Raw genomic sequence first — 144,179 nt, 5'->3', positions numbered from 1 at the left:
CCACAGTTTGTTTGACTTCAAAAGAAGTAGAATTTGAGGATTCTAGAAAGATGTGCATAATCAGGGGCAATTGAGTCGTGGTTTGACCTCTCAAAATCAATCAACCAGTGATAATCATGACGAGGAATCTCTTGTGAATTCGATCAATCCGGGGCAGTGATGTCGAGACATCTCTCTCAGAATTCAGTCAATCTGGGGCAATTACGTCGAGATCCGAAAAATCTCTTCAAGGGTCTGATGATCAGGAGGGACTGTTTCAAAATGCTTGGATATGCTGGGGCAGAATTTTCTCAAGTAATTGTGGTGTAAGGATCCTTTCGAGGCAAATGTCTTCGTAAATTAGATATCTTCATAAGTCAGGCAGCTTGGGGCATACTCTTTTGGTTTGTATTGAAGAAACCGTCATCCACCAGTAAGGTGCAGTTGGCCATCACATAATGGAGAAGTATCACGATGCTTTTCCCCAGCAAGTTACTCTCTCCCCAAGCATAGGAGTTTATTTCTCCTGAGATTTAAGTTCCATTCCTCAAGAATAGGAGTTTATTTCTCCTAGAAAAGTCACTCCCCAAGCATAGGAGTTTATTTCTCCTCGGAGTTGTTCCAATCCTCCCAACAAGGGTTCCTCGTCAAGGTTTCTCATCCCCAACATGGTGAATTAAGGGAATCTCCTCAAGCTGAAAATTCTCCAAACAATGGCACGTAGTGAGAAGTCATAAGTTATTCTTTAAGTCGACCAAAGAAGAAGTATATCTTGCAAGTTAAAGTCCAATATCTTGAAAGATTGGCACCCCCACAGAGTTCTAAACACTAAGGGGATTCTCCCTGGTGTTTACCTCTCCCGAGGTCAGAGACGAAGCTCGATCGACAAGTCAGTGGGATATTCTCTAAAGGGCCCTCGTTATCTCTGCATATAGTAATCATCACATTCACATTGCATCTACAAAAATGCGTAGCATTCCCATAGATATGGAGCATTACGCCATGGAAAATTCAAACATGCATCAATGCATAAGCCAAGTTCACATATGTTACACAAGCAAAAGTAATATATCCCCAGAAGAAGTATCATTTTCTCTCTTCAATGTGGATTGGATAAAGAGTCAGTCTTCGTCAAGGTCATTGTCTCTTTGGTTATTTCCCATTTGCTGAGTTCAATCGTTTGGATAACCCATACTTTGTGTGTGGAAATTCGAATGATTGTCACTCTTGTAGAATTACACCCCGACTTTTGGCCTGAGGGAACCATGTAGTTCTTATGCCCCAAGTAACAATACCTCTTTCAAACTCCAATGTTTACTGGCATCATCTAGTAGAGTCTGGTCGTCACCAGTCTTCTCTTTGTACTTACTTTTTGTGAGTCCCCTTACTGCCTTTTGCATAAGGGATATCTCTTGCTTCTTGCAAGTTTGCCTTGGTTATTCTCCCGTATGTTGCGTGCAGATTAAAGTGCGAATGAGGGTGAGCATTCAACCCATCTCATTTCTCGATCATTTGGATAACCATACTTGGTGTGTGGAAATTCGAATGATTGCCACTCTTGAAGAGTTACACCCCGCCTTTGTCTTGTGGGATTCATGTAGCTCTTGCACTCCGCAAGCATCTATGCTTTCTTGAAAGTCCAATGTTTATTGGCGCCCCTTAACTGAGTCTAGTCATTACTAGTCTTCTTGCAGTCAAGTCCAATGATTATTGACATCGCTTTCAAATCCAGTGTTCATTAACATCCCTAGTAGAGTATAGTCATTACTGGTCTTCTTCAGTCAAGTCTAATGATTATTGGCATCTCTTTCAAGTCCCGTGATTATGGGCGTCTCTTGGTCAGGTCTAGTGTTGATTAGGCCTCCCCGTTCAAGTCCGATGGTTATCGGCATACATCTAGTGAGTTTTCTAACCCTCGTGTTGTGAATCCTTTGCTTTCCGACCTTCGAGTCATTAGTTTTCCAACCCTTGTGTTGTGAATCCTTTGCTTTCCAACCCTCGAGTCATCAGTTTTCTAACCCTCGTGTTGTGAATCCTTTGCTTTCCGACCTTCGAGTCATTAGTTTTCCAATCCTTGTGTTGTGAATGCTTTGATTTCCGACCCTCGAGTCATCAGTTTTCCAACCCTCCTGTTGTCCGACCTTCAAGTCGTCAGTTTTCCAATCCTCGTGTTGTGAATCCTTTGCTTTCCGACCCTCGAGTCATCAGTTTTTCAACCCTCGTGTTGCGAATCCTTTGCTTTTCGACCCCCGAGTCTTCAGTTTTTCAACCCTCGTGTTGTGAATCTTTTTCTTTCCGGCCGTAGAGTCGTTAAGTTTCGACTTACGAGCCATAAGTGTCCCAACCCTTGTGTTGTGGACGTGTATCATATACTCGCCAGAAAAAGTGTCATGACAAATCAATCTCTTGCACCTGCCTGTTGCATATAGGCATCATCAATTCTTCTTTCCTTCGAGGAAATCCTACGGGAATATCATACTGTAACGTGTCGAAGCTTGTTAAGCGGAGGCATCCAAAAAAAAACATCCATTTATTACTTGGGGTGCAAATTTTCTGGTACTTTGGTATTTAATCTTCTTCTACCTCGAATGTTCGAAAGGCTAACGCCAATCTCACCTTCAGGTTTAAGGCGATTAAATAGGGGCAGCTGTTGCACCCCAAAATTTGCCCATCTATTTATTTCTAACTGGCTTAGACTTCTCATCCATATGCATCTGTCCATTAGGGCATGAACATAACTCATGCATCATTAACATCTAAAAACACGGGATCAGGGAGCGTGGAATGAATTGAGGTTTTGCATAGATGTTGGCACAAGGTTATTTATTTCTTCAAGAAGGGTGTCTTGCACTTGATCAAAGGATGTTGAGGGCTCAGTCATTCAAAGATTGCTTGATCAGATGGATTTCTTGGCTTAGGGTTATTTCCCTATGTACGTGGTGATCTCTTGGATTTCTTTATTAAGCTTCTTGAGTTCATGTGCATTTGGTCAGGGGACTTTGCTATGGTTCCATGGTTTGGCCTAGATCGTTGACTCATTTGGATGAATTAATCAACTACAAGCGTTGGTCTGATTCATCTAAATGTATCTTCTTGTTACCAATACAAACACTTGAAGAAAGTGGAGGCATATTTAAATTTGAAAGAGAAAGGGACTTAAAGCATTCAAGGGATCACAATTTGACTTTGTTTCAGTCGCTGGTTGCACCATAGGTCCATTCAAATATAGAGGGACCATTTCAAAATCCATTACAAGAGCATTACACTAAGGTGGAAAGGACTTGGAAAATCAAAGAATGGAGGGAAATTTCTCATTACTTGAAAAATGAGACCAAAAATATCAAATATCATTTCAAGTTTCCGCAAGGTTACTTGTTTGTTACAATTTCATTACCATTACAACTTCAATTATTCCCATTACATCAAATTCCTTAATTCTAAAATTCCTAAGCCCATGTTCTTCTTTGATCCTAAAACTTCATGCTGATCTTCTTCCAAACCTGGCCAAAGCTTTGCTCACAAATTGTTTCCATGAACTTACAGCCATCCCTGTACATACATTGACAAATCAGACCCAGTTCACATTAAAACCATACAGTTCAACATACATTCATACAATAGACCTGCAACATTCAGATTCAACAATTGTCAACCACACAGTGTCAGCATCATTCAATAAAACCCATACAGTTCACATGTTAACTGTACATACTTACCATAAACATACAAAATTCTAACCTTCTAACATAACCTACATAGAACCATACTTCACATAACCATTAACTGAATCATAACAACCAAAACAGAATTGTAACTGTTGCCAACTCACTCTTAACCACCTAACAGAAACCTAACTGATTCAATTACAAATTCATAACTCACATAACAGAAAAAAACTAACTCCACAACTAATTCAATCCTCACCCTTAATCTCATAACAAACTCCCCCTAATCCAATGGCTCACATCCTCTCATGAAATCTATATAACAGAATTTCCCTCCACAATTCAAGTCTACGCCACTTTCTCCATTCTCACTTCACTCATCTTAACCATTTTCATACATTCATTCCATCATCATCTTCTTCTCTCTTCACAATCTTCAATCTTCATTCAAATCACCATTAACCTTCTTCCTCCACCTTCATACTTCAACCTTCATCTTCTCTCCCATTCAGCATCATCATCTTCACGCCATCTCCACCATTTTTCTCATAGTCACCACTTTCACCTCATCCTCCACCATCTTCTGGACCTTTCATCATCATCTTCTTCTCTCTTCACAATCCATAATCTTCATCTTCAACCTACAACAGAAACCTATAACAAATTCTCTCCATTCTCCTCTGAGTTCGGAACCTTCAACCAGATCTTCACCTCTTCAATCAACCTCCAAGAACACCATCCTTCATCTCAGCATCATCTCCATCGCACTTTCATTCTCTCTGCAAAAACACCAACAACAACACACATCAATCATCATCACATCGCAACCACAACAACATCGCGATTAAATCATTAAGAACACAGAGAAGGAGATTGATTCAAGAAGAAGAAGAAACGCAAATCAGAGGGAACAAGCAAAAGAATAACACGGATGATTACCTTGAATTCTAATGGCCGACGTCTTTGAATCGTCATCGGAGCATCTCTTCGTGTTTACTTTCGTATGAATTTGTATGCATCGAAGTCAAGGTGAGGATAGATCGGAGATAAGGGAGATTGTGAATGGAGGATGAGATAACGTCGCGGTGCCTTCTGATTCACGACGGAGGGATGAACAAGGGAGACAAGAGAAGTGTGTGAGGCGGAGATGGAGGTGATTGTGTGGTAGCGCCGTCGAAATTCATCGGAAAAAAGGGAGATGCGGCCGTTTCACGTCTGAGAAGAGAAGAAGGTGAGCCCTGAAAGTTGATGCGTCACAAGTAAACCCTAAAGCCCTCTTTTCTCTTTAATTTTATTTTTAATTTAATATATATTTTTTATAAAATAGAAAATGTGAATAGTGAATCATAGACAAAACCTTCGGCCTGCCACGTTGTACACCCCCTTGGAAGCCCATCACAACCCCCATTTTTGGTATCCATGAAGAAACTGAACAAAAACTATCCTGGGCCACTGCTGTTTGGGCCTAGCGCCATTATTTGGCTTACACTGATTTCAACAATTCACCCCCCTGGGCCCATTATTTCATGATAAATTTAGATTTTTGACATAGTTTTGTTCTATATTTTTTTAGATGATAAAAAGTAATGAAAATCATAATTTTATCTTTAGATGTTTAGGTAATAATAACATTTAGAATCATAATTTTTGTTTGTTTTTAGGTAATAAAAAATGACATAGAAAATAATAAAAAATGTTAGTTTTTGGGTTAATAGATTTTTAGTATATTTTAGGCTTGAATTAGAATTCTTTTAACCCATAAAAACTCATAAAAATAGTAGTATATTTTTAGGCTAATTTTTGGATCACTTCTTTTATTTCTTTCGTACCATTTCCATGTTATTTTAGTATAATTGTTGTGTGATTTTGTTACTTGTTTTTTGCCATAATTTTGGCCCATTTTGTTAGTATCATTTGTAGCTCCTTTTAGAATATATTCCATTACTATGTTAACTTTAGAATTAGACTTAGAATAACACTTAGGTTAGAGAAATAGGCTAGTCTCCCTTGTTCATTTCCTTTCTTTCTTTTCAACATTAAAACACTAATAAATAGAGATACGAATCACACCTTACTAAAAGTGGGAGTGAAATGAGTGGGATTTATTCCCTAATCTGTTTCTCAATCACTTAGTGGGAGTGAAATGAGTGGGATTTATTCCCTAATCTGTTTCTCGATCACTATATAATGGGAGAGAAATGAGTGGGATTCATTCCCTAATCTGTTTCTCGATCATTATACATTTTTATGTGATTCAAATCGCAAAGTAAATCCCTATAAAAAATACCCAACCAAAAATACTCAAAACGCTTAATAAAGGCTCGAATTAAAAAAAAGTAATGAAGTGGTGCGAAACCTTGTATTGGGTTTTGTTCATCATGTAGTTACATAAAAAACACAAACCCAAGTTCATTTTGCTGCTAAGAACAAGTTAAGTCCAGTCCAGAATTAGGCGTATAAGTCTCCAAAGGTCGAGCATCGCGGAGCCTAAGCGAGCACACTTGTAAATAATTCCTTCTTTTCCCCGTGTTTCTTTTGCATTCATGCACATTTAGGTTTTAGACATAGATTACACCCTTTAGATAGAAACAAACGTAGGTGGATAGCATCGAGTACGATGGGGGTGAGGGGCGCTAGCACCTTCCCCTTGCGTAACCAACTCCCGTACCCTATTCTCTGGTCGAAAGACCTTGTTCTTATTCTGAGTTAGGTTTCCTAGTATTCCTTTCCCTCGATGGGATAAATATATTAGTGGAGACTCTGATCCATTTTTCGCGGTAGCGACAGCATATTACCAATATAACTTCGTGCTCTACAAGATTGATTGGAAGATATTGAGATTTGGCCAATTTTAGAAGCTTTTACAAACAAATTTCCAATCAAATTTTTTCCATGGAAAATCAAAGATTCACTAAGATTTTCTCTAGTTTTATAACCCTAATTCATTCCATTATATATACATATTCATTCCAGACCCTAAGGACGAATTTTGGCAGCCACAAGAACCTTACCCGAGTGCATTCAAGTGGAGAAAAAATTGAAATTTGTTTTGGAGTTAGAGATTGATTAAAAGAAATCTGAAGGCATAGACACGTTCCTTGAAGTTCCTTGATCGAGCCCAAAGCCTTTGCACACGCTAACAGGTTCTTGTTCACGAATGCATAGCCTATATTTACATGGTTCTTGATTTTTTTTGATTTCATCAATTCATGCATAATTAATGTAATTTGATTGTATACATGTGCTTATCTTGGTGTTGTGATAGTTTCTGTTTGGTTTGATTGTTGTTTGAACGTACGTATAAAGATCTGCCATTGTTAGGGTTAAAGAACTCGAATTGGGATTATCTTTGTTAGGCAAAATTAGGATCGATTGCAGGTACCATGACGATCGTGAGGTCTGGACGATCAGGATGAGGGGGTCGCGCCAAATTTATTCTGTGTATGTAGCGTTTTTTGATTTGAAGGTAAATCAGCTACGAACCAAAATCGTAGCAAAGTCGTAGCAAAATTTGCAGGCTTCACTCGCGAGGAAGATGACTGCGTGTCATCACGAGATTGGCCTGTTCAAAAATCAGAAGGGCGCGCGCTTGATTTTGGCTCTTCTTGGGTCCAGTGCTTCTCACCCTCACGCATACGGTGCGACCTTGTGTTATCAGCCATCAGATCCTGCCACTTGGAGATCCAACGATCACAGGACGCAGGCGCACCATGGTCATCATACGCTTGCCCACACTAGATCGCAAGCTAAGTTTTCTATTTTTTTTTATTTATTTAACACTAATTATATTTAATTTATCTTTTATATAAAACTTCTTTTAATTTCTTTTTTTTTTATATAAAATTATAATCATTTTATTTTTAATAATAGTTATTTTATAATTAAGTAATTACTTTGATTTAATTATTAATAATTTTTATTTGATTTAAGTGATTAATTAATTTAATTTGGTTTGTTTAATTGTTTTAATTAGGTTAATATTTTCATTAATTGATTAAAATACTTACTAGGGTTAGAAAATTTAGTCGGAAATTTATTTTTGCCGATTTAATTAATTAGGTTGAAAACCAATAATTAATTAATTTGGTTTTTATTTATTTTATTAACCATAGTTAACTTGTGCCCTTGTCAGGGTTTGTGAGGTTTGTCGTTAGATCATTCATACACTAAAAATTCCTTTTCTTTGTGCAAATTTTCAGGGTCGATCAAGATCCTCCGATTACGCGCCATATCAATCGAAAAGCTAAGCTTCTGAATCCTTATTTTATTTAATATTATCTTACTTTTTTATTTTTCCCTTTTGCCTAAGATTAGGGTTTGCCTTAAATAGTCAATGAATTACTCCTACACTCACTCCTATTTTTTGCCTTCATTGATTTTCAGGGTCAACCAACCGGTTAAAGCTCAAAACTTCGGTAACCCTAAACTCGATTCGTCTTTAATTATTACTTGTGTTTAACCCATTGTTTTATGGGGTTATATTATTGCTTTTCCCCCTTTCCCATGGCTATATTTTGTAACTGCTCCTGGGTTGTATTGTTTGGCCTTGAAGGCGCTTAAACTGCTATTATAACTGCGTGGTTAGTAATTCTAGGGAGTGCAACCTCGAATTGAACTTAGAATAACTAAGTTACAAGATAATTATCTGAATTGAATCACGTGATTATGCACCCACACACCTTTTATGGTAATCCCTTTTGTTGCCTGTTGCCTGTTGCCTTATTGCGTTTTCAATGCAGAATAGTCAAGTCCCTCGGATACGAGGACGCCTCAGCAAATGTTGCCCTCAGTTCATTCTCATCACAAAAGATCATAAGTCCCAATGATGCCGCTTTCGGTTCGGTTATATGATCTCGTCCCTTGAGGTTGCCTACAAAGATGATGTGATAGTCCCTTTCGATTGCTGAGGTGTCCTCTTGGTTGCCTAATAATGAGTATTCTTATCCTTCCCTTAGACTACCTGCCCTCTCTATGGCAGGGACAGTCTTATCGCGAACGATAACTACGAAGACCCTTCAACCTCCAAATAAAAGGACTTCCTACCCTCCTATGGTATGGATAGCCCTGAAAAGCTAAAAGAACTCTTTTACAATGTTAAGGTAATTAGCTCCTAATTGCTTGCTCTGGTTTAAATCCTTTTCTACTCCTTTCTCAAAAAACCTTCAAAAAGCTATGCTTATTTACAAGCTAAAGTCTTATTTCATTTCTAAACATTTTCAAAACATATCAAAGTGAGCTAAGAAATTAAGAGCCCATGGAAAACCATGGATGCAAAGGGTGCCTTACACCTTCCCTTTGTATAAATTACCCCCCGAACTCCAATTTCTTTTAAAGATTTTTTTTCTGTTCTTTTAGCCTTTCTATAAATTGGATAAAATAAAAGTCGGTGGCGACTCTTGCTTACCGCGACATTTCTTTAAAGTCAGTTCACCGTATTACACTATCACTCAAGGAAAGTCTTTAGAATAGGAAAGACCTTACGAACTTAGGGTAGGTAACTCTTAAGTGCTTGCTCACAATCAATTCAAATCAAATACTTTTCACACCCCGTTTTTTAACATTTTCTTTTTGGACATTCTCAAAATCAAAATGTTTTTTTAAACACACACGACACCTCTTCAAACATTTGAAACAAACAAGTGAGCTAAGAAATTAAGAGCCCATGGATAACCATGGATGTAAAGGGTGCTTGCACCTTCCCTCTGTATAACCTACCCCCCAAACTCAATCTCTTTTCAAAGAAGGTCTTTCCTGTTCTTTTATACCTTTCCTAATTGGATAAAATAAAAGTCGGTGGCGACTCTTGCTCACCGCAACATTGTTTACGAATTTTAAAGTCAGTTCTCCCACCGTATTACAGAACTGGCGACTCTGCTGGGGATAATTAAAAAGAGGGGTTACCTTAGAGCTTAGTTCACTTTAATACTTGCTTGATTGTTTTGATTGCTTTATTCTTCAAGGTTGCTTGGGCATTTGAATGGAAGATGAATCCTATACCCGAATTCGAGTGCACCTTAAGATAGGAGTGGCATAGTCATGGCGACCTTTCTCATGTATGTGGGAGATGAGTCATTATGAAGTTCACGCTTAAGTTAGGTCTCCATGGTTGTTTGCATGCTTCTCTTGTATTAGGGAGGTTCATGTATATACCCTTGGGTGAGTCGGAGCTTAAGGACCTTTAGTTACCTTTAACCCATATTGGCCTTTAGGAATGTAGTGGGGGGACTACTCTTGATGTATGTTGAGGGAAGGGTAGTTACCTGGTCACACTTCATGCAAGCCTTTAAACCTAAGGACACTTGTGTGACTTGCTTGTGTGTGTTATCTAACCACTTGATTTCCTTGCAGGTTTTGCTTGTAGGACTTATTTGTCCCTACGACCTTATGCTTTTTGCATTACATTCGCATGACATCATGACATCATAACATAGCAAGGTAACTAACCCTTTCAAGGATCTTAGGAATTTAGGGCGCACAATTTCAGGTGCCATTATCAAGGGCTAAATTCTCGTCAAGGGGCAAGAGGATTTATTTTCCTCTGGCCATATGTCTTCCAGTCCAATGGCACAACACCTATCAAGGGGCAAGAGGATTTATTTTCCTCTAGCCATATACCTTCAAATTCAGAAGTACAAGTATCCCAAATCAGAGGCTATTACCCACTGGATATGGTGAGCTTGATTCTTATCGAAGGACATCCAAAAATGAAAGTTCTTTAACAAAGCTGCGACTATGTTTTAACGTTGCAAACTAAATTCCTTAAGGATCCTTGAAAACATTGCATATGCATATAATAACATCGCATAACAAGCTTCCGCCGCAGGTTTCTCATCCTCTCTCGCTGTTTATTTCAGCACAAATGGATCTCGAGCAATCAGTCAAAAACCATCAAGCCCAGAATGCCTAGTTTCAAGATCTGATCCTGAACTTGTCCAAGGGGCAAGATGAGCTGAAAGCACTCCTGACTAAGAAGGAGAAAAAGCCCAGAAAATTTGTGGGTGTCTGTCATACCCCAATTTTTGACCCTAAGATCACACATCATTTGCATACCAATCATCAATCAAGAAGTTTTAACTTAGACCTCTACTTGTGGTGTTATGCTCAATTCATCTGCAAGGGAATCATCAAGCACCCATGTTTAGTCTTGTATATATTGTTTTACTAACCAAAATACCAAAAATATTGCCTTGTGCTGTGGTGTGTTTGTGTTTTGTAGGTACCAAGTCATAACATCCATCAAAAGGAGCATTTTTCAACATTTTCACTATGCAAATCGATTTGCATATGGTGTAAATCGATTTACACAACTGTTTCTGCACCAGATTTGCTTCTGCCATCAGTGCAAATCGATTTGCATAAGACAGCAATCGATTTACATAACTGTTTTTGCCCCAGATTTTGCCTTTTTCAGCTATGTAAATAGATTTGCATAAAGCGTAAATCGATTGCACCAGTGCGAATTTGGAAAAATGAAGGCAAATTTCAGCTTTTGAGAGTGTTGACATCATTTTCAAGCATGGGAAGCATGACTTAGCTCTTGTATTTGATTACCTACATCATTTAATCATAAACCCTCATGTGATTGCATCAAGACCATTGGATCTCATTTTTGGCTCCAAATCCTTTTCCCAAGCCTAATTCTATTTTCCAATCCTAACTCCAAGCCACAAAAATTCCCAAGCCTAAGTGCTATAAATTGAGGCATTCCCCTCTTCATTTTTCAAGCTTCGATAGCCAAGAAAACTCTTGCTCTTTCTCGCCTCACCTCTTCCAAACCTCTCACTCAAAGCTCTTTTTCTTCCACACAAATTAGTGAGTCACATCTTGAACCTCACTAATTTAGAGCTAAACCTCAACATAAACACTACTTTTTCTTCATCAATTGTGAGAGATCAATGCTTGTGGTTGTGTGTTCTTGAAGAAGATTCAAAGTTTGTGAAAGATTTTGTAAAATTCTAGATCCATTCCATAATTCAAGATGTGATCCATTGTTGTTTATGCTTGATGCACCTTTGGTGCTACAATGATGAGTTTTGCTTGCTTACTTGATACATTTTCGTGCACAAATTGATTCAAGATCACAAGGTGTTTGGTTTTATGTTTAAACAAGTTTTCTTCTCTTGATTTGCTGTTTTTTTGAAAAACCGTGTGGTGCAAATCGATTTGCATCTGGTGCAAATCGATTTACATAACTAAAAAACTGCGCAGATTTGAAAACAGAGTTATGCAAATCGATTTACACTCTGTGCAAATCGATTTACATCTGAGCAGAATGTGTTTTTTGCCTTTTTTGACTTGTTTTTGGTTCTAACTCATCTTCTACTCCATTCTTTTGATATTTTCTTTGAATCACAAGTTAGAGGCCTAATTTCTCTCTAATTTCAATGGACTTAGGGCGTCGATAGGATGAGAATCCAAATCCGCAAAATTAAGTGATTGAAATTATTGATGAAAGGAGCTTTTAATGTGGTTCCATCTTTTGTTTCTCTTTATTTTGATCGATGAAAGTCTTAATACCTTGAGAATTCTTATGGATTCTTGGTAAAGACTAGATCACTCACCATTTTTCTTTTCGTGCGGTATTGCTTTCGGAGAGTGATATACATATCGCTTCTCTCGCATGCATTAGCACATAAAGTTTTGACCGGCCTCGTTGTAGGGTGATTTCTACATAAATCACTTGGCGATCTGCTTAACATAGCGCAATATTTCGTGTCCCGAATCAAAAAGATCAAATATGGAAGAGAATTGTATGCAGTTGATTTAAGACTTATGGAAATTTATCGTGTAGTCGCTATGATTCTATCAAGCTTCTGATAAGTTTCCATTAAATTTAAATCCGAGAACATCCTTCACTCACCATCGATCTTTCTTACTAACTTTGATAACATACTTGACAAGTTTCAAGATGGTCATCTTTAACATCTAACAATTGACTTTAATTTCCGCACTTTATTATATTTCTCTTTATATTTCTCGCTTTATCGCTTTATTTTATCATTTCATCATATTTACATTCCGCTATTTTCTCTTTTTCCATTTGGACACTATGTTTATGTTTCCGCTATTTTCTTTTTGTCCACTTGGACCATACTTTACTTTTATGCTAAAACACTAATAAACAACAAAAATCTAAAAAACACTTAAGGCTCTCTTTCGGACTATTGGTTACTATCCCGAGCATTTTGGAGATTCGGACTTATGGACTTAGTACCTCTGGACTCTTATTCCGTTATTACTCTGTTGTTATTCTGTCTGTCTGGCATTGGATTGTTGTCTGTTTATGTGTGCAGGTATTTTCGTGAAAGCCCTTGATGGTTAATTCCAAGGCATTGATATAAGGATTTTACCCGAAAACACCCGTTACTCTGCCCGATTTTCGTCAGAATTTTAATGTGCTTAATGCAAAGTGGTGCTAAAGATAATAAGTTCATCTGGATCCCCAAATGATAATGTTGGTTTAGTATTGATATTCCAAAGGATGGGAAATCTACCTTGACTCATAATGTCAAGTGTTGGCTTCTTATTTCGGTTAGACTGTTCTTTTCCTTAGCTTTTATTTTACGCAATAGGATAGCCTCTTCATCTCTTCCCTTTCTTTAATTTTCAAAATCTTCTCCCTTTTTACAAAACCTTCTCATGTTTGTAAAATCTCTTTAAAACCTTTTCTTTTAAAACATCTTTTGCCCTCAATGGCCTTTTTCTTCAAAAAGTTTAGACAGGACTAATTGTTGAAACGAGTGGCGATACCCCATGATTTTGAAATTGATTGATATAATGAGATCTTTTCCGCGTGAGAGAGCTAGTGGCATACTCGTCGATTTCTATCCGAGTTGGAGCCCTTCTTTCATTTGCGATGCAAAGAACTCGTTTGTTCTCATGCTCAAGATCAATGGCTGAGTATTTCTCTCCAACGACGATAAAGTGTCTATTCGGTTTAAAACGTTTTCCCTTTAAGCGGAACTACATTGGCTCTGACTTCTCCATTGCACCGAGGAGGTATGTAGGCACAAGGCTTAACGTCTTGCCGAGCTTATTTTAAAAATAAAACAAACCCTTTTTTTTAGCACACACGACACAGATTTTCAAAAAGGTTCCTGTGGAGTACCACAGATATGAGGGGTGCTTAAAACATTCCCCTTGTATAAACAACACCCGTACCTAAGATCTCTTCTTTTTTGTTTTAAAAACAAACTTTGGGTTTTTTCGTTCTTTTCCCTTTTCCTTTGGAAAAAATAAAGCGCGGTGGCGACTTTCACTGAAATATTGAGTCGAGTCAATCCCATGGCTTCGATCTCAGATTTTCCCCGCTACAGAAAAAATGGCGACTTCACTGGGGACCCAGTTTTAAGTGTGTTAAGCCTATTTTTTGTTTATCTGTGTGTTTTTATTTGTATATATTATTGTGTGCTTTGTTTGTTTATTTTATTTTTTCTTTTTGGTGCTCGATGGTTCCTCTGTGATGAGATAAAGTTCTAACCCGAACTTTGGTGAGTAACTTGAGATAGGAGGTGGTAAGACCAATAGTCGCATGTCAGGAGCAATCCTTAGCATGAGCGTCATATGGTGGAACCCCAATCAGTGGAGGCCTCATGGAAGGTAGTAGATGTTGTTACGAACTATCGTAAGAACGCTATTACTTTCAATAGTGAGTGTCCGTAGAAGCTGAATGACCTAGAACCCTTCTAACCCATCTAAGCCTTTTTAGGATGTAGTGCAGAAACAAGACCAAGTACCAATTTGAGCTGGTTGTCATGTGATGCTACGCTCAGACGAGGTCTTTTTAGGCATATTATTGGCGCCCATGAGCAATTGTGCGTGCCGGTAGTATCCGATAGAAGATTGAAAACTATGGGAACCTTTGTAGAACCCGTTCGGCAGGTACAAAATTCCCTAGTACATACCTTTGTGGGTGGTTCTTAACTTTGACTCCATGCTCGTGACGTCGAACCTTTGGACTTTGTTTGTGCGACCATGTGTGATCTTGATTGTGATTGATGCATAAACCATACATCCATGCATTCATTTGATTTCCAAGGAACTCATAGGTCTTCCTTTGTAAACATCATAAGTTTCATCAAACTCAATGGATCTTGGGTGTCGATGGGGTGAAAACCTTAATCCACCAAAATGGATGATTGATCTTGATGATAACTTGATCAAAGCTTTGATCCAATATAGGATTTACCTCCTTCATGTTTTGATGTTTACAAATTAATAACTTGAATTCTTTGAAAATCAAATAAATAAAAAACAAAAAAAACAGCAATTGCATCATTTGCATACATACATCCAGGTTGTCCAGAAAACTTATCCTTGTCTGTCTCCATCTTTAGAGTTTGTCTGTCTACCGTCAAGCTGATTCCTCCACACAAGTACGGAACTAGAGCCAACGTCAGATTAAGAATGGAATACCAAGAGCAACACAATGCAAAGGTCAGAATGGAAATTGAAGAGTTGAAATCAGGCATGACCAAGCTCACTGAGATGCTGCAAGTTTTGATTGCTAGAGGAGAACCGCCTCAGAAGACTGTCATTGTTGAAGTCTCAAGTGCTGATGTTGACCCTCAACCTACTCAACAACCACCTTCTACATGGCCTGAGTTTGGTTTGCCACCTGGTTACACTCCTCCCTATGAAAAGACTCCTCTATTGGTCAATCTTCACAACTTGTGATTGGTCAAGCTTCAAACCAAGTTTTTCATGCTCCTGTATTCACTGAATCTCAGCCTATTGTGCACACTGTTGCTCAGCCTACTTATGTGAATCCTCTGTTTGAATATCAAGTTGCCCGTTCCCATAATGGAAGTCAAGGAGATGCTGGAGATATTGAAGATGTCAAAGAGCAATATCATACTTTAGAAAAGCGCCTAAGAGCCATGGAAGGAAATGATTACTTTGGGGTTGCTGCTGAGAATATGTGTTTGGTTTCCGACTTTGTCATGCCTGCAAAATTCAAGACTCCTGAGTTTGAGAAATATAAAGGGAACACTTGCCCAAGAAGCCATTTGACCATGTACTACCGCAAGATGGCCGCTTATACCAAGAACGACAAACTTCTCATTCATTGCTTTCAGGATAGTTTGAGTGGAGCTTCGCTAAAATGGTATATGGGACTAGAGAAGAGTCGCATTCATTGCTTCCAAGATCTGACTAATGCTTTCATGAAACAGTATAAGTATAATCTGGACATGGCACCTGATCGCCGAAAACTGCAAAACATGTCTCAAAAAGAGAAAGAATCTTTCAAGGAGTACGCTCAACGCTGGAGGGAGCTAGCTTCTCAAGTAGAGCCACCTTTAGCTGAAAAGGAACTGACTGGCATGTTTATGGACACTCTCTCACCTTTCTTTTGGGAGAAGATGATTGGCAGTGTATCTTCCAACTTCACAGACCTGGTAACCATTGGTTAGAGACTTGAAGAGGGAATCAAGAATGGGAAAGTTACTCATGTTGCTGAATCTTCTGGTGGATCAAAGAAACCTTATAGAAACTTCCACAAGAAGAAAGAGAATGAGATTAATGTTGTGTCAGATGACAGAAGGGGATCTCGTCGTAGACATCAAAATGGTGATCAACCTTATGTAGCCGCTGTCGCTCCTGTGCAAGTTCAAGTTCCTCAACCTAAGGTTGCTAATCAGAATGAGAACTGCGATAGGATCACTTTGATCCTATTCCTATGACTTATACTGAACTGAATCCTGCTTTGGTCCATAAAGGGTTGATTACAACAAGAGCTATGCCTCCTCCTCGAAACCCTCCCTCAAAAGGATTCCGAGCTGATCTTCATTGTGAATTCCATCAGGGTGGTGTTGGCCATGATTTAGAAGGTTGTTATGCTTTGAAGACTAGAGTATAAGAGTTGGTGAGATCAAAGATGCTCTCTTTCAAGGATATGGGTCCTAATGTTGTCACTAATCCTTTACCAGATCAGAGTGGCTGAAGACAGGTCAAAGCCCGGTTTTCCTAAAGCCAAGTGTTTCAGACGAGATAGCTCATCTTTGTTGCTGATTAGTCACTAGGCCTTGTTTCTTTGCTGTTTGTATTTCCTTTATTGTGCTGTTTACTTTTAGACTTTGTTTGTTTCTGAATGGTGATTTTAATGAAATGAGCATTGCATATTTTGAATTCATTTTCATCTACACTGTTTATGTTCATGCTTTCTTTTACAAAACTTTTTCTTCCATTTGATTTCTCTATCAAACTTGTGTTTTATGCAAAGATTGGAGGGAGGATGATGACAACGAAATACCCAAGTTGTTGAACTGTATGCTTTCAAATAAAACTCTGCTGATGATGTACAGGCATTGTTTCAATTCCCAAACACTGGAGAAATAAGGAAGTTAACCCCTTGTCAACCCCTCTGAGCCTTCGAAGTTGGTGTTTCTTTTTGTACGAAAAAACTCGCATTTTTAAACTGGGGCAGGGTAGTTCTCAGTTAATTTGGCTGTGCATTTTATTTTAAGAGAATCATTCAGTACACCTTTCAACAAAGGTTTCAATCACAAGCTTTCCTCCGCATACATCAAAGAAATGTTCGAGATGTCAATCAAAAGCCAATGATGGTTCATCAATCATAAAGCAAGGCAGTCACTATCTTTCAAAAAAAAGTATAAAAAAAATATAGAATTAAAGAAAAGCCTGCTAAGTCAAAAATCAAAAAGATGACTTAGGCAAAAATAAGGCATCCCGCTGACTGTAAGTTCAAAAATAAACAGTTCAGGCAAAAGTTAGGGAAATCAAAAGAAAGAATAAAAAAAAGAGAAGTCAATAAACTCCTGAACAACACAATGTTGTGACAACAAAAAGGAAGAAGTGACTGCAATCTCAAAATTTTGAGCCTTATATCCTTTGTTTCTTAAACCGTGAACCTGACCACGTTACAACCTTTAAAAGACCTAATTGAAGCAACGTTTGTTTGAAAGCATACTACAACAAGGTTGCGTAAGCTGACTCCCATGAGATTTGCCAATCATTTGTTTTGATATCATGCCTTTGCTTTATCTTTCACTTGAATGTCTTAACCTTTATGTTTTGACCAGTGATTCCTTTGCTTTACATCAATAACATTCATTCCAATGATGACTTTGATTTCAAAAATATTCTTTGAGCATTGCATTAAAATTACCATTCTTGAATGAACATTTTATTTGCAAGTAAGCACTCATCTTTCAGGAAGTTCAAACAGTCGAGAAACTTGATCAGTGATCCTATCAGCGGCACGTTACTTCAAGATCCTGTTGTTCAGATGTTCATTCAAGATTTGTTGATCAGAATATCATTTCAAGACTTGTACTGGGGCAAGCCATCCCAACATGCATTTAAAGAATTGAAGCCATGATCAGTTCATCCCTAGTACAGTTCAACTGAAGCCATAATCAGTTCATCCCAAATACAGTTCAACAGAAGCCATGATCAGTTAACTTACAACAATCACTCAATCAGGGGCAATCTTCTTCAGCAATCCCCAAGCAGTTTTATCAGCCCTTCTCAAAGGATCATCGTTTTGATACAGTTACCGGTGTAATAGAAGTGTGTTTAAGCATCTTCTTCATAAGCAGAGTTGGCAGAGCTCCCGCATTGAGGAATCAAAGTTCCTATCGTGCCTCACAAAAGAGTCTACCTCAGTTGTAACAAACAATTGCATTGCATTGATCATATATCATGCATAGAAAAATTCAACATCATGCATTGAAACAAATTTCATACTCATTTGCATTCTTCGAGGTTCTGTTGCTATCAACATCTTCACCTTGAGATCAAAATCCAACTTACTTGGCACCTATCCAAAACAGATACTTGTTTGTCTTGTTCGTATATTGTTGTTCCTTGATGTATCCTTTCTTCATTTAGGGCCATTCCTGGATGTTATGATTTCTCTCTCTTCTTTCACTGTCATTCCTGAAAGATTTCCACCATGTTTTATCTTGGTTCCCTTCAATCATGTTTTATCTTGATTGTCTCTGATCATGCTTTATCCCGATCGCCACCATGTTTTATCTTGGTTCCCTTTAATCATGTTTTATCTTGATTGTCTCTGATCATGCTTTATCCTGATCGCCACCATGTTTTATCTTGGTTCCCTTCAATCATGTTTTATCTTGATTGCCTCCAATCATGCTTTATCTTGATCGCTTTCGACCATGTTTTATCTTGGTTACCTTCCATCATGTTTTATCTTGGTTGTCATTTGATGTTATCCAATCATGTTTTACCTTGATTATCCCTTAATGACATCCAGTCATGTTTTACCTTGATGGCCCTGTGATGATTATCCAATCATGTTTTACCTTGATTGTCTGTTGATGATTATCCAATCATGTTTTACCTTGATTGTCCGTTAATGATTATCCAATCATGTTTTACCTTGATTATCCTTTGACGATATCTAATCATGTTTTACCTTGATTGTCATTCGATGTTGTCCAATCACGTTTTACCTTGGTTGTCATTTGATGTTGTCCAATCATGTTTTATCTTGAAAGCTTCTGTCGACTGTTTCTTTCTTTTGTGAAGTCCGATTCTATTCCTAGATGACGTATACCTTTTCTCCAGTGGAATCCTTTCTTATCTCCCCAGTGGTGTTATACTCCTCTCTATTCTATAATCATACTTGATGCATCCATTAGCATCGCATCATACCTTAGGTTCAAAAATTGTGTGTTTTATATTTAAGTCTCTTCAATTACGTCGAGCTGAGGATTTTAACCCTCACATCTCTGGATAGAAGAAACTTAAATAGGGGCATCTGTCATACCCCAATTTTTGACCCTAAGATCACACATCATTTGCATACCAATCATCAATCAAGAAGTTTTAACTTAGAGCTCTACTTGTGGTGTTATGCTCAATTCTTCTGCAAGGGAATCATCAAGCACCCATGTTTAGTCTTGTATATATTGTTTTACTAACCAAAATACCAAAAATATTGCCTTGTGCTGTGGTGTGTTTGTGTTTTGTAGGTACCAAGTCATAACATCCATCAAAAGGAGCATTTTTCAACATTTTCACTATGCAAATCGATTTGCATAAGGTGTAAATCGATTTACACAACTGTTTCTGCACCAGATTTGCTTTTGCCATCAGTGCAAATCGATTTGCATAAGACAACAATCGATTTGCATAACTGTTTTTGCCCCAGATTTTGCCTTTTTCAGCTATGTAAATAGATTTGCATAAAGCGTAAATCGATTGCACCAGTGCGAATTTGGAAAAATGAAGGCAAATTTCAGCTTTTGAGAGTGTTGACAGCATTTTCAAGCATGGGAAGCATGACTTAGCTCTTGTATTTGATTACCTACATCATTTAATCATAAACCCTCATGTGATTGCATCAAGACCATTGGATCTCATTTTTGGCTCCAAATCCTTTTCCCAAGCCTAATTATATTTTCCAATCCTAACTCCAAGCCACAAAATTTCCCAAGCCTAAGTGCTATAAATTGAGGCATTCCCCTCTTCATTTTTAAAGCTTCGATAGCCAAGAAAACTCTTGCTCTTTCTCTCCTCACCTCTTCCAAACCCCTCACTCAAAGCTCTTTTTCTTCCACACAAATTAGTGAGTCACATCTTGAACCTCACTAATTTAGAGCTAAACCTCAACATAAACACTACTTTTTCTTCATCAATTGTGAGAGATCAAGGCTTGTGGTTGTGTGTTCTTGAAGAAGATTCAAAGTTTGTGAAAGATTTGGTAAAATTCTAGATCCATTCCATAATTCAAGATGTGATCCATTGTTGTTTATGCTTGATGCACCTTTGGTGCTACATTGATGAGTTTTGCTTGCTTACTTGATACATTTTCGTGCACAAATTGATTCAAGATCACAAGGTGTTTGGTTTTATGTTTAAACAAGTTTTCTTCTCTTGATTTGCTGTTTTTTTGAAAAACTGTGTTGTGCAAATCGATTTGAATCTGGTGCAAATCGATTTACTTAACTAAAAAACTGCGGGGATTTGAAAATAGAGTTATGCAAATCGATTTACACTCTGTGCAAATCGATTTACATCTGAGCAGAATGTGTTTTTTGCCTTTTTTGACTTGTTTTTGGTTCTAACTCATCTTCTACTCCATTCTTTTGATATTTTCTTTGAATCACAAGTTAGAGGCCTAATTTCTCTCTAATTTCAATGGACTTAGGGCGTCGATAGGATGAGAATCCAAATCCGCAAAATTAAGTGATTGAAATTATGGATGAAAGGAGCTTTTAATGTGGTTCCATCTTTTGTTTCTCTTTATTTTGATCGATGAAAGTCTTAATACCTTGAGAATTCTTATGGATTCTTGGTAAAGACTAGATCACTCACCATTTTTCTTTTCGTGCGGTATTGCTTTCGGAGAGTGATCTACATATCTCTTCTCTCGCATGCATTAGCACATAAAGTTTTGACCGGCCTCGTTGTAGGGTGATTTCTACATAAATCACTTGGCGATCTGCTTAACATAGCGCAATATTTCGTGTCCCGAATCAAAAAGATCAAATATGGAAGAGAATTGTATGCGGTTGATTTAAGACTTATGGAAATTTATCGTGTAGTCGCTATGATTCTATCAAGCTTCTGATAAGTTTCCATTAAATTTAAATCCGAGAACATCCTTCACTCACCATCGATCTTTCTTACTAACTTTGATAACATACTTGACAAGTTTCAAGATGGTCATCTTTAACATCTAACAATTGACTTTAATTTATGCACTTTATTATATTGTTCTTTATATTTCTCGCTTTGTCGCTTTATTTTATCATTTCATCATATTTACATTCCGCTATTTTCTCTTTGTCCATTTGGACACTATGTTTATGTTTCCACTATTTTCTTTTTGTCCACTTGGACCATACTTTACTTTTATGCTAAAACACTAATAAACAACAAAAATCTAAAAAACACTTAAGGCTCTCTTTCGGACTATTGGTTACTATCCCGAGCATTTTGGAGATTCGGACTTATGGACTTAGTACCTCTGGACTCTTATTCCGTTATTACTCTGTTGTAATTCTGTCTGTTTGGCATTGGATTGTTGTCTGTTTATGTGTGCAGGTATTCCCGTGAAAGCCCTTGATGGTTAATTCCAAGGAATTGATATAAGGATTTTACCCGAAAACAGTCGTTACTCTGCCCAATTTTCGTCAGAATTTTAATGTGCTTAATGCAAAGTGGTGCTAAAGATAATAAGCTCATCTGGATCCCCAAATGATAATGTTGGTTTAGTATTGATATTCCAAAGGATGGGAAATCTACCTTGACTCATAATGTCAAGTGTTGGCTTCTTATTTCGGTTAGACCGTTCTTTTCCTTAGCTTTTATTTTACGCAATAGGATAGCCTCTTCATCTCTTCCCCTTCTTTAATTTTCAAAATCTTCTCCCTTTTTACAAAACCTTCTCATGTTTGTAAAATCTCTTTAAAACCTTTTCTTTTAAAACATCTTTTGCCCTCAATGGCCTTTTTCTTCAAAAAGTTTAGACAGGACTAATTGTCGAAACGAGTGGCGATACCCCACGATTTTGAAACTGATTGATATAATGAGATCTTTTCCGCGTGAGAGAGCTAGTGGCATACTCGTCGATTTCTATCCGAGTTGGAGCCCTTCTTTCATTTGCGATGCAAAGAACTCGTTTGTTCTCATGCTCAAGATCAATGGCTGAGTATTTCTCTCCAACGACGATAAAGTGTCTATTCGGTTTAAAACGTTTTCCCTTTAAGCGGAACTACATTGGCCCTGACTTCTCTATTGCACCGAGGAGGTATGTAGGCACAAGGCTTAACGTCTTGCCGAGCTTATTTTAAAACTAAAACAAACCCTTTTTTTTAGCACACACGACACAGATTTTCAAAAAGGTTCCTGTGGAGTACCACAGATATGAGGGGTGCTTAAAACCTTCCCCTTGTATAAACAACACCCGTACCTAAGATCTCTTCTTTTTTGTTTTAAAAACAAACTTTAGGTTTTTTCGTTCTTTTCCCTTTTCCTTTGGAAAAAATAAAGCGCGGTGGCGACTTTCACTGAAATATTGAGTCGAGTAAATCCCATGGCTTCGATCTCAGATTTTCCCCGCTACAGTGTCCTTAACATGGAAGAAGACTCAGAGGCCCTGTTAGAAAAGCTAAAGAAGTCCAGATTCCTAAAGACAATGATAATGATCAAGATGACGATGCTAGCATCAAGACTGACGCAAAAAGTAATCATGATTCTATCAAGCCCTCTGAGGACGAATATCCTGATGAGAAATACCAGCTGCTGGAAGAACGTATAAAGGCTATGGATATCCAGAAGGTACCTGGGCTGGGATTTGAGGAGCTAGGACTCATCTCTTGAGTTTTCATCCCTCCGAAGTTCAAAATTCCGACTTTTGCTAAATATGACGGAGTCTCTTGTCCTAAGTTACATTTGAAATCATATGTGAGGAAGATTCAACCTCACACTGCTGATGAGAAGCTTTGGATCCACTTCTTTCAAGAGAGTTTGTATGGAACTCAACTCGAATGGTACTATCAACTGGAGGGTACCAATATCCGTACTTGGGAAGACCTTGCTGTTGTTTTCTATAAGCAATACCAATACAATATTGATCTCACGCAAACCCGCATGCAACTACAAAGCATGTCTATGGGTTCTAACGAAAGCTACAAGGAGTACGCTCATAAATGGAGAGATCTGGCAGGCAGAGTTCAACCACCGTTGGCTGACTGAGAGTTGGTTGACATGTTTATGAAGCTCCTCATCTGGTTTCACCGACTTCATATTGACTGGAGAACATGTTGAAAGTGGAATTCGAAGTGGAAAAATTCAAGTGGCTACATCTTCAGGTGCTGTAAAAAAGCCATACAACGGGAAGAATGAATCCAACACTGTTGGGGCAGTCCTGGTCTCTAGTCAGGCGCCAACGTAACAACAACAGAAAGATCAGCGTAAGCAACAGGGTGGCCAACGTACTTGGAATTCCAAACCTAAAAGGTCATTTACTCCACTGCACATGCCATTGTCTCAAGCTTTGCTGCACCTGCTCAATCAGAGTCTGATAACTCTATTGCCTCCATATTCATGCAAGATGTGCCTATCATTCAAACAGTCTGGGTCATGATATAGAAGATTGTGGGCTGTTGAAGCATAAAATTCAAGACTTGATTGACGAAGGGGTCATTGAATTCGGCCAGCCAGAAGAACCTCATAAAGGTTAAATGCAATGGATACCTAGAAGGATGACTTCAAGACCATTAGTTTTACTTGCGTTCCTAATTTCTTTTCTGTTTGTTTAAACATTCGTCTTATGACTGACATTAGTTGTTCTTATAATAATCATTAATGCATTGCATACGTTTGTCTTGAATTATTTCTTGTCTTCTTATTATATTAAAAATTTGTTTTTGTTTTGTTTTCTTTATGATATTCAACTCTCGCTAGAGCATTGAGCCTTTTGAGGGAGGATGATGAAAACGATACCGCAACCTCATACAGTATGCTTTTGAACAGACTATGCTGACGATGTACATGCATTGTTTCAATTCCTAAATAGTGGAGATATAAGGATGTTAATCCCTAGTCAACCCCTTTGAGCCTAAGGCGTAGGAGTTTTCTTTCTCGTACAGATTAAAACCCTTAATCATAACCTGGGGCAGGGTAGATTCTCAGTTGACTCAACTATGCCAGTCGTTATTTAACACAATCAATGATGGTTCTCCGTAATCACTAAATCAGGCAGTCAATATCTATCAAGATAAAAGACTATTAAGTCAAAACCTATGAAGGAGACTTAGGCAAAATTGAGACATCCCGCTGACTATAATCTCAAAATAAACAGTTCAAGCAAAAGTTAGTGTGAAGGCAATGGTGTAGTTTTCATGATGTCGAAACATTGTGAATTAACTACAATCAGCGTGGAGTCATAGAAATCAAATGGATGCAACAAAGACAAACACTTTTGGCCACAAGACACCAATAGGTCGACTCACACGTACTATAGGTCGACCTACTGCAAGCCTTTTGTGAAGGATTTCAGGTATAGGCTGAATGCGTCGACACATTACCTCCTCAGGTCGACGCATAGGATTTTGGAGGAATCTCGGGTATGCGCACGCCGACCCTTCAGGTCGACGCATCAAATTTTGGTGACTCAAGTGCAAGAACAAAATGCGTCAACGCATTAATGGCTTAGGTCGACGCAAGGTATTTTGAGGAACTCACGGGAATGCGCACGCCGACCCTTCAGGTCGACACAAGTGTCACACTTAGTTCATTTTCAGGTGCATAACTCTCAGCAGGTCGACCTATGCAGGGGAACAGGTCGACCTATCGCTTCTCAACTTGAATCAAGGGGAGGATCGAATTGTACTCAATTTTACTGCATTTGTGTAGTTGGTGATTGGTAAATTCTATCCTTGTTAAACATTTTGCAATCAAATAAAACTTTCCTAATTTCATTTTAAATTAGGGGCAGACGTACTCCTGCGAGGACGATAGAGGAACTGCCTTAACAAATCTCGTGTTCTTTATCGTTCTTATTTCTATCTTGTTTCTTTTCGCTTTGTAAAATTTCCATTGTTGAACAAAAATTAAGGTTTGGTAAATATCGATCACCAAGTGTTCGATAAAATTCCTCAATCAATTTTTGTTCAAATTGTAGTGTAAACGTTCATTGTGAGTAATATACTATCAAGTGTGAAATTGACGTAATTGATAAATTCGTTAAAACGTAATTCATTATTCAGCGTTTTTCATCCGTTCGGTTTACTGCACATATCCGGTCCCAGATAACGTAATCGCTCGAAGACGATTAAGTGATTCAGGGAAGTCACGTTTCAAAAGCTAAAATTTTCTTAAGTCAAAAAAGGTGGTCTATTCACCCCCTCTAAACCATTCATATCGTCTAACAAGTGGTATCACGAGCTCCGTTTCATTCTAGTGCTTGATATAACTTTTTAGATAATGGAGAGTGGTCAAAAAGGGGTGTATAATAAAGCGCCTGTTTTCACTAGAGAAAACTATAGTTATTGGAAATACTGTATGTGCATTCATATCAACTCCGTTGATAGAAAAATATGGGATGTCATCATCAATGGTCCTATGGCTATCACCATAACCAACGATGCAGGCATCACCAGACCTAAGCCTCGAGCGCAATGAGATGAAAAAGATGAAAAGAATTACGGGTATGATTGGAAAGCTAGAAACATGATCCTTAGGGTTTGATGAGTACTTTCGTGTGTCGCATTGCCAAACGGCTAAGGCAATGTGGGATGCATTGCAAGTCGCCCATGAAGGAACTAATGATGTTAAACTAGCTAGAATCAATACCTTAACGCAAGAGTTTGATCTCATTCTTATGAAGCAAGGTGAAACCATTGCGGAAATGCAAAAGAGATTTTCTCATATTATCAATCGTTTACACACTTTGGGACATATTACTCCCAATGTCGTAGCTACTAACAAAGTTTTGAGATGTGTTAGTAGGGAATGGCAACCTAAGGTCACGGCAATCAAAGAAGCCAATGATCTCTCTACATTGGATCTCACGGCTCTATTTGGAAAGCTTGAAGAACATGAGCAAGATCTCACGAACCTAAATGTAACACCCCATAATTTCAGTTTATTAATTTAATTTGGATTTAAATTAAATAATTGGAATTTTAGTATTTTTATTTGGAATTATTTGGAAAATGATGAAATATTGGCATTGGGCCTAGAGTGGTGGTTAGCAGTAAGGGGGGTGTTAACTAAGCAAGCCCATTATAATATTTTATTTTATTTTTCATAAAATAAAGGAATTGGGAAAAGAGAAGCAGTAGAAGCAGATTTTGGAAAAAGGAGAACACGTGAAAGTGAGAAGAGCCAAAGGGGGAGAAGAACTTCGAAGATTCGACTCTGAGGTAAGGGGGGATTCTTCGGGTTAGTATTCCTTATGTGATTGTAGGTAGTATGATTGATTAGGATTGTGGTCTAGTTCAATCGTACGTGTCGGGTTGGAAATTTTGTTAGGTTTTGATAATCTTGTATGAATTGACATGATTCTATTGATACTTGTGATATATGATGTTAATACATGTCAATAACTTGTTTGAAATGTGTAATTGTGTGAAAATCAATGATAATTGTGTGTATGTTCGTATGTACCTGAAATTGGGGAATTGGGATATGGTAAATGCTGTCAAAATGGTGAATTTTGCTGTGCAGGTACGTAGGAACCGGTTCCCATGTGGGACGAACCGGTTCCCCCTTGTAAAAACAGAGAAATATGGATTCTGGGTAGCTGGGAACCGGTTCCCATGTAGGGACAACCCGGTTCCCCATAGTAAAAACCAGAGACGAGACTTTGAAGCTGCCAGGAACCGGTTCCCACGTAGGGACAACCCGGTTCCTGCAGCACTTTTTCTAAAAATGTTTTATCTTTGAAAATTCATAACTTTTGATCTGAGTATCCGATTTATGTGCCGTTTTGGGCGTTGCGAAGCTAATGGGATGCTTTATCTGATGAATTGATAAAATGGGCAATAGCCAACTTTACTTTTTAAACTCGATTTAATTATTAATGAATTGAAAGATAGTATATGTATATGTGCTTATATATATGACTATTGATGCATGTATTTGTGTTGGTGATGAGATTATGATATCCATTGAGTGATGTTAGTATATAACATGTCGTAGATGATATATGTTTTGTGATTATGTTGTTGGGTTACTTTGACAATTTGTTACATTGTGTGCAATGATGATGGATATAACGATGTTTGATCGTGGTGATGATTGATGATTGATAATATTAATATGTTGATTGTGTTGAAGGTATGCGTGTGATATAATTGTATGAATGCTAAACTATGCATGCTTATTGATGATGAATTGGTGATGATAATGAGACGATGTGATACATCGGATTGGTGATGTTGTAAGCATGTCATACGTTGCATTCATTCGCATACATATTTGGTGAGCATGATTCCCAGTGTGTGGAATCTGTGCTGGATATTTGGTGAGCATGATTCCCAGTGTGTGGAATCTGTGCTGGATATTTTGGTGAGCATGATTCCCAGTGTGTGGAATCGGTGCTGGATATTTTGGTGAGCATGATTCCCAGTGTGTGGAATCGGTGCTGGATATTTTGGTGAGCATGATTCCCTGTGTGTGGAATCGGTGCTGGTTAAACTGTATCTCAGTGATGAGGATATCAGTTGGATGGGTATATCCCATGTATGGTACCACATGCATTGTTGTCAGTCCATTCATTGCATTATAACATGATATAATTGGATAATTGTGTGGTGTGATAGATGATATTATACACTGATGCTTGTTTGTTATAATAATTCCGATTATACGTATGTTGAATGGATGATAGTGCTATGAGATTCTATTGCTTATGATTGCATAATGCTTATTAATTCGAATGAAACTCACCCTTACTTTGATGATTTCAGATTAAGGATGTAGCGGCGTCTTGATTGGGTGAAGATAGCTTATAGGCTAGCCCGTAGTTCGTGTCGAGTCATGCTCTGATTGTAACACTGGGGAACGCTAGTTTAGAGACGAATTATTATGTCGGTCTTGTTGTTTTATGATTGTTTTAGAATAACTTGCATGGATAATGAATATGCAATGTTATGGATTATTGTCCGCTGTGTTGAACATGAATTGTAATTATGTTAAATGGTTCCTCGTGTAGCATGACAAATGACTATGGTATTTTATGTTAAAGAAGTTGTGACATCCTTGTATTTCATGTTTACTCTGAATATTATTCTATTTTTCCGCGGGGGTTTAGAAGGGTGTTACAATAGTGGTATCAGAGCATAGTCGGTCCTTGTGACCAGAGTCTTATTGTTAATTCCTGTCGGTACGCGACATGTGTGAGAAACATTGTCGGTACTCAGTGTGTTCTAACGGTTTGCTTGCAGAAGTGAGAGTGAGACTAGTGGGGGAGAAGTCATGCTTCTCGGATATGTCTCAGATGCAAGATGTTAGAGTGATGCGTAGGGCAGCAGTACAAGAGTGTGGAGTTATTGTTTTCTGAATGAAGGTGACATGGGCTGAAGACTGTGGTTGTTGTTCAGTCGGAGTGTCTCGGAGTAGATGATGGTCATTCTTGAGAAATGGAATTTCGAAGTTGGGATGCTTCAAGTGCTACTGACGTACTGTGATGTTGTTGTGTGAGTAGCCCTATGTAAAGGGTCATTGTTGAAGCAGTGATTAAAAGAAGTATTATCGTAGACCTTGTCGTAGGATTACTAGTAAGTAATTGAGATGATAGTAGAGGTTATCGATGTTGTTGAGAAAGTTTCGAAATGCGAGTAATGTGAAGAGACGAGTAGGGTCTCAAGGATAAGAAGGTTGATGATGGCGTACATGAATTTGGTTTCAGGATGTTGCAGAAATCGAGCTTCAACGATGAAATGTGTTGTTTAAGTTATAAGAAGTTTGGAAGAAAAGAGATGTGATAAGATGATGTTAATAATGAGATTAATTTGAAAAGGATGAGTTTTGGAGCAGAATTTCCGTAAGCAAATCGCAGGAAGATTGCTGAATCGTTATGAAACTTCGAAAATTCATAACTGGAGTTCTGGACATCCGATTTGAGTTCTGTTTGAAGCGTCGGAAAACTAAAGAGATGGAGTTTGTTATAAAAATGGTTGCAGCAGCTGTAACATATTTAATTGTGACAGGGTGTTGTTGGAAAGAGGTGAAGTTACGGTTACACTTGTCCTTAGAACTAGACTGTTCGTTGGTGCGGCATGGGATGTCAGTGTCAGAGTTAAACAGAATAAAGGAATAATGGGAAGACTTGTTGAGAAGCAATCTTTGAGATCAAATGTGCCTATTGAGGAGTTTTGGAGATGTCGTATAGAGTTTCGTTGCATGGTGTCGGTATTGTATCTTGGGTAACGATTGGTAACATTCATGTCTCGAGCTCTGAGCGTCGGATTAATGTACCGTTTGAACCCACGAAGGGGAGAGATTATGTTATACCTTATGGAAGAGTTATAAATACCATAGACTGGTCCTATGAGGAGATATTATGATGTCGGTTAAAGAAGCACGAAAAAGTGTTGAATAGGAATGCTTGTTACCGCGATTGTTCGGAACGAAGTCGAGTAGAATATGTCCTTGATAAATAAGATGATAAAGATGATTTAAATATTGATGGATTTGAGTGATGAAGGAATCAGTAGAAAAAGTGAAATAGACTTTGGAACCATTTGTGGTATATTGTGATGCGTCGTTGATGGGTTTGGATGGTGTATTGATGTAAAATCAGTAAGTAGTAACTTATGCGTCAGGACGATTGAAAGCGCAGGAAGGGAATTATCCGACCCATGACTTAGAGTTGACGACTGTGGTTTTGTTTGTGGCAACATTATTTGTATGGTTGAGATTGGAAGTGTTTAGTGATCATAAGAGTCTGGAGTACCCGTTTGATCAGCAAGGGCTTAATGTGAAGCAATAGACACGGTTAGATTTTTCTTGAATTATCATCTTGGTGAGGAAGATGTTGTGTCAATGCACTGAGTAGGGAACCTCTAAAAATGTCGATGCTGATGGAGAAAGAGTTGGATTTAATTGAACAATTTAGAGAACTAAGTTTGGTATGTGAAAGTGCTCCTAATAATGTTAGATTGGGTATACTGAAACTGACTAATGGTATTCCTGACGAGGATAGAGAAAGTCAGAAAGCTGATGTTGAGTTGATCGATAAGTCGACTTTGGATTACCAAGGTAAAGATGACGGACTCAGAATTGACGAGGATGGTATAATGAGGTTGGTGGTCGCTGTTGTGTTCCGCGTGTTACCGAGTTGAGAAAGAATATTCTAGAAGAAGGACACCATAGAGAATTATTAGACTATGACAATGTTGATGAGTTTGGGTGCAAACTCGGAAAAGACGCTATTATGTAGTAACAACGGTCTATGCTTAAATATGATTGTCGGCTATCTATTGACAAATTGAGGACTTGATCACCCTTAATCTCTTGTTGATAATAGGCGGAATTATAAAGATAGTATAAGATTGCTTGTTACCTTAATGGTATAAGATGTGACGAATGCTGAGATGTGAGAATGACCACTCACCATATTGTGGGAACTTATGAGGAAGTGAATATGAAGGAGTGCAAAGTATTGGACGGTGACTTAAGACGAGTAGTCGTAGTCGTACAGCGAAAGTATGATGTAGAGTGGTGTTATGAGTGCTACTCGTGAGCAGTGAGGAATTAATATGTCGGAATCCTACATGGAGAATATGTGTTGATCTATAGGTTGAATTTGGAATCTCATAGACATAAGGATGTCGTGCCCAAGGATTAGAACCCTTTTGAATAATTGCCGAGATGATGGATATCCTATTATGGTTGAATGTAGTTAACGAGTATGTATTTGGAGAAGTTAAGACGAAGAGTTGATGCTACATGATGCTATAATAATCTTGTGATGTTGTAAGGTGTTATGTAGATTTCTAAATGTAATGAGGGATTATACTCTATGAAGGATGAAGCTGATTTGATTCTTAGTGGAGAGTGGGACTCAGTTGAGCTATCTTGTAAGCAATGGTATATTGAGGATGATGAGCTATGTAATTATAACTACTGATGTGTGCTTGTTCCGATAGTGGGAATGTTTTTAATAGATGAAGTAACTCGGGAACTTGCTCTGAGTAAGTGTAAGTATTACTTTATCGCTCAATTGGAAGAGTGTGCCTAAGGTTGGTACGTGGGTAAATGGAATCTATTACTACAGTGTTGATCAGTTGTGATCATACCATGGATTATGTAATTGTATTATTCAGTTGTTGAGCGTATTGTATGGATCGTACCTCGAAGTTTCATTGTTGTTAACCGTTGGAGTTATAGCAAGTGGTACACCTGGGGATGGTCAAATGCAACGTAAGAACTGAATTGAATGCATGAGATATGCTTGTGTTGGTTATGTCAGATGAATTTTGAGACTCGACCAAGAAGGTGTTAACGGAGAACGGGAGAGTCAAATGAAGCACTCTTATCTGGGACTTTTACTTGAAGTATGTTTTCGAGGACGAAAACTCTTTTAGTGGGGGAGAGTTGTAACACCCCATAATTTCAGTTTATTAATTTAATTTGGATTTAAATTAAATAATTGGAATTTTAGTATTTTTATTTGGAATTATTTGGAAAATGATGAAATATTGGCATTGGGCCTAGAGTGGTGGTTAGCAGTAAGGGGGGTGTTAACTAAGCAAGCCCATTATAATATTTTATTTTATTTTTCATAAAATAAAGGAATTGGGAAAAGAGAAGCAGTAGAAGCAGATTTTGGAAAAAGGAGAACACGTGAAAGTGAGAAGAGCCAAAGGGGGAGAAGAACTTCGAAGATTCGACTCTGAGGTAAGGGGGGATTCTTCGGGTTAGTATTCCTTATGTGATTGTAGGTAGTATGGTTGATTAGGATTGTGGTCTAGTTCAATCGTACGTGTCGGGTTGGGAATTTTGTTAGGTTTTGATAATCTTGTATGAATTGACATGATTCTGTTGATACTTGTGATATATGATGTTAATACATGTCAATAACTTGTTTGAAATGTGTAATTGTGTGAAAATCAATGATAATTGTGTGTATGTTCGTATGTACCTGAAATTGGGGAATTGGGATATGGTAAATGCTGTCAAAATGGTGAATTTTGCTGTGCAGGTACGTAGGAACCGGTTCCCATGTGGGACGAACCAGTTCCCCCTTGTAAAAACAGAGAAATATGGATTCTGGGTAGCTGGGAACCGGTTCCCATGTAGGGACAACCCGGTTCCCCATAGTAAAAACCAGAGACGAGACTTTGAAGCTGCCAGGAACCGGTTCCCACGTAGGGACAACCCGGTTCCTGCAGCACTTTTTCTAAAAATGTTTTATCTTTGAAAATTCATAACTTTTGATCTGAGTATCTGATTTATGTGCCGTTTTGGGCGTTGCGAAGCTAATGGGATGCTTTATCTGATGAATTGATAAAATGGGCAATAGCCAACTTTACTTTTTAAACTCGATTTAATTATTAATGAATTGAAAGATAGTATATGTATATGTGCTTATATATATGACTATTGATGCATGTATTTGTGTTGGTGATGAGATTATGATATCCATTGAGTGATGTTAGTATATAACATGTCGTAGATGATATATGTTTTGTGATTATGTTGTTGGGTTACTTTGACAATTTGTTACATTGTGTGCAATGATGATGGATATAACGATGTTTGATCGTGGTGATGATTGATGATTGATAATATTAATATGTTGATTGTGTTGAAGGTATGCGTGTGATATAATTGTATGAATGCTAAACTATGCATGCTTATTGATGATGAATTGGTGAAGATAATGAGACGATGTGATACATCGGATTGGTGATGTTGTAAGCATGTCATACGTTGCATTCATTCGCATACATATTTGGTGAGCATGATTCCCAGTGTGTGGAATCTGTGCTGGATATTTGGTGAGCATGATTCCCAGTGTGTGGAATCTGTGCTGGATATTTTGGTGAGCATGATTCCCAGTGTGTGGAATCGGTGCTGGATATTTTGGTGAGCATGATTCCCAGTGTGTGGAATCGGTGCTGGATATTTTGGTGAGCATGATTCCCTGTGTGTGGAATCGGTGCTGGTTAAACTGTATCTCAGTGATGAGGATATCAGTTGGATGGGTATATCCCATGTATGGTACCATATGCATTGTTGTCAGTCCATTCATTGCATTATAACATGATATAATTGGATAATTGTGTGGTGTGATAGATGATATTATACACTGATGCTTGTTTGTTATAATAATTCCGATTATACGTATGTTGAATGGATGATAGTGCTATGAGATTCTATTGCTTATGATTGCATAATGCTTATTAATTCGAATGAAACTCACCCTTACTTTGATGATTTCAGATTAAGGATGTAGCGGCGTCTTGATTGGGTGAAGATAGCTTATAGGCTAGCCCGTAGTTCGTGTCGAGTCATGCTCTGATTGTAACACTGGGGAACGCTAGTTTAGAGACGAATTATTATGTCGGTCTTGTTGTTTTATGATTATTTTAGAATAACTTGCATGGATAATGAATATGCAATGTTATGGATTATTGTCCGCTGTGTTGAACATGAATTGTAATTATGTTAAATGGTTCCTCGTGTAGCATGACAAATGACTATGGTATTTTATGTTAAAGAAGTTGTGACATCCTTGTATTTCATGTTTACTCTGAATATTATTCTATTTTTCCGCGGGGGTTTAGAAGGGTGTTACACTAAACAAGCACGAAAAGAAAGAAAAGAAAGAGAAGTCAAAGGACACCGAAAAGAAGTCTATTGCTCTAAAGGCTTCAAGTTCTAAGTCATCCACCAAAGATACGTGTGATAGTGAATCTAGTGACGAAGATGATAGTCCGGATGAAGATATGGGATTGTTCGTGAGAAGATACAATAAATATCTTCGAAAGAATGAAATTAAACACTCGGACAACAATCTAGTCGACTATAGACGTCAATCAAAGCCTAACAAACAAGATGAGTATAAGAAGACTAAACCTAGAGGGTCTGGTTACAATTATGGTAAACCGGGTCACTACAAGCCGGATTTTCCCTCGCTTAAGAAAGATAAGGCAAAAAGCAAACCTCAAAAGAAGCAAACAAAAGGAAGAAGAGCCTATATCGCTTGGGAAAGTGATAGTGACTCATCTAGCAAAGAAAGCTCAAGCGATGAAGAGGAAACCGTCAACCTATGTCTCATGGCACATCAAAAGAAGAAAAAGATTGTAAGTCATGAGAAATACAATAATGTTGATGCTATGTCTTATTTTGAATTAAAGTATGCCTTTGATACTTTGCATCATGAAGCTAAGGAAGCATTTCAACGCTTAGCTTCAAATAAAAGAATCTTTAAATATCTTGAGAAGAAAGTTTCCGATTCCGAAAAGGAATTAGAAACTCTCAAGGAATCTATGATCAAAAGTATCAAAGACACAAGGGTTGTTGACAAGATTCCTTGGTTTAGATGGGGAGGATGTGAGACTTGTCACATTTGAAAAAAAGAAGTTAAAACTATCAAAGCCAAATTAGACAAGGCTTCAAAACCAAAAATCACATAAGCTATTGATCGATCACATTTCAAAAATAGTATGATAAATTCGTATCAACTATACACTTATATGATAAAAGATCAATTTAGCAAATGTGATGACCATTCAAACTCAAGATGTCTATATTGTTGTAAAAGGGGGCATACCATTAAAAAATGTCGCTTTAAGAGATTCTTGGTTCCCAAAGGCATTTTCAAATGGACTCCCAAGAGCAACCTTTGTTTCACTCATACACAAGGACCCAATGAAAATTGGGTACCTATATCCCTTGTTTAAATTTGTAGGTGGAGTGTCTTGAGCCATCCTGTCATACCCCAAATTTGTCCTACCCTTTATTTTCATCTGGCTTATACTTTCCATTCACCTGCATACCTCCATTAGGGCATTTGCCTGACTTTGCATTCACCCATTAAATAAAGCATCTAAAAGCATGGGATCAAGGATCATTAGGGTCAGGTTCTCAATGTGATTTAAGGTGCGCGAACTGGCTCATTTATTGCTTCTTTGATCACTTGTACCATGTAACTGGGGTTCGATTCATAGACTTTTCTCCATCTAATTGCAAGGATTCATTGATACCTGAGATTTGAGGATATGGTTCATTTGAGGATTAAAGCCTATATGAGGATATTCATTCAAGTCCATGATTGAATCTAATTTGGATTAAAGATGTTTAAAGAGAATGCATGAGGAATTCTTTGAAACATTTTGAATGCAAACATGGCATACACATATTCAAGGTCTAAGCTACACTCTCCATTTGTAACAAGGGTCAAGAGAAAATGCAGGTTCGAAGGAGTGAGTAATATATGCCATCATTGTACAAGTTTTGTCCAATTGAGTTCACAAGATATAAAAATAAGCAGCCAGGAGAAAGTTTTATACATCATCAAAATTCATACAATGTTCATACAATACCATTACATTTCATTACAAACCATACAATACATACAAAATCCTAGCCATACATACATCCTACTAATTCTCCATTTAACCTCCAGTCCATTACATAACAATTTTTACAAAAAAATATCCACACAAAGTCATCGGTCTCCTAACATCCTAAGAGCAATCTTCATGTATTCTTCAAGTTCAGTCTTGTTTAAAACTTCTTCAAGTCATCTTCAGTAACCAAGTGATTTCACCCACACCTTTCAAACTTGCAAACCTACATAAAGCATACTCCACACCCATACTGAATATAAATCAGATTCTTCACTTTGAAGCCATATCATTCACTAATTTTCCAAACCTGCAAGACAATACCGTCATCGTCATCAGTTCGTTAACAAAATAGATCCTTGACAGTTCAAAGAAAATACAACACTAGACAATCCATCACTAATCCACCCAAGTTAGTCTAGTTCAAACTCAAACACATCATTACACCAGTATATATACAGTACAGTCCACACCAATTTGAAAATCCAGAAAAGAAAAGTGTTCAATGAAATCCAGCCCTGCACATATTCACAAAATCAATTCACATCACTAAGCAGTATACGTTCACTTCAAAACCACATTAAAATCCTGCATCACATTTATAAATCCAAACATCTTCACAATTCAGACCTTTCACCTATTAGTTTCATATTCAGCAACTATTAACATTCAACTTACATCGATTGCAAATTACCATTCTCACTAAACTACCCTAACTCCGAGCACCTACAGGAAACTAAAGCAAAAAAATCAGAAGCCAATCTCAGAAAAATCATAAGGAAAACACTTGCTGCAACTTACACAAGTCAGTCCCAAAGCCAATAAAGCGTGACGGTTCGAATCGCTCATGGAGGCATACAGAGTAACATCCCACTAGTTCCAAACAGAAATTCAGATTCTAACAGTGTATTTTAAGTTATCAGCCCTGCAACTACCATTTCCAGTCACACAAATAATCCTTCGAGCCAAACCATGACGAAGCCAAACCCCATTCAAACACTTGAAAACCTGCAAGGAACGCACATTCAGATCAGCCTAAGGAACAATCCAAATGTTCACGCTATCAACAAAACAAAACAGAGAAAACTAACAGAAACCTTCCCTAACTATTTTTGAACATAACTCAGTTTCACATCCTAACCAACTTCAAACTCAATAACTAACTTCCTAACTAACACATAACAGAAATAACAAACCTAACCGAATCTAACTGACTCAATCTACACCCTCAGTTTCATAACTACCTCACTCAATCTAACGGCTCCCAGTTCTCCTCCATAACTAACATTCACTTTCACCTCCTCTATAAATTCAAACTTCCCTCCACAATCCAAGGGTTCACGCCATTTTCACACACCATAACCATTTCTCAACCTTCACTCATCATCATCTCTCTTAATCATCTTCTTCATCACCTTCACGCTCATTCTCACCTTCACCATCCTCCATCTCCATCATTCTCTTCAACCTTCTCTTCACACTCCTCTCACTCCCTGAGTCCAGAATCTTCATTCTTCTCTCTACCTTCATCCCTTCTTCATACTCAACTCCACTCTTCAATTTTCTTCCACCTTCTTCATCACCATTCAACCTTTCATCATCTTCATCACACACACCATTTCATTGATCCTTCCCTCTCAACTAAACCACACGCAAGAGAAATCAAAAGAGATAGAAGAAGAAAATTATCAGAAGAGCAAGGAGATCATAACAGAAAAATGAATCTTGTAACTAACCTCTGAACCGATTCTTCAATCTTCACCACCAATCCCTCAACAGCCAGAATCTTCGTAAACAAAACTCCAAGAATCATCTTCTTCACCATCATTGCTTCAATCATCATCGCATCGCAACAAACAAACACGAAGAAACGGAGGGAGTCTGAGAGCAAAGCGAGTTGAGGGAGACGTAGACGGAGAGATGAGTGACGCGAGGGGATGAGTCGGTAGCTCGTTCGATTGTTCACGGCGGAGAAGAGAGAAGTGAATCGGAGAATTCCGTCTTCGGCCACACCGTCGTCGCGTGCGTTAGTGTTTGAGAAGAAGAAGGACGCAGAAGCTCAAAGGTCACAACGAGTAAAAACCCTAAATCCTTTCTTTGGCTTTTTTTATTTTTGTTTTCTTTATTTTTTTTATTTTATCTTTATTTTTGAGTGATGAAAACTGAGTAAGAAAACTAAAGAAATCTGGAATGTGATAAATCTCTTTGGGCCTTGTCACCACGGATCGCTGTTCACACACCCTTATGGCCCATGACACGCCATTTTTGGCTAAAAATCTGTACACAAAAAAAACCTTGGGCTATGCTGCTGGGCCCTGCGCCTTGCTGTTGGACTACAACATTGATTCAACATACACCCCCTTGAGCCCATCTTTTCATGTTAGATTTAGGTTTATTGACATAGTCTTGTTCTTTTCTTTTTAGATAATAAAATTGACATATAAAAACCATAAGATTTTGTTAGGTTCTTAGATAATGGTTAACATAAAAAGCTCATAAAAACAGTAGATTTTTTAGGTTAATTTTGACATTTAAATTCCTTCATAAAAAACTCATAAAAATAGTAGTATTTCCTAGTTTAATTTTGCACTAATACTTGAACCGTTTTCTTTTTGTTTTGTACCATTTCCATGCTATTTTTGTATAATTGTTGTGCGATTTTGTTACTTGTTTCTTGGCCATATTTTTGGCCTATCTTGTTAATACAATTTTAATTCTCCTTTTAGAATTTAGTCACCATGTTAACATTAGAGTTAGATTAGAACATTAACTCTAGGTTTAGAATAATACTTAGGCTAGTCTCCCCCATTTTCATTCTTTTTCTTTTACAACATTAAAACACCTAACAAATATTCAAATAAAATCCCTTTAAAAATACCAAAAAAATACTTAAAAAACATTAATAAAAAAGCGAAAATCATTAAAAAGGGAATGGAAGCTTGAATCTCCCTTGCTTTAGGGAATCATTCGAGTGCTTGGATCTCCCTTGCTTTAGGGAACCATTCGGGCGTAAGTTCCCAAATTCTAAAAGACACAAACCAAAGAGTGACTCGAGTTTCCCTTGCCTTAGGGATTTCCTCGAAACACTCAAACTCTCTCTCTTCTCTCATTTCTTAAGGGCATTGTTATCTCCGCTCTATTGCATCCTAGGCTGTCCCCTTATGCAAGAGCGCGAGCGTTAACTCCGCCCAACTAAAAAACACAAAAACAAACAGAAACTATGGAGCCGAACTACGACGCTCTGATTCCTGAAAAGGATACGTAGGCATCAAGTCGCGGGGCTTGAACGAACACAATTGTAAATAATTCCTTCTTTTCCCCGTATTTCTTTTGCATTCATTCGCATATAGACATACACGTAGTATACACCCTTTAGATAGAAACAAACATAGGTGGATACCATCGAGTACGATGGGCGCGAGGGGTGCTAATACCTTCCCCTTGCGTAACCGACACCCGTACCTAGATTCTCTGGTCGCAAGACCTTGTTCTTACCCTTTGTTAGGTTTTCTGATATTCCTTTCCCTTATGGGATAAATATATTGGTGGCGACTCTGTCCTTTTTTTCGCGAGCGTGCGACACATCCGAGAGAAGATGGTTTCTAGATAGCGGATACTCAAGACATATGACGGGTGACTTATCTTTATTCTATGACTTTGTGGCTAAGAAGAAAGGATTTGTGACCTACGGTGATAACAACAAGGGAGCAATACTCGGTAAAGATAGTGTAGGTAATCCCTCTTCTACTACTATCTCAGACGTCCTTCTAGTTGAGGGCCTTAAACACAATCTTATTAGCATCAGTCAATTATGCGACAAAGGATACTTAGTATCATTTTCTAAAGAAAGTTGCATCATTAGAAATGATGATAAGAAAGGTGATGTGTTCAAAGGCCTGAGGGTAAACAATGTATACATGCTTGACCTAAATGATGTATCCCAGATAGAGGCCAAATGTCTAGCAACTATGATTGAAGACTCATGGCTTTGGCATAGACGTTTGGCTCACATCAACTTTGACTTGCTTAGTAAAATCGTCTCACAAGATCTAGTACTTGGCCAACCTAAAATAAAGTTTTCCAAAGATCACTTATGTGATGCGTACCAAATGGGGAAGCAAACGAGGATCTCCTTTAAATCTAAAAACATTGTATCTACTACGAGACCTCTTGAACTTCTTCATATGGACCTCTTTGGACCATCTAGAATAAAAAGTCTTGGTGGAAACTATTATGGGTTTGTCATAGTTGATGATTTCTCTAGGTATTGTTGGACGATTTTCTTAGCAAGCAAAAGTGACACCTTCTCCGCGTTTGAGAAATTTGCCAAGTTATTCCAAAATAAGTTGAATACTAACATAGTATCCATCCGAAGTGATCATGGGGGTGAGTTTGAAAATCATCTTTTTGAAGAGTTTTGTGGAAATCATGGCATTAATCATAACTTCTCCGCACCACGAACTCCACAACAAAATGGAGTAGTGGAACGTAAAAATCGTGTATTGGAAGAACTTGGGAGGACTATGATTAATGAACATGGGCTTCGAAAATATTTTTGGGCTGATGCCATAAATACGGCTTGTTATGTTTTAAATGGGATCTTGATACGATCTATTCTAAACAAAACACCGTATGAACTCTTAAAAGGAAGAAAACCAAACATTTCCCACCTTCATGTATTTGGATGTAAATGCTTTGTTCTAAATAATGGAAAGGAAAATCTTGGTAAGTTTGATGCAAAAGCGGATGAGGGTATCTTTCTAGGATACGCTCAATCTAGTAAAGCTTATAGAGTATACAACAAAAGGTTACATATTGTTGAAGAGTCCGTACATGTCTCTTTTGATGAGTCTTATCCGAAAGTTGTCGGAAAAGGTAGTGTTCTTAATGGTGCAGGTATCTCAACTGAGAGTATATTTAAGGATCTGGATGCCAAGCTTGAGAAATATAAAGAATCACTCTTACCTGAGAATAATGAAGAGGAAGTGGATCAAACACCTAAGGAGAAAGTGGAAGACCAACCAAGTGAGAAGAGTGATCTTCCCCTTGCATGGAAATCCTCTAAGTACCATCCTATGGAGAACATTCTAGGAGACATATCAAAAGGTGTGACAATACGGTCAAGGATAAGTAACTTTTGTTTTTATTATTCTTTCGTCTCTCAAATTGAGCCTAAAAACTCCAAAGATGAATTAGTCGATGAGCATTGGTATTTAGCTATGCAAGAAGAGCTAAACAAATTTAAGAGAAATGAGGTTTGGGACCTTGTCCCTCCTCCGCAAGACCATCGAGTAATTGGCACGAAATGGGTGTTTAGGAACAAACTAGACAAAAACAGTATCATCACTCACAACAAGGCCCGTCTTGTTGCTCAAGGGTATAGCCAAGAGGAAGGAATCGACTATGAGGAGACCTATGCTCCGGTCGCCCTACTTGAGGCAATACGCTTGTTAATTGCATTCATATGTTCGCAAAACTTTAAGCTTTATCAAATGGATGTAAAGAGTGCTTTTCTAAATGGGTTCATTAATGAAGAGGTCTATGTATCTCAACCTCCCGGATTTGAAAACGTTGATTATCCTGATTATGTTTATAAACTTAAGCGTGCCTTGTATGGTCTAAAACAAGCTCCTAGAGCTTGGTACGAGAGGCTTAGTAATTTCTTGATTAATCAAGGTTTCTCAAGAGGGAAAGTTGATACCATCCTATTCATTAAGAGACGTGAAAAGCATTCCATATTAGTTCAAGTGTATGTTGATGATATTATCTTCGGGTCTACTAACATGACTCTTGTAAAGGAGTTTTCTAAGCTTATGCGGGGAGAATTTGAAATGAGCATGATGGGTGAGCTAAACTACTTCCTTGGACTCCAAATAAAGCAACTAAAAGAAGGCACGTTTGTGAGTCAAACTAAGTATTGTCAATAACTCATCAAACGTTTTGACATGGCAAAGTCCAAGGCCATTGACACTCCTATGCCTACCGCGATAAATCTTGATCGGGATGAACATGGTAAGCCGGTTGATGTAAAAAGATATAAAGGTATGATCGGCTCCCTACTTTACCTTACCGCTTCTCGTCCCGATATTATGTTTAGTGTTTGTATGTGTGCAAGATACCAATCATGTCCTAAGGAGTCTCACTTAAAAGCCGTTAAGCGCATACTTAGGTATCTTGTCCGTACAACTAAGCATGGCTTATGGTTCTCCAAAGGTAGTGATTGCTCTTTGGTTGGATTTTCTGATTCCGACTTTGCCGGGTGCAAATTGGATAGGAAAAGCACTAGTGGAACAGTTCACTTCTTTTCAAATTCCTTGGTTAGTTGGCATAGCAAGAAACAAGTGTCCGTTGCTTTGTCAACCGCCGAGGCGGAATATGTGGCGGCCGGTAATTGTTGTGCTCAAATACTATGGCTCAAGCAACAATTACTTGACTTCAATGTCAAGCTTGATCATATTCCTATCTTTTGGGATAACACAAGTGCTATAAATTTAACCAAAAATCCGGTCTTGCCATGTTTCTCCATCTCCCATGCGTAAAGGTAATATCGTTTCAACCTTAGATTCAATTCATGCTAATATATCAATATGGTAAAGTTGAAATTTGTTCATAAGTATGTTCGTTTATACATTCATTGCATCTAGCCAAATTTTGAAATTTTTAAAACATAGGTCGACCTACTCCTTCTGTGAGTCGACCTACTCAATGAAATTTTTAAAAATCTGAGGCTAATGCATCGATGCATCACCTACATAGGTCGACGCATCGTTCGTAGAATTTCAAAATTAGGTTACATTTAAAAAGGGGGATCAAGGTAAATCATTCTCTCCTCTCCCTTCTTGTATCGTTGACCTCAACACCAAAGAACCCTAACACTTCCATCTAATACTCCATCAATCTCCTCCAAACCATTCATCAATGGCTTCCCACAAATCCTCAAGAAAGAGAGCAAGCAGAGGGGACTCCTCTTCTCAACGACAACCTGAAATAGAGGATGCTTTATCTCTTATTCCCGACGCTCTTGTTGAATCCTACTCAGCCCACTTCAGCAAAAGAATGGTCATCAAACAATTCATGCTATTCATGGGAACCTTGCGAAGACTTCATCTACAACAGGTAATCGATTTGCTTGAAGTTCAAAAACTAGGTGCTTTTCTTGAACTGAGTCATGATTACAATGAGGATTTAGTTCGGATTTTCTATAATGGGATGGAAGGAAACTTCCAAGGTAGTTCGTTCAATTTTCAGATGGGTACAACCACTTACGCCATTACCGATAGCACTTGGAGGCATGTTGGCTTGTTTCCGTTAAGTGAGAATGTTGTCACGGTAACTGACACCAATGTATTGACTCAGTTTGACTACAATGTTGCACTGAACATCATGTTGATGCGTCCTCATGCTGACCATATCGTTCAAAGCAATCTGTTCCCTCGGACGGCTACTACAGGGCTTCTGAACATACTTGATAGAATCCTGTAGTGGATTGTGGCACGAATTATCCGACCTAAGCAAGGCGGATACTCTCGTGTTGACCAACAAGAAGTGTATCTAGTTTGGTTGATCAAAAATAGAATTTCGGTGAATTGGCCTCATTCTATAGTGAAGCGGATGTTTGAGTTGAAGGAAGTAGGAAGAGGCACCGCTATTGGATACACATCATTCATCCAATTGGTGCTTAATAAGGTAAATATTCCGTCTCAAAGGCTTCCCAAGAAGTCCATCTCAATCGACCAAGAATTCACAAAGAAAACCTTGAACATGATGGGATTCTCCTGCAATCAAGCCACAGGTACCTATAGAGCTATTTTACGAGGAAACAATCCTGACCTAAACCGAGAAGATGAGGATGATATGAATATTGATGAAGGGGAAGACAATGAAGGTGAAGATGAAGATGAAGATGTGGGTGCTGAAAATGCTGGCTTTAATGTGTCAAATTTGATTGAGGCTATGCGTCTCCAACAAATTGAGAATCAGAATTTGATGAATGAGCGCCTTACTACCATGACCACTCGTGTCATTGAGCAAGGTGCCCAATTTACGACCTATTCCATAATTCAAGAGCAACAGTACTGTCATACCTCAAAATTTGCCCTCTTATAATTGTCTATGTCATTTTATTTCAAATAATTGACGTAGCGCAATCGGTAAGAATTTGAGGGCAAAAGACGCACGACCGAAAGGTCCCGGATTCGAATCTCACTTCTAACCTTTATTTTATTTTCTAACTTTTTTTCCATTTTTTATTATTTTTTTAACTTCTTTAGTTTTAATTTTTTCTTTTTTATCAGGAAGTTTAAAACATCTTTTTTCTTTAAATCTTAATTTTTATACTCCTTTTAGTAAAAATATTCAAAAATTACAAAAAATGCATATATCGTTATTAGAAGTTACTTTTTTTTTAGTTTTAGCATTAACTTTGTTATTAGTATTATATTAAAGATTTAGAAATATTATATTTGATAGATGTTTTATTATTATTATTATTATAGTTTTAATTCAGTTATTATTCGTTTTATATTTTTATTTATAATTATATTATAGTTAGCTAGCTATTATTATTATTTAGTATTATAACTAATAGTTATTGGAATTTTATTTTTATTATTAATTAAATCTTTTTTAGAGTCCAGGCCCATTGTTTTTTAACCTGATATTTTTCTTATAAATACTAATATTTTTTGTACATTAGGGACTAACAATTCTAACCCTTATTCTGACTCTCTCTCTTCTCACAAATACAAAAAATATTTTCTCCTACTTCTCCTTCTTCAGGGTTTCAATTCCGGTTGCAGCAGAGTTATAAATTTTCTAGCCTATCAACCGAATTTTGAAACTACTGTTTCGATTTGCTCCGAATTTTTTCCAGTAGTTCATAAAAAAATCGAGGAACAAAACTCCTTTACAATAGAATTCTAAAAGATTTCTACGCTCAAAATCGCAAATTCCTCGTTTTTCTATTTTATTTGATTTAATTTCTATTTTCATATTTTCAAAAAAATCTCAAAAAATTTGTAGCTTCGTTATCTTATTTTATTTGATTTATGATCAGGTTTCCTATGGATTGGCCAACTGGAAGGGGCTTTATCCCTTGACCTCAAGGAGGTTATTCATATTTGGCCAAAAGCCTTTTGGCTTTTGGCCAAATCAAGGTTATTCGTATTTGGCCAATAACCTTTTGGTATTTGGCCAAATCAGGTTATCTGTAATTTTGTCCATAATTTAATTTTCTAAACCCCAATTCTTTTCTTGTATTATTATTATTATTATTATCATTATTATAATTATCTTCATTATTAACATTATTACTATCCTTTTTTCCAGGTATTTCCTTTGGCTAAAGAGGAGCGGTGCAGGAATATGAGTTTACCATTGGTAGGGCATAAAGCTTTTGCCTCTTCAAAAATTCCATTGGCATCCTATGGACCTCCAGCCACACCATATCAAATCAAATCCAGGTTTTTCTTTTATTCATTTTTTTAATTATTGGTTTATTGTTTTATTATTTAAAATTTTCACTAAAACCTTATTCTTTTTTTTCTCAAATCATAAAATTCATGTTATTTTCACAAATCACTCTAAAAATCTTTTTTTCTTTTTCTTTTATAAAATTATTTTTATTTTATTTTAATAATTTAGAGTAATATTTATATTTAGGTTTAAATCTTAATTTAGTTTTTTAGTTTTTTTTCATATAAAATCAATTTAATTTTTAATTTAGGTTTAATTAATAATATAAATTTTAGGTTTAGGCTAATTTTAATCAAATCAGGGTTTTCAGGTCAATAATTCAATTTTAATCTGATTTTAGGTTTCATCACTTACCTTTGCCCTTAATCCTAAAAAATCATCTTGGTAGGTGTTGCCCATTAACAGTGGGTATAGGTTTGCCTTTTGTAATCAAACATTAAATTTCTTCAAACGCGCATTCTCTTCTCATCCCATACTCCATTGATTGTCGAATGCTCTCTATTTAATTTTCCTCCTTATTTAAATTATTTGCCTTTATTTATTTATTTAAATTATTTGCTTTTATTTATTTATTTATGTAGGCTATTTCCCTTTTTGCCTTGCCTCGCCTTTTAGTCATAATTTTGTATTTGCCCCATTTGGGTTTGCCTTATGTCATTTGCCTTGCCTGTTTAATTCTTGCAATATCATTGTATTCCTTCTATATTTTGCCTCTATTTTCCCTGCAGGTGTTTATTGTAATAATTTAGATTTATATTTCCGCCTTTATTTTTCTGCCCACAAGTGTTTATTGTAATAGCGTAGGACCATTATACTATTTTATTTTTCTGCTACGGTTAGTAATCTTAGGGAGTGCAACCCTGCAAATTAACATAGAATCACTAATTTTTACAAGATAAAAATATCTGAATTAACCACTTGATTGTGCCACACACGCACCTTTAGGGTAACCTCTCTTGTTGCCTGTTGCCTTATTATCTGTTGCATGTTGCCTTTAAATTGTTAAAATAGTCAAGTCCCTCGATTCCGAGGATACCTAAACCAAGAGTTGCCTTAATCATTCATATAATATTTTGTCCCTCGATGCTACCCCGAAATAAAGGATGATTGTCCCCATTGCTAAGGTATCCTCGCATGATGCCTAAAAAAAATTAATGACTATTATATCCTTCCCTTAGACTACCTGCCCTCTTTATGGTAGGGACAGTCTTACGGCGAACGATAATTCTCGATGACCCGCACATCCAATTGAAAGACTTCTTGCCCTCTCATGGTATGGATAGACCCTTTCGCCTGAAAGGCTAAAAGAATGTTTTTTCAAACTTAGGGTAGGTAACTTTTAATTGCTTGCTCAATTCAAATTCAAATTCAAAAATACTTTTTCCCACTTCTTTTCAAAAATCAAATTCAAAAAGACTACGCTTGTTTACAAGCTAAAGTTCTTATACAAGTTTCTATTCACACCCCGCTTTTCAAACAATTCAAACAAACAAGTGAGCTAAGCAATTAAGAGCCCATGGATAACCATGGATACAAAGGGTGCCTTACACCTTCCCTTTGTATAAATTACCCCCCGTACTCAGTTTTTATTTAAAAGGTTTTTCCTGTTCTTTTAGCCTTTCTATTTAATTTGGATAAAATAAAAGTCGGTGGCGACTCTTGCTTACCGCGACATTTCCAATAAAGTCAGTTCACCATATTATAGAACTGGCGACTCTGCTGGGGATGCTTTTGAATAAAAGAGGGGTTACCTTAACGTTTAGGATTCACTTTAAATGTTTTCAATTGTTTGTTTGCTTGCTTTATTTTTCAAGGTTGTTTTGGGTATTGAATGGAAGATGAATCCTATACCCGGATTCGAGTACACCTTAAGATAGGAGCGGCATAGTCATGGAGACCTCCCTTGTGCATTCTTGGGATTGGTCAATATGAGAGTTCGCGCTTGAGTTAGGCCTCCAATGGTTATTGTGTACCTCTTTTGCATGAGAGAGGTTTACGCATGTATCTTTGGGTGCGTCGGAGCTCAAGGATCTTTAGTCACCTTTAACCCATCTTAACTTTTAGGAACGTAGTGGGAGGGCTATTCTTGGTGCATACCAAGTTATGGTCGCGACCCGATACTACAGCTCAGATAGGTTTCTTCCTAAAGTATCATTGCATGGTATGCATGTACCATGTTCGAGGGTGCTTTAGAGGGGCTGACAATTCTGAGTAACTTGGTAGAACCCGTTGATGATATCATCCTTTTCCTTAGAAGTACCTTTGGGGAAGGGTAGTTACCTAGTCAAACTCCATGCAAGCCTTTAAACCTAAGGACAATTATGTGACTTTCTTGTGTGTGCTACTAACCCTTCTATTTCCTTGCAGGATTTGCTTGTAGGACATTCGTCCTTATTACCTTATGTTTTACCTATTGTATTGCATTCGTATGACATCATGACATCATGACATCATAACATAGCATGATTAACTAACCCTTTCAAGGATCTTAGGAATTTAGCGCGCAAAGTTTCAAGTGCTCTTATCAAGGACTTAATTTCTATCAAGGGGCAAGAGGATTTGTTTTTTTCTGGCCACATACCTTCCAATTCAGAGATTCAGTACCTATCAGGGGGGCAAGAGGACTTATTTTCCTCTGGCCACATACCTTCCAATTCAGAGACTCAGTGACTATCAAGGGGCAAGAGGATTTATTTTCCTCTATCCATATACTTTCAAATTCAGAAGTATCTCGAATCAGAGGCGATCACCCACTCAATATGGTGAGCTTGATTCCCTTAGAAGAACATCCAAGAATCAGAGTTCTTCGAATAAATATGCGACCAAATCATTTTTTAACGTGCTAATTATATTCCTTAAAGATCCTTGAAAACATTGCATCTGCATTCATAACATCACATAGCAGGTTTCTTACAATAGGTCTCTCATCCTTCCTCGCTGTCTATTTCAGCATCATGGATCTCGAACAATCTGTCAAAAATCTTCAGGCTCAGAATATCCGGTTCCAAGTTTTGATTCTGAACTTGGTCAAGGGGCAAGACGAGTTGAAAAACCTTGTTCACTCAGAAGAAAAAGGATCAGCATATGCGGCAAAGTTTACTCCATTGCACATGCCATTATCTTAAGTTCTAAAACAACTGCTCAATCAGAACTTGATAACCCTATTGCCTCCATATTCAAGTCTTGCCAATCCTTCTCTTGGGTACAAGTACAACGCAAGATGTGCTTATCAGTCGAATAGCTTCGGTCATGATACAAAGGATTGTGGACCATCGAAGTATAAGATCCAAGATTTAATCGATGACAAGATCATTGATTTCAATTCACCTGAGGGACCTCATATGACTGATGTTACGCATAACAAGAAAGGCCTTAATGAGCGCAACCAATTTGTGGGGGCAGTTCTGATCTCTACACCAGCTCCACAACAACGACGCAAGCTAGATGCACCTAAACGTCAATTCACCAAGATCAATATGTCATTGGCTCACGCATTACAACATCTGTTGAAGATCGAATTGATTACTCTGAGGGACCCTCTTAAGAATCCTAACACCTACACTCCTGGCTATAAACCCAATGCGAGGTGTGCGTACCATTCCAATAGTCCTGGACATTACACAAACAATTGCTGGACATTGAAGAATAAGATTCAAGATCTGATCAATGACGGAGAAATCAAATTCATCCCTCCTAAAACTCCTGTGGTGATCACCGCTCCCATGCCTAGTCATGACAAGACTAATTGACAGCTAGACGGGCGAACTTTTGGATCATTAGATCTACTTTCGTTTGCAAGTCTCTTTCCTGTTTGTTTAAACATTTGACTCATGATAGACATTATCTGTTTTAATAATCATCATCAGTGCATTGCATATGTTTGTCTTGAATAAATTATTTCGCTATCACTCATTTTAAATTGTGTCTTTACTTTGCATATGTTTTGTGATATTCAACTCCTGCTAAGCTGTAAGCCTTTTGAGGGAGGATGACGAAATTGATACCGCAACCTCATACAGTATGCTTTTGAACGGACTATGTTTACGATGTACAGGCATTGTTTCAATTCCTAAACAGTGGAGATATAAGGATGTTAATCCCTCGTCAACCCCTTTTGAGCCTAAGAAGTAGAATTTTTCTTTCATGTGCAAATTGAAACCTTTAATCATAACCCGGGGCATGGTAGTTACTCAGTTAACTCAATCATGCCCATATGCTTTTACACAAATATTGATGGTTTCCCGTAACCTTTAAGTCAGACAGTCAACATCTATCAAAAGAAAAGAAAAAGCTATTAAGTCAAAACCTATGAAGGAGACTTATCGAAAAGTCGAAACATCCTGCTAACTGTAATCACAAAATAAACAGTTCAGGCAAAAGTTAGGGAAAACAAAATCAATATCAAAAAGAGGTTTATGCAAATCCTCGACAAAAGAAAAAAAAAGAAAATATTACAAGAAGGATGACTGCCTGTCCAAATAAATTGTCGGTGCTGAAACCGTCATCAAATGTCAGTGGTATGACTTCAAGCTCTGCTAAGGCTTAAGCGCAGAGTTAACTGAGCATAGGATCGAAGAACATCACGAAGATTAGGATGGGTATAAATAAATTTTTGAGCCATTATCCTTTGTTTCTTAAACCGTGAACCAAGCCATGTTACAACCCTTGAAAGTCCTAACTGAAGCATGGTTAGTCGAAAGCATACTGTCACCAAAAAGGTATCCTGACTCCTTAAGGTTTACCAAAAATGCTGAGTTGATAGTTCATTTTTTACAAGCATCACGTGTTTACAAATACCACGCTTTTACATCTCCTATTTTAATATTTTCCAAAAACTCAAGACAGATGTATGCATTACATCTCATGAATTCATTATTAAACATATTCTGCTACATAATTTCAAAAGTTAGCAACAGAAATAATTTGCACAGGGTATGACTAATGACTTAAAGTTATCTCGACCAACAAAGATTACTCCAAGAAGCAGTGTCTCCTACGTATACTAGGGGCATGGCATGTTTTTCCCAATCAATATGGGGCAATCAAGTCAAGATTCCAAGAATCTCAAATGCCAAACAGTCAAAGACGTACATCCCAAGTGGGTTTCAAACTATTTCCACATCAATCTGGGGCAATCAAGTCAAGATTTCGAGAATCTCACAAGGATGCCAAAACAATCAGGGGCATCACTTTAAGTCTATGTCACCCATAATGCACATCTTATAAGGTCCTTGCGAGGCGAATCTCTTTAAATTCCCTACTAGCTGGGGCAAAGCTATGCAAGGCATGTTCGACACTTTGATCAATATTCATTGATGTGTCCCAATCAACACAAATCCGGGAATGACAGTTACTATAATACTGGGGGCAGCGTTCAAGACATCCATGCTTTCCCACAGAGCCAGTGTCACAGGAACATATCCCCACGGAGTAATCATCAAGAAGATATCTTCAAATGTTCTCGTCCCATCAAAGACTTAGTTCCTCAACGGAGTTTATATCTTCGACACTGTCGTTTCCCCAGCACTTTTCTCTTCAATAAACATGGTTTATTCATCTCTCTTATCCCTGGTCAGGGTGCATCAAGATCAATTATTCAAAATCGCTTTCATCCCCAAGCAGAAAGTTCTTATACAAGTTTCTATTCACACCCCGCTTTTCAAACAATTCAAACAAACAAGTGAGCTAAGCAATTAAGAGCCCGTGGATAACCATGGATACAAAGGGTGCCTTACACCTTCCCTTTGTATAAATTACCCCCCGTACTCAGTTTTTATTTAAAAGGTTTTTCCTGTTCTTTTAGCCTTTCTATTTAATTTGGATAAAATAAAAGTCGGTGGCGACTCTTGCTTACCGCGATATTTCCAATAAAGTCAGTTCACCATATTACAGGTACAACACACTCTATGGTATGATCGATGCTCAGAGCAACCAAATCTCTTTCTTCACAAACGCCTTTATGCAACACTATCCATTCCTTCCAGTTCATACAGCTCAACCACCACCTCCGGACCAAGAGAGACATGAAGATGATGATGCCTAGTGTCCTCTTTTCATGCATAAACCATTTACATCTTTTCATGAACAATTTCAGTGTTTTTGTGTTTTTATTTTTATGTTATGCTGAACAAAATTCTTCCGTACTATGTGTTTGTGTAAGAATATTAATTGAGCTATGTGCTCATTGTGTGTTTGGTTATTTATGTTATGTTGCCTTTTAAATATTGTCATTAAGAATTATTTTATGTGAATGATTGCTTTGTGATTATGATTGCAAAAGGGATTAGTAATGATCAAACTTGAATGATGTTATCCCACCATGTATGTATAATATTGCTTGTCTCTTTTTGATGTTGTCAAAGGGGGAGAAAATGAGTGAATTAGCAAGCTACAGCAAACACATGCACCAAGACAGGGGGAGCATGTAGAAAGGGGGAGCAAGCACTTTGTTTTAAGCAATGCCTTTCACAAGTTTTGCCATCATCAAAAAGGGGGAGTATGTGAAGGCAATGGTGAAGTTTTCATGATGTCAAAACATTGTGAATTAACTACAATCAGCGTGGAATCATAGAAATCAAATGGATGCAACAAAGACAAGCACTTTTGGCCACAAGACACCAATAGGTCGACTCACACATACTATAGGTCGACCTACTGCAAGCCTTTTGTGAAGGATTTCAGGTAAAGGCTGAATGCGTCGACGCATTGCCTCCTCAGGTCGACGCATAGGATTTTGGAGGAATCTCGGGTATGCGCACGCCGACCCTTCAGGTCGACGCATCAAATTTTGGTGACTCAAGTGAAAGAACAAAATGCGTCGACGCATTGATGGCTTAGGTCGACGCATGGTATTTTCAGGAACTCACAGGAATGCGCATGCCGACCCTTTTTCCATGTTGGTATATTATTGATCCAAATTTGGTACTTGACATTAGGTATATAAAACATCTTTGTACTCGGTTGGACAAGAGTAATATGTATGGTTTCATTGATCCAAATTTCATTAAAACACAAAACGATCGAGCTAGTTCTCAGTCTCACATAATTGAAAAGCTGCTTGAGAATGACAAAGACTGCTTTTTTGTACCATACATCAACAAGTAAGTGTATTTGATCTTCATATAATTTTTAAGTGTTAGATTCGTATTTCTTGATTGAATAAAAAGTAAGATGTTTAAATATATGTTGTTGTATCTTAGTTAGATTTCAACCATATATTATGGTCATGTTCTTTGCTTAAGGTATAAGGTATATAGTTTAATCAAAATTGTCAAAAACTCGGGTAGAGTTATCTTAGATTTTGATCCTTATTGTTATGGCTTATTTCTGTTACGGTCTTAATCTTCTTTTCATTGGGTACAAGTTTTTTTCATTTTAATTATATGGAACATAAGAACATGTATCTTTTGGATAAGAAATTATAGACTAAGTGCATGTTTGGTTTTTTGTTATAGGTCCCTCGACTTGAATGGAAAGTCCTTAACATTTTGATCTTTATATTTCACAACACATGGGTTTTATTTGGTTCATCATAATTATTAACATAATTGGGGTTCTAAAAAATCATAACTCTAAGAAACATACATTATGAAGAATTGAAGTTGACATATTTAATTTTTGTTTCTCATGAAATGCAGTCATCATTGGCAATTGCTCATTATTGAGCGAAAAAAGCAAAATGTAGTCTTCCTATGTTCGATGGGGTTGAAGCCAGATAAAAACATCGTTCTTACGGTTGATTTGTAAGTATAATTTATTTACCTTGCATGTAATTTATGATGTCTTAGAAGACAAATTTAATGAATATACTTCATTACTGTAGAGCCATAGATGGATATAATAGGTTGAAAGGCTCGAGAAAACAAAGAAAGCCAACATGGAACATTACTCTCAAAGTAAGTTAAAAATTTCATAAATAACTTAAAGTTTTTACTAATAATTTTTGTATATATATATATATATACTATTTACTTACTGTAACTTATGGTAATTATAATGTCAAAGACAATCTTTCAATTATGAGTGTGGCTACTATGTTATGATACATATGTTGAACATTGTATCAGCTGGAATTGTTAATTCATGGAATCAGGTATTTAACAAAAGAAATCAATTGTGTGTTAATTGTCTTCTTTAATGTTAATACAATATTCTAATATTATTTAAAATTTATTCAGATATTTGGAGACTCAACACCATTTTCTGAGGATGACGTTACAAATGTTCAAGAACGTTGTGCAAAATTTATTCTAGAATTCATTTGAAGTAATTTGATCACGTGTCGGTGCTGTTTATTTTTGAACTTATGTTGTAGGCCTCATAGTTTGTTTAGAATTTCTTAGATAAGTTACTGTTTTGGTAGTACTATAATTTTATTTTGACTAGAGGTGTTAAGTTTAATGGTACTAGTTTGATTTTGATAAGAGGTGTTAAGTTTAATGGTACTCTGTGTGACATGGTTTCATGAATATTTTATAATTGATCGAATTTATTTAAAACCTTGTTCTATGTTATTTTGTATTAATGGTTGTGTATGGAATATTTGATCAGTGTTTGATTGTGATTTTTGTATTGTTTATAATTTGATAAGTATTTATATTGTGGAAGAAATAAAAATGACAATATGAAAAAATTGACATTGTACTTTTAAATCAAATGAACAAATTTAAAATAACAATATTAAATCAGATGAACCGATTTAAATTCGAGATTTTAAATCGGACAAGATAGATTTAAAAAGCTTTTTATTACTTTTTTAACCTTTTTTAAATGGGTCAAACCGATTTAAACAAATACTTTTAAATCAGACTAACCGATTTAATAAAATATTTTAAATCGGATCATACCTGATTTAAAAAATAAAAACTTTCTAAATCGGCCGTTATTAAATCAGACAACCAACCGATTTAAAAAATTGTTTTTAACCGATTTAAAAAGGGTTTTTTGTACTAGTGATAACTCTCAACAGGTCGACCTATGCAAGGGAACAGGTCGACCTATCGCTTCTCACACTGGTTTTTGCTGTGTTCTAATTGACCTATGCAAAGGGTGTGGTATAAATATCGAATTGATCATTCTCTAGCATTTTTAACAAGAAACGTGAAAGATATACTCAAGCTTCTTCTCATCTTCAACCTTTCGCTTATTGATCGAAAATCACACATAATCATCTTTTTCGATCGGAGTAAGGAACGTGTGTTGATAAGGTTCGACGGTAGACATTTGTCTTGTTCGAGATTCGACGGTAGACATTTATCTTGTTCGAGTGAAGATTGTTGAGGGTGTTTCTTGTATAAAACCTTAGGGTTTTTCCTTCTTCATCAAAGATTTGGTACGAAGGTTTTTGACGATCGATTTGCTTTGGTAATCAATTCAGCCGTGCATAAGGGATTGAGGGATTGAAGATCCGCTCAACAAACTTGCTACAACCGGAGGATTGAAAAAGGAACGATCGGGGTCTTGATCCGTGAAGATCATTGACATTGACTTGATTAAACTTTAATCAAGGGGAGGATCGAATTGTACTCAATTTTACTGCATTTGTGTAGTTGGTGATTGGTAAATTCTATCCTTGTTAAACATTTTGCAATCAAATAAAACTTTCCTAATTTCATTTGAAATTAGGGGCAGACGTACTCCTGCGAGGACGATAGAGGAACTTCCTTAACAAATCTCGTGTTCTTTATCGTTCTTATTTCTATCTTGTTTCTTTTCGCTTTGTAAAATTCCCATTGTTGAACAAAAATTAAGGTTTGGTAAATATCGATCACCAAGTGTTCGATAAAAGTCCTCAATCAATTTTTGTTCAAATTTTAGTGTAAACGTTCATTGTGAGTAATATACTATCAAGTGTGAAATTGACGTAATTGATAAATTCGTTAAAACGTAAATCATTATTCACCGTTTTTCATCCGTTCGGTTTAGTGCACATATCCGGTCCCCGATAACGTAATCGCTCGGAGACGATTAAGTGATTCAGGGAAGTCACGTTTCAAAAGCTAAAATTTTCTTAAGTAAAAAAAGGTGGTCTATTCACCCCCCTCTAGACCATTCCTATCGTCTAACAATTAGGGATAACCAAAGTCAAAAGAAGTCACTACAACTCCTCAACAAGAAATATTACAAGAAAAAAGAAATAGATGAATGCCTTTTAAACAAACTTCAGGTTTTTGAATCATCACCAATGTCAATGTTACAATTCCAAAATCTTTTAGAGTACAAACGCACAGTTAGCTGAGCATAGGATCGAAAAACATCACGAAGATTGGGATGGGCACCAATAAAATTTTAAGCTATTATCCTTTGTTTCTTAAAACCCTGAACCAAGCCACGTTACAACCTTTGAAAGTCCTATATGAAGCATGGTTAGTCCGAGAGCATACTGTCACCAAAAGGGTATCCTGACTCCTTAAGGTTTACCATATATCCTGAGTTGATATCACGTTTTTACAAATATCGCTTTCTTACATATTTTGTTTTACTAAAAACATTTTTAAACTTCAAGAAAGACATATGCATCGCATTTTTTGAGTGTCATTATAAAATGATTTGGTCTACATAATTTCAAATGTTTGACATTGTCATACCCCAAAATTTGCCCCATCTACTTCACTTACAAAGATGCAAAGACTAGGGTTCCATTCAAGCTACATTCCTAGTCAAGAGCCTTCTAAGGCTAGGGTTTGAGATTCCCCTAAGAGGGATCAATGAGATAAGGCTCCTAATCAAGGATGTATGGTTTATAGTGATCTAATCTAAATCCATGGCAAAAGTCAAGGCACTACTCCAAAGGTCACCTGCTCAAACAATCTCAAGATCTACAATCAACTGATTCAAATCCAAAGTCAAGGCATGATCCAAACTTCTAACCATTGGTCACACAACAAGTATGGGGATGTATATCCATCATTTGATCAAAGCTTGATCATGATTCCATTAATAGAAACTCAGAGATGAACAAATATAGAAAGGTCCAAATTAGGGTTTCTTAGGAGAAAGTCAACCCAACTTTGACTGGGCATAACTTTCACATGGAACATCAGAAATTCTCCACTCAAAGCCTATTTTGAAGGAAATTGGATTCTCTACAATTTTTTGTCTCACAAGCCAAGGCCAAAAATGCTTCATTTAAGAGATACAAGGCAAAAGATTACAGGTCATTTTCAGGCATCCTTCAGAAACATTTTTTTCCCAAAGAGAATATGATCAAGATAAAAGCTTCAAATGAAAAATATGTTCCAAAGTGGCTTATAGAGGACCTCTTGAGGTTTCTAAAAAGTATTAGATCTCCCTCATAGCTTAAAAATTGAAGGAGATATGCTTGATCAAAGTTAGGTGATTTTGAGGGACTAAAATGTGAAATAAGAAGGCAAAAATAGGAACTCTTGCAAATGGGCCTACATTCTATGACCCAAACTTGGTCCACAATCTATCCAAACATATGCCATAAATTATATCATTTTTTATTTGATTTTACATAATTTTATTTCATTTAAAATTAATTTTTAATGATTTAATTAAATGAAAAAATCAAATATGTGGTAGAAAATTTGTTTGGATTATTTTTTTAATCAAAATTTATGACCAGATACATTTGATTTTCGTGCATAAGTTAAATGGAAAAGATTCATACAAATTGGGCCAAATATGGTAGCTTAAAATTCAAGAAATAAAATCCAATTTCTCAAAGTAGTAAGATTTGATTCAAGTAAAGTTCTGGACAAGGTTTTAACCTAATTCTACTCTCCTATAAGTAGACAACATCAGCCAACAGACTAGGGGTCGAAAAATCTGCAGAAGAGAGCATTTGCAAGAACATAAAAATTCTCCAAGAAACTCAAGATCGGTTTCAGAGAATTAGGGCGTTTCAATCCAATTTGAAAGTTGCAACAGCTTCGTTGAGAGGTTAGGAACGTGTCTGAATACTTACGCGTCATCAGCACCCCCAGAACAACCTCCTATAAGCCGAGGTAGGTCCTTTAAAACTTTGTTTCGATTGGCACGATTTATGCATCCATGTGTTGATTTGCTTATGTTTTATGGTTTGTGTGATGTTTGTGAATGTTCTTGTGTAATTAATTGGATTTCTGGGCATTATATACTGATCTGCCATTGTTGACCGTTTTGAGTTTCTAGGGTTCTAACTTGGGGCTTTTGATTAGGGTAAAAATTAGGTTAAATTAGGTGCATGGTTGGATTCGTAGGGTTGGGACGAAAGATTTAAAAAGGGTGCGAAAGATTTATACTCGTCCATGTGCTATTCGCTATTTCCATAGTAGGTTTGCTACGAATAAAATCGTAGCTAAAACGTAGCTAAAATATGCAGGTTTTTTGTGTCTCCTTGGGGAAGACGACGACGTGTCCTTGTGTTACTGGTTGGTTTAAATATGCGCGCGCGTTTCCACTTATTTACTTGATTATTATACATCTGTAAATGAAAGCGTTTTGTAAACGCGTGAGCATCATAGCTGGGTTGGTCAAGGGGCGTGTGTGGGAGCAAAGGGTCATAGGTTCGAGCCCTCACTCCCACGCCTATTTTTTTCTGAATTCTCAAGATCCTGATCCCCTGCGCACATGTCCATGGACCTCACCATATATCCTTAGATCTGAATCGTTTGATCTCCACCAAGCCAGATCCAGCAGCCCAGATTTAGCTCCTTATACCATATACCCTAAATACATCCACACTGAATAAAAACCTTAATAAAAACTTAATAAAAATTTAATTAATTTGTTTTTCTTGTAATTAAAATATTAGTTGATAATTAATAATTTATATTAAAATTATTTTATTTATAGAATAAAAATATGACATTTATATAAAATATGTTTTAATTTGTTATTTGCGCCGATTGAACCGATTAATCGCTGTGGTTAACAATAAAAATAATTAAAGTACCTTTTTTTATTAAAATAAAAATCCGATTAAATTCGATTAAATGGCTGCAACTATCTTATTGGTTGTGGTGATTAATCTTGCCTCATTGTTTAATTTAATTTGTTATTATTTGTAGTCGTGTTAATCGATTATGAGAGGTAACAATATAAAACGCCAATTAATAAATAATAAAATACAATAAGTTGTTATTAGTGATGATCGAATTAATCGATTTGAATTGGTAACAATGCAAATCCTTAATCTTTTAACTATGGTGATCAAACCTATTGATCGTTGCGGTTAATTGTGCCAAATCAGGGTTGTACGCCCCAAACCCTAATAATTCTAAAATCCATACAAATAACAATACAAACAAACTGCGATAGGCTGACCAAAAGGCCTCTAAAAAACCATATCAAATCAAATTCAACTCTAAATGGCGTACAACCCTTCCCGAACTACGTAGACTCTGATCCTCCCTAAGGAGGTACGTAGGCACTTGGCAACAAGGCGAGTCCCCCTCTTCAAAATCTCAATCATGTCCTAAAACTCTGTTTGCCACATTTCTCCTTAATTCCTGCCATGCAACCCTAATCTTTGAACATTAGCCTTTAGGAAAGGGCTGAGGGTGCCTAACACCTTCCCCCAGCCTGATTATAATAACTTACCCTCAATCTCTTATCTGTGTAGGGTTTCCTATTCGCCCTTCAGAATAGGTGGCGACTCGAAAGCTGAAATTTTTAGGCAAGTTGCTACAGCTGGCGACTCTGCTGGGGAGAACACTTTTAGTGAATTATTTTGCTCCTAAGGCTTGAGTGGGTTTAGGTTTATGGCTCGTGGTTTATGGTTTAGGGTTTGTGGCGCATTTTAGGGTTGGCAAATTGCCACGTTTAGGGTTTGGGGGAGGTTTATCTTTTAATAAACATTAAATTATTTATTTGTTTATTTGTTTTATGTTTTTTATCTGCCTGAAAATATCTGCTTTTATTTTTTTTCTATATATATTTGCTCTATTTTTATGTCGGTTAAACCTTAAATGTGGGAGTTAACTTTGAGACCAAAAGGGGACATGAATCGCCTTACGAATCTCATTGATAACTCCACTCGGAGTGGGTTAGGTATTTGGAAAGGTCCGAAACGAAGCTAGACTTTGTGGAGGGCTGGACTGGATACTTAGCTGATCTCTCCGGGAACCTACCCAAAAATTCGAACCTCATGGATAAAATGAGTTGTTCCAAAATCCGAAGAGACGAAAAAGTCTCGGAGGCTACGAACGACCCCATGAGACCTTTTAGAACCCCCATATAAAGGTTGGCTCCCAAGAGCCCCCTACGTCGAACCTATGAACCTGGGTTCTTTGAAATACCATGTTTTTTTGTTGCTTAATTATTTTTTATGTTTGTATTATTTTTTTTTTGTTTTGTTGTTATGTGTTTGCATGCATCATCTAATCATTTGCATTTTTCATCATGTCTTATCCACAAATAAAAATAATAATACACATATATGTATATATATTTGGTAAAATGTATTTTGTTGGTGAATGTGTAGGAAGGATGAGTACGAAGAAGACAATCGTGCACTTTACTGTTTCTACTCCAGACATTAAGAAATTGAAGATCATCAAAGAAAAATTGCCATCCGGTGCTTTGGATAGGTTTGAGATTCGCTATGGTAATATATTGGATTTGCTAAGGGTAAAAGTGCAAGAAGAAGCTATCACCGCCTTGGTACAATTCTATGATCCGCCTTTGAGATGTTTTACTTTCCAGGATTTTCAGTTAGCACCTACCATAGAAGAGATGGATGCTATATTGGGTTTCTCAAAAATAAAAAAGGAATTCTATACTGGTGTGGGTAAAGAAGTTGACTTTTCAGATTTAGAGAAAGCTTTGGGAATGACTGCTGCAGAACTAAAAGTTCATTATAAAACTGAGGGAGAAGTGCATGGGTTCAAAAGATCTTATTTAGAAAATCAAGCATTAATGTTTGCTCAAAAGAAACAATGGGACATTTGTGGACATGTGTTAGCTCTCTTGGTTTTTGGTGTTGTTTTATTGCCAAAGAATATTGACTATGTTGATCCTACCGCTATTCATGCTTTCACTTCTTTTAGGCTTTTTGACAAAGATCCAACTCCGACTATCCTCGCTAACATTTACTATGCTATTCATATGAGGTATGAAAGAAAGAGAGGAGTGCTAGTTTGTTGCATTCATTTGCTTTATTCTTGGTTGACTTCCCATCTCTACAAAGCTAGTTGCTTTATCAAAGAATTAACTAGGAACGATTGGTCTCAAAAATTAAGGGCTCTTAAAGCGGACTCTATTCTATGGTATGCAAGAAAATTAAATTCAGATAAGATCATTTACAAATGCGGAGAATTCAACAATGTGCCATTGATAGGAACTCTTGGTTGTATTAATTATAATCCTAATTTAGCACTACGTCAATTGGGTCATTCCATGGATAAAGAACCTTCCGAGCAACGTACAAAAGAATTGATTTTGCATGATAATGGGAAAGGTGAGCCAAGGACATGGAAGAAGGTAATTCAAGCTTGGAGTAGTGTTCATAGAAGAGATTTTGGGCCAAAGAATGCGATTGCAAAGGAACCTTACACCACATGGGTTCGAGAAAGAGTTAAGAAAGTATTGCTCCCTTTTGTTGTGGATCCCGCCTACAAGCCTGATTCTCCTGATCCTGTTCCTTTATCCATCGAAGAGATAGAAGGAATCAGGGCTGCCCTAGAGGCGTCCCGAAAGGAGAAAGAGAAATTAGAACTTGATTTGCATCAACTTACTAATGAAAGGAGCCAACTACGCTTTGACCTTAAAGAGAAAAATCAAGAACTCCAAGCGATGAAAGAAGAAAATGATAGGCAAAGAAGTAAAAGAAAGCGTGCAACTGAAGGGTATTTAAGTGCTAACTTTAATTTAGAGGCTCATGATGAGAGGTTGGAGCAAGCTAATACGGAAATTGCAAGGTGGAGAAGGCGTTATGAGAAGGCTTCCCATGACAAAGCAGAATCTGAGAAAAATCTGGAAGCTGTAATCTTTGAATTAACTGATAGGACTAAAGATCAAGAGGATGAAATAAGGAATCTCAAATATGATCTTCAAGAAGCCCTCAATGCTGGACAACAAGAGCACGCAAGAAGATTAACCACGGAAGAAGAACTCTTACAGCGTACTGGTGAGTACGAAAGAGCATTTCAAGCTATGGTATCACTTTCGGGAAGTGTTCATGAGAGAAAAAGAGATACACGAGGCAGCCTTGAACGAAAGAGACTATTGGGAAAGACAATACACAATCGTTTCTACAGCTTACGAGCATGTGAGCATGGTTCCTAAGATGCTTGAAGACTATGAGAAATGTCGCGATGATTACGATAAGCTAGTCTTCTTGTGTAATGATCTAATCCTGGATATTCCAAAAAGTTTGGAAAGAGCAGAATCCTCTCCCATTATCCTTCCTAAAGTCGTCAAAGAGTTTATGGAGCTTTGTAGGAGCATGGTGGACAAGTTCAAAGAAGACATCCAAAGGCGTTCTTAGCTTTATGTTGTTTCCTTGTTGCTTTTATTTCAAGTACTTTTAATTCAATTTATTTTGAGTATTTTTAATTTCAGTTTCCCTTCCTCTTTGTGAACCAACAATGGATTAGTATTTTCTTTTCAATAAAGTGTGTTTCTTTTTCGTTACTCATCGTTTCTATAAATATTTACCAACCTTGTTTACCTCTCTAAAAAAAAAAACAAAAAAACATATGTGTATATACATGTACAAAAAAAATATATACATAATACATATGTGCAAAAAAAAAGGAAAGATGTACATGTATATATATAAAAAAAAGAGAAAGAATAAAAATAATATATAAATATATATGTGTATTATAATAATGTGGATAAGACATGAACATAGCATAAGCATAGCATGCATATCATGCACATCATATTTATTTCAAAAAAAAAACATAAGAAAAACTATCTTCATATTCAGTCACACCATTGCAACTCAACCGCGGATTCAGACAAGATCTCAAAAGAAAAAGGCAATGGAACAATTGGAACAGAACCAAGCCGCCCTTCGTGAGGAAGTAACCCAGCTGAAAGGTACTGTGGATGAGATTAAGGGAGGAATGGCTCAAATGTTGAGCTTCATGAAGGACATTAAGGATGAGCAGGAAAGAGCGAGGGAAGCTCGGAATCGGTATGAGGAGACGCCAAACGATGGCAATCCACTGTTAGGATATGTTCGAGGCTTTGACCCTCATAAGTCAAACACCCACTCATCAAAGAGGGTTACCAAAACCCATGAAGAGGGAGAAGCCTCCCATGAAGGATTCATTCCCGCTACTCAGAAAGAGGGGGCGCCTCGCACTGTTTGTATCCCTGCTAACAATCCACCTAAGGATGAGGATTATGTGGATTTACAATATGGGGAGGTAGACGAGCCGAATCAGGAGTACCAACATAAGCAAACCCAAGCTGATTCTGAAGAGAGCGCTAGAAATAACGGAAAAATCAAGGCGCTGGAAGAAAGGCTGAAGGCAGTAGAAGGATACGATGTCTTTGATGTGGATACCTACGAAATGAGCTTGGTGCCGGATTTGACTATTCCTCATAAGTTCAAGATACCCAACTTTGAGAAATACAAGGGACTCACATGTCCTAGAAGTCATCTGCGCATGTATGTCAGGAAGATGGCTGCTTACGCCAGTGATCAAAAGCTAATGATGCATTTCTTCCAAGACAGCCTGAGTGGGGCATCTGTTGAATGGTATATGCAGTTAGAAAAGACACATATCCGAAGCTGGAACGACCTTGCTAATACATTCCTAAAGCAGTACAAGTACAATCTGGACATGGCACCCAATCGGATGCAACTGCAGAACTTGTCCCAGAAAAAGGAAGAGTCATTCAAGGAATACGCCCAAAGATGGCGAGAACTGGCGTCTCGAGTCCAACCCCCACTATTGGAAAAAGAGCTGGTTGACATGTTTATGAGAACTCTGCAAGGACCATATTACGATAAAATGATTGGAAGCGTATCCTCGGGATTTTCAGATCTAGTGGTTATCGGAGAAAGAATTGAGGACGGAATCAAGGATGGGAAAATACAGGGAGCTTCATCTAACTCTTATCACTCTAAGAGGCCCACCTCAACCTTCGCTAAAAAGAAGGAAGGGGAGACCAATGCAGTAGTGCACCAAGAGTTTAGACCTCCCATGACATACCCACCTCAACAAAGATTCCAAGGCCCCCCGAGGAAGTTCGACCCTTTGCCCACTTCTAAAAGTGAGATACTGAAGTATCTATTAAATGAGCAGTTAGTGGAACTCAGGCCTATGCCACCTCCGATTCCCGGAAAGACTATGCCCAACTTCAAAGCTAATGAGAGGTGTGAATTTCACGCCAATTCTCCGGGGCATACATTGGAAAAATGTTGGGCCTTTAGGCACAAGGTTCAGGACCTGATAGAGTCAGGAGCAATTGCTTTTGACAAACCTAATGTGAAGACAAACCCTATGCCCCGCCATGATGGCGCAGTCAATGCAATAGAGGTAGTCACCGAGCAAGAGTTTGTTCAACAACGGAGCTCCCCCATAGATGCCCTTAAGAGGTATCTACTTGCAAAGGGGTTCGTCCTCGAACATAACGAAGCCTTTAAGACAACCTTGCAAAAACTCGTGAATCGAGGGGTAGTTCAGTTTAAAGAGTATCCTGAGGAAGAGTATGTGGCCATGCTGGACAGGAATGGACCGTTAATGATACCAAGGCAAGGGGCAAGGAAGACATTGATCATCCCTTGTGCCAAAGCCACATTGCTGATACCCGCACAAGTACACACTAGGATTATCCCAGTCAGGGATCCATACCCTGTGGACAAGATGAAAGCAGTCCCGTGGGAATATGAGTCTAATGCTAGTACCGATGTGACAAACATCGTCGGGCCTGGGGGTATGACTCGTAGCGGTTGCATATTCAATACTGCAAAATCAAAGGAGAATTCAGCCCAAGCAAATGATCAAGATACTGTGGTCCCTACTGAAAGAAGCACACCCATAGACAAGGAGATCACTAACAAAGATGCCGAAGAATTCTTGGCATTAATCAAGAAAAGTGATTATAAGGTAGTGGATCAGTTGCACCAAACTCCATCCAGGATATCACTCCTCTCGCTGTTAATTCATTCAGAAAAACATCGAGACACCCTGATGAAGATCTTGAGTGCTGCCCATGTAACCAAAGACATCACTGTAAATCAATTTGATGGAATGGTGGCTAATCTTACTGCTGGGGCATGCTTAAGCTTCAGTGAACACGAGTTGCCCTCACAAGGGAAAGAGCATAACAAAGCCCTGCATATCTCCATACAATGCGGGAAAGCTCATCTGTCTAGAGTGCTGATTGACACAGGGTCGTCATTAAATGTGATGCCAAAGGCCACCTTAGACAAGATAGATTTGGAAGGACTGGTAATAAGACCAAGCCGTCTGGTGGTCAAAGCCTTTGATGGGTCGCAAAGCCCGGTGTTTGGAGAAGTGGACCTCCCTGTGGTAATAGGCCCTCACACTTTCTGCATCAATTTCCAAGTGATGGAGATTGAGCCTGCCTATACATGTTTATTGGGACGCCCTTGGATCCATGCTGCTGGGGCAGTTACCTCTACCCTGCATCAAAAGGTGAAATTTGTGGATGGAAACTCTATAGTAACCGTCAGTGGGGAGGAGGACATATTTGTCAGCAATCTAGACTCATACCGATACATTGAGGCTGGGGAAAAAGCATTAGAGACTTCGTTCCAAGCACTAGAGATTGCCACTGCTGTCACACTGCCAATTGAGAAAACGCGAAGGGCGGTAACATCCTGGAGAGACCTGCAAGACACAAAGATGGAAGGCTGGGGCAAAATTCCAGAAGTGCAAGAGAAGAAAGATCGTCTGGGGTTAGGATGCCAATCAACAAAGAAGGCTGCAAAGGAAGAGCAACGATTCCCTCCGATCGCACAGACTTTTGTCACAGGTGGATATGAGCATGTATCCATGATATCTAGTATGGAAGGAACGTCCAATTTCATCCGGATGATTAGGCCAGGAGAACAACTTCAAAATTGGACAAGCTTGGAGATACCGGAGATAGTTTACGTTTCAAAGTAATTTGCTTTTGTCATGTGTTTTTCCCTTTCAATTATTAAAAAAAACAATGTCGCTCATGCCTCGCCCGAAGCATAGAGTTGGTGTGTAAGGGCCCCATTTACTTTCAAAGTTAAGTTTATGAATAAAATTGTCGTTTGCATTTGGTATCGAAAACTTTGTCTCGTTCTTGCATTCACTTTCTCGAAATGACAAATAACATTCTTGCATAAAACCAAAGCACAATCATAATTGCATACTAAAAAAAATAAAAACATAAACTTGTGCAGATCACCTTCTAACATCACCGATAATAATACTGCTGAAACTCAATATAAATTCGAGGCTCTCGCTGATCAGTCTGAGGAAGGGGATGAGGAAGACGATGAACTGCCAGAAGAATTGTCAAGGCTAATGGACAGAGAATCCAAAAGCATGCTCCCTCCTCAAGAAGCAATCGAAATCATAAACTTGGGCACCGACAAAGAACCCAAGGAAATCAAGATTGGGGCAACACTGAACGTGGGCATAAAAGCAACACTGGTCAAACTCCTCCATGACTATGTGGAAATATTCGCTTGGTCATACCGTGACATGCCTGGGCTGGATACAGACATCGTCGTGCATAGGCTACCACTCAAAGAGGGTTGTACACCTGTCAGACAAAAACGCAGGAGAGTTCGGCCTGACATGGATAACAAAATCCGAGAAGAGGTACTCAAGCAGTTTGACGCAGGTTTCCTCGCCGTAGTTGAATATCCGCCATGGATCGCCAATATAGTGCCAGTACCTAAGAAAGATGGAAAGGTACGCATGTGTGTTGATTACAGAGATCTAAATAAGGCAAGTCCAAAGGACGACTTCCCACTGCCGCACATAGACATACTAGTGGATAACACCGCGCAAGCTTCAGTGTTTTCATTCATGGACGGATTCTCGGGGTATAATCAGATTAAAATGGCTCCCGAAGACATGGAAAAAACCACCTTCATGACCTCCTGGGGTACCTTCTGTTACAAGGTGATGCCTTTTGGATTGCGAAACGCTGGGGCAACATATCAGCGAGCTATGGTCACACTGTTCCATGATATGATACACAAGGAAGTTGAGGTATATGTAGATGACATGATCGCTAAGTCTTATACTGAAGAGGAGCATCTCACACACTTGCAAAAGTTGTTTGAACGCTTGAAGAAGTTCAAACTAAGGTTGAACCCGAACAAGTGTACATTTGGCGTGAGGTTGGGAAAGTTGCTGGGATTCATAGTGAGCCAACGAGGCATAGAGGTAGATCCTGACAAGGTAAAAGCCATACAAGAAATGCCCGTCCCGAGGACAGAAAAAGAGGTTCGTGGTTTCTTAGGGCGCTTGAACTATATCTCAAGGTTCATCTCACACTTAACTGCTACGTGTGAGCCCATATTCAAGCTACTAAGAAAAGATCAACCAATCAAGTGGAATGACGATTGTCAAGTAGCTTTCGAAACCATAAAACGTTACTTACAAGAACCACCAATACTCGTACCCCCGGTGTCGGGAAGGCCATTGATCATGTACCTCACTGTCCTCGACAGATCCATGGGATGCGTACTGGGGCAGCAGGACGAAACAGGGAGGAAAGAACACGTTATTTACTATCTTAGTAAGAAATTCACCGATTGCGAGTCCCGATATTCACCGTTGGAAAAGACATGTTGCGCCCTAGCATGGGCCTCCAAACGTCTAAGGCAATATATGCTGAACCATTCCACATGGTTAATATCGAGGATGGATCCTTTGAAATACGTGTTCGAGAAACAGGCTCTCACGGGAAGAATCGCTAGATGGCAAATGCTATTGTCGGAATATGACATTCAATACGTCACCCAAAAAGCAATAAAAGGGAGTGTATTGGCAGAACATCTAGCTCATCAGCCCATTGAAGAGTATCAATCTATGAAATTCGATTTCCCTGATGAGGACATTATGCTGGTAAGAGACTATGAAATACCTGGGCCCGATGAAGGACCCGAACCAGGACTAGTGTGGACTCTCACGTTCGATGGAGCCTCAAATGCATTAGGACATGGCATAGGGGCAGTCTTGACATCTCCTGACAATCGTCACATACCTTTCACTGCGAGATTATGTTTCGACTGTACCAACAATATTACCGAATATGAAGCATGCATATTGGGTCTAGAAGCGGCGATCGATCTGAGGATTAAGTTACTCGAGGTATATGGGGATTCAGCATTAGTAATCCACCAAGTCAATAAAGAATGGGATACGCGAGATGCAAAGCTAATCCCGTACCGAGACCTCATACTGGAACTAATGGCTGAGTTCGATACCATCACTTTTAATCATATCCCGAGGGAGGAAAATCAAATGGCTGATGCGTTGGCAACACTCTCCTCCATGTTCAAAGTAAACTGGCCAAATCATGAACCTCAGATAACGGTCAGACACTTCGAAGAACCAGCCTATTGCCTTACGATCGAGAAACAAGCTGATGACAAACCCTGGTACCATGACATTAAGGAATACCTAGAGAAACAAGTGTACCCAGAAAACGCCTCCACAATTGACAAAAAGACGCTAAGGAGGTTAGCATCTAAGTTCTTCCTAAACGGCGATGTCCTGTACAAGCGAAACTACGATTCGGTATTACTGAGGTGTGTGGATAAAAACGAGGCCAAAGAGATCATCAAGGAAATCCATGAAGGAACCTTTGGGACTCATGCAAATGGACATTCAATGGCAAGAAAAATACTAAGAGCTGGTTACTACTGGTTAACAATGGAGGCCGATTGCTTCCAACATGCAAGGACATGTCACAAATGCCAAATATATGCTGACAAAGTACATGTGCCACCAAATCCACTGAACGTATTAAGCTCTCCATGGCCATTCGCAATGTGGGGGATTGACATGATAGGAATGATCGAACCCAAAGCCTCTAACGGACACCGATTCATATTGGTTGCTATCGACTATTTCACCAAGTGGGTCGAAGCTGCTTCCTACACAAATGTAACAAGACAAGTGGTTACTCGGTTCATCAAGCATAACCTCATTTGCCGATATGGGATCCCAAGTCGAATCATTACTGACAACGGGTCGAACCTGAACAGTAACATGATGAAGGAGCTATGCGAGGAATTCAAAATTGAACACCACAATTCTTCACCATACAGGCCTAAGATGAATGGCGCTGTTGAGGCTGCAAACAAAAATATCAAGAAAATAATACAGAAAATGGTGAAGACGTACAAAGATTGGCATGAGATGCTTCCCTTCGCCCTGCACGGTTACAGAACTTCAGTACGCACATCCACAGGGGCAACCCCTTTCTCCTTGGTCTACGGCATGGAAGCAGTTCTCCCTATCGAAGTGGAGATTCCATCATTAAGAGTCCTAGCCGACACAAAGTTAGAAGAATCGGAATGGGTAAAAACCCGTTTTGATCAGCTTAATCTCATCGAAGAAAAGCGACTGACGGCTTTGTGCCATGGGCAGCTCTATCAGAAAAGAATGAAAAAAGCGTTTGACAAAAAGGTCCGCCCTCGAACTTACAAAGAAGGGGACCTCGTTCTCAAGAAAATCTTACTGCCCCGACTTGATGCCCGAGGAAAATGGACACCAAACTACGAAGGTCCATATGTCATAAAAACAGTGTTCTCGGGAGGAGCACTCATCCTCACCACCATGGATGGGGACGAGCTACCACATCCGATCAATTCAGATGCAGTCAAGAAGTACTATGCCTAGCAGGGGCAAGATTCCAAACTACGAGCCCAAGACAATTCATGAAGGATGGGAAATCGAGCAACCATCAACTTCCAAAGTCAAAGGATTACCGGGGCCCTCGAGAGCAAAAGAGCAATAGCAGTATTAATATCATTTCTATTTGTCATTTTTCTTTCTTTCATACCTTTTGTACACTCGCCAATTCAAGGCAACGATCAATAAAAGTCTTTTCCTCTCATACTTATCGCTTCATCATTTCAATACCAAGTGCAAAGAATAATTTATTTCTCATAAACTTTAAACTTCGAACTTAAAACAAGAAACTTACAAACCATCAGACTAAAATAGAGGGGACGAAACCACAACATCTCCGGTAGTCGATATACGCCTGGTCCTGAAAGCACTGCAATACCCCGGTAGATTAACTTCAGACGATCTGAGTTAAGACCCACAAAGCTGCTCGAAAAGCTAAGCAAATCCAACGGGTGACAGAAGATAATGCATCAAAGCCATCATACATATTCATATTCATATACTCACATATGAACCATTTGCATAAGCATGCATACATCTACAACAAATCATAAGCATAAACATTCGCAGAGCATCATTTTACAGATGAAGCTTGGCTTCTCTGGAATCCTATTTCAAACTCTATTTTAAATTTCAATTTCAAACCAAATCGTAACCCTCGCGTTACGTCTTATCACGGCAGTGATAACGGCAATTTCAAACCAAATCGTAACCCTCGCGTTACGTCTTATCACGGCAGTGATAACGGCAATTTCAAACCAAATCGTAACCCTCGCGTTACGTCTTATCACGGCAGTGATAACGGCAATTTCAAACCAAATCGTAACCCCCGCGTTACGTCTTATCACGGCAGTGATAACGGCAATTTCAAACCAAATCGTGACCCTCGCGTTACGTCTTATCACGGCAGTGATAACGGCAATTTCAAACCAAATCGTAACCCCCGCGTTACGTCTTATCACGGCAGTGATAACGGCAATTTCAAACCAAATCGTAACCCTCGCGTTACGTCTTATCACGGCAGTGATAACGGCAATTTCAAACCAAATCGTAACCCTCGCGTTACGTCTTATCACGGCAGTGATAACGGCAATTCCAATCAAATCGTAACCCTCGCGGTACGTCTTGTCATGTTAGTCCCTTGGCAGTGATAATGGCACCTTCAACTTCAACCCAAGTCGTAACCCTCGTGTTATGTCCTATCACGACAGTGATATGGCACCACGTTCTCCAGCAACACATATACTCCACACTCCGCAATATCAGCAAATTTCAGGGTACTCTCAGTGTTCAATAATCTTCCCCCTTCAGGTCGCAACAGGCAAGCAAGCCTATCCGCCTCTTCAGGTTTAAGAATATTGAACAGGGGCAGCTGTCATACCCCAAAATTTGCCCCATCTACTTCACTTACAAAGATGCAAAGACTAGGGTTCCATTCAAGCTACATTCCTAGTCAAGAGCCTTCTAAGGCTAAGGTTTGAGGTTCCCCTAAGAGGGATCAATGAGATAAGGCTCCTAATCAAGGATGTATGGTTTATAGTGATCTAATCTAAATCCATGGCAAAAGTCAAGGCACTACTCCAAAGGTCACCTGCTCAAACAATCTCAAGATATACAATCAACTGATTCAAAGTCAAGACATGATCCAAACTTTTAACCATTGGTCACACAATAAGTGTGGGGATGTATATCCATCATTTGATCAAAGCTTGATCATGATTCCATTAATAGAAACTCAGAGATGAACAAATATAGAAAGGTTCAAATTAGGGTTTCTTAGGAGAAAGTCAACCCAACTTTGACTGGGCATAACTTTCACATGGAACATCAGAAATTCTCCACTCAAAGCCTATTTTGAAGGAAATTGGATTCTATACAATTTTGTGTCTCACAAGCCAAGGCCAAAAATGCTTCATTTAAGAGATACAAGGCAAAAGATTACAGGTCATTTTCAGGCATCCTTCAGAAACAGTTTTTTCCCAAAGAGAATATGATCAAGATAAAAGCTTCAAATGAAAAATATGTTCCAAAGTGGCTTATAGAGGACCTCTTGAGGTTTCTAAAAAGTATTAGATCTCCCTCATAGCTTAAAAATTGAGTGAGATATGCTTGATCAAAGTTAGGTGATTTTGAGGGACCAAATGTAAAAAAAGGAGGGTTCAAATTAAGGAATTTTGCAAATGGGCCTATGTTTTTGTGGTATAAACTTGATCCACAAGCCATTAGCTTGTCCAAAACAAAAGGGCACGAAATTTATCATATTAATTGATTTAATATATTTTTTATTTCATTTTTTATGATTTAATTAAGTATAAAATCAAATATTATGATAAAATATTCATAAAGGCCAATTTCAATCAGTATTAATGGCAAAATATATTGTTATTTTCGTGCTAAATCAAATGGAAAGGAGTGATACAATATTTGGACCAAATTGGAAACTTTTTATTCAAGAAACAAATCAAAATTCTCAAAGAAGAAAGATTGGATTTAAAGGCTTTTGAGACTCTTTTCTAAACCTAATCTGATTCACTATAAGTATAGAGGCTGAGGCATAAGGGTTGAGGAGGAAATTCTGGAGTGAGAGACACTTGCAAGAACCGAAAAAAATCACTCAAGAACTTGAAATTGGTTTTTGAGAATCGAGTGGTTTCATCAAGAACTAAAGACCTCAAAGGCTTCTACAAGTAATTTGGAACGTGTGTGGATCCTTAATCTGCTTCAGCACCCCCAGAACGACCTCCTATAAGCCCAGGTAAGTCGCTCTGCATCTTGATTCGATTAGCGCATTATATGCATCTTCATGATGTTTTGATCATATGTTATGACTTGTATTGATGTTCTGATCGTGCCTGAATCGTTTGTCTGAAGTTTATGCGCCTTAAACATGTTTTGCCATTAGAGCTCTATCCGAGTTTTAGGGTTTTGGTTTGGGGGTTTTTGTCAGGGTTAAAATTAAGGGAAATTGAACGCGTGACTGATTTCGCATGGTCTAAATGAGGAGATCGCATGTGGTGCGAAAGATTTATGGGAGCACAGGCCCTAATCGCTATTTTCGTAGGGAGGGTTTGCTACGAGTGGTTTCGTAGCAAAATCATAGCAATACGTACAGGGTTTTCGCAGGTGTTTTGGAGAAGATGATGTGCTGTCATCATCCGGTTGGCTGGTTTAAATTTCGCGCCTATTTCCTTTTGTTTTTTCTTAATTTCATATGTTAGGTTATGGATGCGCCTGGGTAACATATATGCCTGCATGGCGCGTTGGTTGTGTGATGCTTTGGTGAGGGGGAGGTCATGGGTTCGAGCCTCCCCTCCAACATATTATTTTTCTGAATTTCTAACCAGTTATCCCATGCGCCTCATGCTATAGGCATTACCATGCGCCTGCCAGATCTAGCCATTCAATTCTCCACTCGGCTAGATCCAACGCCCCTGATTGAATTCCCATGACATAAGCCCTATTAAGCAACCACATAGAATCAAAACCTTTAATAAAACTAAATAAATTTTAATTATTAGTTTTATTTTAATTAAAATACTAATTTTTGATATATATTGATTATATGATAATTATTTTTTTATAAATAAATATGTAATGATTATATTAAAAAATTTCCAAATTGTTATTCGTGCCGATTAAACCGATTGATCGCTATGGTTAACAATGATTTTAATTAAAATACTATTTAAATTAAAATACAATTCAACTGAATTCGATTAAATGGCTGTAACTATCTTATTGGTTGTGGTGATTAATCTTGCCTTATTGTTTAATTTAATTTGTTATTATTTGTAGTCGTGTTAATCGATTATGAGAGGTAACCATATAAAACGCCAATTAATAAATAATAAAATACAATAAGTTGTTATTAGTGATAATCGAATTAATCGATTTGAATTGGTAACAATGCAAATCCTTAATCTTTTAACTATGGCGATCAAACCTATTGATCGTTGCGGTTAATTGTGCCAAATCAGGGTTGTACGCCCCAAACCCTAATAATTCTAAAATCCATACAAATAACAATACAAACAAACTGCGATAGGCTAACCAAAAGGCCTCTAAAAAACCATATCAAATCAAATTCAACTCTAAATGGCGTACAACCTTTCCCGAACTACGTAGACTCTGATCCTCCCTAAGGAGGTACGTAGGCACTTGGCAACAAGGCGAGTCCCCCTCTTCAAAACCTCAATCGTGTCATTAAAATTCTGTTTGCCACATTTCTTTACAAACCCTGCCATGCAACCCTAATCTTTGAACGTTAGCCTTTAGGAAAGGGCTGAGGGTGCCTAACACCTTCCCTCAGCCTGATTATAATGACTTACCCTCAATCTCTTATCTGCGTAGGGTTTCCTATTCGCCCTTCAGAATAGGTGGCGACTCGAAAGCTGAAATTTTTAGGCAGGTTGCTACAGACGGTTCCAACCATAAAAATGGATCAGGAATTAGAGTCTTGATTATTTCTCCTCAAGGACTTCCAACTAAGTTCCACTACAGAATGAATGGTGTATGTTCCAATAACGAAGTCGAATACGAAACTTTGATAACTGGTTTAAAAGCTCTAATAGACTTGGGGGCAACGCGAGTTAAAATCCGAGGTGATTCTAAGTTTGTGATTTGACAAATTAAGAAAGAATATAAATGCATCAAAGAAAATTTAATAGTTTATTATGCAATAGTGGTACGCTTGTTGGAGAAATTTGAATATGTTGAGATCTTGCATGTACCAAGATCTGATAACCACGTTGCCAATGAATTGGCACAAATTGCTTCAGGATATAGAGTTTCCAAACGGAAGTTAGAAGACATGGTCGAAGTCAAAGAGAAGGAAACTCATGAAGTGTTGGATAAGATAGGACAATTGTCGACACCAAAACTTGGGGGGGTAGAAGACAAAATTAAAAGTGAAGATTTGTATGCCTTGGAAATTTTGGCCATCGACAATATGGCAGTTTCTGATTGGAGAAACCCATTAGTCCAGTACTTCAATAATCCTGTCGGAGGAACTGATCGAAAGATTAAATACAGAGCTTTAAACTATGTGATATTGGGAAATGAATTATACAAGAAAACGGCTGAAGGTGTATTGTTGAAATGCTTATGTGAAGCCGAAGCATATTTGGCTGTATCAGAGGTCCATAATGGTGCCTGTGGAGCACATCAGTCAAGCTATAAAATGAAGTGGTTATTGTTTAGACAAGGTTTATATTGGCCGACAATGTTAAAAGATTGTATTGAATACGCAAGAGGGTGTCAAGAATGCCAGAAATTTTCAGGTATTCAACATGTTCCAGCTAGTGAGTTGCATGCTATTGTCAAACCCTGGCCTTTTAGAGGATGGGCTCTAGATTTAATAGGAGAAATTAAACCTGCATCTTCTAAACAACAGAAGTTCATTTTAGTAGGAATAGATTATTGTACTAAATGGATAGAAGCAATTCCACTGATTAATGCTGACCAAGAAGCAGTGATTAGTTTCATACAAAAACATATTATTTACAGATATGGGATTCCAGAAACTATTACCACTGATCAGGGATCAGTGTTTATTGGTCGAAAGATGCAAGCTTTTGCAGCAGAGACAGGATTTAAGCTGTTAACATCAACTCCTTATTATGCTCAAGCTAATGGTCAAGTCGAAGCAGCTAATAAAGTTATTATAAACTTGATAAAAAAGCATGTAGGGAAAAAGCCAAGAAACTGGCATCAAACGCTCGACCAAATCCTTTGGGCCTGTCGAACATCACCAAAGGAAGCAATAAATACTACCCCATTCCGTTTGAATTTTGGGCATGATGTTGTATTGCCTGCAGAAATTCATCTACAGTCGGCTAGAATTCAACGACAAAGCGATCTTTCGACAGATGAATATTGGAGTATGATGTTAGATGAATTAGTAGAGTTAGACGAAGAACGATTAATAGCGTTGGATAGATTGATTAGACAGAAGCAAAAGGTGGCGAAAGCTTATAACAAAAAAGTAAAAGAGAAAACATTCATGGTAAATGATTACGTGTGGAAGGTTATTTTACCCATGGATCAAAGGAATAAATTATTGGGTAAATGGTCCCCAAGTTGGGAAGGACCGTTAAAAATTTTGCAAGTGTTTTCAAACAACGCATATGAAATTGAAGAATTAAATTCAGATGGTCAAATCTTGAGGATAAATGGTAAATATTTGAAAAAAATATAAGCCTATACTTCAAGAAATTCGTATAATAGAATAAAACCAAAATATTATATTAAAATGGCTAAAAATTTGGCCAGTCATTACAAAATGTTCATTACAAAGCACGTGGACAGTCAGACGGAAACAAAATTACAAAGAGGGAAAGTTATTTCTAAAATAGGCTAGCTTGGCCAACTCAAAGTCAATCTTAGAGTCAAGTCGAGACAAGCCTTGTCTAAGTTGTCGAACGCTATCTTCCAGTTTGAGAGCGTTTTCACCATGACCAAGACCCTTCAGAATCTCTTGATTGACAGTTTCAGGCGAAGGAATCTTCTCAGTTTGAGCCAAAGTGATTTTCTCTTGTTCAAGATCTAGAATTTTCTTGTTGAGAGCATCAATCTGGGCCTTATAATCAGCAATTTTGTTGTTGATTTTCCCTTCCTTGTCAGAAAATTTTAAAGCTTTTTCCTGAAACTCTTCAACCTTTTTAGTCGAGGCTTTGCTGGCATCTCACTCCCTTTCCATCTCGAGCTCTTTGTTCTTTGCTTGACGATCAATGTTTTTCTTGGTGATGAGGTCCCTCCAGAGTTGGTCGAAATATGCTTCAAAATCAAAAAAGAATTGAGCAACAACTGCTGGAAGAGAAGCTTTAATGAGTGAATCCAGTAACTTGCGAATCTCTCCACCAAGATGTTCAGAGCTCTCAAGGACAGTAAGAAATTCAGGTTCATCCAGGTGAGCTCGAAGTTGGCAAATAGCATCGACAAGGGAGGCGTCGATCTCATCATCAGGATTAGTTGACTAAACAGGGATATTAAGAGAACTTGGCCTCAGTTTTTGAAGTCGAAGGAGAGCCTCTAGAGGATTTGTTTTCTTCAAGTTCAGAATTTCCTCATGACTAAGAGAACTGTTGGAGTTAGTGTCATCAACAGTAAAATGTTGTTTGGACTGAGAAATGGCATTGTGCTCTGGATGAGAAGCGTGATTAGCAGTTTCGACATTTCCAATTGCAGGTTGAGCTTGGTCGACGATGGGATTGTCTTGTGGGTCAGTTCGGCTTCGACCTGGAGTATTAGCCGAATCAGTGGTGCTTCCAAAAGCGTCAGTCCTTTGAGGGCTAAGAAGGCTGGAGTCAGGAGCAGCCTCAACAATTTTTTCAGCAACCTCGACGATCTTCTTTTGAGTATGATCGGCAGTTGATGCACTCTGTTCAGAAGAAAAGTGTTAGAATATAACCTTTTGAAAGAAGTACACTTGAAGATCATGTTAAGTTATACCTCAGGAGGAATCTGAGACGAAGAAGGGATTATTGTTGGATTTGTTTGTGATTGGACAACAACTTTAGGAATGTTTTTGACAACCTTTCGTTTCTTTGCTGGAGTCGGAAGAGGAGGTCGTGAGAAAATTTCACTTTCCTGATTATTTTCCAGTAACCTTGCTTAGTATTTATATTTTCAATCGCCTGATTGATGTTTTCCAGTAACCTTACCGATGCCAGTAACCTTACTGAATATTTATATTTCCAATTGCCTGATCGATGTTTTCTGGTAACCTCATCGATGTCAGTAACCTTGCTGAGTATTTATATTTCCAATCGCCTGATTAATGTTTTTCGGTGTCCTCACTGATGTTAGTAACCTTACTGAGTATTCATATTCCTCCATATACTGCAACACATGGTTATTCACAAACCATGTGGTTAGATTACCTCATGTAATCCTGTGCATCTCCCTTAGAATCCTCCCTCAGTCAACTTCGCATCTCATTTGCTTCTTCCTCTTACTTTTGATCAACGCCCTTGGGTTAACCTCAGGGGGACATATGATCACAATCAGACGATTGTTATCGTGCTAGTACACCATAAGGCTAGGGAATCGCCCTCACATGATCAAGCGGACCACTCATAATTCGTTTTGGGCCTCAACCTTTTTTCTTGACACCCCAAAATTATTTCCTTTTGTTGACTCAATAATAATATACACCCCTTGTTTATAATAAAATGATTATTTAATTTATTGATTTAATTCCTATATTTTATTTAATTTAACTTATTTAATCTGTTTAATTTTTATGTTATTACTTGGGGTGTTCCCAACATTGTTTTCTATTCCCAACACTGTAATATAACTTATTTTGGTAAATATCATAATCACTACTAATTATTTTTTCTAACAATTACTAACTCTTTTTATTCAATTAAACCTCATTTTTACTGATTTCAAATAGCATTCAAATGTTTTATAAAAATTACATTGTGCATTTAAAATAGCTAACCAATCTCAAATTATTTTTCTACTAATATAATTCAAATTCAATATTATTTTCAAAAAAGATTGTGGATATATTTTCTAAATCAACTGCGAACTTCGACTACGACTACACTATTTTCAAACTCATACAAGGTTCAAGGAGATTTTTAAAACATTTACACCATCTATAAAAAAACTAACCAAAAAACTATGAACTACGAAATGAGACTCTGATTCTTCGCAAGGAGATACGTAGGCATGTGGTGAAAATCGAGGCGAGTCCCCTAACTAAAAAACTAAAACCCTTGCTATAAATATGGAAATAAATTGAATATAAACCTCATTTTAAACCTAAATATAAAGGGGGTCCCCTTGAGTACAAGGGAAATAAAGTGTGATTAACACCTTCCCCTTATTTAATCGACTCACGAACTTAGAATCTCTAGAAATTTAGGGTTATCTATTATATTTCCTTCCTCTTAGGATAAGAAAATAATGGTGACGACTCTCAATTTCAAAGTAGGGCGCTACACACTTGAAGAATCAACTAGTAGTATTCTCTTAGGAGCTTGGCTACGTTGGTGGAGTTATCTTATCTAACAGGACATCGAGAAACCGACTGAAAAGATGCATTTAGACATGTTGGTTGGTGGTGCCAAATCTTAGAAACATTGAAAGAGAATATTCAATAATTGCCTATTTATTTTTTAAATTCTTCTCTAATGTCTTTCCTATTGCATCTTGCATTAGTGTTTCTATGCTGTTTTTTTTATTCACATGTGGTGTTTTTTCATTGATTACATCTAGATTTTCATGAGAGAATTATGAATTATTTTTTTAAACAAATTTTTTCAAAAAAATTTCCAAAATAACCACACTTTCAAAAAATTTACCAAATTAACCATTTTTCAAAAAAAAAATTTCGCCACACAGAGGAGGCGCCACTCTATGTGGCACATGCTCCTAAAATAACACATAGACGCCATCCTCTCTGGCGCATCCTACTATGTGGCGCCATCCTGCTGATTTTTTGTAGGGGCCGTGGTGTGAAGTTTTATGTTCCATTTCTTAGCATGTGTTAGAATGAGCTTATTAATAATATTTAGGGAAATTCTCATTGGCCATTCCCATATGACTTCTCACAGACACGCAATGAAAACCCCAAAATACACATATATTTCAAATATGCATATTCGAAGACATTTTTTTTTAGAAAAAAAAGTGACTTCACATATTTATATATGAAATCACAATTTTTCTTGGGAAATGGGTGATTTCGGAGATGTATATCCGAAATATTCCAATTTTTGGTGTTGGGATTTTTCAGATATGCATATCCAAAAAATCCAATATTTGTTACAAAATTAAAATTAAGGTGAATTAATACAATTAATAGTATAATTAATTGTATTAATCGAAATATATAATTAATTATATACTATTATAATCAAGATATAATAATAATATTAGCCTAATAAATATTTAAATCGACACATTATTTTTATATAAAATTAATTAAAGAAAAAAATTTAATATAAATTAAAAATTATAATATTAATAGGAGTATATTTTTAACATGATAATTTTATTAATTATAATATATAATGTTGTAGTCATTTAAAAAATAATTACTTTTATAATTTGTGACAAATAAATTTTTAAAAAATTAAAATTTTATTTAATCTCTTTATTCCTTATTTATAACAATTTGTATTTAAGCTATTCTTTATTAATAATAACTTACTTTAATCATATTATAACTATATTATTAATAAATATTTTTTAAAAATAAAATCAAAAGAAATTTTGAATTTTGGTTAATTCGAATATGCATATCCGAATTAACTAATATCTCAAATTTTTGTTGGGGTGAATTCGGATATGCATATTGGAATTAACCAAACTCTCAAATTATTTTAGAGTGCCTTCAAATATCCATATTCGAAATGTATTTTAAAATTTTCAGGAGTATTTTTCAGCCCATACGAATGTAACGAGAAATTCTCTAATATTTATAATATCCACTTTTTTAGCATTAAAAAAATCATTATAGATGTTTTAAGCTAGAACTAGGAGATAAAGTTACGTTGATTTGCAGGCAAGGAAAGGAGTTCCATTGTGTTTGTCTCCTTGACCAATGGTTTCATGTTCATTCTTACCAATACTTATTTCATTTGTCAATATTTTCCTTCCAAAAATTGAATCCTAGCTATGTTTACATTCCCATGCCTTTATATTCTTTTTCTTCTTGTTTAGAAATATGCTCTTGTATGTATCTATTCTGAAATTCTGAAATAAAAATTGTAAGAAAGTTAAAATTAGAGAATTTCTCTCTCAACCCATGGTCCTTTTATGCACCATCGAATTGACCATTTTATCCCGTGTTTTTGTAGATGGATCTTCGGAAGCACCTTTTTTTTATTTAATGTTGTTCTGTTCCGTAGATGTACCTACGGAAGCCTTCCGTATATGCATCTACGGAATAAACCCACAACCAGAAAACCAAAACCGAAGCAAAACAGAAGCATCTGTAAACATAAAAGACATTTCATTGATTAACCGATATTACACTGAAATTTCAAACAGAAAATTAAGAAAACTAATAGATCTAAGAAATTACAACGATTAAAACAATGTCATCTAATCCACACATCATTTGAATGCAATCCATGTCCCATTTTACTTCAATCCACCAACGTTCCGTTTTTTCAGTCGCAAACAAGGTACTTGTTCTAAGCCTCTGAATCTTTTTTATTTCTTCTCCGGGTTTGTACTCCCCCTCTAAAAAATACATGATAGTCCTTTTGAGTTGGTCGAAGTAATGGATATTTCAAAACTTCACTGGCACAGGTGGTTTGACGGGAGAGAAAATGACATGCCCATCCCTTATGCGGTATTCTGGTTCCGGATCAGGACGCTTCATTGATGTTCGGTGACATCCATCTGGCCTAATGCGAGACATTTTTGTGTTTGTGTTGTGTGTTTGTGTTTAGGGTTTGTGCTTGTGTGCAATGAAAACCTCGAAACCCCAAATATATAGAAGCCTTTGGAGAATATGGACCACACAATCTCTGTCACAAACAGTTCCGTAAATGTATCCACAAAAGGGTCATACGTAACACCTTTCTGTAGATGCATCTACGGGAAAGACCTGTAACTTTATTTTAACACCCTTTCGTATATGGATCTACGGAAGTTTTCATGCTAATTTGAAACCATAACAGAAAGCAGTAGCAACATTTTTCATGAGACAAATACACAAAAACACACAAACACAAAAACACACAAACAAACAAACACAAAAAGGATTATATTGCAATGTTCTAGAGTGCATATATTACACTTTAAAACTAGATAAATACATCAAAAGAACTGTCGCCGGCTAAATCTATTGGTGGTTCCAATTTTGATTTTTCCGCATTTGAGATTTTATCGATATTATTCAATCTTTTGAATTCATGCATCCTATCAACAAATACATCCGACCACGTCTCGGCAAGTTCGGTATGATGAAGATTCCATTTCGGTGACGTAGGTGGTATGAGGCATCCCGGTTTCAAGTAAACTTGTACAAAATGACGCGATTTGGGGAGCCATCCAACACATATAATACGATCAATTGGATTTGTAGGAGGTGCGGTGCAGAGCGGAAAAAGGTTTCGGAAAAACCATAACGCGTCAAGTCAATGCATACCATGTCATATGCGTATGCAATAAGATGTCCCATTTCTGGAAATTTCATCCAACACGAAACCGGTGCGTAGGCGCCCCTCAAGGAACAAGAGATTCGTTGACCGATTGAAATTTTGTTTCGTCTCCAAATACCCGAGTGTACGAGTCTTTATGGTTCACCAACTCGTCGATAAGATCATGACGGAAAAGCTCATGGGCATCCTCTCCCTTACCAAGCAAAGCCGATACGGCCCAAAATCCGCAATTACCGTCACCCATCACATTGACGATCTGGTCGATGTATTTATGCATAAAAACCGGCATCTCGTTAATGAATGGAATTTTTGGAGCAATTTGTACCTCTTCAATTGATGGAGCAATAGGTATTGGAATCAGAACTTTTGGAATAATAGGTGTAAGAATCGGAGTCGATACTTGCGGATAGAAGTGGAAATAGGCTAGGCTAGGCTAAGATTTAGAAGGCCTGAGTCTGGCCTACGATAAACTTAAAAGGCCTAAGTCTGGCCTAAGGCCTATCATAGGCTCAATTTTTTGGCCTGACCTGGCCTTTTTAAAAGCCTGGCCTGGCATGAAATCCTATTTAAAAAGTCTATATCTCATTAAAGTTTTCAATTAATCTATATAACTTAATAAGTCTTGTAGGTCGGCCTATATATACATATATAAGTGAACCTATTTAGCATTTGTTATATATACATATAGGGTATCCTATTTAGCTTTTTTTTCTAATATATATGCATACATGAACCAACTTATTTAATGTATCTCTAATATATATGAAAATATAGGCCGACCTATAAGGCTTCATAGGCTTTTTTAATAGCCTAAGCATGGCCTATTTAATAAAATAAGCTTTTAAAAAAGCCTAAGCCTGACCTTTTTATTAAATAGGCATGGCCTGGCCTAGGCCTATGTAGGCTGGGCCGTAGGCCCCTGTAGGCCAGCCTGGCCTATTCCCACCCATACTTAAGGAACTTGTGGTGGAATAGGTGTCAGAGGCGTCTTGCTTAGGCGAGCTCCCTTGTTTTAACTCTTTTGGGATTTTTGCGATTTCGGAGTAGGTGAGTCGGGAAAGAGTATGTCGACGTGCTCACAATATGAAGGAGACCGTGTTGTCGGGTTGTCAATTGGCGTAGACCTCACTTTCTTCGGAGTACCTTTTTCTTAACGGGTTGAGACAGCGGTTTCATGTCGGTTGTTTTGGGAAATTCAATCCTCTGCAATTGTTATTTGATGTATAATTTCGTATAGTCATCGGCCTTCGAAAACCTCTCTTGTATCGCCTCCAATTCAGAAATAATAGAGATATTCGAATCTTCTTTGACACAACCATCATCATCATCAAAACTAAGTCTCACGGGAGACCATACATGATAGTAATGGTGCAACCACACTTTGCGGTATCGCCACCAATTGTTTCACCTTGATTTGCCTCGTGAAAGATATAATTCAATCCAGCCCGAGACACATTGCCTCTCAATTGAGAGTAAAGGATGTTGTTCTTAAGTCGATGCTCCAAAATCGTAATGCTCCGACCAAACGACGTTTGTATTTTGTTATGTTGGTTCGAATCATGTGATTTATGGTGTCCCATGCTTTACACAAATCACCCTTGCTATCACACAACCAACTTTTCAAAGTAGCATGTGTCGAATCAACTCTATTGGTGGTTGTATTCCCAAGGTGTTTGACCTTATTAGTCCACGCACAAACAAACTTCTCCTTCACCTTGTCAAGAATGGTGCTTTCAACGTATTTCAATAAATCGGGATATTTTTCACATATTTTCTGAAATTGCAATACGGCATCGGCGTACAATTCTTTTGTCGACGAACTTGAAATACGAGCCCATGCATCCATTCTTTGGTCAACAATCACATATTACATGATATGTGATGTCGACAAAGTAATGCATCGGAAGAAGAAAATATCTTTGCAACCACATTCATCAAAGCGAGGTTGCGGTCCGTAACAATCGCCTTAGGCATGTCGACGTGTTTTATCAAAAGTGAGCGAAACACCTCCAAGGCCCACCTAAAATTATCCTCTTTTTCACACTCTAAAAAAACAAAACCAACGGAAAATATCTTCTCGGTGGATATAATGCCGACCATCTCGAATAATGGGAGTCGATACTTGTTGGTCTTGTAGGTAGAATCGAGAAGGAGCATTGTCGAGAAAGTGTTGAACAACTTTATGGAATCCAGATGAGTTCAAAAAATATCTCGGACCGTAACCTCGTCATCGCAATATCTGTACCGCACCACATATTTGTTATCATCCGACATTTTAAACAAATGTTGCATCTCGCTCCTATCTCCCCTACTATCCTTTTTATTGCGGCACCGTTGATTATACACTTGCCTTATATTTGAAATATTGACGGGTTCCTTCCTTTTCAATGTGGCAAGTATATTTTTCGGTTGAACAAAATTCAAGGACATGTCTTTAATAGATGTCTTCTCAACCGGATTGAGCCGACATGCCACCGGATGACCTCGTAATTTTGCGCACAAATCATGGTTATGCAAACCACAAACAACCGAGCATCTCCACTTCGTGCTATCCAACATGTAACAACGGATTTTAAATGGACACTCGCATTGTGCCCGTGTCGTCTCTTTTAAAATTCTTTAGAGGAGGATGGTATTTCCTGCTTCTTTCGCACAATATTGTTACAAATGAGTTTCTTCTTGCCATACCATTATCCGATCTTCCTATCACCACACCAAAACCAAGACTAGTTGTGTTCCTACGAATCCATGTTAGCATGCTTTCACGATCATCAAAGCCTTGCTTGTTACGAAAGTCACCTCCGACATCTACCACATTTACGACTACCCCATCGATACTCGTAGCTACATCGACTAAAGTAGCTAATTCTCTTAAAGTATTATCGGGCTGCACCATACCTATTTAGAAAAAATCACACAAAATTACAAGATGCTGGGAAAAAACTGTTGGGACTATTCCGTAGATGCATCTACTGAAGTGTTCATCTTCAACACGTTCCGTAGATGGATCTACGGAAGCAACAAAACTTTTTTGCAGATAAATTCATTGACAATGTGAAGAATGTGGTGGTTGAAAGTGATTATTTACCTGAAATTCAAACTCTTCTTGCTCCCTTTGATTGTTGCACCAAAAACTTTGAGTGTTGGAGTGAAATAAGGTATTGATGATGTGGGATTTTTAGGGTGTGGAGTATGATGAGTTTGGAGAAATGGAACAATGAGGACTGATCATGCTGGTTCAAACTATATCAGACCCTTCCGTAGATGCATCTATGGAACAATGTGACACTAAGCTGTTCCGTAGATGCATCTACGGAAACTTCCCTTAACATATTTTAATGTGTATTTTTATCTCAGAAACACTAGTTTATTACCTTTTCGTAGATGCATTTACGGAAGGAATCAAAGTTTTTTAAAATTTAGGGTACTTCCGGATGTGAATCTACGGAAGCTAGGGGCAAATGTAGAATTTTGGATGGTGTGTAAGATAAACATGGAGTGAGTTGAGAAGATTTCTAAAATTAAGATAGCGATTCATTAGAAATATTTTATTTTAATAAAATAATTAATAATGTAATGACGAAGACATAAAATCTAAAAAGTTGGCCTGTTTTCAATCTGAATTTTTTTGAAATTATCAATAATTTATGTGTTAAAGTGATAGAGAACTTTGTTTTAATTTCAATTGAACCTCACATATTAAAAGTGATAGAGAACTTTGTTTTAATTTCAATAGAACCTCACATATTAAAAAAAAATGATATCATAAAATAATATCAAGAAATTAGAAGTTCACATATAATTGTTTTTAAAAATTCTTAAACATGTTTGATTTTAGATTGAACTTTTTAAGGCTGAGCCAAAAAGACCCTGTTTAATATGGGCTCAAGATTTACTACCGAGCCCGATTCTAGATGGGCTTCGGACTATCCAACTCTAAATGGACTTTTTTATTTAAAATAATTAACATAAAAATTCCATAATATTTATTATTAATAAAATTAAAAAATATATTGTTTTAAACATAATACATTTTTAAGTACTATATTATCTCTTATAAATACTATAATGTGTTTCTAAATACAATATATGTCTAGATTGTATAAAATAATACTTGAATATTTATTATAAGAGAAAAACTAGTATAATACGATGAAAAATGTTGATTATATTAATGTATAATATTTAAAAGAGAAAGATTGAATATAATAGAGATAAAATTTAGTGAAGTCAGAAAAGTCAATATGCTATTTTGGTGTAAAATAATATTAATATTTTTTAAAAAATTTATAATTATTCGGGCCTATGGACTACCCACGGCCCATATGGACTAGCCCAAATGGATAGCGGCTTTTCAAGGCTGGGCTAAAAAGGCTCTGAAAAATATGGGCTCTAATTTTAAAGCCCAAGCCCTATGATTTTTCGGGCCTAGCAGGCTGACCCATATGGGCTAGTTCATTTTGACAGCTCTAGTCATGCTAACATGTGTTTTATACACATGTTAAAAATATTATAATTAGAAAAAAATTAAATATAATTAAATATAATAAAATTATATCTAAAATTTCAATAAATTAAATGCACGTGTTTCAAAAAAATATTATATAAATAGTTTATTAACCTGTGCCATTGGAACACATGTTAGCTTTTTCTAGTGATAATTTATTTTAAAATAATATAAATATATTGATTAATTAATTTTTTATTATATTATAGAATTATTGAAAATATAAATAAATATACTTGTATTAAATTAAATTGTATTTGCAACATTAAAATCAATCAAGAGCACTAGGATGAAAATGAAAGAAAAGTTATATCAAAAAAAAAAAAAATGAAAGAAAAGTTTTCTTAGATATTTGAATTAGAGCAAAATCGTGACCGTGTATTGTTGTGTATCCTCTAGGGAATGAAAAGTACGGCTAATAGAGCTCCACGTCATCGATCCGCAAATAACATCAGTTGCCAATGGTAACGAGAGAACACTTTCATATATATAAAACATCACCTCGTCGAACATTTCTCATTCACAGTTTTTCAATCTGCATTTTACTTCTTCATTCAATTTCCAGTTTTCAAATTCTTAAGTCAAAATGGCACCAAAAGGAGAGAAGAAGCCAGCTGAGAAGAAACCTGTCGAGGAGAAGAAGTCCACCATAGCTGAGAAGACTCCTGCTGAGAAGAAGCCAAAGGCCGGGAAGAAGCTACCCAAGGATGGTGGTGCTGCCGCCGGAGACAAGAAGAAGAAGAGAAACAAGAAGAGCGTGGAGACATACAAGATCTACATCTTCAAGGTTCTGAAACAAGTTCACCCAGACATTGGTATCTCAAGCAAGGCCATGGGTATCATGAACAGTTTCATCAACGACATCTTCGAGAAGCTTGCTGCTGAATCATCAAGACTTGCAAGGTACAACAAGAAGCCAACTATCACTTCAAGGGAAATTCAGACCGCAGTCAGGCTTGTTCTGCCCGGAGAATTGGCCAAGCATGCTGTGTCTGAGGGTACCAAAGCTGTAACCAAGTTCACAAGCTCTTAAACTCAATATTCTAGATCGTTATGTAGTAACTGTTAGACTTATTTATATTTAGCTTTTACCTTTCTAATGTTGTAATGTTGCGATGGGATCGTGCTGATCCTTGTTGTGTATGAAAATGAAGGACATAATGATATTGGGTTTCAAAATTGCTTGTTTGGTTCAATTATTTTTTTCTTATTAATTTTGCAGCCTCTTCAATTTATGCATAAACTTATGCTGGACGAAGTTTTTTATTATATGCCACATACAAATACTGACAAAACTGTTCTACAGAAATATTTATCATACGTTTTGTAATTCTTGCCAAACTCTGTTGAAAGTCTGCATTATGACTTATGTTAGTTTGCTTGACTTGGTATCTTTTTTGTAGTGTTAATGTTATAGGTATGGTGTTTTCTTGCACACTGCAGAAACATAGCATACCTTGGTGGTTTGCTCATCTATCAATACACACAGTTAATTAAAAAAATCAAGAGTGAAGTAAGAAGCCTTTGCTAATGGGTCCAACTCGGATCCGGCTTCAGTGACTTTCACGCGGGAAAGTCACCGTAATTTTAAGCTAATAGCTGCCATTGGATTAAATAAAGGGTTAAAAAAATTCCAAGTCACTTCTCTTTTTAATTTTAGAAACATACAAATATAGTTTTATTTCTCCACAGCCTACAGTTTCTTTTCTCCACCGTTTTGGCCGCCGTCACAGCCTACCGTTCCTTTTCTCCACCGTTTTGGCCGCCATCACAGCCGTTGCCATCGTCGTACAAATTGCTGTCACCTATTTCTTCTCTCTTCCTTCATACGTTATATTCCTCAGCTTTTAGCAAGGCTTTGTCAATCACGGTAAATCTCTTTGATTTTGTTTACAATTGATTCCGCCGTCGTTGTCGCCGTCCATAAATTGCTACCATTTATTTCCGTTCTCTTCTTTGCGCTGCTTTCTCACTTAGGTAAATCTCTATTACTTCGTTCATAATCGATTCCTCATCGACATCATCAAATTATAGGGTTTCTTTTGCACAATTTAATGTGTATATCTCATTACATAGAATCATTAGAAGTTGTTTTGTTTTTGTTATGGTTCTGGTTTTTCTTTGTATTTTCTATACAATTGATTCTAAACTGATTGTAACAAGTGATTTCAATTGATTTGTGTAGCAATTTCCTTCAAAATGTAACAAGATACCAAATTGGTGTGGCTGCTGTAGCAAATTGTAACAAGGTAACAAGTTAGTGTGGCTGTTGCAACAAGTTGTAACAAGCTTTCAATTGATTTGAAGTTGTTACAAGCTTTTTCTTCTCTAGGTGTGGTTGCTGTAACAAATTGTAAAGCATTCAATTGGTTCCAAGTTGTAACAAGTTAGTGTGGGTGCTGCAACAAGTTGTAAAGCTTTCAATTGGTTCCAAGTTGTTACAAGGCTGCTGCAACAATTGGTGTGGTTGCTGTAACAAATTGTAAAGCATTGAATTCCAAGTTGTAACAAGTTAGTGTGGCTGCTTTGACAAATTTTAACAAGCTTTTTACCAAGATTGACAGCAAATACACAAATGGATCAAGACAACTCTGCAGAATTAGTATAATAGGATTATAGAATAATAGAAAAATTGTAAATTAGTTGCAACACATGATGAACTTTTAGTACTGTTATTTTTGTATCTGTCATATACTATCCTTTTGTAACTTTTGTAACTTTCTTTTATGAATATAATGAAATGAGGAAACTTTCTTCCATACAATTTTCTTTGTAACATTATGCACATATTACATCATGATAAGTTCAAATATATATATATATATATATATATATATATATATATATATATATATATATATATATATATATATATATATATATATATATATATTATCATGAATATAACATTTTCTACAACACTGTCATATAACAGAATTCATGAATATATCTAATTCTGCTCCTATTGTCAAAATATATCAACATGCATTATCAAAATATATCCAATTTATGGATATAACTTTTTCTGCAACACTGTCATAACAGAATTTATCCAAATATATCCAACTTCAATAGTCAATACACACCAAACTTCAATACACACCTAAAGAGATCCAACTTCCTTTACATGACATTCATAACATTTCCAACTTCTATATACACCAAAATATACCAAAATAATATATATATATATATATATATATATATATATATATATATATATATATATATATATATATATATATATATATATATATATATATATATATATATATATATATATATTACATGTACTAATTTACAAAAATATACCAAAATACAAACAGTACATGTACTAAAATACAAAAAATTCAACTTAATGATCTATTAACTTCGATCAGTGTAATCCTGCAACGTCTGTTTCGTCAAGTGGTGCCTACATTAAAAAAAAAATTAACATCATGATAAGTTATATTTAAGGATAGTTATTTTTTCAAATGAAAGTTATATTACCATCAAAAAAGCTGTAAAATTAAATTGGTCATCTTGAGTTTGTTGAAGCTCATAAGTTGGAGGTGCCGAACATGATACTCCGTCGACCATATGACTTGTTAGTTCTTTATCCTAAAATGATTATAAAAACGTTAAAGTAATAATAATACATGTGAAATTAAAATAAACGATTTACACATCAAATTATATACCTGAGAGGCTTTACTACATGGTTGCCTTTTAGGTGCAGCTTTTTTTTTGCAATAGATTGCTTCTCAACCCAACCTTTATGCCGCTTTTGCGATTGTCCCTTTAAGCGAGTGCGTTTCTTGAATCCCTTTGGTAGCATAACATTAGAACTTGAAAATGTCGGGTTATCATGGCTATGATTGTCTTTGTCTTGTGATCGACGTTAAATTATTTTCTTATGCATGAGGTCGACAGTGTCATCAACAATCTTGAGGTCTTCCTCTTCACATGATGCTGCCACCTTTATGAATATTGAAACAACATGTCTGAACATTCGAGTCCTAGACAATTTTGGATCGACTTCAACATCTTTTCCCCTGGAATCTTGCACGATACCATAACGAGCTTGTCTTGTCCACCTCCTTAAAATATACTCATGAGGAATGCTCTTAACATCATTTGCTTCAAGTACTTTCAATGCATGTGAACAAAGTATGCCAAAGGTCTCAAATTTTCTACAACTACAAGTAATGGAAGTTGAAGCACGATCATATGACACACTCCAATATCTTTCTGGATTTTCCATAGAAATGATATATTCACATAAAGTGTGAGACTCATTTCTATCTAATATCGACAAAGCTAAAAATTGCCTAAACTCGCTTTGAAACAATTCAAATACAGTGTGTGTGTATACTTTTCCCATTTGTATTAGAATTGGGCTCATCTCATATATTAACCTTGTAAGCTTATATGAGGACTCATACTCACATCTTAATTCATTTCCTCTCTTCTCTTCAACAACTCGTTCAAAATGCTTAAAGAATTGTATGATATCCACATTTGGTTTCATACAATATTTGAAGTGAGCATTCAAACTTTCACTGATTTGAGTACTTCTCATGCCAAGTGTTAATGTTTCCTTCATATAACATGAAGCCCATTTATTTTTTATAGCATAAACTGATTTGGTCCAAAGACACAACATCGCCAAAATGCCCGTAATCCAAAATCATATTCGCATCACACCAAAACACATTAGTAATTTGTTCTTCTATATCCATTTGATATGCATGAAAGAAAGACGGATTCTCTAATAATTGTCGTTGAAAATACTGTGAAAGACATCCAACCTCGCCGTACTCCATACTTCTTTGCCTTCTTGCATTGATGTAATTTTTAACATCCACTCGTGTAAATCCAACATTAGCTCTATGCCCGACATGTGTGCTCATAAGTTGAAATGTTGATTTCTGCCTTAATTCGGAGTCATCGGCTAAATCAATCTCATGTGCTTGTACTTCAGTTATTTTTCTATGACATGCAAGCATGTGTGTTGTCTCAGGAGATTGTAGAGAATGATTATGTTCCTCTACAAATTCACGAATGACCAATTTTCCATTATTACATACAAGTGAAATTCTAGCTTTGCAATCAGTTCTAGTCTCAGCTCTGTGAGTGCTAACAAAAGCATCTATATTCTTTCTCTTTCGTAGTCCTTCCTTAGAACAAACAAACTTGCATGATGATATGGTGCCGTCTTTATTCTTGTTTGCGTAACGTTTTCTAACTCCAAAACCAACATGTGCACTATAAGAAAGCCAAAATTGACTTGCTTGTTCTATATCATCAAATTCCATACCAATCTTTGGCTTCCAATCATCATTTAAAGAAGTCATGTTTGATTACATTATCTAAATAAAACAACCTGAAAAATATTTTAAAAAATTAATATTAGTAAACATGATCATGTGATGGTGTTGTTTGCTAAAGTATTGTTTTTAAAAGTGATTTCAATCAATAAAATACTGTCACCATTTCAATAACACACATCTATATATATATACACAAGTAATATAAAACTTAGGGTTTGGATTGTGGTTGCATCAAACAAAACAAAAAATAAAGAAAGTTAGTCTAGTTTTATAAAGTGTTGTAGAATAAACCCTTTAATCATTCTTCAGTATTTTGCCACCGAATAAAATTAATTTCTCATTGTAACAGTGTGTGTTATACATAATGTAGAGAGGGAAAAAAGTAGTGAGAACATAACTCGTATGAAGGCAGAGAGAATAAATAGGTGGCTGCAAGTTGTACGATGGCGGCCACGGCGGTGACGGGAACAAAACGGTGGAGGAAAGAAACAATATACTGTGAAGAATAAAAACTAAAATAAAATAAAGTTAGTGGTGAAACAGGTATCTCGATTCAAAGATTCAAACAACAAAATCTCGATTAAACTTCTTACATAACCACAAGTTTCTCAAACCAATCACAATACTTATTAGCACATTTATTCACTTCTCTTTTCTTTTTCTTTTTTCAAAACTTTTTCACTTTTTTTTTTCTTTTCACATTTTTTTCTTTTTCTTTCTTTTCAACCTCATAACAACAACCAAATAAGTACACAACCATTTCTCTCCCCTACTTGAATTCGACCATATCATCATGTGAATACTCCCTACTTTCTAAGGTAAGGTAAAAGTTCATACCAGAAATCGTGGTTGAGGTTCAAGAAAACAAAGAATCAATCATCCATGCAAAAATGACAACTAAACACTCAAAGATAAGCATTTAGCAAAAACAACATGGACATTGACAAAAAGGCCCAAAAGGGTTAACAAATGATCACACACTCACAAGGTGAATTGACTATTTAGTTATGGTGGTTGTGCTCAAAATGAAACAAAATGCCTTGATCCTTTTCATGCTTTCATAAAATCAACATAAACAAAAGATTAAGCATAATAAAATCCAGTTAAAACAAAGATTGTGGCCTCCAGCATATGTAAACAATGGAAAGCTTCCTCACATTTATGGTTTGGGAACTAAAGTGATTCAATCAACAAGCAAGTGAGGCAAAAGAATGAATCGTATGGTAATTGTACAAATGAAAAGTTTCCTAAACATGCTATGTTATAGAAAGCGATAAATGAGTACCTTGAATGATACAACTTCAAAAACAATATCCTACCATACATCCGCAAGTTGAAACATTCAAGCTTTGGAAAATCACCTCAAAAATCTTCGAATCACCAAACAAAATTTGAGTACAAACAACCAATAAAAGAATTAGAAAAATAAAACTAGTATCTACTACTAAATAGCCTTGGTGAAAGTGGGAAAAAAAGAGTGAAACAAGTGGGATGGGAACCCCACTGGTACAGAGCAGAAAAACAAAATTCTGCTATGCTCGCTTAGCGGGCACATCAGAACTCAGAAAAATCAGAATTGCACCAGCTGTTTCAATCACTCGCCACTTCACCTAAATACCTCATAAATAGAAATATAAACAACATTTATAACCGTTGGGGTGCCTCCCAACAAGCGCTTGTTTTACGTCGTTAGCTCGACGCCTTTATTGTTTTGGTGTTCGGAAAGTAGTCTCCTCTCGTCATGCCATGGTGACGTCTCACTGTACAAGCCTAAAGAAAGTGTCCTAACCAACCACTCAACAAACGTTACGGGTACAAATATATACAATGATTAAACGAACATAAAGGAAAACACAAGTATACAAATATGTACATGAACAAACACATATATACAAACATGAAACACATTTAACTATTAACATACACAAAGAGAAAAGTTAGTGAATGTTGGATTCACAAGTTGAAAAGTGAAGATTTGCTATTAAAGAGCTCATCCGAGATCAACATGTTTCACCAACATTCACCAATAAAAGTATACTTATATGTAACATATACAAGAAACTATATGGTGAACATAAACAAGTAAACATGTACAAGTAAATATATACACTTGAAACTATACAATATATATGTTATATACAAAGCTCAAAACCACGAAAACTATTGCGATGCAATTCACAACCATCCCCGGCAACGGCGCCATTTTGTTGACTGCAGTATAGGGCAAGCAACAAAAAAGATTTGGAAATATTGATCCGGGAATTATCGTCCACAGAGATGGAGAGATGCCATTCAACAGTTTCTACAGTTTCGAGCTTGGGATTGAATGAGCAAAAAGTAAACAAAGATATAGACAAGAAAAGAATAAACACATTCTTAGAAGAGAAATAACTTATCAGGAATGTAAATATATTCACTCTTCACAAACATACACTTACCAACCCGTTATACTCAACCTACGATACTCATCTATGTTATCACGTATCTCTCACATAAGCGTCCATCTCTGGAGCACAAACGAGATCATCTCACAACTAAGGTTATCTCTAACGCAAAGTCACGAGAACATCCGTGTTCTCGCGTCGGCGATCTCTCGCGCGCCGCTCAAACACGAAAGCATTACGTACAGATACAAACGGTGAATGCTAGCTCTAAATCTATCTCTAGAGTTCAGAACCAACAGATTATCATCCTAGATAAGGATTCAAGAAGTTTATCTCTAAAGCACCCCAAATCCCCAGCATAGAGCAAAAATCCAGAACAACATCAACACAGATTTGTAAAGCAAGTTAAACATAACATTATAATCGGTAAATATACATAAGATTCAAGTAAATATACAAACAAAACCCAACCAAAGAGAAATACACAAAGAAGAAGAGAAATGAACCGAAAATCTCCCGGTTTGTCAGCTCCGTTCGACGCTCAATCCACCCCCGATCATCCAAATGCAACCTCCGAAGATGTTTTCTAAGCCAATTCTACTCTAAGAATGAAGTTGATGGTGTTGGGACTCAAAAATACCCAAACCATGACCTAAAAATTGTGTTTTGGCCCCTTTTAACGAGCTGCTGTCTTAGCAGGTCCGCTTAGCGGACCCCCTCCGCTCAGCGGACTCAAAATTGCATCCAGACGCTGATTTGCTCCGCTGGAGCTCCGCTCAGCGGACCCCCCTCCGCTTAGCGGAGTCTGCTAAAAATCAGATTTTGTTTTCGCCATAACTCGAGAACCGTAACTCCGAAATGCGCCCGGTTCGAAGCGTTGGAAAGCTTATTCAATGCTCTATCCAATGATGAATGAATGGAAACCAAAATGATGATTTTGGTCATCCTTATTTTGAGTCTTTGGAAGTCCTCTTGATGGTGGCTAAGCGGGCTTTCACCAAAATTGCGAAATCGAAACCGTGCCTTTGACACTTTATTCCTCAAGGCTCCAATAAGCATGAATACCTATAAAAACAAAGGAAAAACTATCAAATGGTATAAAAGTATATGAAAATACAATTATTCACAAAGTATACGTATTTATATACAAAACGGGGAATTATTCAAACAGTATTAACAAAAGTATCGATAAGTGCCACTATTTACATACTCAAAACATCGACATTTTGGCACTTATCAGCCATCTGACATGACTCCTGCAGTACTGATAAGCCATGTCATATGGCGCCTCCACTACCTTTATAGGAGGAGCCATCTCATATGACTCATCCTTGTAAATGTGTTTTCTATAAATAAATAAATACCCTTTTTCTCCACTATTTTTCTCACTACACCTTCTCATTTCCTCTCAACTTTTTTCATAATGGGCTCTGAGATTTTCACAAGAGATGGCTATGTATTCTTCTCTTCCTAGAAACCGACGATAAAAATAAAATTTTGGCACATCCATTCCATGGAACGTTTTTAGAGAGAGTTGAAACACTGGTTAGACTGGGACATCCCAAAGGGCGAAGAAATTAGAAGAATTCAAAAAAGAAGAACCGCCACCTCACTTGCAACTGGAACGTCTCGCACTTGGTTGGAGAAAGTTGAAAGAGACAGAGACGTAATGATGATGATGCACGGATTAATGACATTGTTTTGGTGCTTGTAATTTCTGAGATATTTTGTCGTGTTGTTGGCGTTTTTTATCCGCCGTATGTGTTCTTTTTTTAATCGTTATGTCATTTTATTTTTAGCAAGCGTATGTGATGTAACAAATGTTCTTAATGAAAAAAGTCTTGTTTAGATCTTAAAGGAATCGTGCATACAAATTTCAATTGGTTGAGCCACTAACACGTGTGGGACAATTTTTTTATTGTGTCCGACTTGACGGCATAAACCACACTTCTTTCTAGTTTGTCAAGCTCGTCCATTTCAATTGTGACACGCTTGCTCTTGGGATGATCCTTTTTATTTCTTTGCATTTGGTCTTTGTGCCAAACAATTTCCCCCTCGTACGCAGGCTAATAATTCTCTTTTGCTACCACTACAAAGCCATTGTTGTATACGTGGAGCAATGTCTTAAACATGTAAATGAGAGACAGAAGTGCTAATGCATCTATGTGAGAATGGGCACATGCTGCAATGACATGGGACATTTGTTGCAAGGAAGATGTTGATGGAGGAAAGAAGAATTGCCATTAAGGAATAACGTCACATAATATCCTCTATTCTGGTTGAAGAATCACTTCATTTGAAATGCCAACAAATTGATATTATTTTGAAGGAGTTAGTATCCCATAAGAGGCAAAATGACTACACTTTAAGGTATTCCGTGGAGAGTTTCACCCATCGTAAATGCGTGAGAAAACTAAGATAATCATCATGGATTCCTTAAGTAGGACCTTGATCGGGTCTCGTTATATTGCACTAATAATATTATTTAGCATCACATTGATGTTGATGTCAATTAGCTCATTGGTTAAATTTTTTTGTTACAAATAACTTTTATCTGTTAAATCAATGTTGTTTTTTCGAGCTGATTCTATCTCTTTTTTTTCTTTGTGTAGTTCTGATGTCAAGCTTGCAACAACATTTGATGAATTTGCATGAGCTTGAATTGACAAAGGTGAGTCGTCTAATTTTTCTTCCTTTTCCACTCCTAAATTATGAATGCTTGAACGTTTAAAAACAATGATAGCTTCTCACATCAACTCAGTACATACTTTGGAGAAAAGTTAGTGTTTGACATAAAAGATAACAATGACTTGACAAATATAAAATTTTTTTTCTTTCTAAAAGTGCTACAATAACCTAAGATACAAGTAAAAGGAAAACATGAGAGCATATCAACAACACATATAATAAGAAGAAGAAATTTTGTTTCCTAATGTCAAATAATTGTGAAATGGTTTAGTTCAATTATAGATTTAAGTATTGTTTTTCTACCATTGAGTTAGTTATTTTATCACAGTGTTGGAAAGTTTAAGGTTGATCTACTTATTTCAGCGATGGCGTAATTGTTACCCCTTCAACTTGGATGACTTTTTTGGAAAATATATTCTTCTTGTGAGTTATTGATAATAATGTTTGGATTTTTAGTGAAAGGAAACTTTGGACCTCTATCTGTACCATTAATCTGAACCGAGTTATCGATTATGGATCAATATGAATGACTCATGGAAAATATAAACAAGTTAAAGTATACCTGACAAAGACTCATATACGATACACTCAAATGCTCAAGTTAATAAGTGTAAAAGAAGTGAAAAAATAAAAATCAAATATCGTGTAATGAAATGAGGTAAAAATTTCATAAATAAAATTTTAAATGATCAAAAGATCGGTTTTTAAAACCGAGTGGTAAATCAATTTATTTATTATATGTTTTTAGAAATTTAAATCTATAAAGATTAAAATGTATTTAAGTCAAATTAAATAAATATTTTTACGATAGTGTTTTGAAAAACAAATTAAAGTTTGAAAATAAAAAGACCGCGAAATCCAATCGGTAATATCCACTTGGGCGCGCGTTTAAAATTAATTGGGTCATCGTGGAATGAAAGCAAGATCGTAACCGTCTATCGTTTTGTTCTTATAGGAATGTAATGTAACGGCTACAAGAGTGACACGTCATCGATCCGCGAATTACCGCAGTAACCAATAGTAATGCGACAACCTTCTCATATATTAATCACCGCAACACTCTTTCCTCAACCACAACCAGATTCAATCTGCATCTTATTCCAATTCAAAAACCTTAGTTGTCAATTTCTTCAATGGCGCCAAAGGGAGAGAAGAAGCCTGCTGAGAAGAAACCCGCAGAGGAGAAAAAGACCACCGTTGCCGAGAAGGCTCCTGCTGAGAAGAAGCCAAAGGCCGGAAAGAAGCTACCCAAGGACGGTGGTGCTGCCGCCGGTGACAAGAAGAAGAAGAGAAACAAGAAGAGCGTTGAGACATACAAGATCTACATCTTCAAGGTTTTGAAACAAGTTCACCCAGACATTGGTATCTCAAGCAAGGCCATGGGTATAATGAACAGTTTCATCAACGACATCTTCGAGAAGCTTGCTGCAGAATCTTCAAGACTTGCAAGGTACAACAAGAAGCCAACAATAACTTCAAGGGAAATTCAGACCGCGGTCAGACTTGTTCTTCCAGGAGAATTGGCCAAGCATGCAGTATCTGAGGGTACCAAAGCTGTAACCAAGTTCACAAGCTCTTAGATTGTAAATTTTTTTATTCTGTTTCCGATCTTGTTTGCTGTGAAGATTTTGAACTTTTATCTTTTATAAGTTGTAATGAAGTAGTGGGAAACGGTAAATCTTTACTGTGAATGAAAATGTTGGATTTGAGAAGGTACAATTGCGTAATGGTTTAGTTTAATGTTAAAACTTTTGTTGTTCTTTAATGGACTGTTTCTTAACTTACTAACTGGATACTCAAATTGATGACATTTTCCTTCTTTCAATTCTAAGTCTGACAAGTTTTTCTCCTGCAAAGTTCAAATTTATAAATTTGATTATTTCCCTTAACTATGATACTCATACTGAAACTAAACTCCACCAACTATTTTTTATAACTGTTTTTTTTTATGGCTATATAGAAATCTGAAATTTCTTGAAGACAATGATTTATGTTAAGCAAGCCCTGATCTGATTTGGATTGGTGTCAGCAATTACACAAAGGCTCACACCCTGTATGACAAGTGAGCTATCATAGCGACCTGTATTTGATGAACACTAACAAGTAACAACAAAAAAACCTCCAAAGTAACAAATTGAAATAATCTTAAAATCAATATTGTAATCGTGAGGGAATTAGACTTGCATAGCAACGTCGATGAAACTAACTATGTGAATATGCAAACTCCTCAATTTTAAATTGTATGCAAGTAGAGAGCTCAGAGCTTTCTAGGAATAAATGTAAACTCCTAGAGATTTAAAAGAAGAGAGGTTTTGAGGGAGAACAGAACCTACTTTATCATTCAACATAACCACAAATGGTTTTAAAGTACATCATAAAATGCAGATCTTAACTAATTGTGCTGTTTCACTCTCCACCTTTTCATCGATTCAACCGAACCTAATTTTATGGTTTTAAAGTACATCATAAAATGCAGATCTTAACTAATTGTGCCGTTTTACTCTCCACCTTTTCACCGATTCAACAGAACCTAATTTTATGGTTTTAAAGTACATCATAAAATGCAAATCTTAACAAACTTGTTATCATTTTTTGCTAACCCTTGTCCACAAGATAGAAAGTGGGAAAACTGTGTTGGAATGCATCAAGGTCCTCTCATGAGGCTTCATCAGCAAGTAGGCCAATCCATTGAACCAGAACTTGGTGACAAGGGTTAGCATTAACCAAAATCATGCATTGATCCAACACTGCAACAGGTAGTTCAATGGGTTGATTGTTGAAACTTTCAGTAGGTAAGTCACGAGGAGGTGCTTCAGTACCACGAAAAGGTTCAAAGATAGAAATGTGAAATATCGGATGTATGCGGCTGTCCAAAGGGAGCAGCAACTTATAAGCAACCTGACCTACGTGTCAGCAACGGGATAGAGACCATAATATCATTTAGACATGTAGAGACGGTGCTGGTGCACCATAGTTTGACAATAAGGTCGTAGGCGAACCAAAACTAAGTCACCAACAGCAAAAGTGAGATCATAACGATGTGCATTCGCCTATTGAGTCATGTGATTCAGAGCAGCAAGTTTTCCTTCAGTTTACGAAAAAGTTCATCCTTACTAGTGACTAGTGAGTAGTGAGTAGTGAGTGCTTCGTCCAATGCTGGAATGGAAGTTGAAACTCTAGTATACCCCAATATGTAAGGCAGTTCCCGGCCGTGCAATGCTTGAAGAGGGGACATTTGAAGGCCATTGTGGAAACATAATGAAATTCAAGTATTCAACCCATGGTAGATAACTCACCCAGGTAGAAGGTTTGTGTTGAGCGAAGGCTCGAAGGTAATGTTCAAGATAACGATTGGTAACCTCAGATTGACCATTCCTTTGTGGGTAGTAAACACTACTCATTTCTAACTTTGTGCCACTGAGTTCAAAGAGTTTCCGTCAAAAATGCTCATAGATATGGCATCATGGCCAGACACGATAAAGCGAGGGAAACCATGATGCTTAACCACTATAGACACAAATAATTCTGCAACTTTTGAGGCAGTATATGCAGTAGGAAGTGCCCAAAATGTGTGGATTTCGATAAATGATCCACCACAATAAAGATAACAGTTGAACCATGAGACTATGGTAAACCCGTAATGAAATCCATCGTAATATCCTCCTACACAACCTCTGGAATGTGGAGGGGTTGTAATAAACCGACTGGAACCTGAGTGGAATATTTTATCTGTTTACAGATGAGGCAAGAAGCCACAAAATTCAACAAATTATCTTATACCTTACCAAAAGAAATTAGCAGCAACACAGATAAGAGTACGTTTGATGCCGACATGGCCCCACAAGGTGTATCATGAAACTCATTAATAATAATGGAACATAAAGGAGACGCCGCATTAAGCACATATCATCCTTTATGGACAACCAAGCCATTCATGATAGAGTAAGAAGAGACAAGAGTTCCTTGAGCATGTTGTTGGTGAAATGCCAAAAGGAACAAGTTAGAAGCATTTTCTCTGAAGTTGTTGAATAATACAAAATGTAGGACTTGTCACCAAGGCTAGTAATAAGGGGTCATCATTAATTAGGCTTTCAAACCATTATGTAGGGACCCGGGATAGGGAATCAGCCACACGATTCAAAGCCCTCGGTTTGTATTCCATGCAAAACTGAAAAGCCAACAGTTTACGAACATAGGACTGCCGCTCCGGTGTCTTAAGCATTTGCTGTAATAACTCACAATTACTATAATGATTGATGCAAATAATAAAAAGAAAAGTGCCGTTTAGTACGAACAATTAGAAAGAAAGAAACACACGAAGTGTAACACCAACACCCCCATGATGCCTAATAAATAGCACTTCACTTGTTGACCCTCCAATAATATTAAGACAAGTATCATTTCTTGCAATTCTTTAAATAAATTTTCGTACCATTTAGCATTGCTGTAATAAAAAATGGCCTAATAGGTATTGACGCCATTTAAGTACCGCTTCTGATATAATATGGAACTTGTTAATGTATGCTGAGGCAGTTTGTATCCTATGTCTAAGTTTTTTACTGAAAAAAGCCAATGGGCGACCTTCTTGCATAAATACAACTCCAATACCCATATTAGATGCATCTGTTTTGATAACCGAGGCTGCAACCATAGCTTGTTTCATACCCTCAAAGGTTGTAGATGCAGTAGGGGACCAACAAAAAGAATCATGGCGTAATAAATCAGTTTATGGAGCATCAATGCTCACATTATTGGCAATGAAGCGGCGATAATAACTGGTGATCCCAAGGAAACCATGGATCCATTTAACCATAGCCTCCAACTTGCTAGGGTCGACATGACCACCTTGTTACGAAATAATATGCCTCAAATACTCGATAGATTCGTGACTGAACAAACATTTGGAACGTTTCACATAAAAACAATGAGTTAGTAAACACTGTGAGCAGTTATAGAGTCCAATACCCCGCATTAAGCTGGAGCGTAGTCAATCAAAATTCATATCTTGGAAAGGATGAGAGAACAAGGATATGGATCAAACAGCTTAATCAAAATGTCTGCAAGCTATGCAGAGTTTGGGATACGTTGGAAGAGTTTGGCAATGAGTTTTTCTTGTACGACATGACAACCAATCTTGATATGTTTGGTTCGTTCATGAAAGATGGCATTGGCTGCAATGTGACGTGCAGACTGGTTATCACAATACAGAATTGCGGGAGAGATGAATTCGACGTTGAGATCTCATAATAGATCATTAAACCATTGTATTTCACAGTGGATGCGAGAGGCCGATATTCAGCCTCCGAGGATGATCATGAGATGAGAAAATCTCTTAGGAAAATGCGCAACCCTGTGATGGAGCGCCTCGTGTGACTGCATGAAGCCCAATCAGAGTCGCTGAAAGATTTGAGTTGATGTGTAGAGTTTGACGAGAAAAGCAATCCTTGTGAAGTGGACTGCTTGATGTACCTCAGGACCCTGTAGGCAGCTTAGAGATGAAGTAATGTGGGAGGTGACATGAATTGACTGAGTTGTTGAGCGGAGAAACTTAAGTCATGCCTTATGGTGCATAAGTAGATGAGACAACCAATGAATCTGGGATAGGCTCTAGCATCAGTGGGGGCGAGTTATGAACAGTCGTGTATTTGTGTGACTTTGTCATGGGAGTAGGAGATGGTTTGGAAGCAAGAAGACTTTGACCTTTGTTTTGCTTATGTTGGAATTTGTTGTTGTAAGGAGGATTGTATGACTGAGCCATTAAAATATTGGAGTTATCAGAAGCAGAAGTGGAGGTTAATTGGGGTTCTTGTTGCACGATCGATGAGAAAACTTATGAAACATCAGAGAAAGGCTTGATCACGAGGAATTGAGATTTGATATTATTGTTCAAGCCTTTTAAGAAACAGATAACATACTTCATCTCGCCTTGGCGCATTCAATGGATTTGTTGAAGATCAGATAACCGGAAATGACCATTCTTGGAAAAACGAATATGGAGGTCTGCTCAAAGTTGAGCAGCAATAACCACGTAGATGGTGCTTTAAGCAATATCTGGAGATATATATATTGAATTTCTATTCATAAACAAAATGAATTAATAGTTCCACAAATCAACATGGCTTGCTAAATTTCTACGGTGTCCAAATAAACAACATACTAAAACTTTGGCTCTGTTAAAACATACCAAAGTGAAACCACCATTGATACAAACTATAGAAAGACTTGATTTGAAACCAAAACTGATCTACTTTTTAAAAGCTTACTCTTAACAAGATATGGATGCAAGCTCTTTTATGTACAAGAATCAGTCGTGCTCACTAAATAGGGTCAGCTAACTGAAGGCAGAATAAGATTTTGCAACGTTTGGGCATAAACAGAAGAAGAGTCTGCGAACTTAAGAAAAAGAGTCATACAAGCAATTTTGAAGCCAAATATCATTAATTCCATCATTTTCATTCACAAAAGGGATCAGCATGATCCCATTAGTACATTACAACATTAGAAAGGTAAAAGCTGAATATAAATAAGTCTAACGGTGCCTACATAGCGTCCCAAAAAAAAAAACCTAGAAAACAGGCTTGAGTTTAAGAGCTTGTGAACTTAGTCACAGCTTTGGTGCCCTCAGAGACGGCATGTTTGGCCAATTCTCCGGGCAGAACAAGCCTGACTGCTGTCTGAATTTCCCTTGAAGTGATAGTTGGCTTCTTGTTGTACCTTGCAAGTCTTGAAGATTCAGCAGCAAGCTTCTCGAAGATGTCGTTGATGAAACTGTTCATGATACCCATGGCCTTGCTTGAGATACCAATGTCTGGGTGAACTTGTTTCAGAACCTTGAAGATGTAGATCTTGTATGTCTCCACGCTCTTCTTGTTTCTCTTCTTCTTCTTGTCTCCGGCGGCAGCACCACCATCCTTGGGTAGCTTCTTCCCGGCCTTTGGCTTCTTCTCAGCAGGAGTCTTCTCAGCTATGGTGGACTTCTTCTCCTCGACAGGTTTCTTCTCAGCTGGCTTCTTCTCTCCTTTTGGTGCCATTTTGACTTAGGAATTTGAAAACTGGAAATTGAATGAAGAAGTAAGATGCAGATTGAAAAACTGTGAATGAGAAATGTTCGACGAGGTAATGTTTTATATATATGAAAGTGTTCTCGCGTTATCATTGGCTACTGATGTTATTTGTGGATCGATGACGTGGAACTCCATTAGCCGTTACTTTTCATTTTTTTTGGAGAGGATATACAATAATTACACGGTCACGATTTTGCTCTAATTCAAAGATCTAAGAAAGCTTTTGTCTCATTTTTTCGTATAGGATCTACTAATTATTTTTCAGTTTTCATTGCGCGCCCAAGAGGGTATTACTAATTTTATTTCCTTTTTTTCTTACTGAAATAAGGCGCCCCAAAATACTTATTTTATTTAAAAATTAAATTATCATAAATATACGTATCAATGCTATATTCATTTTTTAATATTGAAATCTATAATTTAAAAATGGCGCCTCAATCTAAAGTCGAACATGTTTTCGGATTTAAAAAATATTTATAAAAAATTATATGCAATCTTCTTATTTTTTATATTATTTTTTTTATCATTTTTATTTTATGTTATTTTTGAAAAACTTAGTATCTAAACTAAGAACTGACCAGAAACCAAAAAGAAAAAAGAAACTAAGAACTTACTAATTTAAGATACTAATCACACTGTTTATTTGTGGGTTCAATTGAAATCAAAACAAATCTTAAAGGACTAATATAATGTTTATTTGTGAGAGTTCAAATAAAATCAAAACAATGCTTCAACGGCTTCAAACACATAAATTGTTGGTATATTGAAATAATCATACAGTCAAGCCATTTCACGTGGAAATGAAATTTAGATCCAATAAATCAAGTCATATTTTAAGGTCAGAGTCTCACATATGACCTATTATAAAAAAAAATTTATTTGATCTAATCTGTCTTTTTTAAAAATTTGACTTTGCCTGAAATATTTAAATGTTTGTTTCACATTATAGCTTTTATATAGTCCATTTTAGATATTTTAAAATAAACAACATTGCCTATTATAAATAAACAACATTGGTCAAATTAAAAATTTTTAAAAATAAGGAGAAATTTGTAATTTTTGAAAAATTAAAGAGATCAATTTGTAAAATTTAAAAATTCTTAAAAGAACTATTTGCAAGTTTTTGAAAACATTTGAGGACTTAATTTTAAATTTAAACTAAAAATTAGAACCATCTTACAAAAGTTAAAAGATTAATAATGAGCAATTTAACATATGAAGTAGCAATTTCAAATCTTTACTTTTTCTGTCATTTCAAAATAATTAAATTGAATTTGAATAAAATATTACATATATTTTCATCATTTTAACAATTCTCCATATTTTTTATCCAAACAATGAATCTTGATCAAGTCATGTTAAATTTCCTCAAAACATCACACTATCTCATTAAAATGTTTCATCCAAACACACTTTTAAGGATTCTGAATTTTATTTTTGTCTCATGATACTCTCCACATTTAAGTGAAATATACATGTGCATACAACATCAATAATGCAATTCGTCATTTAGGTAATGGTCATAAAACATATTAAATATGGAAATTTCTTTATCCACCCCATGTCTTTTTGGTCACCTCTAGTGAAAAACCCAAAATACCCCTTATTTCGGAAATGCATTTCCGAAATGCAAAAAAATATTGTTTTCGGAGATGCATCTCCGAAAGCGCCTTTTTTTTTTCAAGATTTGTCTTATTTCGGAAATGCATTTCCGAAAACAGAATTTCGGAAGTGCATTTCCGAAATACTGCACGTTTTGCAGATTAAGCAAAACAGCCCCCTCCCCCATTCATTTTTATCATCATCAAACTTTCTCTCTTCAGATTTTTTGCAAAACCAAGTTTGAAGTCTATAGTTAAGCATTCTAAAAGCTACTCAATCTCAACCTAAAGCTACTCAATCTCTTCAATTGGTAAGTTTTTCAAACTTTAGATCTATGATTCAAATCTCTTTTAGGGTGTTTAGAAATTGCAAAAATGATATAGGGTGGGTTGGTAGTGGTATTTAGGTTGTTTAGAATCATTATAAGTTGTTTTAATGTTGGATTTTGGGGTCTGCCATGGAAGTTGCAGAAGTTGGCTTCGCAGGGGTGTTTCGGAAGTTCATTTCCGAAAACACCTCCATTCCCAGTTTCGGAAATGAACTTCCGAAGTGATCCAGAATTGAATTTTTTTGTTTTTTCAATTGTTTCGCATTCTTATTGATTTCAATTGTTTTCAGGAACATGGCAGGCAACCCAGCATGCATCAGACAGGGGAGAGAGACCCTGACAGCGTCGGCTAGACGCGAGCGGGCGGCGCAGCTGGCGTCGACGCAATGACGGGGTCGTGTGTGAGTACCCGTGCAGATGGACGAGGGTACTTCCTCATCTGGATCCAGGAGTCGTCTGGCTCGGGTCTCTTCTTCCCGCCAGCAGGAGGTACGAGAGGAGGAGGAGGAATTTAGATACCAGGAGGCGGAGGAGGTACCGGATGTTGACCCTCCACACAGGGAGGAGGAGGAGGAGGATGGCTACCCGAGAGGGCCCAGTGACACGACCTTGCTGATTACTTACCACGAGCACGTCGCTCGACGTATCTGGGGGGGAGAGGTATTTTTTATAATTTGCCCGACTTTATTATTTAACAGTTTTTTATTTAGCTGTTTATTCAACATTTTCTTAACGGTCTAATTAACAGTGTTTTTTTTTGTTTTTTTTGTAACAGGAGAGACAGACTTTGAAACAAATGAACCACGCCCGGAAGATTTTCAGTCTCTTTAAACGAGAGGCGCAGTGGTTTAACGACGCGGTGACAACTTCAGGGCTAGGTGGGTTGTCCATGACGGGGTATACCACCATCAGCCACGGCATGCAGGGGGCCTTTGTGGAGAGGTGGCACAGGGAGACGTCTTCTTTCCACTTACCGGTTGGGGAGATGACGATCACCTTGCACGATGTGCAGTGTCTTCTCCACTTGCCGATTAGGGGGATGCTGCTGGACCATTCCTGGATCCAGAGGGTCGAAGCCACCGAGTGGATGGAGCTCTATCTGGGTATGGAGCCCGATATGGCTGAGTTTGAGTGCCAGACGACAAATGGGCCTCATATCTGGTTCTCCATACTGAGCGCTTATTTCGAGAACCACCTGGTGGCGGCGGCCGAATCCGAGGAGGCGGATAACGCCCTATTTGTGGAGTATCACCGTGCCTGCGCTCTCCGGTGATGGTTCATGTTTGTGGTAGGCGCTGCAGTCTTTGTGGACAAGAATGCAAGATATGTCGACGTGACCTACCTCCGCTATTTCATGGACTTGACTACCGTTCACCAGTGAAACTGGGGGTCAGCTATTCTGGTATACCTATACCAGAAGCTGAATGAGGCCTCCAACTGGAGGACCAGGCAGTTGACCGGATCCTGCACACTACTGACGGTACGTTTCATTTTAATTGTTTCACATTTATTTATGTTTCGTATTTATTTTTAATACATTATCATGTTTGTGTTTCAGAGTTGGATCATCTCCTACTTCCCCCGCATCTACGGCTTCCGCGTTGATCCTGCGTACGAGAACGCCATGCCCAAGGACGCCCGATACGTTCTACAGAGGGGGAACAATGCAGTTGGACCATACCGTGGGTACCTCGACTGCACGATGCACGATGACATCGGTTGGAGGCTATTCAGCGACTACACTGATGTTGTCGCCTTTGACAGCATCTCGTTATATTTTGGCTGGTTGGCATGCGGGACTAACACCATGGTGAGGTATCTCCCTGAGCGGTGGATGCGGCAGTTTGGATTTGTGCAGATGATACCCAGGTCACCTTTTGAGGTTGCTCCTGACACAGTTACCCGAGTGCAGCTCACTGGCATATTTGCGGATTGGGAGCGTCACGTGGTCCCGGAGGAGTATCGTCGCATGCAGTTCACCCAAGACTGGCACAGTGTGGAGGGGTATGTCACATGGTTCTATCGGGTGTCACATCCTCTAATGACATCTGACGCTCCCGGTGCTCCTAGGCCAGCATACGAGGAGATCCTGGAGAACCAGCAGGCCGAGGATGACCATGTCATTGATCTCCTGCCGATCTGCCAGCGGATAGAGCTGCTTGGGCGGGACGCGTTGGAACGAGGTATCATTGATCAGGGAGGTCCAGAGGCAGTCGCCGTGGTGGAGAGGATCGTCGGTGATGCGGGCCGTGCGGCGGCATACAGGAGTCAGAGGAGGTCCTAGGGAGAGAGGGTTAGGCATACCCAGTAGGGGTTCGGGTTTAATTTTTTTTGTATTCGGATTGTATATTTCGCACACTATGACTCGGTCTGTATATATTATTTGGATTTTATTTATTATATTAGTATTTTACGTTGATATGTCGTTTGTTTTGTTCGGCGTTTTTGTTTTGTATATATTTCGTACAGGACTATTAGAAAAACTGAAAAAGCATAAAAAAAAGAGACTTCTGCATATTTCGGAAATGCACTTCCAAAATCCCCCAAAATGTGAAAAAAGGTGTTTCGGAAGTGCATCTCTGAAAACACCCCCAATTTGGTGTTTTCGGAGATGCACTTCCGAAGTCTGGGAAAATTTAGAAAAAAAATACTTCGGAAATGCATTTACGAAGCAGGGGTAAAGTGGGGTTTTCGCTGGGGGTGACCCCCATAGGGAGGTGGATAAAGAAATTTTCTTAAATATTGTACCTGCTAAAAGTATGACAAGGGTAAAAACCTGTTCGCTTAGAGTTCAAAGAACTTTGTAAATGTATTTTTTTTTTGGAATAAGTGAATGTCGCGACTCAATTACGAAATTAAAATATTTGTAAAAGACCTTTTAGACTTGGGATAGAAATACAAAAGGTAGTTTCCATCATTCAATGATCTTAATCATGGAGTAACTAGAGACTCAATATCCCTTAATTGGGGATGGGGGAGACAGTTTATTTGTTTCGTGGCCTCTTTAGTCTCTTATTGTTTGGACAAGTCATCTCTTACGTTTCCTAACAAGTGGGTATCAGAACTAGCTTTATGATTTGAGTTGTGCTTCATGTGATTCGAGACACATGATTCGAGTCATGAAACTTTTTATTTGAATGATATTTACATAACTAAATCCTAAAATACTCAGTCTATGTGTGATTCGCATCAGGAAATATGTGATTCTAGTCCAACTTATATGATTCAAGTCATGGATGTTGTGATTTGAATCGTGACATCAAGAAAAGAATTGCTAGACATTATGTAATACTGATTCGAGTCATGGAAGTGTGTGATTCGAATCACACTTCCGAAATCTCAATTTTTTTACTGTGAATTGTTTTAGAAATTTCAATCTTGTCATGACCTGAAATGTTCTTAAAATTAGGTATGTGTCCAAAACTTCGATAAATTGACTTAGAAGCATGTTGCTCTGGCTATAATCATACATTTTAATTAATGCATGTGTAAAAAGGGATTTTAAGACTCAACCATAAGGTGTGCAATCATGAGAGAAAACTCAATAACTATATAAACAAAATTAAACGCTAAAATACAAGCAATCAAAACATAAACCCTTAAGAGACAGAGGCAATGCAACTTTAGGTATCATGTTCCATTCTTCCAAATTGAGACCATTGAGAGTCCGAGAAAAAGCTTACTTGGATCAAAACTTTGATGAGGGGAAGTCGGCAGCGTTTGCTTCAGGGACATCGCACAAGTAGAGATAGGCTTTTACTACAAAATAATGGAGTAACTGATTGAACCCTTCCGCCAATACTTCTCAATTCCTGCATTTCTACTAGGCCCTTACCCCCTTTAAGTTGTTATTTGCGCCTCCACCTCTTTAAGAATTAGATTCTAAGATCAAAGGTGTCTTGGAGTATGGTCCTCAGATATTGTACAAAAGCAATCCCTTTTCTCGATCAATAATTTAAGGTGTCTTTTCCTCATACCTCAAAAAACCTAACAAATTGTCCCATTCCCCATTTCCATCGATGGCCTAGTCCAAAATAGAAGTACCAACCGCTTTCATAGATATTACTCATGTCAAATCATCTTGCATAGATTAAATTTTACCAGTAAAAAAATCCTTCCACCTGTCAATATCTTAATTGTTCTTCCATCAAAATATGTATACATTTAATAATACTGAAAAGGAATTTGCATGAGTAGAGGAACAAATATTTTAACATGTTAATTTTCCACGGCTCCTTCCACTCAAAAGTTAAATCTTGAAAACCATTTAAAGCAATGTATCTTGCACTTTGTGGTAAAGCAAAAGACCATCAAAACGCCCTATGAAAAAACATACCTTAAACATGAAAAGTATTTTGCACGAATCATGCCTCCCACACCTCTGGTCCAACAACACATCATTCTTACAAAAGCTCTAGAGGAAGACGCTGCCCTTCCCTGCTTTTGAGTACACGTGTCTCGGGTACCAAAACCAACATCTCCTAGACACCCTCCTCTACCACTCAAATCTCAAAGACCTCGCCAATCACCATTAATCAAAAGTTTTGCCTTCAATTTTATTCAGGCTAAATTTGATACGAAGAACATAAATATTTAAGTGATGGTGCCGAAAGTTACTTCATCCACTACAATAACCTATCTAAAGAGGTAATGCAAAAGGATATTTATTCCTTCCTATCTAAAGAAACATCATCGAATATCAACTGTGTCTTCCTTTAGAAACGCGAGAAAAAAACCAAGTTCAAAGGAAATGACCTATTGATACCACCATAAAACCTAGTGCTCTTATGGCATCTAAGGCGTTAGGGCTCAAAGGAGTACCAAGTCTCTACTCATATGAACCAGTGAAACACCATGAAAGGCACCTGGAGATATTCTTTCTCGCAATATCCAAACGCCAAAATTTGGCAAAAGAAGACATGGTGGGCAAGAGTGAAACAAACAAGTCTCTCTTTAGAAACTTAGTCTAAAAGTCTTTTATCAATTCCGAGGACATGGAGGGAATATTCATATAAATTCCATCCAAAAACAATGTATTCAGAGACACTAAACTGGTTCTTAAAGTCATTGTTATGATTTGTCCCAACAGGGGTATTTGCATCTAACTACTCAAGAAAGGGTCGGCCACCCTCCTTTTAGAACCTAGGCAGAGAACTTGATAGGATAAATGTAATAAAGATCAGAAAAATGTCTCACATTTGAAAAAATGTAGGATAGAAATAAACAAACATGTGGTCATTAAATTGTTAATCAAATTACATGCGCCTTTGAACATATAATGTGCTTTTCCCTTTTCAAGTTCTTGTAGAACTTCCGAGACATGGGGAGATCCATGAATACAATTAAACAAGATATATGAAACTAATCTTTTGATTAGCAATTAATCAAGTTTACATAAGAAAAACAGAGGAGTGGTTAAAAGGATAGAGTATTCTAACACTTCAGGCCATAATTCATTTGTAAATTACAGAATGATAAATACTTATATAACAACCAACAATTGATAGCAGATATTTGTATATATAAATTGGGAATAGTAGTACTACAGACACTTTCTGAAAGTCTACTATTATCATTAATTCCAATATATTAATACACAGGACCATCTAGATCCATTTCTTACAACTTCAAATTAAAAACATAACAAAAACTACCAACTAAATCTAATGGTCACTAAAATCAGATAGAGAGGCATACATCCAAGAAAACCATTGGAAACATATCAAGTTTAAGAACTGGTAAACTTGGTAACAGCTTTGGTACCCTCAGATACGGCATGCTTGGCCAATTCACCGGGAAGAACAAGTCTGACCGCGGTTTGAATTTCCCTTGAAGTGATAGTTGGCTTCTTGTTGTACCTTGCAAGTCTTGAAGATTCAGCAGCAAGCTTCTCGAAGATGTCGTTGATGAAACTGTTCATGATACCCATGGCCTTGCTTGAGATACCAATGTCTGGGTGAACTTGCTTCAGAACTTTGAAGATGTAGATCTTGTATGTCTCCACGCTCTTCTTGTTTCTCTTCTTCTTCTTGTCTCCAGCGGCGGCACCGCCATCCTTGGGCAGCTTCTTTCCGGCCTTTGGCTTCTTCTCGGCAGGAGCCTTCTCGGCAACGGTGGTCTTTTTCTCCTCTGCGGGTTTCTTCTCAGCAGGCTTCTTCTCTCCCTTTGGCGCCATTGAAAGGTTTGGGAAACTTGGAACTTCGATAGAAGTTAGGGTTTCGAATTGGGAATCAGTAAACAGATGAAGGTAGTTGAGATATTTTTTCAATCGTCGATGCGGAGTGATTAATATATAAGATAGTTTTTATGTTTCTATTGGGTAGTGAAGTTCGTTGCGGATCGATGACGTGGAACTATTTTATCCGTTACATTGTATTCCAATAAGGACATGATGATAGACGGTCACGATCTTTTTTTGAGTAAACTATGACGCGGATCGATGAGCTGGTTGGAACACATTTGAGGACGAATGAATGATGGATGGCTGAGATGCTATTCCCCTTTTTCTTTTTCCTCAGATACCTTGTACGATCTACTAGCTTCTTTTCATTGCGCGCCTAAATGAATATCTCCACTTTTTTATGTTGCGCGGTTAGGTTCCATTTTTATCCTTGTTTTCGCGGTACATAGCTTTGAAACAGTAATTTTATTTTAATTTTTTATTAATTTATATTTTAAAAATTAGATTGAAAGACCTATGGGATATGATTCAAGGAGTTCAACCATAGTTAACCTATATGATAAATGTAATTCAATCAAAGTTTATTGTAATTAAACCATAATGCAAATGACTATGATGAATCAATTGTAATTCAATCATGGTTAAACTAAACAATAAACCAATTGTAATTCAATCAAAGTTTATTGTGGGAATCGTATAAGCGGCAGTTTTTTAAAATTCATGCAAAATATTTAGCGGAGGTCAAAAACCCTTGCTAATCGGTAAAACAACCCCCACTATTCAGGTGTGTTTTTTGTAGTGGACTATATATATTCCACTAGAATAGGCTCGAGCATAAATCGAGTGAAGACTCGAAGCATCAACATTTAAGCAACGTGAGCTATGTATCGTTCAAACAAAGACAAAATGTGGGGGCCGATTGCGGACCCTCGGATCCACTTTATTAACTCGATAAACAAGAGGGGAAGCAGTATTCAAAGCATCAATGTGTAATGCGAGCTAAGAATGACCAAGGAATAGAAATGTGGGGGGCGATGCGGGCCCTCTGATCCACTCTATTGACTTGATCGCAAGCACAAAACAAATGCAAACAATGCCCGCAAAGTAGGACTTCCAACAAACAATGCCTACTAGATAGGACTTTTAGGTAAACAAAGAAGAGTATCAAGCAGAGAAGGTTTGTTGCCTTTATCTAACAAAGTGTGAGAAACCCGAAGATCTTCGCGAAAGCTTCACCAACAACCAAAATAGTCAGAAATCCAGACAATCGAACGCACAAACGGAATGAGCGTCAAGCATGTCCAAATATCAAATAATGATCATGCATAATCCACAAGTTTCATGGAATGAGAACTTAATAGTTAATTAATTAATTAAATGCGAGCAAAGGTGTGACAAATCGCTCTCTTGAACCGGCTTGGAAAGCTTGCACTAGTCAACAAATGAGTTAGTATTAACAAGGAATGAAGACCAAAGTTAAGCATTCATATCACCACTCAATGCACCGAGTTTCAAAAGGAAAGAAAATTCCAGAGGCACTTTCACCATCTCGTTACAATCAAATGCATTGTTTATTTCGTAAAAGTAAAGCAGTAAAAGCTCTCACGCCAAAAACACGTATACCACCATTGTCGATGAATTATGGTCCGACCAAAACTCTAGAGTAAATAAAGACTCCACGGGGTAAAAGAGCAAGTTCTAAAGTTACAACAATTTATGAACAACGGTAATAATAACGCAAAGGCTAACGCAAATCTCTAAAGTTAACAATATTTGAAACATCAAAATAAAATATTCCATTATACATTCAATTTTACTACACCCAAAGCACAAAAGCCTTGAAAATGCTAAAGGAAACGAATAATACAAAACAAAAAGAAAATCAAGCTGAAGCATTTGAAACTAAGGCATCGAGACAATCTCCTTAAGTCACCCCGGAAACGGACTTAAACGGGTTCAACACCTTAGCAGAAATCACAGTATCATAGTAGAACTTTCTCGCCTGCTCCACAACTTGTTCATGGACTCCAAGCACGTTGTGCATAGTCTCTATAAAAGAGTTATGGAGCGTCAGCCTCAGACCAACCACTTTATCCTATAGGGATTTCAAAGGCTATATCATTTGAATATAGTTTTTTTTATGCTCCTCCATCTCACGAGTCTTCTCCTCAATGGAATCAGAAGTAGTCTTGTTTCGCTTCTTTGCATCTTTGAGAGAACCCTCCAGCTCAGTCACATGATCCGTCATGGCCTAAGGAGAGCCATGTATTTTCACTTACTTTTGAAAAGAATTTGCAGCTTTAACCTTCTCCTGTAGCGTAACAAGCTCCTCTCGGAGATCAAGGCACTTTAGATCCATAACTTCAGCATCCCCTTTCCAAGTATCCCTTATCTGAGAGGGATTACTTAAGGCCAAAACATCACTCGTCCAATAGAGACGAGAGAAAAAATGGAAGCAACGTTAAACATTATATAAGCAAGCTCGTAGCCCATTTCCATCTTATCCCCATCGGGAAGATTATGAATAAAAGATAAATCAACGTTGAGACAATAGCTACAGCCTCCTCAAGAGTGTGTGGAAGTTAATAAGAGAAAATATTTGGCATCTTTATGAATGAAGTCACCTCCTCAGAAGCATCATCCTCAGAGGCCCAAGTCTATTTTGGAGAACACTCGATTTTGGGAGACTATTGTTCCTCTTTGTGGGCCCTCTTAGTCAAAACCAGAGGTGATGTTGATTCCTCCACAATCAAAGCGGTCGCAACATCCACTAAAAGATCCACTTCGTACACAGAAGCAAAAGCTTGTACAGCCGAGGTAATGTTGGACTTGAGAATTCACACACAAGAGGGAGGTGAGTGTCGTGGTTTGTAAAAACATACTTTTGAAAATTTTTGGTAAATTAAATTAGAGTTTAAAATCATTTTCAAATAACAGGTAGCAGGAAGTAAATAACATAAAGTTAAAGTTAATGGAAGAAGAATGACACATAGAATTATAGACTGTTAGAACAAGAATTGTTCTGATCAATAATCTTAGTTTTAATGATAACAATGTATATGAATTTTGCTCAAGATAATGTGGTACTCTAATCCTATGCAATTTCCTTTTCAGGAAATATATAAAGAGTATGCACAAATCAGCGCTAAGAAGCTTTAACTCAAAAGGTTCAGTATGCAACTTCAGCACATGGTCTGACAAGACATCAGAAGATGGTCAAGCAGAATCAGAACATGGTCTATTAGAAGCATCAGAAGAACTTGAGTTCAGAAGCAGAAGCACTGAAGTCATGGAATCACGCTCAGAAGCATATCAAGATCAGAAGATCAGAAGATGCTCTGCACCAAGTTGTTTGTACTCTGATGATTTTCAACGTAGTATTTACAAAGAACAAATCAGAATCAAGTACTAGATGGCAGGTTACACTGACTGACAAAAGGAACGTTAGAAGCTATTAAAGGCAATGTCAGTAGTCACAGCAAAAGCAAGGCTCGAGGTAGTTGACAAAACAGTGGAACATTAAATGCAATGCTGTACGGAATACGCAAAGCATTAAATGCTCCCAACGGTCATCTTCTCAAACGCCTATATAAATGAAGTTCTGATGAGAAGCAAGGTTACCAATTCTTAACAATTTATGTGAATATTAACTTGCTGAAACGCTGTTCAACTCAAAGCTCAGAAACTTCATCTTCAACCTCACTACATTACTGTTGTAATACTTTAGTGAGTCTAAGCTTAAATCTGTAAGAGAAATATCACAGTTTGTGATTATCGCTTTTAAGAAGCAATTGTAATACTCTTAGAATTTGTTTACATTAATTTGTAAAGGACTAGAGTGATCGGGTTGTGATCAGTATACTCTAGAGAAGTCTTAGAAGGTCTCTAAGCAGTTGTTCCTAGAGTGATCAAGTTGTGATCAGAAGACTCTAGAAGACTTAGAAGTTGTCTAAGTGGAAAACCATTGTAATCTCATGTGATTAGTGGATTAAATCCTCAGTTGAGGTAAATCACCTTGTATAGGGTGGACTGGAGTAGTTTAGTTAACAACGAACCAGGATAAAAATACTTGTGCAAATTATTTTTATCTTACGAGTTTTGAAACTACACTTATTCAAACCCCCCATTGTCGCACGCTCGCGAAAAATGAACAGAGTCGCCACCAATATATTTATCCCATAAGGGAAAGGAATATCAGAAAACCTAACAAAGGAAGGAACAGGGTCTTGCGACCAGAGAATCAAGGTACGGGAGTCGGTTACGCGAGGGGAAGGTGCTAGCACCCCTCACGCCCATCGTACTCGATGGTATCCACCTATGTTTGTTTCTATCTAAAGGGTGTATGACTATGTCTATGTCTAAATGCGAAATGAATGCAAAATGTAGGGAAAATAAAGAATTGTACTCGCACGGGCCCTACCCCGCTGCCTACGTATCCTTTTCAGGAATCAGAGTTACCGTAGCTCGGCTAAAGATTTTCTGTTTGTTTTTGTGTTTTTTAATTGGGCGGCGCTAACGCTCGCGCTCTTGCATAAGGGATCGCCTAGGATGCAATGGAGCGGAGATAACGGTGCCCTTAGGAAGAAGAAAGAGATTGGTTTGTGTCTTTTAGGGTAGATGAGTGATGAACAGTACCCAATACCGGGCCACTCACCATTTTCTCTACTTTGCTTTAGTCTGAACCATTGTTAGATGTTTTAAAGTGTTTTTGGTTGTGTATTTTTTAAGGGAATTTACTTCACGATTCGAATCACATAAAATGCATAATGATCGAGAAGCAGATTAGGGAATGAATCCCACTCACTTCCATCCCATTATGTAATGTTCGAGAAACAGATTAGAGAATGAATCTCACTCATTTCTCTCCCATTAATTAATGTTTGAGAAACAGATTAGGGAATGAATCCCACTCGTTTCTCTCCCATTAAGTAGTGACCGAGAAACAGATTAGGGAATGAATCCCACTCGTTTCTATGCCACTAAGCGATTGAGAGATAGATTAGGGAATGAATCCCACTCATTTCTCTATCACTTACTTAATGTGCTTCGCATCTTCCTTTTATTAATGTTTTAAAGAGTTGAAAAGAAAAGAATGCAATAGGGAACTAATCCTAAATTCTAATCTAAGTTGTCTAATTCCTATCTATGTACAAAAGGAAACTAAAATGGTACAAACGAAATAGGCCTAAAATAAGGCCAAAGATACAAGCGATAAAATCATACAAGAGTCATACAAAAATAACATGGAAATAGCACAAAAAACAATTCAAGCATTAATGCGAAATTAAACTAAGACTACTATTTTTATGGGTTTTTATAAAGGAAATTAAATGCCAAAATCAAACTAAAAATTCTACTATTTTTATGAGTTTTCTAAGGTCAAAGATCACCTAAAAATCTAACAAAATATTAAAGGTTTTATCATGTTTTTATCAACTAAAAGTAAAAAACTATTGTGAAGTGAATTAAAATCTATCGTTGATTTTATGCTTTTTTCTTTTATGATTTAAAAATGGATTTATGAGCTAAAAATAAAAGCAAAACAAAAATAAAATGAAACTCTAATCTACCCTGCAGGGGGGGTGCGCTAGCAGTTTTTTAAAAGACTAAAATCATGTTAGAAGCAATCCGGGCTCAAACAGGGGGAGTGGGAATAGCAAACATACTAAGCCCAAATTCATAACAGCATATGCGTAACAGTAAAATGGGGGTGTGATTTCAGAAGGAGGGCGGGGTCCAACTATGCAAGGCCCAGCTTGCATTGTTCCATCTATTTTGCTTTTTATTTCACTTTTATTTTTAGTCAGCATTCATTCATCATTTTTTCATGTGGTCTTCTATCTATGTGAAACGTGACATGGTATCTTTATTATGAAATCAATTGGTCAATATAGGTTTAAGTCACTAGAAGATAAAATAATTAATGGTCCAATCAGGATTTAACACGCCACCTGCTAATGATTCAAACAAAAACGAAATGCTAAAGACTGGGAACCTGAGCCACTAAGACGCCGCCACCTAATAAAACAAAGGGACATGCAAGGGCCTAGTCGGAGCCGGAGATGCTCCGGTTATCTTCTTCAGCCCAGCGCCACCACCGGAGACATAACAAAAAATCCAGAAAGCGAAAGCTCTCACCTCATCTCAATCGGTTTTTTGCATAGAGCATGGATCTAAGCTTGCTTTTCTCTGAAACTATCCCTATCATCTAAACCGAAGCAAAATGTAAAACCCTAACTAATCAAAAAATTGACAAAGCAACATTCAAGTATCGTGAAACAAACCTACGTTCTCAACATTCAAATGCTTGGCTCAAACACACGCAAATAAGCATCAGATTCGTATGGATCAAAAGCAAGAATGGATGAAGCTTCACATAAAAGTAACAAACCATGAACGCGTTTCAGATGCGCAAGATCTATGCATGTCGTCATGATGCTGAGAGAGTTTTTTATGTTATATTTTACCTGGAGGAGTTCTTGAATCAAAAGATGAGAAAAACGCCACCGAACTCCACAAGCTCACGTTCGAAGGAGATGATGGATCGAGATTGTAGCTGGTGCTTGAACCGTGAGAAGCAAACTCGAGGTATTACGCAGCAGCAGAAGAGTAGAGCATTGCTTCAAGTGAAGTCATAGTAGTGGTGACGAGGTTGATCCGGTAGCCATGGCAGTGACAGCTGCAACTTCTTGAGCTAAGTGAATGGTGGAGGTGAAGGTTATGGAGGTTTAATGGTGGTTGAAGGTGGTGGTTGGTGGTTGCAGTGGTGGTGATTGGTTGATGGTTGAGGAGTTTGTTAGAGTTTGTTACAAGATGCAACAAACTTTGAAGATGAGTGATGGAAGATAGAGAGAGAGGACCGAGGGAGAAAGGAGAGTGAGGAGAGAAGGCTTTGAGAAAAATGAGAGAATGAGAGTGTGTAGTGTGAGTTGTGAAGGGTTGTAGCTTATATAGTATGAGTGTGCATGGGCTCTATGGTGTGGTGTGTTGCATTGGATACTCTTTTCTTTACTTAGTGAACAAGGGTTATGCAATTGTGGTAAGCTTTTGGTGAGCCTTTCACGTGTGCAGCATGTGCATGGGATTTTATGGAAAGGGTATGCGTGCCTTTGTAGCAATGGGTGTTCTTCTCTTTGCTAATGCCTTACACCAAGAACACCTCATGTAGCTCCCTTTGCAAACATATAATTCTCAATGTACTTCACCATTTGGATTAAACTTTAGCCCAATGAGAAGGGGGGATGGAGTATAGAAAGATTGTTGTTGGAAGTTTGTTAGGGTAAAGGTTGGAAGTGGGAGAAAAAGGGCCTGGAACATGGTGTGTGGTTGCTGCATATGGCTGGCGCGTGACCTGGGAGTTTGTACTGATGCCTTTGCCAACACGCCCTTCTCATGAGCACGACTTTGGATGTCTCTTTCTTATTCCATACTTGTCCAAACTTAATAACCTTGATCTCATTGGATAGAGGACATGGCATAGAATATTTAACGATCAAGCTTGCTCAATATGGAGACATGTGGAAGAAGAAATCTGGACTTGAATCTAGCCCACCATGTGTTTGATGATATGCATGCGTATGACTTAGAATTCTGCCTTGGCTGGATACTTATCTGGTCATTGCAAGGGCATGACTTTAAGGGCTTGCCATTCATTCAATACTTGTTCAATTGACTCAATTCTTGGCTTATTGGGAAGAGGGCATGGCAAAGATTAGAATGATACCAAGTTTGCTTCCATGGCATTTTTGTAGACCTCTAAAATTGGCTTGAGATTTGGCATGCCACATGCTTGATGAAATGCCTGGTCATGACCTGGCTTGTGACTTAGATTGTGACTTAGATTGAATGGATTTCCAGTGACTTCAAACCACTTTAATTCTTCATACAAGCTTCAGATGAAAAAGTGTCCAACTACAAAGTTGTTCTCCTCCATGAGAGGAACAACTTTGATGTTGGGGATTTTTCCAAAAAATGCCATTTGCCACGTGTAAATCAGGGCTGAAGTGGACTGCTCATCAAGATTTAACCTTCAAAAAAAAATTTCTAAGTGTTGAAACCTTCCATTTTTGTCATTTTTCTATTTTTGGCAACTTTTTGTCAAACTCCTGATTTTATCCATTCTCCGACTTTTCCTGATTAATTTTCCACCAGAAGTCAATATTTGAATAATTTTCCCGATTTTGACCCAAAAGTCAACTGTTCCGACTTTTCCGACTATTGATGAAATTCCCGATTAAATCTCTTCCACTCACATCTAGTCAAACAAACATGTCCACCCAGTCAGTATGAGAAGTTTTCCACACATAGAAGCCACTTCTGATTAAATGTTAACCAGGAAGTCAACTGGTTGACTTTGGTCAAAGAAACCCTGATTTAAAGAACCAGATGATTTGCAAGCTTGTACCCTCTAACCAATGCCCTGATTTGAAGCAGAGAGACACCCCAATCCAGGAGGACTTCAATGAACATAGAGCCACATGACTAGACCTCAGTTTTCTCATTCTTTGATCAAGCTTCTTTGCAATGGAGCTTTTCTTGCTAGCCCTTGAATAACACCTATGATATGAATGCATGGATATGGATTATGACCTAAGTGATGTGTGTACATGAATGCAAAGCCTAAGCCAGTTAGAAGTAAAGGGGTAGGACAAATTTGGGGTATGACAGCTGCCCCTATTTAATCGTCTTAAACCTGAAGGTGAGATTGGCGTTAGCCTTTCGAACATTCGAGGTAGAAGAAGATTAAATATCAAGACCTGAAATTTGTCCTGAAGAAAAGATGGTGTGAGTGTTATTTTTGTTTGATATCTGCTGGGGAAAGAGATTTTTGTTTTTCTGGTGGATATATTTACAGTGAACAATGGATTTGGATGGAGATAGCTTATAACGTGGTAGCGGTGCCGACACGGGGTTTTCAAAGAGAATGGTTGTATGAAACAATGATCGAAAGAATAAGACCTCGTGCGATTTTACGACTCAACGTCAGGACTGAAAGGAATAAGATCTCGTGGCGATCTATGACTCAACATCGAAAGAAGATCTCGTGGCGATCAACTTGTCAACAGAAGAAAAGGGGATAAGATCTCGTGGCGATCTTATGACTCAACATCGAAAGAAAATCTCGTGCGATTTTCCACACTTTGGAAAGGAATAAGATCTCGTAGCGATCTTATGACTCAACATCGAAAGAAAATCTCGTGCGATTTTCCGCACTTTGGAAAGGAATAAGATCTCGTAGCGATCTTATGACTCAACATCGAAAGAAAATCTCGTGCGATTTTCCACACTTTGGAAAGGAATAAGATCTCGTAGCGATCTTATGACTCAACATCGAAAGAAAATCTCGTGCGATTTTCCACACTTTGGAAAGGAATAAGATCTCGTAGCGATCTTATGACTCAACATCGAAAGAAAATCTCGTGCGATTTTCCGCACTTTGGAAAGGAATAAGATCTCGTAGCGATCTTATGACTCAACATCGAATCGACATCGAGGGACGGAAGAAGACATTGTGTCAGACACTCATCAGAGATTGAAGATACCTCGCAGCGGCACCGTGGTTGGAAATGTTTGTAGTATGATAGCAGATATCAGGCAAAGTTTGTGCAGGTAACAACTTGAGGATGGGTCATTGTTCTGATTCAACATTGGCTCATATTATCTGGCTTATGCTTTGTATGCATGTTTGAGTTTTTACGGCGTAATGATCCATTGTGATGGATATGCTACGCTTTTGAGGATGCAGTGCTGTATGCAATGGATTCTATATGCAAAGAGGGCCAAATAAAGGCCCTGGTGGAACCGAAGAGTAGGATCATTGGGGTCCGTCGCCTGTGATCTTGAAACGCCATTGTAGGTGGGCGTTGGAAGCTTCATAGTGCCAAAGATTATTGGCAACTGTGTGGAGGATTAGAACATAACTCTGTTGGGGAGGAAGTGACTTTGCTCGACTCTCCTTACATCCTACTGCTCGGGGAATCATGAGTTTTGAGAGACCATTCTTCGTCTGTCATATGGAAGAGGGATATGGACCTTTTCATGTGCTCCATGTTTACCAGTGCTAATGAATTATACCTTGGCACTTTCATGCGGGATGATGATGACCTTTGTGACATATCATGAGCCAAGATGATGGCTAGAACCTGCAACCTGCACAGAAAACAACGTTTGGATGCAAATGGTGCCCCTTCGAGCACTTTTATGTTTACGTAACATCATGCTTCGTTTTGATTTTGTGATTATTGCCCCCATGTTCTCAATGCAATGTTTAATAACGAATTAAATCACACCTCGCATGCGTAAAATGAAAAGACAGAAAGAAAGCTTTTGCATCAAAAGATTATTTCATTGATGGAATGCCTGTGAACAGGCTTCTGTACAAGGAAGCAACTCCTAAATGAGGTAGTTGCGAAAAAGAAAATAAAATGCAAAGAGCGAAATGGCAAAGAGAAATGCTCGGATTTCCACTAAAACTGATATTGCTACAGTTCCCATATCCTCGATCCTCTCAATGCTTTGCTTCAGAAGGGTAGTGGTTGGATTGATCTGTCCGTTCTGCCAAGGGCGTATAGTGGTCTTTGTGAAGGATATTCAGACTGCAGCCTCTCGCTTTTAATCCCTAACTTTTGCCTGGATCGCCCTTTCGGGTTTTCAATCCAGCGGGATGCCCCTTTTTGCCTAAGCCGCCCTTTCGGGTTTTCAACTTAGCGGGTTATTCTCTTTTTTGTTTTATCCCTAATTTTTGCCCAAACCCTTTTGGTTTGCCGGGATGCCCTTATTTCTGCCTAGGTACGTCGACCTAGCGGGTCTTTTATGCGTAGTATTTTTTGACTGAGTCTGAATTGACTGGAAGCGGAACGTCTTCCCCATCCATCTTCGTCAGGATTAAAGCACCACCTGAAAATGATTTCTTCACAATGTATGGTCCCTCATAGTTGGGAGTCCATTTGCCCCTTGGATCGGTGTGAATTGGCAAGATCTTCCTTACGACTAGGTCACCTGTGTGGAATTCTCGAGGCCGAATTTTCTTGTCATACGCTTTCTTGATCCTTTTTTGGTACAACTGGCCATGGCAGATAGCAGATAAGCGTTTCTCCTCAATTAGATTGAGATGATCAAGTCTCGTTTGAACCCATTCTGCTTCATCGAGTTTGGCGTCCATCAAGACCCTCAACGAAGAAATTTCCACTTCGACAGGTAGTACGGCCTCCATACCGTAGACAAGAGAGAAGGGAGTTGCCCCTGTTGAAGTACGAACCGAAGTTCTATAGCCATGCAAAGCAAATGGCAACATCTCATGCCAATCTTTATACGTTCTAACCATTTTCTGGACAATCTTCTTTATATTCTTGTTAGCAGCTTCGACTGCGCCGTTCATCTTTGGCCGATAGGGTGATGAATTGTGGTGTTCAATCTTGAACTCTTCACACAACTCTGCCATCATTTTGTTATTAAGATTGGACCCATTGTCAGTGATGATCTTGTTTGGAACCCCATATCGGCATATGATCTCTTTCTTGATGAAGCGAGTAACGACTTGCTTGGTTACGTTCTTGTAAGAAGCAGCTTCAACCCATTTGGTGAAGTAGTCGATAGCAACGAGAATAAATCTGTGTCCATTTGAAGCTTGTGGCTCTATCCGTCCAATCATGTCTATGCCCCACATAGCAAAGGGCCAGGGCGATGTTAGAACATTCAAAGGAGTTGGAGGAACATGAACTCTATCAGCATACACTTGGCATTTGTGGCACTTCTTCACGTATACATAACAATCACTTTCAATTGTCATCCAGTAATATCCCGCTCGCAAGATCTTTTTGGCCATAGAATGTCCACTGGAATGAGTTTCAAAAGATCCTTCATGAATTTCCCGCATGATCAATTCTGCTTCGTGTCTATCCACGCATCTGAGCAAAACTGAATCATAGTTTCTTTTGTACAGGACGTCTCCTGACAAGAAGAATTTGGATGCTAACCTTCGAAGCGTTCGCTTATCACCAATCGTAGCATCTTCGGGATACTCTTGCTTCTCAACATACCTTTTGATGTCGTAATACCATGGCTTTTCATCATACACATCTTCAGTAGTGAGACAATGGGCATGGAATGCATGGGCAGGCTCTTTGTAACGGAGGATCGTTATGTCTGGCACTTCCTTAGGGGAGCCAACTCTGAACATAGCCGCCAGAGTAGCCAAAGCATCTGCCAATTGATTTTCCTCTCGGGGGATGTGATTGAAAGTGATTTCCTCGAAAGCAGGCAGCAACTCCAAGATATAGTCCTTATAAGGGACTAAATTGGGGTGTCGCGTTTCCCAATCACCTCTCACTTGATGTATAACCAAGGCAGAATCCCCATACACCTCAAGGATCTTGATCCTCATATCAATAGCCGCTTCGAGACCCATTATGCAAGCTTCGTATTCTGCGACATTGTTTGTGCAATCAAAGCATATTCTAGCTGTGAAAGGGATGTGAGTTTGACGAGGAGAAGTCAAAACTGCCCCAATGCCATGGCCCATAGCATTTGATGCACCATCGAACGTGAGAGTCCATCGCTCTCCTGGTTCGGGTCCTTCATTATCATCTAATTTCATGATTTCTTCATCAGGAAAGTCAAACTTCATCGACTGATACTCTTCTAATGGCTGATGAGCAAGATGATCTGCAAGGACACTTCCTTTGATGGCCTTCTGTGTGACATACTGGATGTCATATTCTGATAAAAGCATTTGCCATCGGGCTAGTCTTCCTGTAAGAGCCGGTTTTTCAAAGATGTACTTTATCGGGTCCATTTTGGAGATCAATAGAGTAGTGTGAGCCAACATATACTGCCTCAGTCGGCGAGCAGCCCATACCAAAGCACAGCAAGTTTTCTCGAGTAGTGAGTAGCGGGATTCACAATCGGTAAACTTTTTGCTCAGGTAATAAATGGCGCACTCTTTTCGACCAGACTCGTCATGTTGGCCCAGCACACACCCCATAGATCCTTCAAGCACAGTTAAGTACATAAGAAGCGGCCTCCCAGGAACCGGAGGCATGAGAATTGGTGGCTCTTGGAGATACTGCTTGATCTTTTCGAAGGCTTCTTGACAATGATCATTCCAACGGATATCTTGATTTTTGCGCAGCAGTTTGAAGATGGGTTCACAGGTGTCAGTGAGATGAGAAATGAACCTGGCTATGTAATTCAATCTCCCAAGGAACCCTCGGACCTCTTTCTCATTCTTCGGTGCTGGCATATTCTGTATTGCTCTTACTTTGTCAGGGTCGACTGTGGACCTCCGATTTTTTTTAATACCGGGCCATACCTCTGATCTGTAGAGATACGTGAACTGACTCTTTTTTGTCGCTTAATGCTTTCGCATTTTTGAAAATTCACAGAGTCGCCACCGACCTTTTATTTTATCCAATTAAGGAAAGGTTTATAAAAGAAACAGAAAAAAGACCTTTAAGAAATTCTGGGTAAGGGGGTAGGTTATACAAAGGGAAGGTGTTAGCACCCTTTGTATCCATGGTTATCCATGGGCTCTTAAGTTTGCTTAGCTCACTTGTTTTTCGATCACTTTTCAATTGCTCTGAAATTGCTCATATGTGGTTTCAAATACCTTTGTAAATTGAATTTTGTAATGATCCGTGTGTGGATGTATACAAAATGCTTGTTTATCTTTCGAAAGATGTTTTGAAAAGAACGTTAACTTTGTAATAACCCGTGTTTGGATGTATACAAAGTATTGTCTTTTTTGAAAGTTTTGAAAAATCAACAGTGTATGAGAATTTTGTTTGTTTTGATTTGAGCAAGCAAACTAGGAGGTCTACCCTGAGTTGTAAGGTCTTTATCCTATTTCCTTTAAAAATCTATCCTTTCACCGGATATAAAAGCAAGGTTCGATTTTGTACTCAAAACAGTTGAATTTGACTTTGATTTTGAAAGATTGTAAAAGGGATTACCTGAAGAGGTGCAAGTGTGATTGTGATTGGATTCAGATATTTATCTTTGAAGTTAGTGATCTAACGGTCCAATTTTATCTTTGACATACACGCAGTTTATATGTGCGGGAAATTAAAATGCGGAAATGTAAAGTGCGGAAAGTAAATCTACGCTATTACATCGATTGTGCGGGAAATGTAAACTAGCCTATTTACATGAATTTGACATCCTATACATTTATCTAGGAATTTAAATTGCAAGAAAAATAAAAGGCATGTTTTTGGTTTTTTATGATTGATTTTAATTATGATTAATGCATGATTAATTAAATTAAAATGAAGAAAAAAGATGAAAATAGATTTAAACCTAGAAATTAAGTTTAAAATATGTACAAAATATTTGTTAATTAATTTTAAAACAAAACTAATTTTTTTGGAATTTTTGGAATTGATTTGAAATTGATTTAAGCTAATTAAAACATAATTATGCAGATAATTATACAAATAATTAAAACTTAAAGATAAAATTATTCAAAATATGTACAAAATTAGTTTATAATATATAAACAATATTTAACACAAAGAACAATTTTTTTTATGATTTTTTGATTGGTTAAAATAATTAAAAAGCAAATATATAAATATATACTAATTAATTATGCAAAAATATTAAAATTTTGAAGAAAATAAAATATTTTTATTTCAGAAAATAATATATTATTTTAGAAGTCTAAAAATATTTTTTGTGTATTTTTTGGATTTTTAAAACTATTTTTAATTAATTTAACAAAGAAATTAAAATAAAATAGAAAATAAAATAGAAAATAAAGGATACTGATCCTGTGTGGTAATTTGTGAGGGAGCATGGTGTGCACGCGTGATCTGGATCATTGGATGATTCATTAAATGAAATCAGAGGGTCCATAAATTGAGGCACGTGGTAGAAGATACACCTGCAAAGCACAGAATCAGAGAGAATTTAAAAAAACACGCGCGCGCTTCTGAACCAATGAGGAGGAGACACCTCATCGTCTTCAACCTTCAGACAAGGGTTTTTACAGCGCTTTTATGAAACAAGCGCTGTAGTTGATGAACCTCAAACCTGCAAAATAGCGAATAGGGGTAAACGCATAAATAAGTTTGGCGCGACCTATCAGTTTGATTCGTTTGATCCATGCGAGTTCAATGGTGCCAATTAGAACCTCTAATTTTGCCTATTTCAGAAAGCCCTAATTTTGAGTTGAAGAACCCTAAAATGGTATATGCTACAAACAGCCATTAAAATCCAATTGAAGCTCCAGAAACGACCAGAGCTTCAAACCAAACACAATTTTGCATCTACATCTTGTTAAATATGTGTGAGTTATGAGATATAAGTTGATTTTAGTTTGAACAAACCGTGGCTTATATAGCTCGATTCAATGAAGTTTAGGACTTGGAAATGATTGGAATTGTTTCAGTGTAGCTCAGAGATGATGTTTGAATGTTTATTTTATATTGAAATGGACTGAAACTTAAAATTCGAATTTCAAGTTTCTTTGAAAATTACAAGTGGTTACAAGTATGCAATATGATTAAGGATGCTTCTGAACTCGTGTCTCTTTGCTTGCTGAACTATGATAGCTTATTTATAAGCTATTTGTGCTTAGAATTGAGGCTAACTTGCAGCTAGTTGCCTTTGTTGAAAACTTGGTTTTTAAATATTAAAAACCTTGAATTTTTGACCAAGTCTTGACTCCATTCAATGCTCTTGCCTTGTGCACCAATCCTCTGCAGAAAATTGAAGGTTCTTTGATGAGTCATGCTTGAATTGTAAGCTACCATTTATCCATGCATTTTCCTTTTAATTTTAATCTTAAAGTAAGATAAAATCATGCAAAAATGGATAAAAAAAGGTATGGGCTTAGTCTTGGTCGTGGGAGGCCCATAGTAACATGGAAATGATGTTTGAATGCTGAAAACTTGGCCCCATTTGGAAAAAACACATTTTTGAGCAATGTTGATTTCATGCATTTTCCCAAAATTTAGCCAACTTCAACAAGGTGTAAATCCTTCAATTTTTGTCATATGAAGGAGATCTTGCACTTTTTAGAAACCTCAAAGAGTCCTCTAACCAATGTCTTTGGTCTCATGTCAAAATGATTTTTGAAGCTCCTTGTGTGTCCTTTTGAAAAAAGTGTCTTTTTGTTGACTTTGAAAATGACCTGTAATGTCTTTGGTCATATTTTTCAAATGGTGAATCCAATGACCATGGGATCAATGGCATTTGAAAGATACTTGAATTTCCTTCCCAATGAGCTTTGGTTTGAATTTTTTGGATGAAGGATGAGAGAGTTATGATCAGTCAAAGTTGAGTTGACTTTTCAGGCAAAAACCCTAATTTTGAATCTTAGGGTTTTGTTGATTTTTGATCTTTCCTTGATGAATTATGATCATCCAATGATCAAATGATGAATCCTTTGACAAAATATGGACTTTGACAAAAAATTTCATTTTTGACTGTCTGTTGACTTTTTTGGTCAAACGGGTCGTCTGTTGACTGTTTGAGCTGCTGACGGTGCGTCTGAGTGAATTGAAGTTTGAAAATTTGTATGATGGTACTTTGAGATATATGGATGTGTATGAAATCCATTTGAGCTCTCAAAAACTTGTTGCTCCTGTAAAACAAGAAAAACCCTGATTAGGGACTGTTTGTGTAGGAGACAGTTAAGCGTACCTGATTTTTGTGCAGTGCTGAGTTTCTGCTAATCGCGTGATATTCAGAAGACTTCTAACACAAAAATCTTGGAAATTTGAATTGTGAAAGATTGATTTGATTGATGGTACAAAACACTGTGAATTGTACTGCCAGCAGTTTGGCTGTCAACTGACTGTCCAGGTATTGATGCAGGAGTTAGGGTGAAAAATCAACAGTCAAAGTTAATTTTCTTTTTTGTTGTTTTTTTTTTGTGTTTTTGTTTTATGTGAAAAATGAAAGTTTATTTACATGACTTGTTAGAAAAACACAGACATAATAAATAACTAATATTTACGGTATGCGGGCAAAATTACCGATAATAACCCTGAAAATCATTTAATGCACAGAAATAGGAATATTTGACTGGCAGAAAACACACAAAATATTATCTTAGTAATTAAGCAATATTATGACAAATAGTACAACATTTAATACTGACAGTACAAATATCACATACTATATTGAACAGTACGACGAATAAACGGTACATTTAAGAAATAAGAAATACGACAAATTTTAAGAATGACGATTGATAACCCATGCTATGAACAATAACATGTAGATGATTGGGAGCATAACCATTGCAGGTCCACACTCCTCAGGACTGTGCAGGCAGAAGAAAGTCATGATCACCGTAGCAATGGTGATGACTGTAAGAAACAGTGTCTCTATCCACTTTGCCATTTTTGTTAGGGAAGAAGAGAAAATGGATTATGAAGTGGAAATTTGAGAAATGAATTAGAATTTGATGTGAGATTTTATGGAAGAAAATGAGAGGTATTTATAGAATGGAAAGAAGGAAAGAGACGTTGGGGAATGATGTGATTCCGTACAAAAGGAAAATTTGAGTGGAAGTAAGATTTGAAAGAAAGTGTATGATAGTGTTGGAAAAAAGAGAGATTTGATTTTTGAAAAAGAGATTTGAAAAGATTTTTGCAAATAATGGAATATAGTACAAAAATTAGTGGGAAACAAAAGATAATAATAATAATCTACTTGTTACCAGTACAGTCTGAGTTTCCTGATTCTGCGCCTGCAAAAAGATTTAACTCTGTACCAATTGTGTCAGTACTATTTATCTGTAAATAAATAAATAGCATGTGTGAAGTAATAAACAGTATTTGGCGTTTGCGTAAGAATAAATTCCACTGCAAGCCAAATTACTGTATAAGAAAAATTCTAAAAACTAAGTATTTCATATGTCAGGATATTTGTTGAAATAAAAATCCATGATTATATGAGACCCTTAATTTTCAGATTGGAGTTTTCTTGAAAAATATGTGGGCAAATTTTGGGGTATAACATCGACCTCAATCCCTCGTTGACTCACAATGAATCCAAGTAACTTTCCAGATCGCACTCCAAAAGTGCACTTATTTTGATTAAGCCTCAACTTGAATTTTCGCAAGCGAGCCAACAATTTCTCAAGGTATACCAAATGTTCCTCCTCAGTTTGGGATTTTGCAATCATATCATCGACGTACACCTCAATCTCCTTATGGATCATATCATGGAAAAGGGTCACCATAGCTCGTTGATATGTTGCACCAGCATTCTTAAGACCAAAAGGCATCACCTTATAACAATACGTACCCCACGGAGTGGTAAAAGTAGTCTTGGTCATATCTTCAGGAGCCATTTTTATTTGATTATAGCCAGAAAAACCATCCATGAAGGAGAACACCGAATACTGAGCAGTATTGTCGACTAGCACATCAATATGAGGCAGAGGGAAATCATCCTTCGGACTTGCCCTATTCAAATCTCGGTAGTCAACACACATGCGTACCTTTCCGTCCTTCTTAGGAACGGGTACTATGTTTGCAATCCAAGGAGGATACTCACACACAGATAAGAAACCAGCCTTCAACTGTTTTTCAACTTCTTCCTTGATTTTCAAAGCCATATCAGGTCGAGTTCTTCGTGGTTTTTGTTTTACAGGCGGACATTCTGGTTTGAGAGGTAGCCTGTGCATAACTATATCCGTGTCTAAACCAGGCATGTCTTCATATGACCAGGCGAAGATATCAACATACTCTCGAAGCAACTCAATCAACCTTCTCTTTACATCACTTTCCAAAGCGGCCCCTATCTTGACTTCTCTCTTCGCTTCTTCTGAACCGAGGTTGATGATTTCTATGGCTTCCTGATGTGGCTGAATAGATTTCTCCTCTTGTCTCAAAAGTCTTGCCAATTCTTCAGGGACTTCACAATCTTCCCCATTATCCTCATCAGCTTGGTCAATTGGATTCTCAAGGATATTAAGACGTGGAACTGTAACATTATCATTTTTGATGGAATTCGAGTCGGATCTGCACGATGGGTGATTTATGCCTTAGAATGCAACACATAAAAATAAGAAAAAGGAAAAGTTTTGCCATTTTTAAAAGTTTTTTTTTTAAAGTAAAAACAAAGATGAAAGAAATGGAACAGTAATTGCATGCGAAGATATGATTTTCATTCAATATTAAACAAACTGAAACAACATGGGGGGCCCTTCTTTATACAAGTGGTCAAAATGCTTAGGGCGAAGCATATGACTTATCGAAACAAAAACATTACATCTCCATGAAAGTGACTCTAGGGATGTCCAAGATAGTCCAATTGTTGAGTTCCTGTCCAGGCGCAGCATGGCAAATGAATTTGGAGAGATCTTCTTCATCATCATCGTCCACGGCGAGAACCTGACTTCCAGAATTGGTGCTTGCACTGACAAACACTTGAGAAATGGGGGGAATCACCTTCTTTCCAGGAATTATGCTGAGTTGAGTAGAGGAAGATGGTTGATACCCAAGGCCATACTTGTCTCGCTTCTCATGAACATCAATCAGCTTGCCCCAGGCACTATGGGGAGTACCAGCTTCTAAGAAGGCCTTAGCATCATTCAGAGACGAGAGGGGTGCTCCGAGTTCCTTCTTATTTTCAACCACGGGGAGTTTATCAACCGACACAATCTCTAAGGCCTGAAAAGGTGTCTCTTGTATCTCTCCCTCCACTTCAACATAACGGTATGACGCCAGATTATTGACAATCAAATCCTCTTCACTAGTGATCACAACAATCTTGTCATTCACAACAAATTTCAAACACTGATGGAGGGTAGATGTCACAGCCCCAGCAGCATGGATCCAAGGACGACCCAAGAGGCAAGTGTATGAAGGACTTATATCCATGACATAGAAGGCAATATAGAACATGTGAGGGCCAATCAAAACAGGCAGATCAATTTCCCCTTCTACGGACCTTCTGGAGCCATCAAACGCTCTGACACTCATAGTGCATGGTCTCATCATAATCCCATCCATACTCAGCTTAAACAAAGTAGTCTTGGGCATCACATTAAGAGAAGAACCGGTATCAATCAGAACTCGAGACAACACAGCATCCAAACACTTGACGGAGATATGCAACGCTTTGTTGTGTGCTCTACCCTCAGGTGGAAGCTCATCATCAGAAAAACCCAAACAATTACCAGCAGCAATGTTGGTCACAACCCCTTCAAACTGAGGCACGGTAATGTCTTGAGTTACGTGAGCGGAAGCCAGAACTTTCATCAGAGCATCACGATGAGCTTCAGAATGTACCAAGAGAGACAAGATGGAGATCTTGGCTTGGGTCTGATCGAGTTGGTCAATCACTTTGTAATCACTTTTCTTAATGATTTTCAAGAGTTGCTCGGCATCTTGTGCATTACGTGTCACAGGAGGATCAACAGCAACTTGCTTTCCTTTTGCTTGTGTACTAGCCTCTTTATTGGTCTCTTTAGGAAGCGGAGGAGGGGTAGCAAAGATCCGACCACTACGGGTAATGCCACTAGTGCCAGTAATATTAGTGATGCTCGAATTACCCACTGGAGGACAATCATATTTCTTCCCTCGAATATACACGGCATTATAACTCCAAGGAACAGCCTTAGAATCATTCACAGGAGAGGGAACAATAGACGAGGTTGAAGGAGTCGAAGGAACATTTGGAACCTGAATAACCAATGGAGTCCTCGGAGCTTAAACGACCAAAGGAGTACTCGGAGCATGAATGACCAAAGAAGTGCCCTGAGTCTTTGATATCTCAGCAGGGTAGTAAGGGATCTCTAAAGTAGCCACATCTTCGACAGGAATGACCCTTTCCACTCTAAGAACACCTTCATCCATCAGTTTCTGGATTTCTTCTCTCAACCTAGTGCATTCCTCAGGATTAGAAGAACATTGCAAACAGTAGTCATGTAGTTCACACAAAACCTTTTGTTGCATAAGATACTCTCTGACAACTGCTAGCGGCATCCTAACCTCATTAACATCATTTACCAGGATCTGATCATCACATAACTCAATAGCATTGGTCGTACCAGCATGAGGAGGCATAGGATTATTCTGCACATTAGGACCAGTAGGAGCGAACGAGATAAGCTTGTCGTCAAGGAGATCCTGAACCTTCAATTTGAATGCTCTACACTTTTCGATAGTATGGCCTGGAGCCCCTGAATGAAATTCACATCGAGCATTAACATCATAACCGGGAGGGAGAGGACTAGGTGGAGGTCCAAGTTCACGGAGTTGTACCAATTGACCAGCAAGCAGTTGAGGGAGAAGCTGAGCATATGACATCGGAACCGGATCAATACGCCTATCTTGGAATCTTGTTCTTTGCGGGCCCCTTTGACCTTGAGGCCTAGGGTTCTGTTGACGATTCTGAGGAGCAGCAGCTTGTTGTTGTGGTACGAAAGGCTGTTGGGGTGCCATCCATGGTTGTGGAAGAGCAGCAGCATATGCCTGAGGGACATATGGGCTAGGAACAGCATAAGGCATCGGATAATAAGGAGGTGGAACAGCAGAATATGCAGGAGCTCGGCCTTGGTCAACAGAAGCGGTGCTAGTCTCACCCTCCTTCTTCTTCACAAACCCAGAATACGGCTTCTTACCATTACCACTTGAGTTGCTAGGATTAGTAACACCTTGAATGGTACCAGCTTTGACACAGTTCTCAACCCTCTCACCAATGATGACCACATCCGAAAAAGAAGGAGAAGTATTACTAACCATGTGCTGAAGATACGGCCCTTTCAGAGTTCCCATAAACAGATCAATCAATTCTCGGTCCAATAAGGGAGGTTGAACTCGAGCAGCGAGTTCACGCCATCTCTGGGCGTATTCCTTAAAGGACTCTTCAGATTTCTGTGACATATTCTGTAGCTGGGCACGGCTAGGAGCCATAGCAGTATTGTAGTGGTATTGTTTCAAGAAGGCATCAACAAGTTCTCCCCAAGTACTAACATTAGACCTCTCGAGTTTCATATACCACTCCAATGGGGCTCCAGTGAGACTATCCTGGAAGAAATGCATAAGCAGAGGTTCGTTCTCAGCGTGAGCGGCCATCTTACGGCAGTAGGAGCGAATGTGAGTCTCTGGGCAGGTAACTCCCTTGTACTTATCAAAATCCGGCACTTTGAACTTCAGGGGAATAACAATCCCAGGTACCAAGCACATAGCAGCAGTGTCGAAACTCGAAGTTTTAGCAACCTCAACAGCCTTAAGGCGTTCTTCGAGAGCTTGGTACATCTTAGCAGTCTCAGTCAACTCAGCAGTAAGATCATGTTCAAGATCAATAACCTCATGGTGGTCGTCCACTACTTTCAGTGTCTCATTAATAGGAGTCTCCTTAGTTTTCACCCCTCCGTCAGCAGAATTGGTAGGAGTATCTTTGACCAAACTAGCGACGCTCTTTCTGAGTTCATCCTGTCCTTGAACAACGGCATGGAGAGTCTCCATAAGTTGGGCCATTCTTTCCCCCATAACATCCATATCCCTACGGAGGGCAGCTTGATTCTGTTCAAATTGTTCCATGATTCTCTCGTTACTCCTGGTGCGGTAAGGATGTAGGAAAGTCAGCTTCGTCGTCGGAAAGAAATCTGTTGCTGAAAAGGACCCCAATTAGTTTCTTGTACAATAACCTGAAAAATGCAATGTGATAATGTGAATGTATGAGTGCATGTGTGCGTATGACGTGATGTGCCATTTTCAGAGTATCCAAGATTTAATATTGATCCAGAATGGCTAACAACGTGACAAAAGATAAGTATCAAGAGAAACTAGTTCTTTTTCATTCATAACAGAAATTTAAACTTGGGCAAGCCATACATCAACAAGATAGTTCAACAAAGGAAATAAAAGACCCCATCCAACAAGTCTGGTGGTGGTCGAGACATACAAACTCAAACATCAATCCATCTGAACATAGAACAGAGGTCCTCCTTGTCTGAAGTGCTCGTCACTCCACTTCTTAGTTTCATCAAACAGTTTCTTGGTTGCTTCTCGATCTCTTCCTTTAAGAAGGCTTTGAATCACCTCATCTTTGCGAAACAAATGCCCATCCAACTTCTTGCAGCATTCCCTAAGTTCGTCACACCCTTTACATTCTGGGAGATAATCTTTCTCAGGTGCATTCTCCATATTTGCCATTTGATTTCTGAGCTTGACATTCTCTTCTGTTAGTCGTGCGGAGCGGAGGTGACTTCCTTTCAGCTGTGTTTCGACTGCTATTCTCTGAGTAGTCTCATCTTCCAGTTTCTTTTTCATAGTCCTCAGCTGATATTTAGTCTCTTTTTCTAACTGGAGCTTGCAGGCCTTCAAGTCTTCCCTATACTTTTGCTTGAGCTTCTCTTCTGCCTCTTTTATGGCCTTTTTTATGATCTTCTCGTTATCCTCGACAATGATAGTGGTAGCTTTTTCACCCCTTTCAGTTCTAGTCCTCTTTTGAACTCTGGAAGATTCTCCTTTCAACATTTTAACCTCGTGTGCTAATTCAGCCCTTTTCTGATTCACCAAGAAGTACTCTATCTTAGCATCTTCCCCCTTCTCACGCAACCAGATGTTTTCCACATGTACCTGGGCATAGTCTTCAGCTGGCACAGTGGCAGTTAAAACTTCAGGTGGTTGTTCATACAATGGTTTAACCTTCGGGAAAGGCAACAGGCGCTCCTTGACTCTATCTTTCACCCAATCAGTGTAAGCTTGTTTAGCAACGGCATTCTTCCCTCCTAAGGAAGTTCGGTTATCTGTATGAATACTATTCCAGGCGCTCCTCACTTTTTCTAGACCCTCTGGATCAGCCCCTTTCTTAAAGCAAACAGATTCAAATATTTCCTTGTCTAACGGCTTGTCCTTTAGTGCAAAACCCAACTGGCGCAGCGCTAGCCTCGGATTGTAATTGATAACTCCCTTCGTTCCTATGAGGGGAACGTTGTCAAAACTACCACATCTAGTGATAACTTCCTCTATCCCTTTCCCAAGGTGATACCAAACGATGTCATTCGCCGTAAGCCCCATGATCCTTTGAGGCCATTTCTGTGAGTCTCTTGTTGTGACAAACGGTCCACTTTTAGGCAAGTGTGAAGTGAACCACTCGTATAACAACGGCAAACAGCCTCCAACGGCTCCCTTCGTCCCATACCTGGAATGAACAGCATAATAAGTATCTGCCAAGAGAGTAGGCACGGGGTTTTGATCCATAAAGAGGCAAATGGCAGTGAGATCGACGAAATTCGGGATATTCGGGAACAACACCAAACCATAGATCATAACAGCTAAAAGAGCATTGAATTCTTTCCATTTCTTCTCAGTAGCCAGGGCATCAGCTTTTCTCATCAGAAATTTAACATAGAATCCGTGGGTTCCACCATTAGGCTTCCAGTTATCTGTAACATCTTTCATGCTCAAATAAAGAGCACCAGCAATTCGGTCCATTTTCGGTTTCTCAGGTACACATACAAAAGGAATCCTGTGTTGAACCTTAATCTTGAGGATATCAGCATATTCTTCAAGGGTTGGTGCCAGTTGGTAATCAGGAAAGGTGAAACATCGTAACTCAGGATCGTAGAACTAAAGAAGTGTGTAGAGAGCCCATTCATCAACCCGAGAAGTTAACATGTGTAGGATATGACCATATGTCTTCCTGAACTCATCCAAGTTTTGCCCAGTAACTGAAGTGCTCAAACGAATCAGAGGCGTTATATCCTCACGGAAGAAACTGCAGGTGAAGGTGCGCCTAGTAACTTCTTTGGTAACTGTCACGTTGTTAGCCATTTCAAGTGAAGAAGATAATAACCTTGGATACCCTGAAAAAAAATGGCATGCACATGAGAAATAATAATACTTCTTTTCTTTCTTTCTTTTTTTTTTTACATATCTTTTCTTTTCTTTTCTTTTCTTTTCTTTTCTTTTCTTTTCCTTTTTTTTTTGAAAGGTAAACATGCCATGATGTAAATGATGCAATGGAGATTTCCCCACATAGGAGAAGTGTGTGTAGCCTCTGGATGAGATCGGACGTTGCAGGATCAAAGGTCCGGCATAGGCACAGTGAAACCATAAGAACACAAGTCACCAACAGAACGGTCACCAACGGTACCTGTCATGTATATCCCACCCCACTCACAGGTGTAGTCTAGGTCAGGGTAGATCAATGGCTTCCAGCGTTATCAGTTCTCCTGAAACACCATCATTGTCGCAAATACATGCCAACAACGGTATCTCATTTGAACCTCGACTGGTCGTGGGTCTCATGATCGCAATCAACAGAACCTGACATTCTGTTGGCGTCATGACTATCCACTCTATCCTAGGTATCCTATGTGTCACTCTGGCCTGGGTATTGGGCCTTTTACCTCATAAAACATCCCACCCAACCTGCAAAACAGAACAGAAGACCCCAAGGAACACAGAATATAATCCATATGCATGATGTGCAAACAGAAATAAACGTGATATGCAAGCAGAAAAGTAAACATGCAAATATATATACAAGGTATAGACATAAAAACAAATAAACACCCAGTAAATAAACAAACAAACGCAGGCTAGGATCGACTCACTAAGGATGGACCAGCAACAGGTCTAGCAACATCCCCAGCAGAGTCGCCAGCTGTCGCACGCTCGCGAAAAATGAACAGAGTCGCCACCAATATATTTATCCCATAAGGGAAAGGAATATCAGAAAACCTAACAAAGGAAGAAACAGGGTCTTGCGACCAGAGAATCAAGGTACGGGAGTCGGTTACGCGAGGGGAAGGTGCTAGCACCCCTCACGCCCATCGTACTCGATGGTATCCACCTATGTTTGTTTCTATCTAAAGGGTGTATGACTATGTCTATGTCTAAATGCGAAATGAATGCAAAATGTAGGGAAAATAAAGAATTGTACTCGCACGGGCCCTACCCCGCTGCCTACGTATCCTTTTCAGGAATCAGAGTTACCGTAGCTCGGCTAAAGATTTTCTGTTTGTTTTTGTGTTTTTTAATTGGGCGGCGCTAACGCTCGCGCTCTTGCATAAGGGATCGCCTAGGATGCAATGGAGCGGAGATAACGGTGCCCTTAGGAAGAAGAAAGAGATTGGTTTGTGTCTTTTAGGGTAGATGAGTGATGAACAGTACCCAATACCGGGCCACTCACCACTTTCTCTACTTTGCTTTAGTCTGAACCATTGTTAGATGTTTTAAAGTGTTTTTGGTTGTGTATTTTTTAAGGGAATTTACTTCACGATTCGAATCACATAAAATGCATAATGATCGAGAAGCAGATTAGGGAATGAATCCCACTCACTTCCATCCCATTATGTAATGTTCGAGAAACAGATTAGAGAATGAATCTCACTCATTTCTCTCCCATTAATTAATGTTTGAGAAACTGATTAGGGAATGAATCCCACTCGTTTCTCTCCCATTAAGTAGTGACCGAGAAACAGATTAGGGAATGAATCCCACTCGTTTCTATGCCACTAAGCGATTGAGAAATAGATTAGGGAATGAATCCCACTCATTTCTCTATCACTTACTTAATGTGCTTCGCATCTTCCTTTTATTAATGTTTTAAAGAGTTGAAAAGAAAAGAATGCAATAGGGAACTAATCCTAAATTCTAATCTAAGTTGTCTAATTCCTATCTATGTACAAAAGGAAACTAAAATGGTACAAACGAAATAGGCCTAAAATAAGGCCAAAGATACAAGCGATAAAATCATACAAGAGTCATACAAAAATAACATGGAAATAGCACAAAAAACAATTCAAGCATTAATGCGAAATTAAACTAAGACTACTATTTTTATGGGTTTTTATAAAGGAAATTAAATGCCAAAATCAAACTAAAAATTCTACTATTTTTATGAGTTTTCTAAGGTCAAAGATCACCTAAAAATCTAACAAAATATTAAAGGTTTTATCATGTTTTTATCAACTAAAAGTAAAAAACTATTGTGAAGTGAATTAAAATCTATCGTTGATTTTATGCTTTTTTCTTTTATGATTTAAAAATGGATTTATGAGCTAAAAATAAAAGCAAAACAAAAATAAAATGAAACTCTAATCTACCCTGCAGGGGGGGTGCGCTAGCAGTTTTTTAAAAGACTAAAATCATGTTAGAAGCAATCCGGGCTCAAACAGGGGGAGTGGGAATAGCAAACATACTAAGCCCAAATTCATAACAGCATATGCGTAACAGTAAAATGGGGGTGTGATTTCAGAAGGAGGGCGGGGTCCAACTATGCAAGGCCCAGCTTGCATTGTTCCATCTATTTTGCTTTTTATTTCACTTTTATTTTTAGTCAGCATTCATTCATCATTTTTTCATGTGGTCTTCTATCTATGTGAAACGTGACATGGTATCTTTATTATGAAATCAATTGGTCAATATAGGTTTAAGTCACTAGAAGATAAAATAATCAATGGTCCAATCAGGATTTAACACGCCACCTGCTAATGATTCAAATAAAAACGAAATGCTAAAGACTGGGAACCTGAGCCACTAAGACGCCGCCACCTAATAAAACAAAGGGACATGCAAGGGCCTAGTCGGAGCCGGAGATGCTCCGGTTATCTTCTTCAGCCCAGCGCCACCACCGGAGACATAACAAAAAATCCAGAAAGCGAAAGCTCTCACCTCATCTCAATCGGTTTTTTGCATAGAGCATGGATCTAAGCTTGCTTTTCTCTGAAACTATCCCTATCATCTAAACCGAAGCAAAATGTAAAACCCTAACTAATCAAAAAATTGACAAAGCAACATTCAAGTATCGTGAAACAAACCTACGTTCTCAACATTCAAATGCTTGGCTCAAACACACGCAAATAAGCATCAGATTCGTATGGATCAAAAGCAAGAATGGATGAAGCTTCACATAAAAGTAACAAACCATGAACGCGTTTCAGATGCGCAAGATCTATGCATGTCGTCATGATGCTGAGAGAGTTTTTTATGTTATATTTTACCTGGAGGAGTTCTTGAATCAAAAGATGAGAAAAACGCCACCGAACTCCACAAGCTCACGTTTGAAGGAGATGATGGATCGAGATTGTAGCTGGTGCTTGAACCGTGAGAAGCAAACTCGAGGTATTACGCAGCAGCAGAAGAGTAGAGCATTGCTTCAAGTGAAGTCATAGTAGTGGTGACGAGGTTGATCCGGTAGCCATGGCAGTGACAGCTGCAACTTCTTGAGCTAAGTGAATGGTGGAGGTGAAGGTTATGGAGGTTTAATGGTGGTTGAAGGTGGTGGTTGGTGGTTGCAGTGGTGGTGATTGGTTGATGGTTGAGGAGTTTGTTAGAGTTTGTTACAAGATGCAACAAACTTTGAAGATGAGTGATGGAAGATAGAGAGAGAGGACCGAGGGAGAAAGGAGAGTGAGGAGAGAAGGCTTTGAGAAAAATGAGAGAATGAGAGTGTGTAGTGTGAGTTGTGAAGGGTTGTAGCTTATATAGTATGAGTGTGCATGGGCTCTATGGTGTGGTGTGTTGCATTGGATACTCTTTTCTTTACTTAGTGAACAAGGGTTATGCAATTGTGGTAAGCTTTTGGTGAGCCTTTCACGTGTGCAGCATGTGCATGGGATTTTATGGAAAGGGTATGCGTGCCTTTGTAGCAATGGGTGTTCTTCTCTTTGCTAATGCCTTACACCAAGAACACCTCATGTAGCTCCCTTTGCAAACATATAATTCTCAATGTACTTCACCATTTGGATTAAACTTTAGCCCAATGAGAAGGGGGGATGGAGTATAGAAAGATTGTTGTTGGAAGTTTGTTAGGGTAAAGGTTGGAAGTGGGAGAAAAAGGGCCTGGAACATGGTGTGTGGTTGCTGCATATGGCTGGCGCGTGACCTGGGAGTTTGTACTGATGCCTTTGCCAACACGCCCTTCTCATGAGCACGACTTTGGATGTCTCTTTCTTATTCCATACTTGTCCAAACTTAATAACCTTGATCTCATTGGATAGAGGACATGGCATAGAATATTTAACGATCAAGCTTGCTCAATATGGAGACATGTGGAAGAAGAAATCTGGACTTGAATCTAGCCCACCATGTGTTTGATGATATGCATGCGTATGACTTAGAATTCTGCCTTGGCTGGATACTTATCTGGTCATTGCAAGGGCATGACTTTAAGGGCTTGCCATTCATTCAATACTTGTTCAATTGACTCAATTCTTGGCTTATTGGGAAGAGGGCATGGCAAAGATTAGAATGATACCAAGTTTGCTTCCATGGCATTTTTGTAGACCTCTAAAATTGGCTTGAGATTTGGCATGCCACATGCTTGATGAAATGCCTGGTCATGACCTGGCTTGTGACTTAGATTGTGACTTAGATTGAATGGATTTCCAGTGACTTCAAACCACTTTAATTCTTCATACAAGCTTCAGATGAAAAAGTGTCCAACTACAAAGTTGTTCTCCTCCATGAGAGGAACAACTTTGATGTTGGGGATTTTTCCAAAAAATGCCATTTGCCACGTGTAAATCAGGGCTGAAGTGGACTGCTCATCAAGATTTAACCTTCAAAAAAAAATTTCTAAGTGTTGAAACCTTCCATTTTTGTCATTTTTCTATTTTTGGCAACTTTTTGTCAAACTCCTGATTTTATCCATTCTCCGACTTTTCCTGATTAATTTTCCACCAGAAGTCAATATTTGAATAATTTTCCCGATTTTGACCCAAAAGTCAACTGTTCCGACTTTTCCGACTATTGATGAAATTCCCGATTAAATCTCTTCCACTCACATCTAGTCAAACAAACATGTCCACCCAGTCAGTATGAGAAGTTTTCCACACATAGAAGCCACTTCTGATTAAATGTTAACCAGGAAGTCAACTGGTTGACTTTGGTCAAAGAAACCCTGATTTAAAGAACCAGATGATTTGCAAGCTTGTACCCTCTAACCAATGCCCTGATTTGAAGCAGAGAGACACCCCAATCCAGGAGGACTTCAATGAACATAGAGCCACATGACTAGACCTCAGTTTTCTCATTCTTTGATCAAGCTTCTTTGCAATGGAGCTTTTCTTGCTAGCCCTTGAATAACACCTATGATATGAATGCATGGATATGGATTATGACCTAAGTGATGTATGTACATGAATGCAAAGCCTAAGCCAGTTAGAAGTAAAGGGGTAGGACAAATTTGGGGTATGACACCCATTTCTAAGTGTTTTTCTATCCTTCAATTGGCATCAGAGCGCCGGTTCTAAGGTGCAAGCACTTAACCGTGTTTAGAAAAGATTCAGGAAGAGAAAAACGCTTCAGTAAAAGATGGCTGGTGAAATTTCAACAAATACATCTACATCTACATCTGGCTCTGCTGAGCAATACAATGGTAATGGTAACAATGGTTACACTAGACCACCAATATTCGATGGTGAAAACTTTGAATATTGGAAAGATAAATTGGAAAGTTACTTTCTTGGTCTGGATGTTGATCTATGGGATCTTCTGTTGGATGGTTACAAACATCCTGTTAAAACTACTGGTGTACGGCTCACGAGAAGCGAAATGACTGATGATCAAAAGAAAAATTTCAAAAATCATCACAAATGCAGGACTGTTTTGCTGAATGCTATCTCTCATGCTGAGTATGAGAAGATATCTAACACGGAAACGGCTCATGACATATATGAGTCCTTGAAAATGACTCATGAAGGAAATGCTCAAGTCAAGGAGACCAAAGCTCTTGCACTAATCCAGAAGTACGAAGCCTTCAAGATGGAGGATGATGAAGACATTGAGAAGATGTTTTCAAGATTTCAAACTCTGACTGCTGGATTAAGAGTTCTGGACAAAGGCTACACCAAAGCTGATCATGTAAAGAAGATCATCAGAAGCTTGCCCAGAAGATGGGGCCCAATGGTGACTGCATTCAAGATTGCGAAGAATCTGAATGAAGTTTCTTTGGAAGAGCTGATCAGTGCCCTGAGGAGTCATGAGATTGAACTTGACGCAAATGAACCTCAGAAGAAAGGTAAGTCTGTTGCATTAAAATCTAATTTTAAAAAATGCACTAACGCTTTTCAGGCTGAAGAAGAAGATTTTGAAGAATCAGAATCAGAAGAAGAAGAAGATGAACTGTCCATGATTTCCAGAAGAGTCAATCAACTCTGGAAAAGCAAGCAAAGGAAGTTCAGGAGCTTCAAAAGCTCAAAGAAGCCTGAAAGAGGAGAATCTTCTGGAGGCAGAAGATATGACAAGAAAAAGGTCGTGTGCTATGAATGCAATGAGCCAGGACACTTCAAAAGTGAGTGCCCAAAACTTCAGAAAGAGAATCCCAAGAAGAAGTTTCATAAGAAGAAAGGTCTTATGGCAACATGGGATGATTCAGAATCAGAATCAGACTCTGAAGATGAGCAGGCAAATCTGGCACTAATGGCCATAATGGATGATGGATCAGAATCTACATCAGAATCAGATTCTGAAGAGGTATTTTCTGAACTATCTAGAGAAGAGTTAGTTTCCAGTTTAACAGAACTTCTGGAACTCAAGGCTCATCTTAGTATCAAATACAAAAAGCTGAAGAAGCAGTTTGAATTTGAAACTAAGAAGCTGGAAGTGGAAAATTCTGAACTGAAGGAAAAAGTTTTAAATCTATCCAAAGATAGTGGATCTCCTTTTGAAACAGAAAAATCCATTCCTAGCATGAATCATATTTTGAAAGAATATGACTCGAGCTTCAGAAATTTCTTATCTAGAAGTATTGGCAGAAGTCATCTTGCTTCTATGATATATGGTGTTTCTGGAAACAGAAGGTTTGGTTTTGGCTATGAGGGTGATACCTCACATAAATTTGAACCTGTTGATGATCTGAAGATCACATACAATCCATTGTATGATCAGTTCAAATATGGCCATGCTCACGATATTAGGCTCACGTCACATGCACAGAAATTTAACACTGTTCACACCAAGAAGCATGTGACACATCCTAAGAAATATCATGCTGATAAACCTAAAGAATATCATGTTGTTCCTCCTATTAAATATTTTGCTAAACCCAAGTTCAATCAGAACTTGAGGAGAACTAACAAGAAAGGACCCAAGAAATTGTGGGTACCTAAGGAAAAGATTATTCCTATTGCAGATATCCTTGGCTGCAAAGAAGGAAAAGCACAACATGTCATGGTACCTGGACTCTGGATGCTCGCGACACATGACAGGAAGAAGGTCTATGTTCCAAGACCTGGTGCTTAAATCTGCTGGAGAAGTGAAGTTTGGAGGAGATCAGAAGGGCAAAATTATTGGCTCAGGAACTATAAAGTCTGGTAACTCTCCTTCTATTTCTAATGTTCTTCTAGTAGATGGATTAGCTCATAACTTATTGTCCATAAGTCAATTAAGTGACAATGGTTATGACATAATCTTTAATCAAAAGTCTTGCAAGGCTGTAAGTCAGAAGGATGGCTCAATCCTATTTACAGGCAAGAGAAAGAACAACATTTATAAGACAGATCTTCAGGATCTTAAGAATCAGAAGGTGACTTGTCTTATGTCTGTTTCTGAAGAGCAATGGGTCTGGCACAGGAGATTAGGACATGCTAGTTTGAGAAAGATTTCTCAGATTAACAAACTAAATCTTGTCAGAGGACTCCCTAATCTGAAATACAAATCAGATGCTCTTTGTGAAGCATGTCAGAAGGGCAAGTTCTCCAAACCTGCATTCAAGTCTAAGAATGTTGTCTCTTCCTCAAGGCCGTTAGAACTTTTGCACATTGATCTGTTTGGCCCAGTCAAAACAGCATCTGTCAAAAGGAAGAAATATGGATTAGTCATCGTTGATGATTATAGCCGCTGGACATGGGTAAAGTTCTTGAAACACAAGGATGAGTCTCATTCAGTGTTCTTTGAATTCTGCACTCAGATCCAAATTGAGAAGGAGTGTAAAATCATAAAGGTCAGAAGTGATCATGGTGGTGAATTTGAGAACAAATTCTTTGAGGAGTTCTTCAAAGAAAATGGTATTGCCCATGATTTCTCTTGTCCTAGAACTCCACAACAAAATGGAGTTGTAGAACGAAAGAATAGGACTCTACAAGAAATGGCCAGAACCATGATCAACGAAACCAATATGGCTAAGCACTTCTGGGCAGAA

General features: G+C 37.8%; 5 protein-coding genes and 1 pseudogene across 5 annotated transcripts; 2 read left to right on the top strand and 4 right to left on the bottom strand.

Moving 5' to 3' along the window:
* The first annotated feature begins 86,088 nt into the window (after positions 1-86,088).
* Positions 86,089-86,736, top strand: LOC131607013 (probable histone H2B.1). The gene has a single exon (XM_058879078.1). The coding sequence runs from the start codon at positions 86,144-86,146 to the stop codon at positions 86,588-86,590; it is 447 nt and encodes a 148-aa protein (XP_058735061.1). The 5' UTR covers positions 86,089-86,143; the 3' UTR covers positions 86,591-86,736.
* A 2,197-nt stretch (positions 86,737-88,933) lies between these two features.
* On the bottom strand, positions 88,934-90,913 carry LOC131605137 (protein FAR1-RELATED SEQUENCE 1-like; annotated as a pseudogene).
* Positions 90,914-97,027: 6,114 nt separating this feature from the next.
* On the top strand, positions 97,028-97,709 carry LOC131607012 (probable histone H2B.1). The gene has a single exon (XM_058879077.1). The coding sequence runs from the start codon at positions 97,078-97,080 to the stop codon at positions 97,522-97,524; it is 447 nt and encodes a 148-aa protein (XP_058735060.1). The 5' UTR covers positions 97,028-97,077; the 3' UTR covers positions 97,525-97,709.
* Positions 97,710-102,378: 4,669 nt separating this feature from the next.
* Positions 102,379-103,032, bottom strand: LOC131601976 (probable histone H2B.1). Its single transcript, XM_058873913.1, has one exon. It carries the CDS (start codon positions 102,973-102,975, stop codon positions 102,529-102,531), a length of 447 nt encoding a protein of 148 aa, XP_058729896.1. The 5' UTR covers positions 102,976-103,032; the 3' UTR covers positions 102,379-102,528.
* A 7,458-nt stretch (positions 103,033-110,490) lies between these two features.
* On the bottom strand, positions 110,491-111,210 carry LOC131601975 (probable histone H2B.1). Its single transcript, XM_058873912.1, has one exon. The coding sequence runs from the start codon at positions 111,111-111,113 to the stop codon at positions 110,667-110,669; it is 447 nt and encodes a 148-aa protein (XP_058729895.1). The 5' UTR covers positions 111,114-111,210; the 3' UTR covers positions 110,491-110,666.
* Positions 111,211-113,394: 2,184 nt separating this feature from the next.
* Positions 113,395-135,358, bottom strand: LOC131605136 (uncharacterized). Its single transcript, XM_058877530.1, has 2 exons — positions 134,570-135,358; positions 113,395-113,511 (listed from the first exon to the last, which is right to left on the bottom strand). The coding sequence occupies exons 1-2, from the start codon at positions 135,356-135,358 to the stop codon at positions 113,395-113,397; spliced, it is 906 nt and encodes a 301-aa protein (XP_058733513.1).
* Positions 135,359-144,179: the final 8,821 nt, after the last annotated feature.

This window comes from Vicia villosa, linkage group LG5 (genome assembly GCF_029867415.1).
Source record: "Vicia villosa cultivar HV-30 ecotype Madison, WI linkage group LG5, Vvil1.0, whole genome shotgun sequence".
In the NCBI taxonomy this organism is placed as follows: Eukaryota; Viridiplantae; Streptophyta; class Magnoliopsida; order Fabales; family Fabaceae; genus Vicia; species Vicia villosa.
This window is presented reverse-complemented; position numbering and strand designations above follow the sequence as displayed.

What these genes read in the sequence shown, in the direction of transcription:
- LOC131607013 (XM_058879078.1), top strand. Translation starts at nt 86,144, where the DNA reads ATGGCACCAAAAGGAGAGAAGAAGCCAGCTGAGAAGAAACCTGTCGAG.
- LOC131607012 (XM_058879077.1), top strand. Translation starts at nt 97,078, where the DNA reads ATGGCGCCAAAGGGAGAGAAGAAGCCTGCTGAGAAGAAACCCGCAGAG.
- LOC131601976 (XM_058873913.1), bottom strand. Translation starts at nt 102,975, where the DNA reads ATGGCACCAAAAGGAGAGAAGAAGCCAGCTGAGAAGAAACCTGTCGAG.
- LOC131601975 (XM_058873912.1), bottom strand. Translation starts at nt 111,113, where the DNA reads ATGGCGCCAAAGGGAGAGAAGAAGCCTGCTGAGAAGAAACCCGCAGAG.
- LOC131605136 (XM_058877530.1), bottom strand. Translation starts at nt 135,358, where the DNA reads ATGATCTATGGTTTGGTGTTGTTCCCGAATATCCCGAATTTCGTCGAT. An exon ending in GGGCTGAATTAGCACACGAG is followed by an intron (nt 113,512 to 134,569) that starts GTTAAAATGTTG and finishes AATCCCTCTCAG; the next exon opens with ATAAGGGATACTTGGAAAGG.